The sequence below is a fragment of the Hippopotamus amphibius genome, chromosome 5 (genome assembly GCF_030028045.1).
Source record: "Hippopotamus amphibius kiboko isolate mHipAmp2 chromosome 5, mHipAmp2.hap2, whole genome shotgun sequence".
Classification (NCBI taxonomy): Eukaryota; Metazoa; Chordata; class Mammalia; order Artiodactyla; family Hippopotamidae; genus Hippopotamus; species Hippopotamus amphibius.
This window is the reverse complement of record NC_080190.1, coordinates 21,469,960-21,591,734: the sequence shown is the minus strand read 5'-3', so window position 1 is coordinate 21,591,734 and position 121,775 is coordinate 21,469,960. Positions and strand designations below refer to the sequence as shown.

The 121,775-nt window shown below is 44.2% G+C and overlaps 1 protein-coding gene and 1 pseudogene across 4 annotated transcripts; one reads left to right on the top strand and one right to left on the bottom strand.

Annotated features, from left to right (window-relative positions):
- The first annotated feature begins 51,545 nt into the window (after positions 1-51,545).
- LOC130854110 (60S ribosomal protein L26-like) lies at positions 51,546-52,014 on the top strand (annotated as a pseudogene).
- A 15,847-nt stretch (positions 52,015-67,861) lies between these two features.
- Positions 67,862-121,343, bottom strand: XPNPEP1 (X-prolyl aminopeptidase 1). Of its 4 annotated transcripts, XM_057735083.1 has the most exons (22): positions 121,211-121,343; positions 113,216-113,304; positions 109,642-109,766; positions 95,590-95,653; positions 94,275-94,379; positions 90,978-91,070; positions 90,588-90,731; positions 88,782-88,877; positions 86,585-86,666; positions 84,841-85,051; positions 82,888-82,977; positions 82,214-82,264; positions 80,951-81,009; positions 80,740-80,817; positions 78,783-78,854; positions 76,976-77,036; positions 75,414-75,483; positions 74,387-74,560; positions 73,080-73,156; positions 71,790-71,888; positions 71,009-71,052; positions 67,862-68,460 (listed from the first exon to the last, which is right to left on the bottom strand). In XM_057735083.1, exons 1-22 carry the CDS (start codon positions 121,240-121,242, stop codon positions 68,220-68,222), a joined length of 2,157 nt encoding a protein of 718 aa, XP_057591066.1. In that variant the 5' UTR covers positions 121,243-121,343; the 3' UTR covers positions 67,862-68,219. The 4 variants fall into 4 exon arrangements, with proteins under 4 accessions (XP_057591066.1, XP_057591062.1, XP_057591064.1 ...); XM_057735079.1 differs by lacking the exon at positions 71,009-71,052 and having other exon boundaries at positions 67,862-68,431; XM_057735081.1 differs by lacking the exons at positions 71,009-71,052; positions 121,211-121,343 and adding an exon at positions 119,580-119,707 and having other exon boundaries at positions 67,862-68,431.
- Positions 121,344-121,775: the final 432 nt, after the last annotated feature.

The window sequence follows — 121,775 nt, the reverse complement described above, 5'->3', positions numbered from 1 at the left end:
TATGGAAAACAGGACGGAGTTTCTTTAAAAAAACTAAAAATAGAACTACCATATGATCTAACAATCCCACTCCTGAGCATATATCCAGAAAAGATGAAAACTCTTATTCAAAAAGATATATGCACCCCAGTGTTCATAACAGCACTGTTTACAATAGCCAAGATGTGGAAATAGCCCAAAGTGCCCATCAACAGACAATTAGTTTAAAGAGATGTGGGGACTTCCATGGTGGCGCAGTGGTTAAGAATCCTCCTGCCAATGCGGGGGACATGGTTCGAGCCCGTGTCCAGGAAGATGCCACATGCCATGGAGCAACTAAGCCCATGCACCACACTACTGAGCCCACATGCCACAACTACTGAAGCCCACACACCTAGAGACCATGCTTTGCAAGAAGAGAAGCCACCGCAATGAAGAGTAGCCCCCATTCGCCACAACTAAAGAAAAGCCCACACACAGCCATGAAGACAGAACACAGCCAAAATAATACATAGCTAGATGATAGATAGATAAATGCAAGTTTCAAAAGAATACAATATGATATTTTGTAAATTTTTAAAACAGCCAAAAAAAAAATACTGTAGTTTTTTGTTAGGGATCCATACCTATGCAGTAAAAATATAAAGAGTAAAGACAGGAACGATGAACAAGGTCAGTAACCTCCCTGAGAAGGGGCGGGGGAGGAGGGAAGATTTGAACAGGGAGAAGCATGAAACGTTTGTGGGCAAATCACTATGATAATATAATTCATCATGTTAGCCTTTATACCTTTTTGTATATCCAATCTTTTATGCACTTTTTTAAGAATTTAATCAAAAAGTAAGAGTAAGATTTACTCATCCATCCATCCACACGTTCATTCATTCCGTATGTATTTATGAGCATCTACTTTGTGCCAGGCACCCCTCTAGAACCAAAGAGGAAAATGAGAAAAGTAAAAAGGATAGTCACTGACCTCAAAGGTCTCATCAGGATAAAGAGACACACAGAGGAACTTAGACAACAGTGTAAGCATTTCACAGTGAAGGAGTCTGTGTTGAAATGGAAGATGCAGTTTGGGGCAAAAGTACACACTGAACCTGCCTTCCAGGCATGTGGCTAAAGATGAGGATGATCATGGCAGGAAAACATACCCAGCTCTACGGTCACAGGACACAAAGCTTACATTGGATTCCTGGCTCTTCTTCCAAGGATGCAGTGCTACCCATCATCCTGGCAAGTGCTCCCACTCAGGCTTGGGCTGTTTCAGACACTTTTTACAATGGCTGAAATTCTGCACAGAGGGTGATTTCATGCTGTGTTGTGCTTCTTTTTCAATATAAGTGTCACGGTTCTTCATGTAGAGGTGTAACAATGACACAGGTACATTCATCAGTCATTGTAATGCCTTGTGTTTGAAGAGCACTTTGAGGCTATTTTTCCCCAAGAGTACTTTATATCAGAACCTATTGGTTCAGACTACAGCGCTCTTTTGTTCCCTCCATCACAGAAGAACCAAGGAATGCATTGTAGGAGGGCTCAGCTGTCCTTGTTACAACCATTGGTGGGGGACTGGGTGGGGGATGTTACCGGTCATTACATGATACCAGAAACTGAGCAAGGAGGATGGGGCAGTGTCCTATCACATCCAAGGGAAAAAAAATAATAACTTGCAATTTTTTTTATGACCTGTGTGATGCTGTTGACATAATACCAGGAAACTAAATAAGGAATGATATATATACATATTATTTGAGTCATAATTCCAAAGATGTCCATTATCATTAAATGACATGCAGAAAGCCCAGAGGTAGTTTATGGTGGAAAAAATATTACTCTCTCATTAAATACCTATTAGACATCTGGAACAAAAAAATGGTGGCTAAACATTACTAATATTTTCAACATCTGTGATTCAAATGCTTTGAAAATAGGCACATGTGTGTTAATTTATACTTTATAGCTTTACAGCGCGTTGCAGGAGGATTAACTCTGAGTCTCAAATTGTGCAGATGAGGACACAGAAACCCAGATAGGTTAAACAGCAATAACTAACGGTTTATGAAAGAGCTGGATTAAGAAGCTGGCTTCCCTTTTTCCCCCAGCACAGAGCTTCCAGTCTCCCATCAGTGTACATGACAGCGCTAAATCATTGACAGTAACTCACAGAGCCAGTGGCTCTCACTTAAACTTTTGTTTGAGTTTGAAGTTTAGGAATGATTCTGAAATAAGTTGGCCTTTCATTCCTGGGCAGCCAGGGGCCATAAAACATGAGGATTGGTGTTTTCCCTTCTGAGTAGGATGAGAGGTGGGGAGTAGCTGCCTGCTGTATGCAGGATTCATTAGCTGTGAGTGACCCTCGTTTAGAGATACTTTATAAAGATGATATCTATCCTCTGTCAAGGGTGGTGTCTGTGCTGCAAAGAAATCAAAGCGGTGAGTGCAAGAAACAAAATGTGTATCAAGCACAGAATAAAAAAGCCAGGGCTCAAGAATAAGGATACAGATGCAGAGAATGAACTGGCAGACACAGGGTTGGGAGGGCGGGGGGTGAAGAGGAAGCTGGGACTAAGTGAGAGAGTAGCATAGACATATATATACTACCAACTGTAAAATAGATAGCTAGTGGGAAGTTGCTGTATAACAAAGGGAGATCAACTCGATGATGGGTGTTGCCTTAAAGGGCCAGGACAGGGAGAGTGGGAGGGAGTCGCGGGAGGGAGTTGCGGGAGGGAGGGGATATGGGGATATATGTATAAATACAGCTGATTCACTTTGGTGTACCTCAAAAGCTGGTACAAGAGCGTAGAACAATTATTTTCCAATAAAGAGCTTGAGAAAAAAAAAAAAAAAAAACAGCCAGGGCTTTAACTTCCCATGAAATATAAGGTAGAATGAATCACTGGAGTGCAGCTTGGGTTGGTTTGTTCATTTGTTTGTTTTTAAACTATAGTGGGAAAGCAAATCTCCGATCTTTCCTGGGCCTGGACGATGTGTCTGTAGGTAGTCTTTGGTGTCACCACAAAAGCACTGGCATCCCCTCACATTGGAAGTGCGTCTTTCATTCATCCTTCCATTGTTTCTTTAGGCCTGAGCACAGGTGCTGATGTCTGAATTGCTCTTGAGTATAAAACTCTGGAGCCCAAGAGACCCCCATGCATTCAAAGAAATGCCTGCCACCTGCGTCTCTAACCTGAGGGCCCTTGGGGGGTCCAGCTTTGTCCCAGTCAGGGATAAGGGGTCACCTAGATGCCCCTGACTCCCTCGTTCTCCCCAGCAAGCAGTAATCATAGGGCTGGTTCAGCAGCCTCTCAAGATGGCTCTGGATTTAGCTCGAGTGCTCCCTATTGACCGAGCAGTACTTATTTTCCCAATGCACTGATCTCCAGACTTCAGATTCTCCTGTTTGCATCACTAAGATCTGCCTGTGTTTGTCTTGGTTCTCTGGACCCCATCACCTTGCTATCTGCTGTTTACAGCCTCTGGGAATTGGATGAAATGTGATGTTGATCTTGAACTTAGTATTTTTACCAGGGTTAGCCCCACCATAAGCTATACATCTTTCAGAGAACTAGCTGTAGGGTCAAACCCTGCCCTGATCTGACACACCATCAGCTGCACCAGCAGGGCCTCTGAACTGGTACCCATAGGGCCACATGCTGTAAAGAACCAAACAGGTCAATGTGGAAGTGACCCCTGGTCACATAGAACATAAAGCCATCAGTACAGGAAGGCAGCCAAGATGTAACAGAGGCAGGCGCCGATCCCCTGTGACTTTTGCTCCTTTTGTCCCTCATTAGCTGGATGGCCATAGGACAGTTACTTAAATTCTTTCATCATTTTGTAAAATGGGAGTAACAATGCCAACCCCATTCAGTGGTGATTACACCTAATGCATTTCTTGCTGGGGGGTGGGGGTGGGGGTGGCTGATACATAATGAGCTTTTAGTAAATGGTGGCTCTTGTTAGTATCCTGATGGATGGAACATGTGGAAGTGCCTGGAATATAGTCGTTGACGAACAGGTATTTGTAGGATTTTGGTTATTTCAAGGCCTTTTTAAAAAATCTCCTTACAGAGGTATGGAAAAGCAGGTGCCTATCAATCCTTTCACTGACTCCTACCTTTACTCTCTCTTTTCTTTGCTTTCCTGTACCATGTAATTATCCCTGTGGTTTTCTAGAGCCCCAGAAAACACAGCATCATGTCAGCAGTGATGCTTAGGCATTTGTGTGGCACTAAACAGTGTTTACATCCTCATCTCCTGCATCCTTACAACAGCCAGGTGGGGCATTTGAACAGGCATCCCTTTTCATTCAATAAAGTCATCAAAGAGCATCTAACCAGTTAAGTGTCAGAGAAGAGACCAGAGCCCAAATTTTATGATTTCTGACCGCAAGCTAAGGTTCCATATTACAGGCTGTCGATTATAGGTTGCAAATCTCCCCAAAACCTGAATCCAAGAATTAAAAGTAACTATGTCATCTGTAACCCCTTTCATCTGTCCTAAGTCTGTATTGAACAAAGCCATTCTGCAGGGTATCAGACATAAACTATTAGTGTACTCAACCCTAATGTATAGGGGATGGGGTGACCCTAAAGCACCTCTGTGTCCATAAGGTGCCTGTGGTCTCTTTGGAGGGACAGAGTAACTGTGATGATGACAGCAGCATGAGGCCACATACAATTCTGTAGCCGCTGCATTAAGGAGCATTAGATAAGAGTTGTTCTAGAACCTAATCTACGTAGGTTAGGTGCGTGATTTTGTATAATTCATTTGTATTCCTTGAGTAGCAGGTTACTCATAAAAGGTTTTTTGGTTATTCCTCTCCTAGAAAAGACCTAGAAACAAGAAAAGCAAAAGGAACACTTGGGCAAACAAAGATGAATAGGACTGCCTCTGAAGATCTGCCCTAGGTTGGGAGAAAAAAATCTCATTCTCTCTCTCTCTCTCTCTCACACACACACACGCAAGCACACACCCCAAGAGTATTAGCATGATAGAACTAGAAGCAAAAAGAAAAAGGTATTATATTATTTTTAAACCTGTCTAGGCCTGGGAGGCATCACTTTACCTCTGATTACAACATCCCAGGAGCTGCCATTGGGTTTGTCAAAGTGCCTTAGTTTCCTGATGAACATCTGTATGTCTGTGACATATGTAGATCAGAAAGAAAGAAACCTCTGGGGGAATATAGTTAAGACATTGCAGGATGGTGACCCATTAAGAAAGCCAACTCACATTAAAGGGAATGAAATTTGGGAAGAATTGTTGAAGTCATCTATGTCATTAGATTCCTTCACAAAAGATGTCACTGTGCACAGAAAAGAGATGTTTGTAGCACAGGAGCTCCTGGAAAGTGGAAAGTTCTAAATATACTCACAGTTGTTGCCCCTCAGGGTTTGGGTTTTGTTCCAGAGCCAGTTTCAGAGTCATTTCATTTGAAAGATTTTACCCCATCTGATATGCATTGAGGCTCCGTCAGGTAGAATCCATTGAGGGAAATTGCTTCCTGCAGTGATATATGATTCATTCATTCACATCTCTGAGCTATTTAGAGGAAATTATCCATGGATTGTATCATTAGTTTAAAAGCCACTGCGATTGTTTTTCTGTCAGTATAATTTTAAGCCATGTAAGATCATTAGTTAGGAAAACATATTTGAAAAGAGTATGTAACTAGTTCTCTCCCTAGAACAGTATGATTTATGTCAGAGAAACCTAGCATTTGGAAATTAAACTTTTAAGCATGTCATCCTTGGGAATTTCATCTGATCCCCTCTTCTCCCTTGATACACCCCACTGCAAAGGTGTCCAAAAAGTACAAGAATATTTCTAGGGGTACAGAAAACTACTGTGAAGATATCCACATTACAGCTGCAAAATTATTGTGATGACAAAATACGCCTCTATTGGCTCACTCAGCAAAAAGCCAAGAAGATTATTTGTCATTATTCTATTGGACCATTCATCAGCTTTAGCCTTCTTTCTCATTTGGTGGCCTCCTTGAGGTTTATCAGTGTCTGGCTGCTGACAGCTTCCTTGGCCATGAATTAGGACGCAGAAGTGCCAATTACCTCTCTGCCCAAATTGCTGACACTGCCATCTTATTTAGAGTCCTGTTCTTGGCTTTTAGATCACCTCTTTCTCACTCCTCTATATGAGAGTAAAATTCAGTGTGAGATGAAATTCAATATGAGATTCATAAATATCATGTTGTGGTTTCACCATCTGGAAACATCGGAACAGAAATGTGCTCAGAATCTTACCTCTTGTTCTTACTGTACTTCTTACTATCTATCACCAGTGAAGTCATTCAGATCTTTCTTAGGAAGGAAATGAAGTCTGAAATATTTCCGTGAACTACATAAGCAGAGAGACAATGGAAAAGGCAAGGGTGAGTGCAGCCAAACAAGTTTAATAGAAGGAAAAAATGATGGTTTGCTTGGCCATCCTTTGGGCTACCATCAGAACTTGGATTTTTATGGCATGTGCTAATATCAATATATTAGGAGCTACAGAGGAACACTCAGTGATGTTGATTCTCAGGAAACAGAGCATGAGTCAGTTCCATGGCCTTCCCCTGATTCATCTGTAATAAAAGGGCTGGAGTTCAATCTCAGCTTTGTCACCTTAATAGTTTTGTGATTTTAAGAATCATTCAACCACTCTGAGTTTATAATCTTCATATGTAAATCTAGGGCCTAATAATTAACAGAATTTTGAAAACTGTATAAGATAATGTATTCAAAGTACTTTGTACAGTGCCTAGTTTATATTAAGCAAGTAAATAGTAGCTATTATCACTTAATAATAACACTACTATTATATTTCTTCCTATGGACTTTAATTATTTTTAAAAATCAGTTTCTGTCCTCAATATACAAATAAAGGGGGAAAAGTACTCCCAAAATCCTAATTCCCATGATTACATTATAATCAAAGCCTTTTAAAACAGCCCACTTTTCCCAAACTACATGTTTATAGGAGGTAAATCAATATAAACCAGCATAACGTTGGTGGAATCAGTAGGATCCCTCTTCTAGGGAAGGGATGAAAAGCAGTGTGGGCATTTGCTGCTGAGAGTTTATTTTCTCTTTACATCAGAAAATAATTATGTGTACCTATTCAAGATTTATAAATAATTATGATAATATCATTCAGAGGCTTGGTGTACAAACTAGGATCATGCACTGCATTTAAATGTCATGTCATATCCTTTGGTCTCTTAGTGTGTAACAGTTCCTCAGTCTTTCCTTGCCTTTCATGGCCTTGCCATTTTTTAAGAGTTGAAGCTACTTACTTTATAGAAGGTCCTTCAGGTTTTTCTACTGTTCCATCATGATTTTTGCATTTTAAGCAGGAATCCCACAGAAATGATGCTGGGCTTGTCTCAGTGCATCATATGAGGAGGTACACATTAGGGGCATCCTATCCATGAGCCCCGTAATAAGAGATGTAAACTTGTATCACTTGGTCTGGTGCTGGCCAGGTTTCTCCATTGTAGAGTTAATTAATAAATATGTTACACTTACTTGAAGCCACATCTCAGAAACCTTTGGTTCTGAAATCATGAAGACTTCCTACTCCAGAGGAAGTGTTCCCTAATTCTCAGGAGATGCTGACTGTCATAATTTTAATCAAAGAGTGAGGATTATTTTAAAAATTTAAATAGATTAATAGAAGAGTTTGACTTGCCTCATTACCATGTCATCAAAATCAACAGATAGATCTTTATCCTCATCTTATTTGACATTTTAGTGGCATTTGACATTTTGACCCTTCCTTATGTGAAACACTCCTCTGTTATGTTTTCTGTGATGACAGTCTCTAATGTTTCTCTTCCTAAGCATCTGGCCAGACTTGCTCCTCTCTCTGACCACTTATATATATTTTTGGTTCTTTATCTATGTGATGATATATAACAATAATAATATTTTAGATAAATATGTTTTTTTAAAAAAGGAGAAGAAGAAGCAATGACATTCCAAACTGGTTATAAAAGCAGGGCTTAATCCTTTCCCAGTTTGGACACAAATCAACCTCGAACAATACACAACATTAAATTGCAAAGCAATCAAGCTGGAAGGCCTAAAAGACCCAAATTTGTTTTATAATGAGAAGTATGAGGTCCCAAATTGTGAAGTGACTTTCCCAGGGTCCCTCTTCAGTCACTGATGAAATTAGAGGGAGAGAAATTTTCCAGTGCCCCAGGCAGCACTATTTCCGGGCACCATCTTGCTTCCCAACCAGACACCTCACAAGAGCCACATTTCTCTTCTGCCAAGAACAGTCATTGGTTGGCCCAGAGTATCCTCGAATGCTTTTTCCAATATCTCTGTTTATTCCAAACTAAACCTTTACTGTGCTTTGCCTTTCACTGTGATGAAAGAAAGAGATAAAGAAACACAGGCTAGGAAAAATGGCCTGGAAAGACAGTTTGTATGTTTAACGACTCTTGTTACATGCTAGCAAGGGAATAGATACTTAGGGCAGAATGTTTAGAAACTACACGGGGACGTGGGAAGCTCTCTGATAAAAATAAAAATGAGCCATAATCCTGCCACAAAAGGATAAGTATATTCTCTTATAAATCTTATTAAATGCATATGTAACAATAGATAATAATAGATAGCATTATTTTTTCTAGCTAGCTAACCAGCTGCTTTTTAACGAAACAAATGGAGTTTATTATAGTTTCATAATTGTGTGTAGGCTTTTTTACTAATTTCTATCTTTGCACGTTTTTCTGTATGTTTAAATATTCACATCAATAATATTAATGATTGTTTAGTGTCCCATAGTAGAAATGCATCATTATTTACTTAAATTTTGGAAACTGTAGAGCATTTGCTTTTAAAAATATACAAACCATACTTCAATACATTTCTTAATAGAATAGTCTTTGAGTATAACCATGATAATCTCCTAGGAGAGAAAATTGGGTCAAATGATATATAAACATTTTTAGGACCATTGAAATATATCAACAAATTGCTTTCTCAAAAGATTCTACAACTTATTGTCCTATCAAAAGTACATTACCAGACTCACAGTGTGTTATCATTAGGGGGAAAAAAGCAACTATGCTAATATAACTGCAAACGTTTTTTAAATTGTGGTAAAATATACATAACATAAAATTTACCATTTCAACGGTTTTTTTTTTTTTGGCCTCGCCACATGGCTTGCAGGATCTTAGTTCCCCAACCAGGGATCAAACTTGGGCACCAACAGTGAAAGCACTGACTCCTAACCACTGGACCCCAGGGAATTCCCCACCATGTCAACTATTTTTCAGTGTGCAGTTCAGAGGTCTTAAGGACATTCACATTGTATTGCAACCATCACCACCATCCATCTCCAGAACTTCTTTCATCTTCCCAACTGAAACTTCATACCTATTAAACACTGACTCCCCATTCCCCTTCCCCGAAGTCCCTGGAAACCACCATTCTATTTTCTTTCTCTATGAATTTGACTACATTAGCTACCTCATACAAATAGAATCAGGCATTATTTGTCTTTTGTGCCTGGCTTATTTCACTTAGCATAACGTCTTCAAGGTTCGTACATGTTATAACATGTCAGAATTTCCTTCCTTTTTTTAAAATGTATTTATTTATTTATTGACTGTGTTGAGTCTTCATTGCAGCATGCAGGCTTTCTCTAGCTGCGGCGAGCGGGGGCTACTCTTTGCTGTGGTGAGCAGGCTTCTCACTGCAGCAGCTTCTCTTGTAGGGGAGCACAGGCTCTAGGCGCGCAGGCTTCAGTAGTTGTGGCACGTGGGCTCAATAGTTGTGGCTCAAGGGCTCTAAAGCGCAGGCTCAGTAGTTGCAGCACACAGGCGTAAGTTGCTCTGCGGCATGTGGGATCTTCCTTGAGCAGGGATCAAACCCATGTCCTGCATTGGCAGGTGGATTCTTAACCACTGGGCCACCAGGGTTAAGATATATAATTTCAATCTGGTTCTTCATATTATTTATTGGAATAGCTAGTAAGTAGTACAGAATTCTGAACCAAAGTATAACTAATAAATTTTTCTAAACCTCTGATTTATATATCTGAAGAAACTGTAAAGGATTTTTCAGGCTTTTTAATTTACATTAAGAAACTTCAGCGTGCATTACTGTGTGTGGTTGTGCATGATGGTGGTAGTTAAGCAAGGTTGGATTGCTAAAGAAGACTTACAGGACCCAAAATGACAGTGCTTACACATCCACAGTTCATCACAGATAATGCACACCCAGTATAGCAAGGGCATTAAATAAGGATGTGCATCACAGCCAAAGACTATCACACAGCAGGGGATCTGGAGCGCCTAGGTGGAAGCTGTCTTTACCCCCCGTTGTAAGGCCCTGGCAGAATATATTTTCTCAAAAAAGATGAGGAACCACTGATATGTGCAGAGAACACCTCAGAACCAGGAGTCCAAAATGCAGTCTCAGCTGAGGATTTTTATATTTTCCTGGTCCGTAGTCATCTTTCTGCTAAGCAACCTACCTCCACAGCAGAGCCTTCAAGGGGTCTCACTGAGACCAGATGCAACTCATCAGTCTCACTATTATAAATAAAGAGTGCTGACACCCAGCCCTGAAACTCTTCAGAGCCAGGATTACAAAGGAAGGCTCTTAATCAGTATGCTTCATGCCTTGATCAGGGGTCAGTGTCATGCAAATCAGCTCAATGCCAGATCTGCTGGAATTAACCCGCCCAGCACAGAGTGCAGCATTTCAGAGGAGGTATGAATTATCTGGTTCTGTTTCCATTTACTATAGAGGTAGCTTCAGGTTTTCACAAACGCTGGTTACTAGTAAAATATGGCTGTGGAATGTTATGAAAGAATCACATTTACTTTTTATCTCGTCCCACCATTCTTTAACCAGAGATGTACATCTTCTCACACCAGGTATTGCTAGGTGGTGTCTATTAAACTGCTTACGTCCCTTTGTCTGCTAACGTTGCTTCTTCTTTTAGAGCAGATGACCCTGCTGTTTACTGAAAATTCTGTTCTGAAATGTCTTTCAAGGTAAGTTGATTGTTTGCCTCTTATCTTTTTCTTTTCCTTTTATTACTGCTATTTTTTTTTTTAGGTTAGCCGTACCTTTGGGCTCCGCTAGATAGAAAACATAACAAACAAGCTGAAAAAGATTTAAATTTTTTCTACATTTAAAAGAAAACAAAAAGTGTGCTTTTTTTAACTTTTCATGATTTAATAGCTGAAGTTGGAGACATTTCTTTTTTTTCCTTCTGTTCTCTTTATTATTTTTTGTGTGTAAAAAGAACATCTAACATGAGACCCATATTCTTAGAAAATTGTTAAGTATACAATACAGCATTGTTACCTGTAGGCTCTAGGCTGTACCATCGCTCTCTAGGACTTATTCATCTTGTACACCTGAAACTTTGTACCCTTTGACTAATACTTCCCCACTTCCCCCTTCCTCCAGCCCCTGGCAACCCACTCTATTCTCTACTATGAGTTTGACTCTACTAGATTCCTCACGGTGGTATCAAGTAGCATTTTTCCTTCGGTGCATGGCTTATTTCACTTAGTACAATGTACTCCTGTCCAGATTCATTCAGTCTCCCAAATGGCAAGATTTCCTTCATTTTTAATGGTTGAAGCACATTCCATTGTACATATATACCATGTTTTCTTTATTCATTCATCCATTCGGCCATTCGTTGATGGACATTTGGGTTGCCTCCATGTCTTGGCTATTCTGAATAATGCGGCAATGAACGTGGAAGTGCAGATATCTCTTCAAGACCCTGATTACAATTCCTTTGGATATATTTTCAGAAGTAGAATTGCTGGATCATATAGTAGTTTTTGTTTTTTACTTTTTGATGTACCACCGTACTGTTTTCCGTACTGGCTGCACCAATTTACATTCCCACCGTCAGTGTGTGTGTTCCTTTTTCTCAACATCCTCACCCACGTTTGTTATCTCTTGTCTTTTTGATGATGACCATTCTGACAGGTGTGAGGCAATATCTCATTGGGTTTTTTTTTTTTAATTAACTAATTTATTTATTTTATTGGCTGTGTTGGGTCTTTTTTGCTGTGCGTGGGCTTTCTTTTAGTTGCAGTGAGTGGGGGCTACTCTTCATTGTGGTGTGTGGGCTCCTCATTGCCGTGGCTTCTCTTGTTGCAGAGCATGGGCTCTAGGCACATAGGCTTCAGTAGTTGCAGCACATGGGCTCAATAGTTGTGGCTCACAGGCTCTAAAGCGCAGGCTCAGTAGTTGTGGCTCACGGGCTTAGTTGCTCCGTGGCATGTGGCATCTTCCTGGAGCAGGGATCAAACCCATGTCCCCTGCATTAGCAGGCAGATTCTTAACCACTGCGCCACCTAGGAAGCCCCTCTCATTGGGTTTTGATTTGAATTTCCCTAATGATTAGTGATGTTAGCACTTTTTCGTAAAACTATTTGTCGTTTGTATGTCTTCTTTGGGAAAGTGTCTATTCAGTTCCTTTGCTCATTTTTGATTGGATTATTTGGTTTTTGGGCTTTTGATTTATATAAGTCCTTTATGTATATATTTAGTATCATTAATATACAAAGAACTACACATGTTTAATGTGTGCAATCCATTGTAAGCATTTACCACATTTTGTTTATCCGTTCTTCCAACAGTGGGCACTTGGTTGCTTTTACATTTTGGCTGTGGTGGATAACGCTGCTATGAACATGAGTATTCATATATCTGTTTAAGTCCCTGCTTTCAATTCTTTTGGGTATAATCCAAGAAGTGGAACTGCTAGATTGTATAGTAATTCTATTTTAATTTTTTGAGAAAATGAATAGATGAACACATTTTAATTTTTTAATTTATATATCTTAAATTATTAGTGAGGAGTGACATTTAGAACAATTTTAGGGGTCTTGGCATTTCTTTACTTGTGACTAGTGAGTACATATTCTTGAACATTTGTAATTTCTATTAATATTAATAATAGTAACTATTTCCTCTTATAGAAGTGGCAAGTATTTTTCCATTTATTATTTACTTTTTACTTCGTTAAAGGTGACATGTCTATTTGTGTGTGTATGTATTTTAGAAGTGTAGTGAGAGGAATTAAACCATTCTTTCCAAAGTAAATATGTGCAGTGAGAAAATTCAAAGTTTGTATGCTGACACGAAGCATAGTCTGACAGAAGTGGTTTCCAGAGAACAGCACATCTGGCATTTGAGTCTTTGCCTTTGCCATGATCCTTGATAAGCAGACACACCTGTTCACAGCCTAAGTTCCCTCTGTCCAGCATTTAAGGAGGAAGATGTTCTTGCAGGAAAAGCAGTAAATCTACAGGAGAGATGCCCATAAAGTCTCATTCAGGATACTTAATGTGAGAGACTTTGGTGGAAAAAGAAAATTCCACTATCTTTTCACTAAGCTGTTTGAGGAATAGGCAGTCAAGTCTTGATTAATGAGCATTTCCTACATCATTTATGCCCAGCCTCTCTGCAGCTTACTTCTGCAAACTCTGATACACAGCCCCAGAGGAAATACCATTTTCTTTGTCTCCTGTGTCCACTACTGCTTTCTAGATCACACAGAAAGCAGTCAAGTTACAAAAAGGGTAAAAGAATTATCAGGCTTAAAAAACAAACAAGACAAATAAAAACCAAACAACTGTTAAATATGAAAGATCTATTTTAAATCTTAGCCCACAGATGTCTTCAAATTTCTTAAGGTTCTTTTTCTTGATCTCTGGACTACCAGTTAACTCTGTTTTTCCTACCCACAACTCAATAGTGGCATCCGTATGAATTAGTCAAACTCAAAGGCAGGTGGGAAATCTCTATCTTTGCTTTAACCTTAAGATCAAACCCATTCCTTTACAACGGTGTTTCTCAAACTGTTTTTCATTATTATCCCTCAAAAGAGCCCTTGTAGACAATTTTTCTTAATCACCCTCCTCCAATAAAATTTTAATATCACAGATATACTATGTATCTGTTTATGTATTGTATGTATATCTATATAGTAAAAGAGTAAGTTTTTTTTCACCATCCCCCTCCAGCCAGAATCAATTTTTTGCCCCCACGAGGGCAATATCACCTTTATTGTGAATGAATGACCTACAGTGTTTTCTCTAAAGAGCTCACACTCACCTTTAGAATCACAAAATCTCAGAAATATAAGGGAACGTATTATTCTGCTAATTGAATTGTCCTTGCCCCTTGATTTGTAGTAGACTCATCTGAGAAGACGCTTTCCTTTAAAATACAAATGCCAGGGCTGGATCTAAGATGTACTCTCTCAGACTGGCTGTAGTTGGGGCCTGGATAATTTTTTTTAGTGCCAAGTGATGTCATTGCACACTCCAAATTTTGAACCACTCATCAAGTCCAATCTTTACTTATTAATAACTTTTAAAACAGCTTACATTTTTTGACTACTAATGATGTACCAGGCCCCCCTTCCTGATTCTCTATCGCAGATTGCTTAAAGTAACCCTATGATTTAGGTATTACTATTGACATTATTTCTTTTTTACAGGGGAAAGTGAGACATAAAGGAATTAAGAAATTCACCCAATGATACACAGTTAGTCCAGGCAATCTAATGCCAGAATCATCACTCTTTTTTTTTTTTTTTTTAAATTTGGCTGCACCAGGTCTTAGTTGAGGCACACAGGATCTTCTTTGTGGCACGTGGACTTCTTAGTTGCTGCATGCAAACTCTTATTAGTTGTGACATGCATGCGGGATCTAGTTCCCCAACCAGGGATTGAACCCCTGGCCCCCTGCAATGGGAGCTTAGGGTCTTACCCTCTGGACCACCAGAGAAGTCCCTCATCATTCTTTATCATTTGTCCACACAGTCACACAACCACCCTCATGCATAAATCATCTATTGAGGCATCAATTTGTTGTAAAAGAGACACACACAAACAATTCACCTTATATTTCTACATAAAAGCATATTTTAAAAGAAAAAGCATGGGATTTAGAGTCAAGTAAATTCTAGTTGGAATTTTAAATCCTCCGTTTTCTTAGAATGTTACTTGGGAATTTCTTAACCTCCTTGAGCCTCAAAATCTTCACTTGTAAATGGGCTTAGTGGCACCTGGTAAATAAGGTTTTGGTGGGAATAAAATGAGATAACATATACAGAAGTCCTAGGCTAGTGAACACAAAGCAGTTAGCCAATAAATATTAGTTCTTCTCCCCCTTCCTTCTTCGTCTGTGCTTAGCATGTCCAGTGAAAATAAGCTTACTGCCTGAATAATGGGGAAACTAGAGCAGAGTAATGTTCCCTAGTGACCAGGGTGCAATCTACCACACTTCCCAGCAAGGGCACTCGGGGATACTGGTGAGCACTGTTCACAGATCCATAACCAAAGTGTAATCAAAGTGTGTAATTTATATTTTGCAACCACTGAGCAGTCCCATTTTTAAGGTAATGAGTAAGAAGGAAGAGGTGAGTTTAACATCAGGTTGAAGAAAAGAACATTGAAAGAACATTATCCTTTGAGAATATAAGAGAATGCTGTGAGGGCAGTAAGCAGGTCTTGTCAAGAAGTAATAGAAGGAGGGCTTCCCTGGTGGCGCAGTGGTTAAGAATCCGCCTGCCAATGCAAGGGACACAGGTTCGAGCCCTGGTCTGGAAAGATCCCACATGCCGCGGAGCAACTAAGCCCATGCGCCACAACTACTGAAGCCCACGCACCTAGAGCCTGTGCTCCACAAGAGAAGCCAGGACAATGAGAAACCCAGGCACCGCAACAAAGAGTAGCTCCCACTTGCCACAACTAGAGAAAGCCTTGCGCAGCAACAAAGACCCAATGCAGCCAAAAATTAAATACATAAATAATAAAATAAATCTTAAAGAAGAAGAAGAAGAAGTAACAGAGGATATAAAAGTGACCAAGCAATGTTGTGAAAACTCTGGGATGCTTTCATAGGTATTGTACTTCATGGGTTAGGTTCCTCAGGTAATAGGCTCTGAGATACAGATTTGCATGTAAGAGATTTACTGGAGGATGTTATCAAGACATCACCTATAGGGAAAAAACAAGTAGAATTATGAAGAAGGAGGGATTGAACCATGACATGGTTACGACAGTGTCCTCAGCTGATTCCCACTGGGAGGGAATGTGAACTTGGGTAAGGCCGCTCGCTTTAGTTAAGGGCAGTTCTCAGAGAGTAAGTCAGCTGAGAGCTGTCAGCTGCCAACAACCTCAGCAACTGGGAGAACTACTCTTTCAGGCCTACATGTGAACGGGGACAGGGCTGGGGTGCACCATAGCACCCGCTACAGTCTAACCCCTTGAGTTAATTGGAGTCACTTGCTTTGGACAATAAATTCTGGGAACATCTCCTTCAAGGTTCTGGTTGATCTCTTTTCCTAGGAGAGAGTCATACTCCTAGAACCCTTGGTAGTGAATTAATTCTTTAACCCTAGGACTATTTCTTTATGAACCTCCTGATTTCATTGAGTGGTATCTTTGTATCTCCTCTGTAGAGAAATCTCATTTACTTATATAAGACTAATAGAGAATAGGTAAGAATGGGAAGAGGTGGGAAAATAGGGTCCACTTTTAAAATTTATGCAGCTGAATAAAGTAAACGAGGTGTAGGTCAGGGATAGAACACAGAGAAGGCCAGCGGTAGAGAAGAGGGAAGGCGGCCTCTGTGGAGGATGAGGGTTGGAGTAGTGAGAGAAGGTGATGCGCTTCAAGGGGTACGACCTGAAGAGCATTAGAGGGAGTGTGCAGCAGTGTGACACCTGGTCATCCATTCATGGGAGATTTTAAATCAAATTATTGGGTATCTGCATATCTTTGGTGTGAAATCTGGACTGGCCCGGGGGAGAGGTTGACTTGATAAGAAAAATGAATGAGGTTGGTCCTAGGGATCTTTGCAGGGAAATAGGCAGATTGCTCTGGTGGATGGGACGGGGACATCCCAGGCCCTTCTCTTCCATGGTCCCTTCTCTGGGTGGGGTGGGGGTGGGGCAGAGGCATTCCTTTCCCTCTGATACCTACTCGCTCTCTTCCTGTTTCAGCCCACAAATAGATACTTTTGCCCCAAAATAATAACAACAATATGCATTTTGATTCCTACCAATCTGTGCCCTGCTGCCAGCCAGGGCTCCTTACTAAGTGAGAACTGAGGGAAGCTGAGGCTGCCCAGACTGAAGTTGCTAAAGTTTCCCTGCTGAGGCTTTAACAAGTGAAAATTTGCTTTTTAAGAAAGTGCCCTGCAAAGGGCAGCCCTGTATTGCTCTGTGACTTGAGCAATGTCATTACTGCCCGGAGAATGGAAGCGGGGGGGTGGGGATTTACTGCTTAAAGGGCTTCTCAATAAGTCACCAGCCTCAGCAGAGATGCATATCCACAATTTATGGAGGAAGTGATCAATCACTAGAAAATACATCCTGCCCATTAAAGTGAGTTGTTGGCCTCCGGACTCCTGTCAGCCTGTCAGGCTGAACTGAAGGGTCTGGGCCAAGGACACCTGGTACTGCCTCTCTCTGCCACTGGCTTTTAGGACACAGACAGAAATTTTTATCATTGTCTCAGAGGCTTTAAGACCTATAAACGAGGCAGGGTTTGGAAAATAGGAGAGGAAGAAGGGTCTACACTTCCATCAGGTCTATCTTAAAGGGAGAAGCTCTCAGCTATTTCTGCCGGTGATGGGGAAGCATGCAGGAATCAATCTATATGTGGCCTGAAATGAGATTTGGAGATGGAAGGCTGGTGGTCAAGGTGAGGATACAGAGACTTACGATGAGCTTGGTGTATCTAATCTGAGCAGGACCCTATGGGGCCTTCCCGGGACAGGCCTCCCCCATATCCCCTGCTTTAGCTCCCCTCTGAAGCACCTAGATAACAGTATTTGATGCACATTTCCTGAGTTGTTTTACAGATATGAAAACCTCCCACCAAATGGAAGATGTTAACCGCTTGATGACGGTGAGCAAATCGCCCCAGGCCTCCTGGGGACTGATAATGTTAACCCCGTGACACTGCCCTGTTTCCTCACCATCAACCAATCAGAGAATTGTGCACAAGCTGATCATATCCCCTGTGACCCGCCTCCCTCACCTGCCTTTTAAAATGCTTTGCCAGAACCCTTCAGGGGGCTCAGGGCTCTTTAGGGCATGAGCCACCCGTCTCCTTGCACGTCCCTGCAATAAACCTTTCTCTGCTGCAAAATCCAATGTTCTGGTGTGTTTGGCCTCACTGTGCGTCTCACCCACGAACATGCGCTAACAAATCCACTTGCAAAATAAGCGGAAAGGGCAAGAGGGAGACTGAAGGGAAAACAAGAGAGCACGTGAAGGAGAGAAGTAACCATGGAAGAAAAATGAAGTAAAGAACCAAAGGAAACAAGAGGAAAATGAAACCTAGAACCATAATATGTCTAGAATTGCTCAGAGGTCTGGCAGACTTGGCCCAAATCTAATGTTATTCTCATTTTCAAATGCTCAGAAGCTCTAAGAGGTGCCTGTTTCCTGTCCCTGTAATTTATGGAAATGAAAAAACCCAGACACCAGGGCATCTCGGCAGACGTTCATGTCCCACTGGCCTGCGCTCCAGCTGGTTCTTCAGACCACCCAGAGTTTTCTGACCCACAGATCCTATCAATGAGCTCCTTGCCCTCTGGAGGAGGAAGGCTTTGGCCAATAGGAGCAGCTGGAAGATATTTTCCTCTCCTGCTCCCATTGAGGCAGTGCTATGAGGACCTCTATGGATTGAAGTGGGAACTATCCCCCCAGTATTCTTTGTTCTTTCGTTCAGGACTCCCACAAGAAAAAACATTCTCTCCTCCCCTAATACAGCCTGCTCACAGTGATATCATTTCCACCAAGATATCAGGGGAATTTCTTCTCCTCTGTGTTTTCACATTTTAACTGAGACCAAGCCCTAAGTCTGGAAGAATGAATGACTAAGAGTGGGATTTTAGTAATAGCCAGCCTCATGAGTAGGGTGGGCCCCAGGCAGATCACTCTTGATGTGGCCTATCAGACACTGAAGGATCCAGCCTCTGCTCAGGTCAACTTATATCCACTTGTGATATTTGTCTCCCTCCTCAAACACACCACCATCTCATCAGCCCCAGGGCCTTTGCACATGCTCTTCTTTCTATCTGGAGCGTCTTTCATAGCTCTTCACATAGTTAATAGTCCAGCTTAGCCTTTATATCCTAGAACAAATGTCACTGCCTCAGGGAAATCCTCCCTGCCTCCCAAGACAAGGTCAGGCCTCAATATTAGAGGCTTCCAGGTACCATGCCCCACCCCTCCATTCCTTCTTTGTCCTGAATGCCTCAGATCACAACAAGCTTAACAGTTTCCAGCTACCTAAAGAAGACCAGTGTGGCTGGGGTATAGTGGGCAGGAGGGCTGAGTAGGTCAGAGAGGCAAATTAGCCAGGCGCATGAAAGCTTAATTCAGGATGTTATTCTAAGGGTAATCAGAAAACACTGAGGGTTTTAGGCAGTGGAGCAGATTTATACTGTAAATGATTACTCCAGCTACTGTGTGGAAATGGATGGAGGTAGGAGGCACCTTTAGAAGCAGGGAGGTTCTTTGGAACACTATTGCACTAGGGACACATAATGAATTGTACCAGAGGTATTTAGTGGAAGTGCAGAGGAGTAAATGGATTCAGCGTATGTTTGGGAAGAAGATACCAATGATGTATTCATATATTGAATGTAGTGTTTGAGGGAAAAGGAGCTAGTTTTTGACTGGAGTAACTAGTAAATGCGGCATTATTTATTGACGTGAGGAAGACTGGTAGGACTAAGGAAGTAAGGGAAATCGATGCTGTTTCGGTGAAGTGAAATTTCAAGTCTTTTAGACATCCAAGTGGAAATGTCAAGAAAGCAGACGAAATTGCTAGGAAAGGTCAGAGCTGGAAAAAGATATCGTGCCATTATTGATCTATAGATTGGTTCACCAGGGCCAAGGTTGCTACTTGAGGACAGACAGGGAAGGGGCTGACATCCGTGTTTGCAAGTGAGTGAGCCTGACTGAGCGAGACCGGGGGGGGGGGGGGGGGAGGAGAAAGGACCCGAGAACAGTGAGAATAGGGGAAACGTTAACAGCGTAAGAGGATTGAAAATAGCAGTGAGGTTATATAATTGGTCACTTGGGAAATCCAGAGTCGGCGCGATGGTTGTCAGAGAGTGGATAGAGGCAGAGACCTTGCACACTCCAGACCCCAGGCCTTTGCTATGCTGGTGGTGTAGCTCTGCTCCAAAATATCTTCCCTCCTTTTTCGGGGCTGGCACACCCATGGCTGTCGTTGCCCACTCTGTAACTTTAAACCCGCTTGATGTGCCTGTAGGCTGCCTACACACTGACCGTTAAGTGGCCACCTAGGCTCCAAAGCCGTTTGTGAACACCTTCCCACATCCCCCCCCTGCTGCTGTGGCTCTGCCTGGCTTCTCACCCTGTGGAACTCTGCTGGGCTCTTATCCTCTTTGCTCTGGTCTAGGTTCTGGGTTCCTTTATCCAGGCAGGATCATGCCTTCTGCTCTGGATCCTCTTGGATGGGAACCGCTGCTCCTGTTAGCTTTTTGGAACTGAACCTCTGGCTGACGTGGCACCCGCTGGCTCTGCCCGGTTCTCCACGAGGGATAGGATTAGAAACCGCCCACACTTTCCTCCACCTTCCCTTCCCCAGAGTCTTCCCTAGCAGATGCCATCGCCACCCCAATGAGCTCCTCCTCTGTTTTCTCTCTGCACCTGAGAGTAGGTTCCCATCAGCTCTGTAAACATATCCCTCTGGCGTGTTTTAACTGTCTGTAGAATCTCATTCTGCCCCTCATTCCCCTTTTTTTTATTTTAACACCTTTATATGAAATTTGATCTCGATCTTTTTGTCATTCATTTTTATGTGTAATTGGTTGTTTTCCTTCCTAACTTCACAGCTCTAGAGCTCCCTCTTCTGCTGTTTTTGTGAAATGTTCACAATATGCTGCCTTCCTGACTGAAAATCCCGCTCTGGTCTCCCCTCCTTTCATCTGGACTGTCTTTCTTCCTTGTCTCGATTAACCCCGTGCTGCTCGCTTTGGATCTTATTCCTGGCAGTTTCAACTCACTGTGGGGGGTCCTCTTAGAAGAAATTTTGCCTGGTTAGCGTGGAGAGTTCAGGGGGCCCTGAGTGCCAGGCCCCTTGGGAGCTCACCACTTGCACACAGGCTGGCAGCGTCTGAAACATTGCTGGTTTCAGCAGCTGTCCTCAGCTTGGCCCTCCAGCTACCAGAGAACACCTGTCTGCTTGTTTGGTAGATTGTGGCATAAGCCAGATGCCCCACTGCTTTCCTTTGCTCTCCCTGGCACACGTGTGGATACAGTTCAGGTCTTGGAGCTGCTGGTGGCCTGGCCCCACCTATTCATACATACTATTCATGAAAATGCTTTGTCAGCTAGCTTCTTTGTAGATGTTGACAATAAACTTGGGGGAGTTGGAGTTTTTCCTACCTGATTGCTCTGTTTAATTTTACAGCTGTACTTGGAGAAATCACAAAATTATGCCACCACAGCCATTTTCCCAGACTTCCTTGGGTTGTCTGTTTAAGCCTTTTAGCAACCCTCTAAGCTACTTACCGTTATTATTCCCAATATATAGATGAGGCAACCAGAGCCTGGAGAGGTTAAGCAGATCTCCCCACTTCAAATATTGTAAGCAGTAGAAATCCGATCGGAATCCAGACATTCTGCCTGTGCAGCACACACTGCTAACCACTCTGCAAGGCTGCATTTAAGTGTCAGTAAGCCATCAGAGGGATGAGTAGAAATTGGACAAATAAGCAATCGGGAGAAACCTATTCTGGGTTGAAAGAATAGAAAAGACCAAGGCCCTGAGGCTTCCCTGCTTCTGAGGAATTAGAAGAAACCTGTGTGGCTACAGACTTGTGAGACATGAGGTGATGCATAAAAAAGAATCAATTAGATTATTCAGGACACTGAAAACCATGGAAGACACTTTGGATTATCCTATGTACAATGTAAAGTCATCAAAAAGGCTGTACACAACATTCCGACAGAGCTTGGAGGAAGGATCACTCTGCTCCACTTGAAGAACTAAGTTAGGTATCTTTGTTGTTTTTTCCTTCCAGTTTTATTGATATATAATTGACATACAGCACTGTATGAGTTTAAAGTGTACAACACAGTGATTTGACCTGCATACAACATGAAAGGATTACTGCAGTAAGTTTAGTCAACATTGGTCATTTCATATAGACACAAAAGAAAAGAAAAAGAAAAAATATTTTTCCCTCGTGATGAGAACTTTAGGACTTATTCTCTTAACTTTCGTATGCAACACAGAGCAGTGTTAATTATATTAATTATGTTGTACATTACATCCCTAGTACTTATTTATCTTATAACTGGCCGCCTTTGTCACCATACAAAGATATAACATAATTACAGAGTATATTCCCCACATTGTACATTTCATCCCCATGACTCATTTATTTTGTAACTGGAAGTTTGTACCTCTTAATTTCCCTCACCTATTCACTCATCCCTTCACACCCACCCCCCCAAATTAGGTATCTTTGGGCCTAAAGAATGATTTAACCAGAGAGAAGATGGATGAATGGCGTGATATATGCATTCACTGCCCATTTAGAAGTGAACCAAGATAGGAGTGAAAGTGGTCCCCAGGGAGGGGCAGCATCGTGAGAAAGGAGACTAGAGAGCTTGGACAGGGGACCAGATTGAGAAGGCCCTGGACAGTCCTTGCTCAGCGGGTTCCTGGGAGCAATGGCTTTTCTCCACATCATGGTTGCTACTACGAGAAGAGCGGTGACAGAGCCGCAGAACCTGTGACGCAGTCACAGCTAGAGAGAACCACTGCTTTACATTGAACAGAGCAACACATTTTTTTCAGGAGGCTGCTTCTCCCTTTACAGTTTTCAAGACTCTGCATCAGAAGGTCAGCCACATTCACCTGTCAAGATATTTTGGGTGGTAATGATTCCCCTCTCTTGCTATTCATATCAGTTGCCTTTTGTTAGTCACCGAGGCTTTGTGAGCTGCCTCTGTGATGTGTTCTGTATAATATGCGGCATTTTCCTATTCTCTTTTAAACTTCAGCTAAAGTATCAGAGAAGATGGGAAAAAGGATGCTGCCTGTGACTCAGGTATTATTTTTATCTACATCACATGGAGAAAACTTGCTTAAATACTGTGGGATTATCATTCTGGGATCTCACATATTAAGTAAATATGTAAAGCAGAGTCCCTGTTCCACACCCTCACTGATGAGCTAGCTTCCAGAGCCGCTCTAGGTTTCCATTTTAAACTCTGCCTTCTTGCTTTAAGTTTGCAGTCATTGGGAATTCTTTGTGAAAAGGCCACTGAATAAGGAGACAAAGGCCATGAGCCAGCGGGAGGCTGGGACAACTCTAGTCAGCTAGGGGTCATCATGTGGAAGAGAGTGTGTGAGCCACTAGCAGCAGCTGGGTGATGAGGGCACCCCCACCTACTGAAGGGAATCTGGGTGGGGCACCAGGAGCATCTGCACCTGGGCTTAGGTGGGACCACATCCCTAATATTTCTAACTTTTGTCTGGATAAAAGGACCTACTCAGTAATATCTTAGTCTTTTCAGAGCATTAACAAAGACTGTGACATTTGTTTGCTCTGAGATTTTGTCTTAGTGGTCATGCTCTGGATTTAGTCTCAGTTCTAAGGCTGTGCTTTAATGGCCACCCCTTGAAATGGTTAGAAGCAGTTTCATTTTCCAACCCTGAAAGTCCCATAATCTCTGGGATCTCCATATCTATCTGAATCTGCAAACTTTCTTTCCTGAGCCCATCCCTTTCTTGTACTACCTTATCAAAAAAAGCTAGTAGCAACCAGCTCACATTTTCAAATTCCACTTTAAAACTGACCAACCCGGAAACTATCCAAATCCGGCGGTGTCTTTACACCCCTACATGTGTTGATGGTTAAAGATTGGCGCCTACGGAATTCTTGAGGACCAGGAGAACCAGCTGAACACCAGCAGATGGCCTCAAACACCGGATGGGACTGCGGGGAGCCCGACATAGCCGGTAGGGAGGCATCTACGAGGGCTCAAAGAGGGTGAAGCGGCGGAGCTGTGGCAGACGGGAGGGAGTGAGAAACATTCAGAGGGTCCGCAGCGCAGCTCAGCGTTCCCGGACCAAGACATCGATCCGCGGCTGAACGGAGGGTCCAGGAGCGGGAGTGTGGGAGCAGGAGAGCTGGTTCAGTGTGGGAAACATTGTTGCCGGACCGAGAGGACAGGAGGGAGGAGGTCCGCGGAGAGGAGTGCCCGTTCCTGAGAGCTGCCCGGCCATGATGGCGGCTGGAGGCTGCAGGCTCACTGGCGGCTGGGAGGAGCCGCGCGCATAGCCTCTCCCTCTCTTTCGGTGCCTCTGCAACAGGCAGTGGAGAGACGCCCTGCGGGCCACCTAAGGCGCTCAGGGATAACAAGTACCCTCAGGCACTCGGGTGGGGCTAGATTAAAACCCCTTGCAACGCCAGCAGCAGGGAGGCTGCCGAGAGAAAAAAAAAAAAAAGAAAAGAAAAGAAAAAAACCCCCGAGAGAGGCCCAACTCTAAGACTTTCTGTTTACGCCTGAGCCACCGGCGCCCTCTGCAACAGGCACCTCCAAGCCTGACTGAGACATCAGTGTGCCACTGCTCACTCCCTCCCAGGAGAAGGAGCCACTGTTGTACCCTCTCCCTCCCCACACACCGACGCTTACAGACAAACAATAAAGGAACCTCTGCTGGTCACAGAATAACGCAAAAAAACCCAAGGACAAGCAACCCCAAAAGTTTGGACAACCATGAGGAAACAAAGAAACACCATGCAGGCAAAGGAGCAAGAAAAAAACCCACAAGACCAAATAAATGAGGAGGAAATAGGAAAAATGCCTGAAAAGGAATTTAGAGTAATGATAGTAAAAATGATACAAAATCTCGATAACAAAATAGAGAAGGTACAAGAAACAGTTCATAAGAACTCAGAAAAACAAACAGCAATGGACAACAAAATAACTGAAATTAAAAATACTCTAGATGCTATAACCAGCAAAATGACTGAGGCAGAAGAACGAATAAGTGAGTTGGAAGATAGAATGGGGGAAATAACTGCCTCAGAGCAGGAAAAAGAAAAAAGAATAAAAAGATTAGAAGACAGTCTCAGAGACCTCACTGATAACATTAAGCGTACCAACATTCGAATTATAGGCATCCCAGAAGAAGAAGAAAACAAGAAAGGGTCTGAGAAAATATTTGAAGAGGTTATAGTGGAAAACTTCCCCAACATGGGAAAGGAAATAATTCACCAAGTCCAAGAAGCACAGAGAGTCCCATACAGAATAAACCCAAGGAGAAATACACCGAGACACATATTAATCAAACTAACGACAACTAAACACAAAGAAAAAATATTAAAAGCAGCAAGAGAAAAGCAACAAACAACATATAAGGGAAAACCCATCAGGATAACAGCTGACCTTTCCACAGAAACTCTGCAGGCCAGAAGGGAATGGCAAGATATCCTGAAAGTCCTGAAAGAGAGAAACCTACAGCCAAGAATACTCTACCCAGCAAGAATCTCATTCAGATTTGAGGGAGAAATCAAAAGCTTTCCAGACAAGCAAAAGTTAAGAGAATTCAGCACCACCAAACCAGCCTTACAACAAGTGCTAAAGGAATTTCTCTAAGTAGGAAACACAAGAAAAGGAAAACACCTACAAATACAAACTCAAAACAATTAAGAAAATGGTAATTGGAACACATATGTCAATAATCACCTTAAATGTAAATGGATTAAATGCTCCAACCAAAAGACACAGACTGGCTGAATGGATACAAAAGCAAGACCCTTCTATATGCTGCCTACAAGAAACCCACTTCAGACCAAGGGATACATATAGACTGAAAGTAAAGGGATGGAAAAAGATATTCCATGCAAATGGAAGTCAAAAGAAAGCTGGAGTAGCAATACTCATATCAGACAAATTAGACTTGAAAGTAAAGACTATTGCAAGAGACAAGGAAGGACACTACATAATGATCAAGGGATCCATCCAAGAAGAACATATCACAATGGTAAATATCTATGCCCCCAATATAGGAGCACCTCAATACATAAGGCAAATGCTAACAGCTATAAAAGGGGACATCGACAGGAACACAATAATAGTGGGAGACTTGAACACCCCACTTACATCAATGGACAGATCATCCAAACAGAAAATAAATAAAGACACACAAGCTTTAAATGACACATTAGACCATCTCGACTTAATTGATATTTATAGGACATTCCATCCAAAAACGACAGAATACACGTTCTTCTCAAGTGCACACGGAACATTTTCCAGGATAGATCACATCTTGGGTCACAAATCAAACCTCAGCAAATTCAAGAAAATTGAAATCATATCAAGCATCTTCTCAGACCACAACGCCATGAGACTAGATATCAATTACAGGAAAAAAACTGCAAAAAAGACAAACACATGGAGGCTAAACAATTCACTCCTAAACAACCAAGGAATCACTAAAGAAATCAAAGAGGAAATCAAAAAATATCTAGAAACAAATGACAACGAAAACACAACAACCCAAAACCTATGGGATGCAGCAAAAGCAGTTCTAAGGGGGAAGTTTATAGCAATACAGTCCTACCTTAAGAAACAAGAAAATGATCGAATAAACAACCTAACCTTACACCTAAAACAACTAGAGAAAGAAGAACAAAGAAACCCTAAAGTGAGCAGAAGAAAAGAAATCATAAAGATCAGAGCAGAAATAAATGAAAAAGAAAGGAAAGAAACCATAAGAAAAATAAATAAAACTAAAAGCTGGTTCTTTGAGAAGATTAACAAAATTGATAAACCATTAGCCAGACTCATCAAGAAAAAAAGGGAGAAGATGCAAATCAACAGAATGAGAAATGAAAAAGGAGAAGTCACAATGGACACCTCAGAAATACAAAACATCATGAGAGACTACTACAAGCAACTATATGCCAATCAATTGGATAACCTGGAAGAAATGGATACATTCTTAGAAAAATACGATCTTCCAAGACTGAACCAGGAAGAAATAGAAACCATGAACAGACCAATCACAAGTACGGAAATTGAGGCAGTGATTAAAAATCTCCCAACACACAAAAGCCCAGGACCAGATGGGTTCACAGGCGAATTCTATCAAACATTTCGAGAAGAGTTAACACCTATCCTTCTCAAACTCTTCCAAAATATTGCAGAAGGCGGAGCACTCCCAAACTCATTCTATGAGGCTACCATCACCCTGATACCAAAACCAGGCAAAGATGTCACAAAAAAAGAAAACTATAGACCAATATCACTGATGAATATAGATGCAAAAATCCTCAACAAAATACTAGCTAACAGACTGCAACAGCGCATTAAAAAAATCATACACCATGATCAAGTGGGGTTTATCCCTGGGATGCAAGGATTCTTCAATATACGCAAATCAATCAATGTGATACATCATATCAACAACTTGAAGGATAAAAACCATATGATCATTTCAATAGATGCAGAAAAAGCTTTTGACAAAGTTCAACATCCATTTATGATAAAAGCTCTCCAGAAAATGGGCATAGAAGGAAATTACCTCAACATAATAAAAGCCATATATGCAAAACCAAAAGCCAACATTGTTCTCAATGGAGAAAAACTGGAAGAATTCCCCCTAAAAACAGGAACAAGACAAGGGTGTCCACTCTCACCACTATTATTCAACATAGTTTTGGAAGTTTTAGCCACAGCAATCAGAGAAGAAAAAGAAATAAAAGGAATCCAAATTGGAAAAGAAGAAGTAAAATTGTCACTCTTTGCAGATGACATGATATTATATATAGAAAACCCTAAAGACTCTACCAGAAAACTGCTAGCACTAATTGATGAGTTTAGTAAAGTAGCAGGATACAAAATTAATGCACAGAAATCTCTTGCATTCCTATACACTAACAACGGAAGAGCAGAAAGAGAAATTAAGGAAACTCTCCCATTCACCATTGCAACCAAAAGAATAAAATACCTAGGAATAAACCTGCCTAAGGAGGCAAAAGATCTGTATGCAGAAAACTTTAAGACATTGATGAAAGAAATCAAAGACGACACAAACAGATGGAGGGACATACCATGTTCCTGGATTGGAAGAATCAACATCGTGAAAATGTCTGTACTACCCAAAGCAATTTACAGATTCAATGCAATCCCGATCAAATTACCAATGGCATTTTTCACAGAACTAGAGCAAGAAATCTTACGATTTGTATGGAAACGCAAAAGACCCCGAATAGCCAAAGCAATCTTGAGAAGGAAAAATGGAGTTGGTGGAATCAGGCTTCCTGACTTCAAACTATACTACAAGGCCATAGTGATCAAGACAGTATGGTACTGGCACAAAAATAGAAAGGAAGATCAATGGAATAGAATAGAGAACTCAGAAGTAAGCCCAAACACATATGGGCACCTTATCTTTGACAAAGGAGGCAAGAATATACAATGGAAAAAAGACAGCCTCTTCCATAAGTGGTGCTGGGAGAACTGGGCAGCAACATGCAAAAGAATGAAATTAGAACACTTCCTAACACCATACACAAAAGTAAACTCCAAATGGATTAAAGACCTGCATGTAAGGCCAGACACTATCAAACTCCTAGAGGAAAACATAGGCAGAACACTATATGACATCCATCAAAGCGCCATCCTTTTTGACCCACCTCCTAGAATCATGGAAATCAAATCAAGAATAAATGAATGGGACCTCATGAAACTTAAAAGCTTTTGCACAGCAAAAGAAACCATAAACAAGACTAAAAGGCAACCCTCAGAGTGGGAAAAAATAATTGCCTATGAAACAACGGACAAAGGATTAACCTCCAAAATATACAAGCAGCTCATGAAGCTTAATACCAAAAAAGCAAATAACCCAATCCACAAATGGGCAGAAGACCTAAATAGACATTTCTCCAAAGAAGACATACAGATGGCCAACAAACACATGAAAAGATGCTCCACATCACTAATCATCAGAGAAATGCAAGTCAAAGCCACAATGAGGTATCACCTCACACCAGTCAGAATGGCCATCATCACAAAGTCTGGAAACAACAAATGTTGGAGAGGGTGTGGAGAAAAAGGAACTCTCCTGCACTGTTGGTGGGACTGTAAATTGGTACAGCCACTATGGAAAACAATTTGGAGGTTCCTTAAAAAACTACAAATAGAACTACCATATGATCCAGTAATCCCACTCCTGGGCATATACCCAAAGAAAACCATAATCCCAAAAGAAACTTGTACCACAATGTTTATTGCAGCACTATTTACAATAGCCAGGACATGGAAGCAACCTAAATGCCCATCAACAAATGAATGGATACAGAAGATGTGGCATATATATACAATGGAATATTACTCAGCTATAAAAAGGGATGAGATGGAGCTATATGTAATGAGGTGGATAGAACTACAGTCTGTCATACAGAGTGAAGTAAGTCAGAAAGAGAAGGACAAATATTGTATGCTAACTCACATATACGGAATCTAAAAATGGTACTGTTGGACTCAGTGATCAGAACAAGGATGCAGATACAGAGAATGGACTGGAGAACTCGAGGTATGGGAGGGGGCGGGGGGTGAAGGGGAAACTGAGACGAAGCGAGAGAGTAACACAGACATATATATACTACCATCTGTAAAATAGTCAGTGGGAAGTTGTTGTATAACAAAGGGAGTCCAACTCGAGGATGGAAGATGCCTTTGAGGACTGGGGCGGGGAGGGTGGGGGGGGCTTGGGGGGGCGTCAAGGAAGGGAGGGAAGATGGGGATATGTGTATAAAAACGGATGATTGAACCTGGTGTACCCCCCCAAAAAATTAATTAATTAATTAATTAATTTTAAAAAAAAAAAAAAAAACTGACTAACCCAATGCTCAAGTCAAGAATACTGTTTTCCAGACTGCCACAGGCAGTAGTTTTACAAAATATTTACCAGTACATAACATTTCCATTCTCCCAGCATCCTGTAATAGTTTTCTCACTGCCATCTGTTCACCAAAAGATCATGCAGTGATGGTAGATATATAATTCTTTGAAGGGGTAGTAAAGAACTGGGACCTACAGTAATTAACACAGCATCTGACACAGGGTGGATTTTCATGTGGATGGAGAATGGAAGTTACACTTGTGGGTTAACCCAGATCCTTTCTGCCATGTGGCTGTCTGCTGACAGCCAGTCTGCAGACATGGACAAATGAAGCAGATGTACAGAATAAAGCAGACAGAGAGAGGCACCCAGGGTTCCCTGGGTTCCTGTCACTTGGCACCTTCCCAGTTGCAGCTCCTGAGGCTTGGCTGTTTTCCTTTGCTTCTGTGAGTCCCCTTTCCCCATCCTTATGATAAATTCCCATTTTCACTTTACACTAGCTTAAGTGGTTTCCTGTTACTTGAAATCAAACAGTCTCAACTAATTCAGAAGAACATGGTGTACCTAAGACCAAAGTCATGCACCAATCCTCATATGGTCCAGCGCCCCAGCCCCAGCAGTCTGATGCTGGACCAGATCTGATGCTGGACCAGATGATCACTTGGGTCTCTTCTGGTTCTGAAGTTCTACATAAGGTGCTTCTGAGTAGACTCCCTGATGTGAAGAACCCATGACTTCCACAAGTATAGCCCATGACAGAGGAGACCACCCTAGAGTGAGCATATAATTCAGTACATAACTCAACACAAAGCCACTCTTTTGCTGCAGAAACACCTCAAGGTGCATAATCTCCCAGCCAAAGATGAGCAATAAGGTAACCATTTGCTAAGTCTTTTTTTCTTCATCAATATCCAGCACTTTGGTTTAGGATTGTTGGCAGGTGCATAAATTGAGTAAAAGAGTAATTTGCTTGATAAATTTAAGTAGGCTTTGCAGGTGGCATCAACTATCTGTAATAGACCCTGAACTAGAACCAGCAGATGGTATCTTTACAGTGTTTGCATACATGAGAAACAAAGCCATCAAGGTTTTCCCTGTGAGCAATGAGAGAGATTCCCCACTTCTAGCAGGTGGGGTAAAATTGCAATTGCCATCAGAAGACTCCATGTCTGACCTGAGCATGATTTTTTTTCCTACTCAGCTACAGCTGCAGATGGAAACAGGTGCCTCCAACTGTCTTACGCAGCCTTACAGGAAACTTCTGCAGATCTTTCTACACCAGGCAGAGAAGGGAATCCTCTACTTAACATACCAGTGGTTCTCAACATCACCTGGGAACGTGTTAGAAATGCAAGGTATGGGCTGTACCCCAGAACTACATGAGAAACGCTGGGAGTGGGGCCGACAATCTGTGTCCTAACAAGTCCTTCAAGGAATTCTGACGCCCCCTGAAGGTTAAGAACCTCTGCATTTTGCTAAACCTAGAAGCTAAGTAGAAAGCATGGGGTGGTCCCCCAAATCTCCTTACTGCTGAGGTTGTGGTGCTTTCCCTGCATCACTCGCACAGACTACATCATGTCCTCTCCAGTCAAGCCCGACCCGGTGGAGGAGTCAGAAGTCAGGGCCATGTGGAGGGCACTTCCTGGAAACAAGCCGGAGACCGGGGATTCTGTGCTTTCCAAACACTTACAGCAGGCAGGCTTTAGACCTTACCTCCTTCCAAACTCTTCCTCCCACAGTCTCTTCATCATTCACTGACAACTCCTTGTCCCAGGCTGAAGGTCAGTTATCTGCATTTGCCTAAGCAGCAAAGGAGGGCAATTTTCACAGCATGGTCATGGGGGTGGGGATGGGGGTACTGGTCTCCTACACTCCATGTCATGTGTGATGATGATGATGATGGTGATGGTGAGATGATGTTGGTGATGATGATGATGATGATGATGATGTTGATGGTGAGATGGTGTTGATGGTGATGATGGTGTTGATGGTGAGATGGTGATGATGATGGTGATGATGGTGATGGTGAGATGATGATGGTGATGATGTTGATGGTGAGATGGTGAGATGGTGATGATGGTGATGGTGATGATGATAGTGATATGGTCCCACTGGACAGATATGTCCTTCAGCAATAATGAGATGGATGTACCATGGAGACTTGCAAAAGGCTTTAAGAGACCATCTCCTCTAAGAATCTTCCCTACTACAAAAAGGAGGAAAGATTTCTCTCCTCTTGCCCATCACTCAAAATCCCTTGTAGAATCACTTGCATAAATGATTGAAATAAATCTAAATTGGAGGGGTGGATTTTGTTCTTGTTGTTCTATAGTATTTTGCTTTGTTTTAAGTAACATTTTGAAGTAGAAACTTTAGAATCAGAAAAATTTAGATTTGAATCTGAGATAACTCACTTATTGTGTATCTTGTAATCTTAAGACAATTAACTTAGCTTTACTTAACTTTTCTAAATCTTAGTTTTCTCATCTGTTTAGTGGAGGTAGTATTGTCTGCCTTACAGAGTTATTGTGAAAATTATAATAAAATAATTTGTGCTTACTATATAAAGTACTCTTTTGTCTCTCCTGATGTTACCTCTTTTACTTGCCTTGTGTAATATCATTGCACACAAGAACCCCGTGGGTGGGAGTCATTTTCATAGGAGAAAATAAAAGGCATCACCTTGTGACTTTCCAGTTTCTAATGATCCTTATACTAGTCATGTTCAAATCCCCCACTGGAATAGAACAGATACATTTGTTAAGCCTTTGAGGTTTGTGTACCATGTCTCTCCAGAATGTTAGAACCAGAAAGGGCCTTAAAATGAAGGCCCTTTGAAATCTCTTTATTTTTTAGATTAAAAAAATAGTGTCCACAAAAATTGAGATGAGTGGTTCAAGGTCATTTGGCTAGGTGGTAGCAAAGTACAGATTAAAGTCTATTCTAGTCCATCTTTTACTAGAATAGACTTTATCCTACCTAACAGCTGGAACTGAAGACACCACAATTTTCTCCTGCTAAATTTTTAGCTAAAAAATAGGAAAAGAATCCGATTTCTCTTCCCATTTCATCTTGGCTCCAGATCATGCACCTGAGTTTTTACATCAGAGGATAATGGAATAGACATGATTATGGATGTATTCAGAGAGCAGCAAGAGCAGGACAACTCCACGGGACTCAAATACCTTTTAAAAATAATAGTCTTTGCAGAATCCAGGAAGGAAACACAAGAGCCCTCCCAGACCACCCGCATGGTCCTACAGCCAGAAACACCCCGAAGGAGGCCAACAACATGACCCAGAAAGGAGGCAAATTAAAGCACACAAAAGGGGATGAAGCTGGGGCACCTGCATCATCCATAACCCGTGTTTGTTTGAACAACTGTAGCACTGAGAGAGGAAAGAGAAAGAAAATTCCACTATTGTCGTTGTTTCAAAGAGAGGCATGCTCTGGTTTCTTTGATGTTCTACCAGAGGGGGTCTGCAGCAAGCAGCTGGGCTTGAAAATACAGAGCTCTTCCGTTGGGAGGTCAGCGTTAAGACCAAACAACATCTGGAAAGAGCAGTAGGATGGAACCAATGACTTCTACACGTGCAACTTGGATGCAGAGCAAGACTGTTTGCAACTGTTAGACGTGTGCAGTATCCATCTCTGTACCATGCCCTGAGGTGGCCCAGACAGTGGCAGGAGGTGGACCACGGTCTCCTCCATCTAACTGGAGAGACGTGGCAGCTCCACACGAATGATACTGACTGCCAGGAACATCAAACCTCAGTGCCAGGTGGGTGAAACAGCAGTGAGAGCAGCAGGAGTCCGGCTGAGCAAAGAGTCCTGGGGGTGGAGGTGAAGGAGAACTTTATTTAGAGGGGAGGTCCTGACTCTCTCCCTTTCCTGACCACCTCCTCTTGGGTCGTAACCTTGATCGTCCTTTTGGGGCCCCTGTAGTATCATCCATTACTGCCCTCCTTGTGTTCCTACTCAGGACTGATGGGAAAGTTCGGAACAGGAGCTCCTGCTTTCTGCCACCTCCTTGAGATCCCAACAGTAGCCAAGACTGTGTGGGAAACTCTCCACCCGCTCAACCTTAACACAATACAGTGATGACGGTATCGTAGTCCCGCTTATACTTTTTTCAATGTCTTCCTCACAGGGCCCTTAGCATTATTCATCCTCATTTCTCCAAACTTTCATCATCCCTTTCCCCAACAACGCCTCTGGAGCAGTCTCCTTTCTCCTGAAATTATTAGCTTATTCACGTGCTTCAGTGACTCCTGCAACCACTGGGGTTTCTAGTGACCAGTTCCCTTTACTCATATCTCTGAATGTCACAGCTTCTGGATAATTGATGATTTGTGTTTATCTATATAACATCAGTGAATCTCTTCACTCTTCTAATACACATTTAACTTGGACTTACATATCCCAGTGAGCTATCCACAATATAGGAAAAATTAAAAGTTCTCTAAAAGCCTCATTTTCCCCCAAGACATACTCTGTGGTTATGATCCTTAAGTATTACTGTAAGTGTTATTTAACAGTGCACTGGCTGCTGTGAAGAAACAAAGCTGTGTTTCAGTGAGTTAATTTAAATCAAAGAAAAAAGAAAAATATATATATAAATGTATTTCTAAGAAGTCAGGAAAAGCACAACAGGAAAGGAAACAAAATACTAGGGAGGCTGTTAATTACTTTGTAAGAATGTTTGAGATGCATGGAGGGGTGTGTGTTTCTGAACATGTGTATAAACTGGGAACCCACCGGAAGGTGCTTGTGAGACCCTTGGAGTGTTGCTTCGATGACCCTGGCAGCAAACTAATTTCCAAATGGAAAAGGCTTCCTTTACTAGGTTTAAACAGAGGGTGTTAATTGTTCAAACTACTTTGAACAACCACCCACAGGTCTCTGGATCCTGGTGGTTAATCTCTGGCCATTTCCAGATGGGCCCGCTTTACTATAAATGAGCTTATCTCTGAGCATGGGCTGAAACTGACTCAGTCATTTTTCCTATGAGGAAGTTTCCAGTAAGGACAAGGCATTAGAAGGTCCACGGGATACAGTGGTGAGCCAAGCAGTCAAGGTATCTGTCCTCACGGAGTTTATAGTCCAGCATAGTAGACACACTGACACGTGTACCTGTGTGATTGTGTGTCTAATTATACCTGCTCTGGAGGCAGAGTCCTGTGAGAATTCAGGTGGGAGACAGAGGTTTCCCTGAAGATGGGGTGATTAAGCAATGGTATGAGAGGTGGGTGGGGATTAATTTGGGGAAGGGGAAGCAGCATCTTGAGGTCCATTAGGACAGAGAGGGTGATGCATTTGCAGAAACTGGATGGTGATCGGTGTGGCTAGAATGAGGACAAGACTGGCCAGACATGGGGCCGGAGAGCCAGAGAAGGACCAGATCAGGCAGGGTCTTGTTTCACACGTGGACAATCCTGAATTTCATTCTGAGAACAATGGCAAGGGGGTGTGTTAAATGGTTGGCTCTGTGGTCCAGTAACTGTGAAAAGTAGAACAAGGCTTGAATGTTTAAAGCATGTTTGCCTCTGACTGATATGAAGTAGTTCCTGAGTATCGCTCAAATTTGTGTATGTCTTTTTACAAGGGAACCTAAAGAATGTCATGGGAGGCCTTTATCCTCTCAACATCCACGTGCAGTCTCTGCTCTTGACTGCCCAGACAAGGTGAATCCAGTTCTGCTTTGGCTCTGGAGACAGCAGAGCCATCTTGTGAGCTGCACGTCTGCCTCCTGTGTTTCCTTCAGAAATCAACTCCTTTGTAAGCCGGAGCTCAACCATGGAGTAACCAGAGAAGTGAACTAGGGAGCAGGGCGTGGGTCAGGTCTGTGGGGAAACTAGCGGCTAAGCGACCACATGGAGGAGAGTAAATGATCTTCTTCACCCTCACTCCCCAGCCCTCCTGGCACTGGTGTTCAAACCTTAGGTTATGCCAGCTCACATGAATAGCTGTGGAGTTTTGGAAATAATTAAATATCAGTTTGTAGTTAGCAACCTAAAAATTGACCAAATCCATAGCGATCACTGAAATCAGCGTCTTCAGACACACCTCAGTTTACAGAGAGCTCAAAATTCAGAAGGAAATTTGCTGCTGCCCCTGAGCCCCTGCTGCCTTTTCCCATCCATCCCGAGGGCCATTTTCCCTCCCCTTCTCCTTTCTTTTGGCGCCTCCAGGCTCAGCCTGCTTCCTCTCCCTCCTCCTACCAGCCAACAACTCCTGCTTGCCTACCCAGTCTATCCCCCAACTACTTTCTTTTCTCTTTTTTAATTCTTATTGATTTCCTTACAGAATGGAATTGAATAAAGGAAAGTGTATGAAGAAACTGTACATAACAATATTATGTCAAGAAGAACTTCCTCAGAGTCAGCTCTGTTACATGGTGGATTGAGTTCCCAAGAAAAATCATGAGGCCAATCACCCGAGTTATTTAAAAACCAGCTGGAAAAAGAAACCAAGGAGGTGCTGGCAGAAAGGCCTGAGTCTCAGCCGTATTGGAATGAAGAAAATGATCGTAATAGGATTTTTCTCTCCTCATCTTACTTTTTCTCTAGGCTGAATCCTTTAACTCATGCTGAAACCAGTTATATCCAAAGACAGGAAGATTCACTGCTTTCCTGTGGCCAAATTCATCAGAAACTAGAACAAAAGCAGGGAAGGGGGATATTAAAGAATCCCTTTTTCAACTATCAAGAAACTCTCTGGTCCCATGGGAGAAAATCAATATAGAGCTCTGATTCTTGGCCTGTTCTTGATTCTGTGATCAAAGGAAAAATTCTCTGGAAACAGGAGGGTAAGTTCTGCTAACATTTCATGGTAAAAAACTACTGTGTTATACATAGCTTCCTGCAGTGTCTGCATGTAATTTTTATCCATCAACAAGTAAAGTTTTATTCCCCAAACAGCACGTGTTTTCCCATTACGTGTTTATGTCAATTTCTCTGAAGTCTATCTTTTTGTACAGCCTTGCAGAGCATTGCAGAAGCCTTTTCAAACTTAAAATATATGAAATATAGGCATTACTATATTGGGGCAGATCAATGTCCTTACCACCTAGCACTCTGGGGTTCAAGCAAAGATGTTATGGTTTTCTATCTTGGCATCATCAGATAAACATATCTCTTTACTTAACCCAAGACAGCAATGAAAAATCTACCATGATTTGATAATCAGATAGTACCTCATACATAGAGCACTTGTACTTTAAAAATTCTTTCAATAGTATCCACTCTTTTGCTCTTCAACATGGGTATTATTAAGTCCAATATACAAATGAAGGATCTGAAGCTCAAAAAGGGGGAAATAAGTTGCTCAATGAACGACACAGAGATAACAAGGGCAGTCTGGAACACAATTCCCGATCTGTCTCCAAAGACCTGAATTCTGCCTATTCTACCACCCTGCCCTTCTCAGGGATTTGGGGCAGCCTCAGCCTAGAAACATGCAAATGATAAGTTTTAGATGCTAAATGCATCCTCTAATATGTCAGACCAAAAAACTACACCCTCAGCTAGACAGGACGTACCAATAAACATGGTGTTTTAATCAGTGACTCAGATGAAAGTAGCTGCTTATCTACTTTCAAGCATTTTTCATTCATGGGGAAACAAGTATGCAAATTAATTTGAACTTTGCGTCTCAGGGTTGAAGGAATTCACCTGATCCCTGAAAATGAGATCAATTCTGCCTGTTCTCTTTGCAGGACCCTCTTTTCCCGGCCTCCTTAAAACCCCAGGGTACCTAGGGGTCTTCCCTTGGGCATTGAGAAAGCAGCGTGCTGGAGTAACAATAACTTACTGCTGATTAGGCTTAATTGGAAGATCAAGCAATGGAAACCCACACAATGCCTTGAGCAGGAACTTTCTGTCTTCTGCAGCTGACTGGTTCTCTGCCATTTCCAAGGACCATCAAAAACTGCAACAACTTGACCTTAAGGATGGCGAAGAGTAGAAGAAGCGGCCTTATGAACATGGAATTAATGCCCTACTGAAGGAAGACCTCAGTAAAGATTTTAACAAGACTCACCACTCCCCCGATCAGGGTAAGCAGGAGCTGACACCTGCTTCTAACGAACAGACTATGGCAAAGGTAGCAGGATGCTGTTCCCATCTGGGTGACTTGGTGAAATAAGCATCCACGTTCACAGAGCTTAAGCTTAAGATGATTGGGGTGGGGCGTTGTTTTTTTTGTTTTCTGTTACTTACGACAGGAATTGTCCTAACTGATATTATACCACTGGCAAACTCAGAAGTCTAGTTTCCCAGGTGTATCTCCACAGCAGCATATATCAATCAGAATTATAGATTTTTTTAGGGCTGAAAAGAACCCATTGAGTTTCTAGTCTAGCACACTTTCCTTATGAGTTAAGGTCTACAGTGTTTTGGATAAGGGCCCACAAGTAGGTGACAAGCTATATAGCAAGATCAAATTTCTTGGCCTGAAGTCAAATGATTTTTTTCAACTACTCCACACTACTTCAATAATACATTAAGAATCTTTTAGACAGTGATTTTTGATAACCAACTATGTGTTCAGCTTTCTGCTCCCCCTTAAAGAAAGACTGCATATCGAGAAATACTACCCTTTAGAAAAACTGAAGAAAAGCATAAGAACTTCTGTGCAACTAACAAAACAACAATAAAAATTCTGTGCCCCTCCAAACACTCTTAAGATGATGTAAGATTTTGTAGGATTTATATTTATCCACATCTAATTTTCTCAGTCTTCAGAATAGCCTATTTTTTTCCAATTTTTTTATTGTGGAGAAATACACATAACATAGTATTCATAATAAAAGTAGTGAGTGGAAATATAGTTGAACTATACTTGTTAAGGACCTTTGTGTCTTTTCGATTACCTCCTTCTGTCCTTTGTGCTATCATTGTCATATATTTGAATTTTATGTATGCTATAAACACACAAAATATTGTTACTCTTTTTGCTTTAAACCAGCAAGTGGGGCTTCCTAGGTGGCGCAGTGGTTGAGAATCCGCCTGCCAATGCAGGGGAGACGGGTTCGATCCCTGCTCCAGGAAGATCCCACATGCCACGGAGCAACTAAGCCCGTGTGCCAAAAAAAAAAAACAAAAAAAAAAAACAACAAACAAACAAACAAACCAGCAAGTGGCATTTAGAGCAATTAAACATAAGTAATTTTTTATTAAAAAAAAGACTGAATAGTTTTTTATCCCCTATATCCTATTTCTCTTCTTCCTTCCTTTTTCTGAGCCACTATTACCACCATATCATTTATTGTAGAATATATTTTACGTAGTCAGTGAATTTGATCACAGGTCAAATTTAACTGACAGGTTCTTAAAATGTATTTTAATAGAGTTATTTTTAATGGGATTCTGGATATAGATGGAGATAAGAAACTCCTTATATCTTGACCATAATTTTCAATTCCTTTATCATATAATGAATGATTTCTGAATTATAGCCATTAATAACATTAAATTCTCTATCTAGAAAATGTAATATTATCTAGAAGTTGTAAACTTATCTTTGGTTTTTTTTTCTTTCTTTTTTTTTTTTTTTTTTTTTGGCTGCATTGGGTCCTTGTTTCTGCTCACGGGCTTTCTCTAGTTGCGGCAAGCAGGGGCTACTGTTCTTTGAGGCATGCAGGCTTCTCATTGCAGTGGCTTCTCTTGTTGTGGAAAGTGAAATTTAAAAAAAAAAAAACCTTTAGTAGCATCAAAAATCATGAAATACTTAGAGATAAATCTATAAAAATATATGCAAGACCTATAGAAAGGAAACCATAAATCATTGCTGAGAGAAAATAAAGGAGCTCTAAATAAGTGAAAGATATACCTATACTAATCTATAGATACAATGTAACCCCAATTAAAACCCAAAGAGATTTGTTAGTATTATTTAAAGCCAGTTCCAAAATTTATATGAAAATGCAAAAGACTGAAATAGCCTAAAGAATTTTGGAAAAGAATAAATACATAAGATCTACACTATTTGATTTCTAATAGTACGTGCTATTGACACAAACACAAACATACAAATTAATGGAACAGAACAGAAAATGCAGAAATAGACCCCTACATTTATGGTCAGTTGATTTTTGGCAATGTACCAGTGTGCTTCAATTGGAGAAATGAAAGCCTTTTCAACATTTCTGCTGGAACAACTAGACATAAATGTATGGGAAATGTACCTTGACTCTACCTCACATCATATGTAAAAAATTAATTTGAAATCGATCATAGACTTCTATGAAAAAGTTAAAACTTAAAACGTCTAGAAAAAAAAATAACAGAAAAGATCTTTGTGGCCCTGAATGGGCAAAGATTTCTCAGTTCGGATCCAAAAATCATGAGCCAAGAAAGAGAGAGAAGGAGGGGAGGGGGAGAAAAGAAGAAAAAGAAGGGGGGGGAGGGGAGAGGGAGGTGGAAGGGAGGAAGGAAGGAAGAAAAAGAAAAATTGAATTTAAGATTTAAGACTTCTGCTTAGTAAAAATAAAAATGCAAGCAACAGACTGGGAGAACACATTTACACTACATACATCTGACAAAATCTAAAATTTTTTTAAAATTACAAAATAACAAGAAAACAAATCATAAAAACTGGCCAAATATTTGAGCAGACATTTCACGAAAGAAGATATGTGAATGGGCAATAAGCACATGAAAAGATGCGCAACATTATTAGTCACCAGGAAAATGCACATAAAACCACAGTGAGATTACCACTTTACATACACTAAAATGACTAAAGTTAAAAGACTGATGAGGCCATGTGTTGGTGGGGATACAGAGCAACTGGAACTCTCATGTGTTGCTAATGGAAATGTAAATTAGTACCATCACTTTAGAGATCATTTGGCAATTTGTCAAAAATTTAAACCTACTGTAACCCTTTGATGGAAGCCAGAAGACTCCACTCGTGTTGAAAACTTCTTTTTCAACATGAAGATTTAATTGGAAGGTGTCATGCTTTTGATGGAACAATATTATTTTACCTAAAAGACCACAGCACAAGGTTATTTCAGTTGTCAGGATGGGGAGAGGGAAATGGGGGTTCCCACCTCAAAGCTAAACTGACACAGTCTAGGGTGGCTGTAGAGGAACCCCAGTGGTCTCCTGTCTGTTAGGACTTGTAATAACCCCCAAGGGTGTATTTGGCATTATTGTACCAGTCTCAGATCCACCTGAGTGACTTAATGATTACAATCAAATAATAATAAGGTACTTAATCATGCTTTTCTCATACCCATTCTGTTACTCTTTTCTCATAGTCATTCTTTTTTTTTTTTTTAATTCCCATCATTAGGGAAGTGGTGGATAGACCTAGAGTCTGTCATACAGAGTGAAGTAAGTCAGAAAGAGAAAGACAAATATTGTATGCTAACTCACATATACGGAATCTAAAAATGGTACTGATGAACTCAGTGACAAGAACAAGGATGCAGATATAGAGAATGGACTGGAGAACTCGAGGTATGGGAGGGGGCGGGGGGTGAAGGGGAAACTGAGAGGAAGCGAGAGAGTAGCACAGACATATATATACTACCAACTGTAAAATAGATAGCCAGTGGGAAGTTGTTGTATGGATGGAAGATGCCTTAGAGGACTGGGGCGGGGAGGGTGGGGGGACTCGAGGTGGGGGGAGTCAAGGAAGGGAGGGAATACAGGGATATGTGTATAAAAACAGATGATTGAACCTGGTGTACCCCCAAAAAAATAAAAAAAATTAAAAAAAAATAAAAAAATAAAAATAAAAAATAAAAATAAAAATTTTCTGTACTTTTCAGTGTTGCCTTGTTCAACAGGCTTATGCGATTGGGCCTATTTTAACAATTAAAAGTTTGGTTTTCCATCAAAAAGAAAAAAATTTTAATCTACATTTACCATATGATCCGGTAGTTCTACTCCTAGATATTCACCTAAGAGAAGAGAAAATGTATGCCTATAAAAAAGACTTTTGTTCATAGAAACTTTATTCATAATAGCCAAAAACTGAAAGCAACCCAAATGTCCATCAACAACTAAATGGGTAAATAAATTGTGGCACATTTATACAATGGAACACTACTCAAAAATGAAAAGATAAGATAACTGAAATGCACAGCAATATGAAAGAACCTCGGAAACCATACACTGAGCAAAAGAAGCCAGAAACAAAGGAGTCCATGCCATATTGTTCCATTCATTTAAAAATTTTGAATAAGTAAACCAATCCATAGTAACAAAAAACAGTGGTTTCCTGGCGCTAGAGGCAAGGGGCATTGAGTGGAAAGGGGCATGAAAGCATTTGAGACGGTGATAAAAATGTTCTATATCTTGATCATGGTGATGGTTACGTGGGCGCATATATTTGCCAAAATGTTAACATATCCTTAAAACGAGTGCACTTGATTGTAGATGAACTAAATCTCAATAAAGTTGGTTTTTAAAAAACACAAAAATGAAGAGTCAGCTTCAGGGGCAACAGTACTCTTTCCCCTTCAGGTTACTCCCCATTTTTCATGTTATCAGTCCTCCCAAAAGACAGAGTGCTGAATGTGCTGATACGCCAGTGTTCCGAGCTGAGAGTGCCCTTTTAGTCACATCCAATTGTCACAAGCAATGCCTGAGAGATGTCCTTGAGCTGGTCCTTTCAGTGGGTCTCATGGCTACGAAGGTTGGAAGGATGGCAGCTCCTGCCTGCCTGTCCCGGGGGATGAACATGGCATTCTGATTTAAGGACGGAGTAATTTCCTTGTCAGCATAACCAGCGTGTTCTCCCGATGGCTGTAATCAAGGGAGACTTGCTCTTTGGCCCCGAGCAGTGAGCAGACCGTCACTGAGTTTGTTAGGACGGAGCCGAGAAAGCTGGCAAATTACGCACAGGGACACCAGAGGCGTTGCATGTTACTGTGGCCACATAATTCTCACACTTGTCAACATCTAGTAATCTCTGTAACTCAGGAATGCTTTCAAATGGCAAGCAGTTGTTTACTGGAGCCAACAGAGGTCTAGCAATTATAAAACTAATTACCAAGATGTCCCCGCAAAAAAACGAAATAGTGAATAAGTATCCTCCCCGCAGTTTTTTCACCAAGTCGTGATCAAGAAGCCAAGAGTGTAGCTGGCATCCATGAAGAGGGTTATGGCTTACTTTTAGAGACGTGACATATCTGGAAAGGACTGTTTCATACATGTTTTCCACTTAAATGTATCAAGGATGTTGAGAAGCGTGATGACCAGGAAGAAAAAAACCAGACAATGAAGGATACTTTACTGAAGTCAAGGATTTACTGAAGAATTCCACAGAAGTTTGCTATACCCTTAACTTTCTGATCAGAGAATGATATTCAGATCAGCATATTGTGGAACAGGGAAAGGAAATGTGGGTTTCTTGGCAGTGGGGGTGGGGGGGGCGGGGCATGGGGTGTGAAAGGAGCCATTTGCTTCAACTTTGTTTAAAACTTATGAAGCTTGGGAGCTAGAAGGGAACGAGAGCATCTAGTTCTGATGTTCCCAACACTCAAGGAATGAGGTGGTAATGCCTGTGGGGACTAGGACTTGGCTCAGTTTCCAAGATAATTCTGTGCACTGAGGTTTTCTGAATACACAGTCTATATTAAAACAAACACAGATATACATTAAGTCAAATGAGAAATTCACCCAGATTTTTTAAAGCAGCATTGTCAAAAACTTTTGTTGATTGCAGTAGCTGCTTTCAGGTATGCTCCAAGCCCGCAGGCCTTCTCTCTCCCCTGCTGCCAGGAGGACTCCAGTGGAAGGTAAGAGGAGCACAGAGTGAATCACCTGCTTGTCAATTCTGTGATGATGAAAAGGGGGACCCAGGAAATGAAAGGGTCTTGTCCAGGCCATACTGTGTCCATGGATAGAACCCCAGCTGGGTTCCCCTTTCTCCTTCTCCAGAACCCCTCCTCTGACCTGCAAGAGAGCTGGAGAGAGGAACCTGCCTGACCCCACTTGTTCCAGCCTGGCCTTTGGGTGAAAACAGATCAACTGGCTGCTTTCTGGGGAGCAATCAGCCCCTGGCTTCATGGTGCTTGATCCTCCTCTAGAAGCCGGGTCTCATCTCTCCCCAACTCTGTCTCCACCTTCTTGCAACACTCTCCCCCCGAAACAGAGCCAGGTACTCTTCTCTCTTCGTGGGTGGTGTTTAAGAGAGCTCATTCATTCATTCCCTCATTCATTGCTTCACTTTTATTCTGTGCATGTTGAATGGAGAACTAAGTAAGCCAGCCATCGCCTCTCCCCTCAGGGAGCTTACACTCTAATCTAGCAGGAAGGTGGCGAGACTTGATGTACATTCACCTGATACACGGCGTACATCCTCCTTCCAGTCCTCACCCCAGCAGGAGTTTCATTGACAAAACAGTCAGTACTGCCTACACCCAGTAGCTGTGTTGCTCTGCCCAGTTTCCCTGGCAAAAGAATATAACCATCCCTTTCTGGTCCTGCCCCAAACTCCCATAAAATATATCCACAACAAACAATGGAACTGAAATTCTAAAAATAAATCATTTGGGTAAATATTCACTTACTGCTGATGAGGCCACTGGCAAACTTCGCAAGAAAAAGTCCTGGTGATAAGAGCAACAGCTTTGTGTGTCCTGAGGACTTTTCCCCCTTGTTTCTGGGTGGTGTATCCTCTCCTCTGCTTCCCATCTATGTCCGTGTGAGGGCAGGATGGAGAGTAAGGGGAGCCAACTGGACCAGCAGTAGCAGAGGGCGGCCTGGGGCCAAGCTTCCTCTCCATGACCAATCCCCTTTCTCTGTTCTTTCTGACACCCCATGTCCCCTCCCTACTAGTGAAAGAGTGAGCACCACGGAGCAACCCAGCTCATCCCCTGGACCTTCTAAGAAGAAGACTCTGGATTTCAGAGGCCAACTGGCCATGTAACGTCTAAGAATGTGGCAGAACCAATGCTGACAAACACAGTTTTTGACAGGTAGGTTCTGCTTCAAAGCATTACTCTCTCTTGCCATTCATAACATCTCTCCAGGCTCTGCTCTTTTTTTAATAGCAACACCTTTCCCTTTCTGACTCAAAAGATGGTATTTTCTTTTTCTGCCAAGCCACTGAGGTAGGAGCCCTGGATTCTCAAAGATGGGGATTGACAGACACCAGCTGGGTTTACGAGCAGCTTCGTGATTTCTCACCCAGATTCTTCTTGTCCAGTTGGGAGATTACAAAAATGTTTGATTTGTGTATAGTTCGTTACCAGGACTTTAATACTTACAAGTTTGCTTGATCCTTCCCACAGTTCTGTGAGAAATTTTATTATACTGACAAAGAAACTTATTCAGCCAATATTTTCTGTGTCCTCAAGTGCTATCACTGTGCAGTAGATATAAAGTAGAACCACACACACCTCTGGTTTTTAAGACACTTTAGAGTCTGGTAGGCTGGCAGCAAGTAGACGAATAATTATAGTTCTGTAATAAGTGAGCACTACTACCACCAGACTATCTTACATGTGTGGTATTAATAAATGTGGGTGGCTGTCCTTAGTCAGCTGCCCCACCCAGAGAGACCAGGGGAAGGTCTAATGAAAGGATGCTCTTTTTGAAGGAAGACAATTCACCAAGTGGACGAACATGTGAGAAAAAGAGAAGAGGGCAACAGGGTATCCAAAGATCTGACAGCGTTATTCTGCAGTATAGAGTGTTCACAGAACTTCATAGCGGGGCAGGGGCTAAGTGACTTGGATCCAAGGTCCTGCATCTGTTCAAGGCCCGTCTTTAAAGACGGTTCTCTTTCCATGGCGTCTTTCTCCCCAGTGGCAAGTGGTCAGGCTCTCCCAAACACACGGAGCGAGCTTCCTGAAATGGAATGCTGCCCGCCCATTTACCCTCCAAATGGGTGCTCACAGCAAATCATCTCTGTTATTCTTGATTTCAAGCTGCCTCCCTTTGGACCAGCCGTCTCTATATACTGGCAAATTGCAATAGTTATGATCATACTAATAACATCACAGGAATAATCAAATGCTATTGAAATAGAATGCACCACTGTAGGCCAGGCTTCAGCTCCTGTAATGTGCATTGAAGTTCATGCGCATTTGTGATTTATGGTAAAGACAGTGCCATTTATGATGCCCTGGAAGCTCTGAGGGACTGCCCTCTGCAACCCGGTTTTGTTTGGCCATGTATCTCCCCTTCCCTCATCCTCAATCTTTATTTATTTTTTTTTAATTTTATTTATTTATTAATTATTTTTTTGGGGGGTACACCAAGTTCAATCATCTGTTTTTATACACATATCCCCATTCATCCTCAATCTTTAAAGGAAGGGAAACCAACCCACCCACTTGCTGCCATCTGAGACTGGGCACACTAAAGCAAAGCTGAAGCCGTGATAAGCTACTAACTGATAGTTCCATTCAGTCCACTTTCCACCAGCAAGACCAGACTGGGTTTGTGTAAATTACCTTCACTCAGTCCCTTCATCACTTCTCTGAGGCTGGGTGGATACTACCTCCCCCTGCCCCATGTCAGGTGGTCTCATTCTGGCTGCTCTGGTAACTTTCAGACTCTTGAAAGCAGACAGCTTCTGCCACTGATCTTCTCTACAGAAAGAAGCGGTCTGGTTGGAATAAGGGCCCGAAGACTTTTTTCTGAAGCTATCATATTTGTATATCAAGAACACTGGGTTTACTTCAATTGTGTATTTACTTGAGATGGTTTAGGGAGAGCTGATGCAAGGTGGGATTAGAACCCTCCCAGCTCAGGCCTCAGTACCACTAGCAGGAGACCCCTCACTGGGCTGGGGGTGGGGGGTTAGGGTGCTGCTTTGCTCTTCTATACCCATTTTAAATTTCATATTCCCCAGGTAGAACTCCTCTCTCCATCTCCACAGCTACCTTGGCACTCTTCACCTATCTGAGCACTTTTTGCAGCCTGCCAGTTACAAGGATTCCTTAGGTTCGTAGATCTTTTCTCAATTCCATGACGAGCTCTGAGAAAAGAGAGAAGGTCACAGTTATCTTTGCCCCTGCCCCCCGCCATGTATGGTAGAGGTTTGATAAAGCCTGGGCAGCTTGTCAAAAGCAAAAACCAGTCAATCATATCTCAATAAAGCTGGCAGGGGGAGGCAAAAAAACAAATGAATAAGAAGATTGATAGTATTCAGGCTATCGCAGTAAAAAAATCCCAAGATCAGAATGTCTCTGTGGGGTGGTTTAGCTTTAACCTCTAATGGGGAAGGGAAGGAGGATAAATAAGTTACAGATGAGGCGATTTACAGTCAGGGTTGTTTTGCAAGCAGGACAAGCCTCAATCAGTTGTCAGACCAGGAAATGTTTTTCTTTGCGGTTAGCTAGTTTCAAGGGGAGAGACGGTTCTAACCTCAGCTGATCAATCATGAGACAAAGAGCAGGAAGTTGGAGGGGCTGTGTCAAGCCTTGTCAGCAAGCTCAGATAAAGGGGGAAAGGTCTGTGCTTGGCCTTGTCACAGGTAAATAAGGGAGCCACCCCCCCGAGTCCTGTGAGAATCGTAAGAAAAAGTGCACTTTAAGCCTCATCTAACTCACATGAGGAAAGAGAGTTCTCTGTGGTAAGCTGTCTATTGGGACACAGAGATCGGGGGAATTTCTTAACTATCACTGTTTTCCGGGAGCACAGGGCTCAGGTAAAGTTCAACAGTGTCAAACAACAAAAGCAAACGTGCAATATAGATAGATGGATGATAGACAGACAGATAGATAGATGATAGATAGATGGATGATAGACTAGTGGTCTCTTCAAAGAAAGATTATTCCTGCTTTCTCCCCCTGCCTCACCTCGCATCTGTGACCTACTAAAATGGAAAACAAGAAAGAGAAGACAGGAACCTCCAAATGGAAGAACTGCCTTTACTAGACTTTAAAACTTGCAGTATAAATTTCACACGGGTAATTTTGCACCAGAATTGAAGATGTGAGAAGCAGTAAGAATAAAGGATGCATCTGCGTGTGTGTTCAGGAGAAGATGGTAGTCAGGGGGACTGTGGTCTGAGGAGCTGTAGTCAGGAAAGTCGTTATGATTTGGTTTGACCCTTGCTTACTCGACAGGGGTCCATGACTCACCATCCCTGCAGTATGAAACTCCGTAACCAAGTTGTTTCTGCAACCACCAACCTATACCTGAGGCTCATCGGGTTAGGGTCCCGGGGAAAGAATGAGGCCAGCTCAGGAATCAAACGTTCCTCTAAAAACTTGGAGCTTTTGCCTATGTTTCTAGCCCAGGCTGGAGAGGAGAGAGTTAGGAGGCTGGAGCCAAAAGGAAAAGAGTTGTAAGCTGAGGAGGTTCTTTGAAAAACAAGCTTTGTTTGAAGTCTGGGCAGAAGTTCTAGTTTCCTCTCCTCTTTTATTTTTAATCACTTTGTTTACCCCTAACAAACAGTACACAAGCAGTGCTGGGAACAATTATTTAACAAGCAAATAAGGTAAGCCTGTGTGTAAAGAAATCCTTAGTTTGTATTGGATAGGGTGTCAGGTATTATTTGATTCTAACACCTTGTTACCCATGTTAGTCTTTGGCATGGAGTACGTGCTCAATAAATGGTTATTAGTTGACTGAGTTGCCTTTTAGCGCTGTTACATTCTCCTCTCACCAGGGGTTATAGCTGTACCTTCCAACGTTTTTGTGTGACTTGTCAAAACGTGGCAAAGTCTGAACCTGCCATCCTGGTTTTTCTGTTTCCAGTATTTTTAAGAAGCCGCCCCTGTCATTAGCGCAGGAGGTGAAAACTTTTCCTGCAGCACAGAGGAAGCAGGCCATATTTGCCAAAAACAGCACAGCTAGAACCCAGACAGTGCTAGTTCTTGGTGAAAATGAAGAAACGTTTTCTAATGCTGCCTGGCAAAGCTTGACATTTCATTCATAGAGAATGAAGCTTTTCACACCACAATTCATTTCGGCGTTGGAAGCCAGGGTCCTCCTCCTCCTGTGTGAGCCCAGCCCTGAGTCACAGTTCACTGGAGCTGAACAAAGCTAAGGCATAAGATTCACTTGGAATTAGGGCATGTGGAGCAAACTTTGGGAATGGACGTAATGTGCTCAGGCTTGCGCCAGGAGCCATGGCGTATGTGAAACTAAACAAAACAGAGTGCCTCCTCTAAGGGCAAGTTTGAAAATGCAAGCTCTGCTGGGGGCAGCACCCTAAGGTGCTTTTCTCCTGTGACAGGGAGTGTGGATTCAAAGGGAAAATCAAAAATGGGATGTAAAGAGAAGCTTAGAGTTAAAGCCTCATTCCACGTGGCCCAGTACTCCTGAGGTGAGAGTTTTGGAAGACGCTAAGACCAGGCGGTACATCTCCACCAAATGGTCACCCTGAGCTGAGTACCATTTGGAAAACTGCAAAATAAACAAAGTGATTAAGAATAAAAGAGGAGAGGCAACTAGAATTCTGACCAGACTTCAAACAAAGCTTGTTTTTCAAAGAAACTCCTCCGCTTGCAGTATCTTGCTTTTCCAGTTGACCTGGTGGCACCACCAGTTTCTAACTTCCCCAGGGTAATTTAGAGAGGTGTTGTTTCTCCCCCCATGCAGTAGGAGCAGTTAACCCACTGGGTACCAGATGTTCTGTTAAGCCCGGTTGTTCTGAGAATCTATTTCCTTGGTGCTAGGCTTTTCCCTTTGGCCATTCCAGGGTATTTCCTGACACCAATTACCAATTCTCTGATTCTCCAGACACCAACTGGGTATTCAGTAATTCAATTCTAATGCTAACTACTCAGAGTTAGCACAGACCCCACAGGTGAAGGGCTCCTCCCAGAAGACGGCCCCCACTTCAGATGCCAGTCACAATCCTGGCCTCCTGGACCTCTGACCAAATGGCTATAAATCAAGGGCTCCCTCAACCCTTTCCTCGGGGTCAATAATTTGCTAGGACAACTGACAGAACTCAGGAAAGCCCTTTCCTTACTATTATCAGTTTACTGAAAAGGAGATAACTGAGGAACAGCCAAGTGGGAGAGGTGCACAGGGAACGGGATTGGCAGGATGGGGTACACAGGTTTTTCCATGCTCTCTTCAGGTGTGCCACCCTCCCAACACCTCAGTGTGTTCACCAACCCAGAAGCTTTCTAAACCCCATCATTAGGGAAGTGGTGGATAGACCTAGAGTCTGTCATACAGAGTGAAGTAAGTCAGAAAGAGAAAGACAAATATTGTATGCTAACTCACATATACGGAATCTAAAAATGGTACTGATGAACTCAGTGACAAGAACAAGGACGCAGATGCAGAGAATGGACTGGAGAACTCGAGGTTTGGGGGGGCGGGGGGTGAAGGGGAAGCTGAGAGGAAGCGAGAGAGTAGCACAGACATATATATACTACCAACTGTAAAATAGATAGCCAGTGGGAAGTTGTTGTATAACAAAGGGAGTTCAGCTCGAGGATGGAAGATGCCTTAGAGGACTGGGTGGGGGGGACTCGAGGCGGGGGGAGTCGAGGGAGGGAGGGAATACGGGGATATGTGTATAAAAACAGATGATTGAACTTGGTGTACCCCCCAAAAAATAATAAATAAATAAAATTTTTTAAAAAATTAAAAAAAATAAAAATAAAATAAAATTTTAAAAAAGATACAAAAATAAATAAATAAATAAACCCCATCATTAGGGAAGTTTTGTGGAGGTTTCATTATGTAGGCATGATTGATTAAATCATTGGCCATTGGTGATTAACTCAATCTCCCTGAAGGTTTAGGGGTGGGGCTGAAAGTCCTAAGCTTCTAATCAAGGGTTGGTCTTTCTGGACCAAGCCCCCATCCTGAAGCTATCTAAGGGTCCACCAAGAGTCACCTTGTTCAAACAAAAGAGGGTCCTATCACCCTTATCAAGGGTTTTAGGAGCTCTGCGCCAGAAAACAGAGACAAAGACCAAGTATCTTCCCATGATATCACGGCTGTGTCTTTGTGAACATTTTTGAGATGTTAATACATCTAGCAATATGCCCCGCCCACTAGTAGGACATAGCTGTTCTCTAAATAAAGTGTTTCCTGCCCCTAGTCCCGATCAGTTGATAAGCTAACCTGTCATGAGATTGTTGAGTGTGTGCAGTGAGAGGAAAACACAGAAGATGGAAAAGATGGTGTCACTTCCATTGGAAAGCCTATGGCAATGTCAATATAATTACTATGTCAATTAAAGAATAATCCAAGACAGTGTCTTATCATGTGCTGAAGTGGGTAATTTTCAGGTCTCTTGCCCAAACCCACTGCCTACCATCCCCATGTCAAAGAAACTAAGGTACCCTTGGTTGGGTCACAGCTGATTGGACCAGGGTGATAGCCAGTGAACACCAAAATGGGCTAATAAGAACTCCAAGGTGAGCTGACCAAGATGGGCTAATTACTGTCCCTCCCATGACACTGGAATTTCTGTGAGTCTCTTTAAAGATTTTTTTTAATGTGGACCATTTTTAAAGTCTTTATTGAATTTGTTACAAGACTGCTTCTATTTTATGTTTTCTTAGTTTTTTGGCCATGAGGCATGTGGGATCTTAACTCCCTGACCAGGAATCGAACCTGCACCCACTCCATTGGAAGGCAAAGTCTTAACCACTGGACTGCCAGGGAAGTCCCCTCTGTGAGTCTCTTTAAACACCTGAGCCAGCCCTTTCGCGGTCATCACTGGAGCGCCAGCGGCCAAAATGAAGTTTAATCCCTTTGTGACTGTTGACCGAAGCAAGAACCGGAAAAGGCATTTCAATGCACCTTCCCACATTCGCAGGAAGATTATGTCTTCCCCTCTTTCTAAAGAGCTGAGACAAGTACAATGTCCGATCCATGCCCATCCAAAAGGATGATGAAGTTCAGGTTGTACGAGGGCACTACAAAGGGCAGCAAATTGGCAAAGTAGTCCAGGTTTACAGGAAGAAATGTGTCATCTACATGGAACGAGCGCAGCGGGAGAAGGCTAATGTCACGACTGTCCATGTGGGCCTTCACCCCAGCAAGATGGTCATCACCAGACTAAAACTGGACAAAGACCGCAAAAAGATCCTCGAACGTAAAGCCAAATCTCGCCAAGTAGGAAAGGAGAAGGGCAAATATAAGGAAGAAACATTTGAGAAGATGCAGGAATAAAGTAATCGTGTATGCAACTTTCATTAAAAACTGTTAAAATGAAAACAAAAAACAAAACAAAAAAAACACCTGAACCAGAAGGACATACCTTCATACCTTTAATCAAGGTGTTCTGCCTGCCTCAAGGCCTCTCCTCTTCTAACCTGGGTAAGTCTTAGCATTTTTCAAGAGCCAGCTGAGAGTAACCTCCTCTGGGACCCCCATCTCGGAGGCACCAGGTCTGCCTCCCAATACTTCCTCGTGTTTGCCTCCATTGGACATTTACACATAATAGCCCCAATCATGCTGTGAGCTTTTCAAGGGCAGGGACAGCCTCTGTATTCATGCATGTCTTGTTTCCAGGGCCTGTCATTTGTCCTGGCTCTTAATGGGGCTTCAATAAGTGTTAATTTAATGAAGTAATCTTTTTAAAAAGATAAGCCAGACTATATCATTCTTTTGCTGAAAATTTTCTAATGGCTTCTTGTTTACTTATAATAAAATCCAGACTTTGCACTGAGGTCTATAAAATCCTAGATGATTTGTCCCCTAAATATTTTTTGTTTCACTATGTGCATAAAACAAGCCTTGAAAGGATCAGCTGATCCACAGGTAAATTAACTGCCTGCCAGAACACAACATAACACTTCTATCCAGGAAGATGGTGAAAGATAGACAATCACACCATGGCATCCAGCATACCATCAAAACTTTCTAGTCATAAGAAAAATCATCAAAATGTGACCCATATCCAAGAGAGAAACCAGTCAATAGAAACAGATACAGAAATGAAAGGGATGCTGGGAGTAGCCGAAAGGGCTTTAAAACAGGCATTACAGGCGATAAAATAACACCCTAAACAATTTTCAGTTAATCTTAAAGAATGCAGGAAAGGAGGTAAAAAGGAACGAAGAATAGATGGCCCAAATAGAAAACAAACAGCAAGATGCTAGACTCAAACCCAGCTGAAAGTAAGTAGACTAAACACTCCCGTTAAAGGGCAGAGGATGTCTGACTGGATAAAAGTAAAACTGAAAATCACCACATGGGTCTTTTTTTGTTATATTCACTAGTTTGTTGTATTTTTTTTAGTAGTTACCAGGTTGGGGGGGGGGGCATCAATACAAGAGTAGCAGATTAAGAGGTACAATCTATTATGTATAAAAGAAGCTACAAGGATATATTGTACAACACAGGAAATATAGCCAGTATTTAATAATAACTATACATGGAGCATAACCTCTAAAAATTATGAATCAGTATATTGTACACCTGTAATTTATATAGTATTGTACATCAACTATCCTTCAAGGAAGGAAGGAAGAGAATACAGGAGGAGAAAAATAAAATCAAAAAATAAAATAAAAATATCTTGTAAAACTAAAAAAGAATCACATGGGAAATGGGAATTGTCCAGTTTAACCAACTCATCAGATTTGGAAAGATAAGTAATGAGAGAGGACTGGGAAGTTTGATGAAGCCAAATTGTGTTGCATCACAGATGTCAAAGTCTATACTTATTACAGGCACTTGTTCCTTCTGTGCCTGTAATAAGTATATTACAATTGTGCAAATAAATAGTCCACCTTGTGAAACAGAATGACATTCTGGGAGAACAGGTATAAAGCTGACTTACTTTCCAGAATATTTTATTTCATAAGAAAAGCAAATATTTCTCCCATCTCCTGTTTTTTTTCTTTCCTAGTGAGGAAACAGGGTGGCCATGGTCATGCATTTCTGCTGCCGGAGGCCCCAGTGCATAAATTGGCCAGGTGCAAAGAAAACAGTAGTCTTTAAGCTACCTGCTATGATCTTGCTTTTAAAAGTGAAAATGTACTTGGAAACTAAAGAAAGAAGTCTAATCTTCCCTTGTCATTAAATCAATAAAGAAATTAAAGACAACATTACTCAAAACTGTAGTTCTTAAAAGACATCACCTTTTTTTATTATTGTCATTATTATTATTGCTGTTTCATTTTTCAGTGGCCACCAAGTATGAAGGTTCCTGGAGTTAAAGGCATAGCAAGATATAGAAAAGATATTGCTTTTGCCTGAGTTTCATGAAGCTGATATCAATCTTTTATTTCATAAACTTCAGGCTGGTTATTGCTTTAAACCCGGGCTTTGGTGCATTAAATGTGACACTGACAGGAATACAAATAAGAGAATTCCCAATGATAGTAAGCAGGGGGCCGGGGAAGGACTGACTTCCCTCCCACGCCTGGAGAATGGAATTCAGGAAAGGTCATAAAGCAGCCAGATTTCAGAGATAAATCTGAGCTGAACTGATTCAATGAATGACTCAGAGGGATAGCTTTTGCTGCTGCTCTTTCCCAGTAAGAGGAGAAAGGACAAAGGATTTGATTGAGCCTCGGAAGGAGGTCTGGCTATGCTGAGGTTGAAAGGGCCCAGACCTCAGGGTCAGAAGGTCTGGAGTTTACCCCTGACTCAGCCCCTAAATAGCCCACCCCTCTGGGCCTCAGATCTGTGAGATGACAGCATTTTGCAGCAGTTAATCTCTAAATGTCCTTTCTGGCTTGAAATTTTAAGGACCTAGTACATACCTACATGGAGCAATTGTTCACATTTGGAAAATACTCTCCAAAACACCAGTTGCCTCGATTCTAATCACAGCCTTGAGAGGAATAAAGGGTAGAGCTGAGCAAACTGAAGTTTAACTAAGCTGAAGGACACACAGTCTAACCAACTGATAGATCTGGTCCTAGGCTGCAGGGCTCCTGGCCTCTAATCCTGTGTCCCTTATCCTATCCCACACTGCCTTTCAACGAAGAGAAGCTAAGACTTATTTAAAGGGAAAGTTCAAGCAAAATGGCGAAGTGCTGCTTTTAAGTTCCTCAGGAAGGACTTGGATCTGGGACGAAGCAGTGAAAATAGAATGGGATTTGTCCATCAGATCAGGATTCAGAAGGGCATGTGCCCACCTCTGGGTATTTGCACAAAAGACTTGAAAATAAGTAGTCAAATCATTCACAAATGCCCTTAGTGTTAGGGGGTCAGAACAAGACATCTGGATAATTTCTTCTTGGATTACAGATTAAAGGGAGAAATCCTTAACTTCCAGGGTCCCCCCTAATCTGGCCCTCCCTTGCTTTCCCAGTCTAATCCTCACTTATCCCCATGATGTAGCAGTCACTCCAGTCAGACAAAGGGATGCGTCTTCCCTGTACCTGCCCACACATCCCTGCTGCCGTGTCCTTGCTCACATTATACCTTTGATTCATAATTGTGTCTTTTTTGTTCATCTAAACCCATCTCCATAGTTCCAAGCATTCTCTGATTCTTCCAGCTGGAAGTGTTCCTCTCTTTCTCCTCTAAACACTTGCTTCTTTCTCCTCTGTAGACTCTACTTCTCTCCTATATTATAATTATTCCCAAACATGCCTTATTTCTCCTCTTAAATGATACATTCCTTTAAGGCTAGAGGACTATGGACTTTCACAGGACATGGATTTAGGGATTCAACTCAATCTTAACTTGATCTCTGAGGTACCAGGAGCTGCTAAGTGTCATCTCAAATTGGATAATAAACAGCTCAATACATAGTACGTGCTCAGTAAGATTTGAATGTTATTTATTTGTGTATTTGCTTGATTTAAAGGCCACTTCAATATTAAAACCCTTTTTCCCATCTTTTTTGGCTAATTTATTTAAAAACTGGCTTTGGGAGTAATATTACCTAATACCAAAACAAATTTGTAAAATAACTGAGGACTTTACGAGCATTTTTAGGGAATTTTCATCTATAAAAAATGGGAACACTAAAGACCAAGACTCGGGGTCTTTCTAGGTGGCAAAGTGGTTCCGAATCCTCCTGCCAGTGCAGGGACCTTGGGTTTGATCCCTCCCCCAGGAGGATACCATGTGCCGCAGAGCTGCTAAGCCTGTGTGCCACAACTATTGAGCTCACGTGCCACAACTGCTGAAGCCTGTGCACCTAGAGCCCATGCATCACAACAAGAGAAACCACCACAATGAGGAGCCCAAGCACTGCAATGAAGAGTAGCCCCCACTCACTGCAGCTAGAGAAAGCCCTCACACAGCATCAAAGACCCAACCCAGCCAATAAATAAATAAAAAGACCAAGACTCGGGATTCTCTTCCCCATCCTCAATTCTGCTATCACCAGGAGAACTTCAGCTTTGAAGACAGAATTTTCTCTGTGGCATGTTTTTCAAGCCCCCAGATGAAAATATGCTGAACTGAAAGGAAATATTTTCATTTCATTGCTTTAAACCCTTATCCACTTAACTACTAAAACACGTACCTAATCATGGCATATATTTAAAGTCATGAAATATTTACAATGCAATGCCTAAGGCAGATGATGTATTGTGTATTCATTCCACAGTTCAGTAGATTCTGGATACGAAGACTCAAACTGATGCTTTCAAATGATCATGTCAGTGCAAATGAACTTCCCTTAAACAACAGTTCTTCATCTCCAGAATTCAATTTCCGTTCTGAAAGATGGTGACGTAAACAAATCTAGGCTCTAGCTGTTTCCTAGTCACCCAAGTATGTTCCACCTTGTGAATGAATCATATTTGAACAGGTGAGACTCTTCCCACTGTTCCTAACATATAAGAGCTACCCCATCAAAGACTCTGCCTAAGTACATATTTGCTGAATGAAATAAAAATTCTCAGTTGAATTTCCCAGAGTTCTGAACAACTCCTCACTACTGTTTTGATGTCTCATGGGAAGTGCGGGCTACATCAGTGAGTTTATAATCCCAGGAAACCACAAGTACCTGGTAGTAGCCGAGTCCAATGTGGCAAGCCAAGATCCTTTCTTTGTAGGAGACTGACAAACACATTTTACTAACTTCTGTATTTTCTTCATTTGCCTCTTTAAATCATGTTGCCTCTGCAACTTTCTTTTCTCTGGTGATTCCTCCACCATTATCTTTTGGGCTTTTTTTCACTTTCTCATTTTGTACAATAATGACTAGAATCACTTTGTGGATACTCAATAAATATCTGTTGAATGAATAGAAAATTACCTGTGAAACTTCGCTACCATGTGTGAGGTATGGTGCTATATGCTAGAGATGAAGTTACGAGAAGAACAAATATGGCCTCTTACACTGCAGAGTTCACATCATGACAAAATAAATGTTGGCTTCCAGACGCGATAAGTGCCAGAAGGAGCAGGCTCTGCAGTGGTGAGAGGGTTTATGGCGGAAGCCCTGAGCTGGTTGGAAGGTCAGGGAGCACTTCCCTGAGATGAAACTTTAGCTGAGATCTGACTCATGAATGGGAGGTGACAGGGGAAGACAGGGAGATGAGTGTTCCAGGATGTGCAAAGGGGTGGGGGAGGAGGAATGTGGACGTTGTCAGGGGCTGAAAGTAGGGTTGTAGGGCTGGAGTGAAGAGAGTTCGGGAGAGGGTGGCGAGGGATAAGTTAGAGAGGAGGATGGCTTCGGGTCATGCAGGCACCTCACTCCACGTTCCAGGGTCTTTATTCTGGAAGCCAGGGAAGTCATTGGAGGAATTTAAGCAAAGTGTTAACATCATTGGATTTGGGTTTCAAAGCCAGTGTAAAAATTATCAATACAAAAGGAGGAACTGCCTGGTGAAAGGAGGGAAATATTAACCAGAAGGTTAATAATAACAATATGCTTTCAGGATTGAGCTTTACTCCTGGTGCTAAATTGACACCTCTGTTCCCAGAGTAGTCAATTTGAAATCATCTCCAAGTAGATCCATGACAACCCAGCCTCCTGTACTGGCCCTTCATCCTTCAGAGACACCAATGAAGATAAAGGGGGCGGGGAGGGGGAGGAAGGCATGACTGTGGCCAGACATATGAAATATGGCGCACCTCCTGGTGGTCATTTATAACTCATTCAGCTTCAGCGGGAGGTGAGCTCAGAGGCCACCAGGTGGGTCGTGTCACTGTGCCTGACCCAGGATGACTTTGGCTGAATGAGGACCTCAGCCACCTGACTCTGCAAGAGCTCCAAGCTGTGACTTATGGTCATAGGTCTATCGCGTTCATTTTGTATACAAATCAGTGGCCGTAGAAAGGTCATCCTGATACTGGGCTTGTTTTTGCTGCAGCTTCCTCCTGTTGGAAAAAAAATAGGTTCCTTTTTGGGAGGAATTTTTGTCTTTGCTTTTTACTGCTTATAACTCCAATGTCTAGAACAGAGCCTGGCACAGAGTAGCACTCAATAAATATCTGTTGAATGAATGAATGAATGAGTCTCCACCCTGAAGAGTCTTCTGAGATGCTGAGCACTCTGAGCTTCCTGCTAAAACTTCTCTAAGACAAGTTTCACAGCTGCTTCACCTTCCTGGTCTGTCTTCTCTGACCAATAAATCAAGGTGCTCGACAGACTGACTCAAGGTGGCTTAATCCCTCTAAGCAGGTTGCAAGCCCGGTGAGTGGGGGTCGTGGTCATAATTATGCCTGTAATGCTCACACATCCTGGCATCTTGCACCACTTAACCTTAGGCCCACCTCACCTTGGGATGTAACTTGTGATTTAATTAAGCGCCGTGTGCCCAGCCCTTACAGAGCTTAGCTTGCGACATTCCCCAGAGAAGGCAAAGAGCTTGAGGCTCTGAAATTGCGTCCTAGGCCGTACCTAGCATTTATGATGACGCAGTTACTTAGGCTCACTATGTCATTCTATTTCCTGCAGTCCTGGCAGGATGAGAAGAGTTTGCCTTGAAAGGGAGGAGAAGAACTTTCTTCTCTAAAGAAATAATAAAATGAAGCTATCTTGAGCAAAGCACTTGCAGGTTGGAAGTAGACAGCTCTTCAGCTGAGGGAATTGAAGAGCCTCGGGGTAAGGACAGGGTATCAGCAACACCCACTCCACGTTTCACCCATCAACTGATCACCTTCCCTGTGGGGAGGCCCCCCCCCCCTCGCAAGGCAGCTGGGACCCTTCCTAGCCAGCTCTGCAGTTACTAAGCAACCAGGAAGCCTGAAGCAGAGAGGGGCCACCGAGCTAAGCCTCAGGCTGGGGAGCCTGTCCCAGTTTGGCCAGCGACCTGCTTTGTCACCCAGAACAGGTGCCTCCCTTCTCAGAGGCTCAGTTTCCTCTTCTAACAAACTTGAGCAGTGGATCCCAAAGGACTAAAGACTCAGGGTAGACAATGATGAAGCGTGTGTTTTTAACACTTTTTAATTCCAGTATAATACATACAGAAACGCGCATGTTTCATAAGTACACAGTTCTCTGGATTTTCACAAACTGGACGTGCTATGAAACCAACCCCCAGATAAAGAAATAGAGCATCACCAGCTGCTCCAAAGCCCCTCATGCTCCCTTCCAGTTACTAACCCCCACCCAGGGTAACCAGATCCTGATCCCGGGCCACATAGATCAGCCTCACCTGTGCCCGTCCTGTCTCTGTTTTGTGCCTGGTTTCTTCCATTCAGCATCATCCATGGTGCCGTGTGTAATGAGGATGTCTGCAACAATACAGTCCCCCAAAATGCAACAAAAGGAAGCGAATGTCGTGGGTTTTATCATGAGTTAAAATGTGTTTCAATTAAATGACTGTCCTTTATTCTGAGATGATATTTGTCTATGTATTTTGTAATTTTTTCCTGGAAGTTTGGTTGGTTTTCATTTTGTTTTATCGTTGGTACATTTGGGTTTGTCCCTGTTTAGCAAATTCAATCTCTAAATTCTATTGGCTTGGACTCAGGTGGCTCAGTGGTTAAGAATCCACCTGCCAATGCAGGGGACACGGGCTCGAGCCCTGCTCTGGGAAGATCCCACATGCCACGGAGCAACTAAGCCCGTGAGCCACAACTACTGAGCCCATGTGCCACAACTATTGAGCCTGTGCTCTAGAGCCCATGAGTCACAACTATTAAGCCCATGTGCCACGACTATTGAAGCCCACGTGCCTAGAGCTCGTGCTCTGCAACAAGAGAAGCCACTACAATGAGGAGTCCGCACACCTCAATGAAGAGTAGCCCCTGCTCACAGCAACTAGAGAAAGCCCGTGTGCAGCAACGAAGACCCAATACAGCCAATAAATAAATAAATTTATAAACATAAATAAATAAATAGATAAATAAATTCTATTGGCTTGAAATTTGACTGGGCCAGGAAATCTCCCATCATGGGCCCTGCTGGTCTGAGCGCCAGGGTTCTGGGCCCTGTGACATACTGGGCAGAGATTCCAGTCTCAGCTTTCTGATTAGAGCCCCCTCTGGTGGCCAAGTGTGAAAGGCGCAAAGTCCACAGACTTGCAGCCGAGCCTGGGAAGCTGCAGAACTAAAACCTTTGACTTTTCTTGAGAGGAGAGAGAAGTGGGGGAGGTTTGTAGCCTCCACGTGCTGCGTCCACACAGTAACAGTAAACAATAGTTTCACCTTCCCTTTAACAAACACTAGATGAGGTTTTTTTTCAGGCAGCAAAGAGGTCTGTAACCCACTTACAGGACAAGACCAGAAAACAAAGCAAGAAAGCTTCAATTCAAGTCTGAGAGTCCTCAGCTCAGGAATTCAGGGAAGAGGAGGATGGGCCGTGGGCTGTGCCCTCAGGCCCTCAGAGCCAAAGCGGGACTTTGAAGAGACTGCAATGCCTTGTGATAGGCACTCAGTTTTAAAAAAGTCATGATGCACTAACTTCTGGGGCAGAAAGTAAAAAGATCGCCTGGGCTGCTGTAAACATACCAGTTGCAGTGGAGTTTCAGTTCATCTGTACCAGCATGCATTCAACGTGCACCCTATGGAGAAACCTCAAAAGAAAAATTATTCAGACTCATCCCCTGCCCTGAAGTAGTGATGGAGGCAAAAGGTTAAACATGAAATAAAGAGAAGGAAGAAAATCCCAGGGCTCCTAGTTCTTAAGAAATAATTGGTGAGATTATGGAGTCTGTGATGGAATTTTCCATCAAGATTGATTCAAGGAGAGGGGCTTCCTAGGTGGCGCAGTGGTTGAGAATCCACCTGCCAATGCCGGGGACACGGGTTCGATCCCTGCCCCAGGAAGATCCCACATGCCGCGGAGCAACTAAGCCCGTGCGCCACAACTATTGAGCCTGCACTTTAGAGCCGGTGAGCCACAACTATTGAGCCTATGTGCTGCAACTACTGAAGCCCACGCGCCTAGAGCCCGTGTTCCGCAACAGGAGAAGCCACGGCAATGAGGAGCCCGCGCATCACAATGAAGAGTAGCCCCCACTCACCACAACTAAAAAGAAAGCCCGCACACAGCAAAAAAGACCCAACACAGCCAATTAAATAAATTAATTAATTTAAAAAAAAAAGATTGATTCAAGGAGAGAGACCATCAAGGGGAAACTCAGATCTCCCTTCCCTAAATTTGTGCAGTTCCATATGCAGCTGAGTCTCCTTTGGAACAATCCTTTACAGCAGTGGTCCCCAACCTTTTTTGGCACCAGGGACCATTTTCATGGAAGACAATTTTTCCAAGGATGGGGGATGGTTTGGGGATGCTTCAAGTGCTTCACATTTATTGTGCATTTTATCTCTATTATTATTACATCAGCTCCACCTCAGATCATCAGGCATTAGATCCGGGGGGCTGGGGACCCCTACTCTATCGGACAATTCCACTTAAAACTAAATCAACTTGAGGCTAGTTGCATCACAACTTTGCAAAAAGATGCACCAAGAGTGCCTTTTAATTGGTGGTATCCTGGTCCATCTGACATAGGATTCCTTATAAACATAATTTTTAAAAAACCTTATATTTTGCATAAAGTGAGATATATACCAGCATCTCCCTGTAACTGCTTGGTTTGCCTGTGGAAACAAGGGGACAGTTTTGTTTTGGGCTGTCCAGCCTTCAACACCACCATTGTTTCTGTTAGCCTCACACACACACACACCACCACCCCCACCCACAAGTGGCTTGTTTGGGAGAACTCCCCACGTGCAAGGTCTTGGCAGAAATTAAGTCCTAGCCCCTGCCATCTCCCACTGCCTCCCCACTAGGACACATCAAGAGGCTACATCGTTTCTTCACTACCCCCTGACCCAGTGACCCAGGCTAGACCAGTCAGATGTCCATGCCTGGGGCCTTGACCCTGGGCCAAGTAACACTAAGTCAGAGGGGATGCTGAAGAGCAGATTCAACAGTGACTGCAGCCTTTTGACACCAACTGTTCCTGATGACCCAGCACCAACGCTTCCAACAACCTTCCCTGAATTCCTCCCCTTTCCACATTTTTTTCCTAAATATGGGCAAGTTTCTCATTCTTGCAAATTAGAATCCAGCTGGTACAGTATCTATCACACATTTAATGTGACCATATGTCCACCTAATAAACTCTAACTCCAGTACATCGTAGGTTTTTTGGTGGTACAGACATGTTCTCCTATCTCTTCCCATTCCACCAATGAAACAGATACCCAGCGGAAGGGCTGGGTGACACTGTCAAAAAAAGACAAACAAAGAGAAAGGGAATAGATGATTTCATAAGTCACAGTATCAAAACTTAGTATGAAGTTCACTGAAAAGAGGCCACATAGAAGAACCTTAAATCTCCTCAAGTGGATTTGGTTTTAAATAATACAATAAGTTAACATATTAAAGTGCAAGAATATAAATAACTCCACTTCATGTCTGCCTCATGAGACATTATGCCTTAGGTATTTAATTTTAAAGTCACACTGAACATTATGTTTTAATTAATGAATCTTGCTTCATGAGGCAATGAGAGCACTTCTGCCAATTAGCATCAGGTCTGTCTCACACATATGTCCTCTAATTCTGCCCTTGCACACCAGGCTAGGGGGGTGGAAAGCAATGACCTCCCCTTCTCTTTATGCAGGTGGATTTGTGCATGCGCTGGTACCTCATGTTTTGTCATCTCCCTGCGAAAGGACAGCTGGAACATTACATCTGTCTGCTGATGCTATTCCACATGGCAAATACAATTTCCTCCATAACAGAATCACCAAGAGTGCTTCCCCAGCTCCCCAAGCCTTCCTATGACATCCAGCTTGTGCAAGGAGTGTGTCCACATCTGCAAACATCAGCTGCCTACACAGAGCAGCATGGGAGTGGGGGTGGGGGTTGGGGTTGCAGCAGACAGCTCGGGGCAGAGGGACGCAATATTGCCTCTCAGATAAGAGCACAAAAGCTGGATTCTAGGCAGGAGAATCATTCAGAAGCTGAGGCCCTATCTTAGAAGTGGACACAAGGGAGAAACAGGACTGGCAGAAAAAGGATTCGGAATCAGCTCAATAATCAGCTTGACAGAGGATGGGTGAGCTGGTCCTGGAGGTGGTGGCTAAAGGGCCTCATTTTTGGATTGTAGGGATGGGGACAGGGGAAGAGAAGCCAGGACACCATGACAGTGGTGACAAGGTTAAAGGTATTGGCTGTGATCATGGAACAAAGGAAATCCACTGGCTCACCTGGGGTCCCAACAAAGGATTTTGATCTTATTGATGCGGAGCTCCAAACCACTGAAATAACCAGACTACCCGAGGCTACAGAGTACAAAGCACAACACGTGGAGAGGGCAGAAAAAGATTCTGGGGTCCAAGTGAACATAAGCCTCTAGTAATCTCACAGCACAAAGCCTTAGTTTAAATAGGAAGCAGCACATAGAAGAGAACCCTTGTTATATATCCTTCCCATTGCAGTTTCATTGCAGAGCGAATGGAGTTTCACGTTCTAACAACTCAGAAATGAGGATGCATCTTACAGTCACAACGTCTCTGTGTGAAAATCTTCTTTGACACCTCTGGAGAGCTCAAGAAAGCACCAGCACCAACATGCCTCCCTTTCAACAGGTGGATTTTATCTCAATAAAACTGCAATTTGTAAAACAAAGTTGGGTTGGAAGACGTGGCTGTACACACTGAGCTAACGTTTGTGGACACGCCCTACAGGAGCTTTCTCATTCAGGCCTCACGACCAAATGACAGGGAGATGCCACCACTAACCTCACTTTACAGAGAGGGAGGTGGGGGCTCAGAGAGGTTGTGCTCTTGCCCAAGGATGCACAGCTAGTACACAGTGCATACAAGTTGGCAGTCATCCCCTCATTCAGCAGTGGTCACCTGGCCTCAAGGCTGCTGGTTGAGGCTACATGCCTGTCCTCAAGGAGCTTACAGTCCAGTAAGACACAACTGCTGTTCAAGAACCAAATTCAGCTCACACGTGTGTTATGCTTGACCCACCGTTTTTGTTCTGTTTTGGTTTGTTTCATGTTACATTGGTCATGAATGTTTAAAAACTGGAATATGTCTCACACACACACACACACACACACACACACGGGTCTCAGCTCCTCTTTAAAATCATGTTTCAACGCTTCTCCTGTGCATCTTCATCACGTGGCCGATCAGCTGTAGACAGTACCTCCTCCCTCCTCACACAGGGCACTTGCTCCCCCCTACCCCACCATCATGATCCAATCCCACCAGCTCTAACCTTGCCCACCTGGCCACTGTTAGTATCTTTTTTAACTTCATTATTGTTAAATCTAACAGATACAAAACACATGAAAGAAATTCGAGGCTTAATGAACTATAACAAACACCTTTGTAACCACAACCCTGTTATTCCATTTCTTCTGCCCTAAAATGTTGCTGTGAAAACTTGATGGCAATCTCATTTTTTTCTCTACTATGTGACTGGATCATCTGCTTGACTACTAAAGGATTTTTTTCTTTAAAGTAGAATAACTTTTTCTGATGGTTATTTTGGGGTTCTTGGGTCCATCAGACTCCTCATTGCTGCCTTCAACAGTTTCCTCCTGCATAGCTGCTGACTATGCACTTGTTACCCTCCACTGGCTCACATTAAGAGTTTGTGGGGGGGACTTCCTAGGTGGCGCGGTGGGTAAGAATCCGCCTGCCAATGCAGGGGACACGGGTTCGATCCCTGCCCCGGGGAAGATCCCGCATGCCGCAGAGCAACTAAGCCCATGTGCCACAACTGTTGAGCCCATGTGCCACAACTATTGAAGCCCACGCACCTAGAGCCCGTGCTCTGCAACTAGAGAGGCCACCGCAATGAGAAGCCCATGCACCACAATGAACAGAAGCCCCCACTCGCCACAACTAGAGAAAGCCCGTGTGCAGCAATGAAGACCCAACACAGCCAATAAAATAAATAAATAAATAAATTTATTAAAGAAAAAAAAAGTTTGTGGGGATACCCATCCCCTATATTTGGTATAAATCTCATCCATGAGCTTTAGTTTACTATCCTGGCTCTTCTGTGTTTTTATGGAGTGATTTGAAGAGACTCACAAACTATGACACAACGGCCACCACCTTGCCAGAATCTGCATTTTTGTTTTCAAATTCTGACCCTATGTATTTCTCACTCTCTGTACTCCACCTGCTTTCAGGAACCAGCAACCACAACATAGGCATTAAAATTCCCCAGCACCCCCTCCTGCCCTCTCCCGGTACCTCCTGGTACCCACTTCTGGATTACGCACTTCCCCTAGGAGCCAACAGTGCCCAAGCTGTCACCTGAAAGGTGTCACTTGAACGGTGTCACAAAGGGCTGCCTGTGAGTCTTCATGACGTTGCTGGTATAAATCCCCAGCTGCTGGGAAACACCAAGGGCAAACCCTCCCTCATGGCCTATAAGTACGACGATGGTTCCTTTTACAACCGCTCCCTCCTATCTGATGAGAGATGATTGTTGCTGCTGCGCAGCTCGATGCCCAGCACTGGCCCTCAGGCTGGACCAGGGCTGAAAGCGAGTATGGTGAGGCAGGCCCCTCTCACAGCACAAGTGACACAGATGGATTTTTAACCAGAGGCTGAATGAGCTTCTGGAAGGCAGAGGCACCACATTCGTGCCATTTTTTTAAATCCATCTTGTACATAAAACTTCAAGAGGGGATTAAAGTAAGCAAGACAAAGACACACAAGCAGCTTCCCTGGAAGTCTTCCACAAATTTAGCATAACACCTGCTTTTGCAACCAAACTTTTTTTTTCATCATGTATTTAAAAGTGAAGAAGAGCGATTATTTTGATCCACATTTGTTGTCTCCCCATCATCCCCCTGAGCTCTCGAACAATACAGTTTTATTTTGGTCCCTGGCCTTTCTGGGGCCACCTCGCCTAGTTTACGGCTCTTGGACTTCATGCCAAGACATGCAGGTCCAGGCAGGAATCTCTGGCACCAGGAACCTTTGCTTCTTGGGCTTGAGCCAATTAAATCAAACTTTGCTCTGAGGCTGCCTTGGGAAGTGACAGGCTTAACAGCCTGGTGAACAAACAGTGGAGTTGCCATCACACTTGAGTTACAGTCTGTTTAAACTCTAAATCAGCTGCAATTCACGGCTCCCATTTTCTGAGAAAGGAGAAGCTTCGGGATGTCACAGAGATGACGGTGTGAGTCCTCAAGGGGAAGGCCTCTGCCTTTTAGAGGGATGATGGACGAGAAACAAGATTAGTAAGTTCTACCGTCTGACGAGAAACGTCTCTTTCAAGTCCAATTTTATGGAACACATTAGAAATATGAGCAAGGGTGAACCAAAGGCATTCAAGAAATTGATCTTTGGTGGATCAAAATACATGTTATTGTGAGGCACTGCTCCTATGTTTTCCTGGCCTTGTTACAAATATAACCTGAGAACTAGCTGCCAATCTTGCTTCCTCCCACGCAGCAAGTTGGAATCAATGATCCTTGAGAGGAAAGAAGGCACGGGGGCCGGTGTAAATGTTTACAAGTCCGTTTTTAGGTACTCTTGTCAATTTAGGCTCACCTATCAGTAAAGTTTTCTTTGCTGCTACCCTGGTTCTGAATGGTAAATACAGATTAGTTCACTTTCTGCTCCCTAGCTAGAGAAAGTAATGAGCACTGGACCTTGCCAACTGGGCTCTGGTGAAAGGCCAAAGTATACTTCTACTTACTCGCCTGTCACAGCCATCCATATCAAAGATGTGGTCTGAGATTTAATGAGACTGGTTTTAAAAAAGAATACAGCCATGCAATAGAACAGTCTACAGTCATTAAAAATAATTGGATCTATATGCACCAATGTGGAAAAGTAACTTGGATGTATTGCCAAGTTAAAAAAGGGAATTGCATGTGTACAGAATGGCCCAGTGTCTGTATATATGACATGTACATGTACATGTGTGCATATTCTTTTATCTGTGCACACTACTCATTCTATATATTACTGAATACTAAATACAAAGAAAGAAATCGGCAAAACTATATAGCAAATAGTAGTTATACCTGTGGGGTATGTCTTCGGTTCCTAAAGAAGCAGGCCCCAAAACAAGGATTTGCATGTAAATGGTTTAATGGGAGACGGCTCCGGGAAAACTGATGGGAGAAAGGGAAAGGAAGACACAGAAGGGAAGGAAGGAAATAAAGGGTGTTATTAAGTTCCCACAGTGGGCAAGGAGGGCTCAATCCTTCTGAGAAACCTCAGGAGACAGTGTGGACCACGCCTCAGACATCCCAGCCAAGGGATGAGGAGTTCATTTTCCCATCCCCAACCACCATGGTCTGAGGCCTCAGAGGCATTAGCTCTGCCGGCCCTTCAGGATACCCCCCGTGTGCAAGTCCAGAGAAAGTCCAAGGACAGGGAGTCACAGGCACCAGCCAAAGACCACTGTCTACAAGTAATGAGACAATGAGACGTCCACGCCGTCCACTGCAGGATGGATCATGGAAGACTGCCACTTTTGACATGATTTTTTTGTTGTTCTTTTGTATATCAATGACATATTTTAAAATCAGGGAAAAAAACTGATAAGAACACTCAACAAAATCTAGGTTTTCCAGAGAAAAGAAAAAGAGACTTGAAATTGTCAGAAAATATGCAGGGAGGCCAGGAAATCTCTCCCTCAAAGGCATCCTTCCACCGAGAAAACGTGCCCTGGACGTGAGCTGGCCCTACACGTGGGGTGGACGGCGTGGGGAGGAGAGAGACGGTGGAGACAAAGCACGTTCTGACATTTTATTCACTGGTCATAAATACAGTCTCGTGCGCATGAAGGGATCATGAACAAGGGACTAGCACCGGGAATGTGACCGTTGCAGAGCACTCACTGCTTCACCATCACTGGCCAGAGGACTCCCTGTGGCTGCCTGGGGCACCCCCGCCCCGATCGAGCATGGAGCTTTGTGGGGATCCTCCTTCTGGGGCAGCAATTTATTCTTGGCTCGTTCTCAACAATTTAAAAAAAATCATAAAAGATCAAGTGTTTGCAAGAAAATATCAAAGAGGATAAGATTTTCAGTTCATCTCAGAGTCTAAAAGTAAAACGGGGAGGTAAGGAAGGAGAGAAAGGGGGGAAGATGTCAGGCGTCTACCAGGCTTCTTCCTTTCTCCAGAGCGTTTTTTTTTTTTTTAAAAAAACGAAAACAAAAAAGCCAGAGAGGTATTAATGCTGTTTGGAGATGGGCTGCGTCTCTCTGAGGAGCCACTCGAGGGCTTCCTGGCGGCCCTGTTTTTGCAGTTCCTTCCCGATCACGTCCCTGCAGGTCAGGTGGTAGTTGTTGAGCCAGTCGCACTGCAAGACGGAAGGAAGACAGACATGGTCTCACCATCACACCGTCACCAAAGGCTGCGCAGCAAGCAGTGAGGGCCCACATGCTGCGACCACAGCATGAGAGTTAAAGGAGCACAAAACCCCTTCTCCCTGCCCATGGACAAGCGACCTCCTTGTGTTCTGCCTCCCTGGAAGTAGATGGGACGAGGCCACGTGGCTGCTGGTGAAAATGCTCCCGGAACTGACTACCGCACGTGGACTGGAGTGACTATGAGGGAACCACGAATGCCCGACGGCAAGCCGTGGCTCTGCGCTTCCCTGAATGCAGAGTAACTTGCAACCAGGTGTTCCCCTCGATGGCATCCCTGGAAGCCATGACAAGAGCGGGGGCAGGGGTCTCAAAGCTCCTGCACCCACCCTTGTTGCCTCAACTGCTGAGAAGACACACCCGAGACTGTCCTATCAACAGGCTGAGTTTCCAGTCCCATACCTACCTACAAAGCTGAATAAACTAGGATCAGCCAAGCCCGTGAGGGTCTTGTGAGTGTGCCGTCCAGACACACCCAACGCCTTGGGTGGTCAAGGACGATGGTGCTGCAGGGTGGAGTTGGGACTAAGCTTGACTTTCAGAGCCTCAACTGAATGGGGCCACCACACCAGGAGATAAAAAAGAGGTAAAAAGTATGGAGTCTGATGGGACTTGGGGCGGGGGGGGAGGGGGGCCGCCACTGAACCTGATGACAAGGGTTGTATGTGGAATGAGGGAGGATGAAGGCTGGAGGGAAGCAAGTTCTACCAAGAGGACCACCACCCACTCTCTCCCCTGGCCATGAAGGGGGCCTGACCACTTCACATCAGACAGATGGAGTGGCGTTGCAATGGCTTTGACCCACCCAGGACTGCGATGCCTGCTGACAGGAGCCGACTAGTTTTTCTGGGAGGTGGGGAAAGGGGCTGGGGTATCAACAACAAGCAAACTGCTGCACGTCGGCAGTGAGGCCAGCAGAGGAGTACGGCAGCCTGCGTCCGCAGCAGCTCAACACTGAAGGAGACAGAAGCAACCCTGGGGCCACAGAGAAACTCCCAAGACCCTTTTGGTTGGGGGAAGTGGGGGCACCATCAGGAGGCCAGGGCAACTTCACAAAGGCCCTGGCGGCCTGCGGCGCCCACATTCATGTCCAACCAAAGTCCTCTGCTGCCACCTGGTGACAAATCAATGGGAATGCAGACCCAGCCCCCAAACTCCCTAAAGTTTCTGCTAAGACTGTTGGGGAGACAGTAAAGGGCAATGACTGGTATTTTAAAAGCCCAATGGGGACTTCGCTGGTGGCGCAGTGGTTAAGAATCTGCCTGCCAATGCAGGGGACATGGGTTCGATCCCTAGTCCGGGATGATCCCACATGTCATGGAGCAACTAAGCCCGTGCCACAACTACTGAGCCCACAAGCCACAACTACTGAGCCCACGAGCCACAACTACTGAAGCCTGCACCTAGAGCCCGTGCTCCACAGCAAGAGAGGCCACCGCACCGAGAAGCCCACGCACCACAACGAAGAGTAGCCTCTGCTCTCTGCAGCTAGAGAAAGCCCACACACAGCAACGAAGACCGAAAGCAGCCAAAAAAATAAAATAAATAAATATTTAAATAAATTAATTTAATTAAATTTAAGCCCAGTAGACTCTTGGGGGTGATTACTACTCCTTAAGACAGAATGAAACCCCCAGATTCACTGAGTGGTATATGGGAAATGAACCCTTTTGCTAAAAGAAATAATAAATATATTCTGCTTGGTATATTAAATAGTGTCCTCTACTTGTAATTTGTGGAAACTTGCTAATGATACCAAAGTAAGAAGATATTATCTGTCCTATAAAAACTAATTGGCTAAAAGAGTAGTTCAGTGGTTGGGGTATGTAAGGTACAGTAATGAACACTGGACCAGACACTGGTCTTTGTCCAATGTCATGGGGGAGTCACAGGTTAACAAAACTCTCTCCCTCAAGGAAAAATGGCCTCGTTTGACCTTCCTCATGCACTATTTCCCTGGATAAAGTAAACAGTCACATAGGAGAAATGTCTCCTCACTAGTACACTTCATGTGGACAGCAAGACCTACGTGACCTTCAATTAGTTGGCAGAAGTCACAGCCTTGGGCTTCCAAGAGTACAAAGTGACTTAGGAGAAAGTCCCTTGCTAAGACCCTGGAAGCGGTGCTCGAGGCCATGAGAAGGGACTGGTTCCTTGGGGCAGAGGGGTTGTAAGCAGGGCGGCTCCCACGCTCACTGCTGTGTTCTCATCCCCTCTTACCTAAGCTGCCCCTGTGGAGACTGGAGAAGACCCCAGGACCACAGGAGAGGCTCTTCCTGCTGAAGACACACACCTGACACTGCTCTGCGGACAGGCTGCTTCCTGTTCTGTATCCTCTACAGACTGAATAAACCAGCATCAGCAGGGCCTGTTTGGGACCTGTGAGCAGGAACGTTTGGCTGAATCAAGGCACTGATGGTCAAGATTAGGTGCCCAAGCACAGAGGCAATCTCAGCAGGATGTGGATGACCTTCCTCTGTCACCCATCTGTGAGCTGGACGAGGTAGAGCAGGGAGATTCTGGCTGGGAGAACCCCATTCCACAGCCCTGCTGTCTTCCTGGCTTGGGCCTGACCACTTCACAGCAGGCAGATGGGGTGGTGTTGTTTTGACCTTTGTCTCTGCTCTGACCTTGATCACCAGCCGGATCCCTCAAGCCTTACTCCAGGTTCCTAGGCCTGCCACTGCACCTGGCCTCATGCACCTGGAGGCCCGTGCTAGGATTTGAAGGGGTTTTAAGACCTGTCACCCTCTGAGCTTGACAGGTGAGCACTACTGTGCTTCTGCTTTGTGAAGGGTTCCAGAGCCCAGAGCGACCACCTCTCTCCTTGACTGTGTGAAAACTAGGCATATGATAATAGATTCTGCTTCTCAGTTCCTTAGTGTTTCACACAACACAAGTACACAATCTGCTACGTGCAATAGCCAACAGGCCACCCCACCCACATGGCTTTTTGTAGGGAAGCACATGGCCCCTGTTTGCTAAACACACCTCAGGGCAGCTATGGCTCCTGCCCTCCTGGAAAGCAAGAGCACACTATTCATTCCCACCTGTGAGACCCTACAGCCCCACAGTTGTGAGGAGAGCAGGGCTATATCTACCTCGAGACCCAACAAATACAGGAAAATCACGTACAGTCCTCTGGAGACCTGGGATTTCCTGACTCAGCTGGCCTAGACTCCAACTTAAAAGTGAGAGTGGAGGGGAGAACGCAGTGTGGCTCTCCACCCCTCCCCCCCACACACAGAGACACTTCTGCCCCACCTCCTCCACCCAAGACTCCCTTGTTACCTCTTTGTCTGTAAGAGAATCCACATCTATCATTTTGGTCTGTATTGGAACCAAAGTTAGAGGTTCAAAGGTCAGGCTTCCCCGGTTATTGAAGTTATACTGTGGGAGAAGGAAGAAAACAGAAGCTTTTACTCCTCTTTACCACAATGACCCACCATAAGGTCACTCCCACCAGACATGACCATCCCTCAGAGCAGGTGTAACTAGGAACTGAGAAGTGGTTAGCTCGCCACCATTTGTAACAGACACGGGAGACACGAGGAACACAGCAGATGCCACTTTCCAAGAGCTGCTCCCCTGTGCAACAGCAGCCTGCGCCTTCCGGAAAGCCAAGGAGGGGCTCCCGGCAGCAGGTGCACAGCCTGCTGACTGCCGTGATAAAGAGGAGGCCCCAGAAGCAGGGCAGCTCTGGCTTTGGTTCTCGAGCCTCTGCTAAGGCATAAGTCCCCCATCAGGTCACGTTTTTTGACATCAACCATGTGGCCTGCCTTGACCCAGCCGGGCCCATCGGGTGACAGGTAGCAGATCTGTCCAGTGCACGTGACATGGAACGGCCGGGGCACACAGAGCATGGCGGGTCTGTGTTCCTGGCACGGCCTGTGGGAGTGAGGGGAGAGGCCACTCTCAAGAACAGTGACGTCAGTGTGCAAGCAGAGAGCAGACCCCTGCAGTCAGCCTCCCTGAAGAGTTAGGAAGCCACTTCCCTCCAGTTGTTCCATTTCCAAAGTCACCCATGGAGGAGGAGCAAACAGGTCTTCAAGGTAAAGCCTAGCACCTAAAGCCTGCGACATCTTGGTGATGTGATGGGGAGAGGGTGACACACCTGCCTTCCAGAGGGCACTACATCTGTGGGGCCTGACCCAGGGGATAACTCAGGCATCTCCATCTTTACCTAATAAAAATCATCTGGGGCATTTGTTGAAAAGAGTTCCTAGGTCTCAGCCCTGGAGGTTCTGCTTCAGTGTCTGGAAGGGGCCTTTAAGCAAGCACCCCCCACAGCAGAAGAAGCTTCACCACTAGAAGCTGCCTCCACTAAACTCAGAGCCCCAAGTAATGTCAAGCAGGGGCCTGCCTGGGACTCCATGAGGTCCAGTTCAGGGTCCCAGTTCAGTAAGGATTTTCCTTCTGGCTTTGCAGAGGAGAATGAATTCCACGAGAGACACCACTACCAGGGGAAAGAGGCTCCATTTTGGCCCGAGAGTGGCACGCTCTTGGTTCCAAGCACAAAAGTCCTCATCTTCCTCCACTAAGGAATAAGGGAATTTTAAAAATAAAAACCTAATTGCTGACCTTGGTCTTCACAGGCACCACCAGGACAACATTCTCAATGCGAATTCCAAAAGCCCCGTCTTCATAATATCCTGGTTCTAAAACAAACCAAACCCCAAAATGAGAAGCAGCCCACAATGAAGATATGCACAGAGAAGCTTGCACTCCGGGGATGAGGAGGAGAAACAGGTGAAGGGCCACTCCATCTGGGTGTAAGAGCCCAGAGACGCCTCCTCCCACGGGGCACTTTTTTTTTTTAAGCTCTTTATTGGAATATAATTGCTTTACACTGTTGTGCCAGTTTTTGCCATACGGCAAAATGAATCAGCTGTATTTATACATGTATCTCCATATCCCCTCCCTCCCACGACTCCTTCCCACTGTCCCTAACCCAGTCCTCTAAGGCATCACCCATCATAAAGTTGATTTCCCTGTGTTATGCAGCAGCTTCCCACTAGCTATCTATTTTACATTTAGTAGTGTGTATATGTCAGTCCTACTCTCTCACTTTGTCCCAGCTTCCCCCCACCCCCCACCTGTCGCATCCTCAAGTCCATTCTCTACATCTGCATCTTTATTCTTGCCCTGTCACTGGGTGCATCTGTACCATTTTTTTAGGTTCCATATACATGAGTTAGCATACGGTATTTGTTTTCCTCTTTCTGGCTTACTTCGCTCTGTATGACAGTCTCTAGGTCCACCCACCTCACTACAAATAACTCAATTTCATTCCTTCTTATGGCTGAGTAATATTCCATAGTATGTATGCCACAGGGCACTTTTAATAGGCACTTGAGGTCCAGAAAGAGAAAGGCTCAGAAGTTCCCAAGAACTGGCTGCAGGGCAGGTAGTACAACAGGGGATCCGCCAAATAAATTACGGGGCATATCCATAAGACCCAAGGGTGCAGGCACTGAAATGCATTCACAAAGACTTGGTAACAATAAGGGAAAAGGCAATATATTATGTAAGAAAGCAGAATACAGACCACATGTCCAGTATAATCTCAATGACTTAAAAAAAAGACATGTACATGTATAAAAGACAAGAAGCTAACATATCAAAATATTATGTCATGTTTCCCCTGGGTGGCTGGATTACAAATGATCATCATTTTCTTCTTTATACTGTTTCATATTCTCACCTTTTCTACAATGAATATTTATCACTTTTGTAATTAAAAAGGTTGTTGTTTGTTGTTTAATTCAAAGTGACAGGAGGCAAAAATTATTTCCAATTTACTTTATAATAATTAAAATATAAGAAACAACAAAGAGCTTTCAAAAAGGCCAGATGATCCATGCACACCCTCTAGGTGAGGGACTTACCATCAGTGACAATCATGCCAGCCTCCAAGGGCTCATCAGAGAATGTTTTATAACTGATGCCACAAGGACCCTCGTGAACATTCAGAAAAGACCCAACACCGTGTCCTGTTCCGTGCAGGTAATCCAGGCCAGAATCCCATAAAGCTGAGCGGGCAAAGGAGTCAAGAAGGTGGCCTGAAAGACACATAAAGAACCACTTGCAAAGCACTTTAGAGATTAGATTTGTTATGTTTGGCTCCAGAAGGTGAAACAGAAACCAGCGGGTAAAAGTTACTGGAGGATTCGGATTTCAGCCCAGCACAAAGAAGAACTTTCTAACAATCAGAGCTCCTGAGGAGGGCAGCTCCCCTGCCAGTCAGAGCTCATTCTGAAGCTGGAGGATGCTGGTGAGGGATGGTCACCTGTAGCAGGTAAGGGCTGCGGTAGATAACATGGACATTCCCTTCCCAGCACTGGGACTCCACAGTTTCAGAATCACAAGATGAGAGTCTAACCGGACTGCAAGCATAAGGAAACTGGTATGCAGGGAGATGAGTGCTGGCCCAATTTAAGCAGATTCAAGGCCCAGATCTTATCAACTCCCCATGCAACGGCCCACCCACCAGTCCTCATGCAAAAAGGTATATATCTCAAGTCAGGTTCCCAATAAAATAAACCCCAACAAGGGTGCCAAAGGAGGCACTGGCCCAGCACTGAAGGGCAGACAAGAGGCTGCACCAACTTCCACTAGGGCCCTGGGGCCTTCATGCCCTGCTGCCCTCTCCTGGGAGCCACCCACATGGGTCACCCAACACCATAAGTGGTCAGGAGGGAGGTAACACAGCTGACTCTGGGCCCAATCCTAAGCCTGGCTCCCTGAACGTCTTCTCAGCTCAGTCTGTGCAGCACCTCCACTTGCCCTGGCTGGGCCTGAATTAGGCTGGGGGCTGGTGTGGCAAGGGAAGGACATGTTCTTCCACCCAAACTTAAGACATGTTTAATGCCTGAACAAGAAAAAGCTTGCCATATGATGGAAGGAACCACCTACCTTTGGTTCCAGTTGGGAAAACAGCTGCACTCACAGCTATGTGGCCCTTGAGGACATATGTGAAGCATTCCTGCCAAAGAAAACCCAGGGGGCATGATCAGGACAGGCTCAGATGCTTTAATCCTATAGTTTTCCAGTAGTTCTGAAAACCTTGCCTCTGAAGGTTTTGTAGCAATACCACAGAGAAAAATGAGAGGAAGAAGGAAAAAATCTAGTGGAAAAAAAGCTTGGCCTTGGGACCACTTTTCCAGAAAATCTTGAAATTCGATTTAGTAAAAAAGCACTGTCCGAGAGATGACCCCACCAGTCTTTCCCTTGTAATGAACATTCTGACGTACTCTCTGCCACCTGAGCCTCAGAAAGACTGGGGGAAAGTAACAAGAAGTACCAGTGACACTAGGTGACACTTACTGAGCTACTCCTCTGTGCCAGGCATGACACTAAGCACTGTACGTTTAACCCCACACTTCATGATGGAGGCACTCTTGCCCTCCTCACTTCACAGAGAGACAAATGCCAGGTCACGCAGTTCATAAGTGGCAGCATCTGGCCTTGGAGCCAGGCAGTCCTGTTTCAACCTCTGTGCACCTGGCCACCATCTATACTCAGGGTTTAGTCCGTACTGCCCAGACAAGAAAAGTGCTGTTTGGAAGGGCAGTGGCTTGCCAGTAAGGTGCAGAGTCAGGACAAAACCCCACGTTGTTCAATCTGGTCTGGATTGAACACAGCACAGGTGTCACACCAAATGTATCTGGAACTGAAGTCAAACTCTTCTAAGGTGCTGGTGCCTACAAATGAACGATACAAGGGACCAACTCTGGGAAATCTGCCCTGCTGCATCCCATAAAGCCCTCTTCCCTGCACAAGCTTTCTGAAGGAACTCCCTGGAAAAACTGATAAATGCAGAGATTCCACCAATATTTGCCAAGCAGTGACTATAATGACCATGATCCCCAGAAGTCTGCCAGGCTCACAGAGCCTTCACAGCCAGCCTTGGAGGTGAGTACTCTTCTCCCCATTTTTATGGATGGTCTAAGTATTGAGTTCAAGGTCATGAAGTCTGTAAACAGCAGAAAAGATTGAAGCCCAGTCTCCAGACTCCTGGTATACATCTCTCTACGTTACAGCTGTCTCCTCTTTTCCATGCCAGACAGACCAGAAACAGCAGTGCATGTCACTTCAGAGGGTTCCTAGAGAGTTGAGCCTATAAATAGGAATGCTGAACTTGAAAAAAGAAGGGGGGTAGCTTTCAGAATCAAATCTAGACACTGTTCATAAAATTGCATATATTTCACTACCCACTCCCTTTCCCAAAGAAATTTCCTGACTCAAGAGAAAGCCAAAGCTATTTAAACTTGAATCTGAGTCACTCCTACCTTAGCAGACAAAATGCTTTTAAAATCTCTCCAATAATTAATTAAATGGATGTCATAAAGTAGATAAGCCTGACTCCACAGTAATGAGCTATTTTATTGTCCCATATATAATTTTTACTTATTTACACAATCCCTTTTCACAAGAGAACCATCAGAGAGCAGAGGGCCTCTCAAGTTTTCTCTTACCTTCTCATAGGCCGTAGGGGTTCCAAAATGCATGGTACGAGTCACATCTGTGGTTCCATCCCTTTCCAAAAGGAAGGACAAATTAGCTTTCACTCAAAATAAGCTTTTGCTCAAACATGAGACAGATGAGGATGTGGAGAAATTAGAACCCTCATGCACTGTTGGCAGACAGGTAAAACAGTACAGCCACTTCAGAAAACCGTTTGCAGATCCTTAAAAGGCTAAACATGGAGTTACCCCATGACCCAGCAATTCCACTCTTAGGTAAACTCCCAAGAGAACTGAAAACATATGTCCACACAAAAGCTTGTAAACGAGTGTTCACTGCAGCATTACTCCTAATACCCAAAACGTAGAAACAGCCTAAACGTCCACCAACTGATTAGTAAACAAAATGTAGTCTGTACATATATACAATGAATATTATTTGGCAATAAAAGGGGAAAGAAATACTGATACACACCATAACCTGGACAGACCTTGAAGACATTATGCTAAGTGACAGAAGTCAGACACTGAGGCCATATAATTCCATTTATATGAAATGTCTAGAACAGGCAAATCCACACAGACAGAAAGTATACCAGTGCTCCCTGGGTAGGGGAAAATGGAATGTGGCTGTTAAACAGGCATGGTGTTTCTTTTTTAGGGTGATGAAAATGTCCTAAAATTGATTGTGGTGATAGCTGTATACCTCTGTGAATAAACTAAAAACCATTCATTGTACACTTTAAATGAGTAAGCTGAATTATATTTCAACAAAATTGTTATAAAAAATAAAATGAGACAAAGTGTGAATGCAAGGCTGGCCCAGTGTAGTGGGAGTGAATGCAGTCAGGCCCTGATACACACACTCTTGGTCTACAATGTGAGGACTTTTTCACGGAAGACACCATCCCTGGGGTTATGAATGGAAGGGAGGTAGACAAAGTAGATAGGAGCCTGTTTCTAGAAAAAGAACGTCAAACTCTAATTCCTCCTATCAGGATGGCAAGCCATTTACTGAACCCTAAAAATACCCAAATGCATCTTTTAGAACAACCTAATCCACCCCTTGACACAGCAAGGATAACTTCTAAAATCCTGCTAAAATTTAGAAGGGAACCAAAGTTACACCATTACCCCAGCAATCCCAATCCCCTCAGCTCTAGGCTGTTATTAACATCAACCCACGCGTCCAAGGCTAGGCTGCGGCTTCCACGGACTTGGCTGAGCTCTTCAATGATAAGATTCTCCACCAGCCAGAGTCCCAGCTGCAGTGGAGAAAGGAGCAGTGACAGGCCTTGCTAGTGCTCTCTTCATGCAGACAACACCTATTCCCACTCCGCCTCGTTGGTTCCACATCAAGACCCAATCAAACCCTGTGTTCTTTGAGAGACTACTCCAGGTGATGACTATGAAAGCAACAAGGCATGAAGAAGGAAATTCAGAAATTCAGGGACAACCCTCGTTTCTCATGTATTCATTCAAAATTAAGCTCTCACTTCACAAGGCCCTGGGGCCGCTGCAAGTCCAGGGAGCTGGCAGACGGTTTATGGGCTTACTTTCAGTTATTTATTTAGTATTTGACAGCTTCCAGCCAAGGACTAAACATTTCTATCAAACAGTCTTTTGTGGGAACAAAATCACAACTGGGCTATCTCTACAAGGGGTGAAAAAAAGGACAAGACATGGGAACAATGGCATCAGTGGCCGGCGCAGAATGAAATGACCAGCTGAGCGCTCTCAGCTGCAGCCTGGCTTGTCCACCTACTCAACTGCCATGACTCAGCAGAATCAAGCTCTACAGCAGCCCTGATTCACTTACTTGTATTGAGCACCGGAGTCAATGAGGTATACCTCATCCAGCGACAAGGTCCTATTCGTCTCGGGGACCGGCCTAAGAAAGTTAATTAAAAATTAATTAGTCCACAGATGTAAATGCTTCCTGAATCTGGGAGGAGGGAATACAAGAGTTCTTTGTACTATTCGAGCAACTTATGTAAGCCTAAAATTATATCAAACTAAAGTTACCCAATAGGTTAATTATTTCAACTAATATTAACCTTTTATTATTCAAAAGGTCCAGGCAACCTATCTCCCCAGCTAAAGAGCTCAGAAGAAGGAAGAATAATGTATTTCTTTATATCTACCTCCATTTGTGACCGGAACAAAACAAGTGTTCATTAGATAATTGTAAAAGCTACAAAAGTAACAGTCAATAGAAGCAACAGGACCAAGCTGGGAAATGGGAAGAGAGCAGCCTGGAGTCACTGTTTTTTTGTTTTTTTTTTTTGAGGTGGGGGGTTGTTCCAGGCCCCTGCCTCAGCCTCCACTTCCCTCCCTTAGTCCTAACCCCACCAGGTGCCTCCCCACTTGCTTTCTAGGCCACCAGACAGGTCAGTGTCTCAATTTGGGAGAAAAACTGCAGGGACTGTTGCTGGGGAGAGGAGTGGATCATGATGCCTTTATTCTAGAGCACTTTTTTCAAATGAACATGAGGCATTTTTTAAAGTGATCTGATTTCTCCATGTCTTTTTCCAGACAATATGCTGCACTGGGAAAAGCTAAAAGGAGCATTCCAAGTCTCCGTCCTGCAGCAGAGGGAGGTTCTCCTTCACTTCCAGGCAGTAAGGGTGCCAGTGGGCACTTGAGCCAAACTGGCAGAAAAGACAACCAGACCTGGGCCCAGTTTCAGCACCCTGCCTCTCAACAGGCTTCAATAGCTACAACGAAGAAACACCAAAGGAGAAGCAAAATTCTCCCCACTTGGTCTCAAATTATTTATTGTGTTAATTATACGCAAAATTCTAGAGTAGTATCCAGCCAGGAAATTCATCTCCTGCATTAAATAAATATAAGATCAAACTGAAGTCCTTTTGATATTTTAATGTTGGGATGGAGGCATTAATGTGACGGAACTGTACAGTCACATCTGTGACTGTCTCCCACACAACAGCTTCAAAATTTGTCTAAAAACTCTAAAAGCGATTAAAAAGGGGTAGGGGGTGTGGAATTTGTGCCCAAGTATAGCACAGTGAGATAGCCGAGTGTTCCTTCACTGTGTACATCACAGGTGGGGAGCAAAGAACTCAAGATGCCCCGCACAAGGCAAGACCAAGTGAGCCAGGGGAAGCTTAAGCTGGAGCCCCACGCAAGCCTAGCTCCACTCCCCACCACCTCTACAGGCAGGTCTCGCAGTCCTAAATTCCGCAGTGCCCTCCCATCTCACAGTGCAGGGATGCTCGGCTCTGTGGGTCCACAGGCTCTTGCAGGTCATGTGGTACAAATCCCCATATGCCGGGGAGGAAAGAGAGGGTACAGATTATCTCTTTAACCGCAACGGGGTGCTCCACAACCTAGTGAGCAGTTTCTTTGGTATGGAGGTGTGGAGCTCACAGGATGTCTGGACTGGTCCATCAAGAAGGCTGCCACTGTCAGAAAAGAAAAACACTAAAAATTCTAACTATTAAGATTCAGGGGTTATGAATACAGATACTGAAGCCTCAGAAGGAAAGAGGGACAACCCGTTTGACTACATCATGGAGAATGTCAACACAGAACACCTGCCTAAGAGTTGGCTCCCAAAAGGCAGAGGCTTGGGGATATACAGCAAATAAGAGAAAATAAGAGCTCAACGGTCTTATTTCCCATGTAAGAACAATATCAACAGACACACGGAGGTGGGCGCGGGGGCCTCTGGTAAAATAATGTCTCTCCCCTGCTCAGGCTCCTGTGCAGAAGCAGCAGCAAAGCCAGGCAGCGTGCTCCTCCGCATGCCTTACGCGTAGTGAATGATGGCGCCATTGGGTCCCGTACTGGAAATTGTTGGGAAGCTCAGGTCCACAAAGTCAGCCTGCTGCCTGGAACAGAAAGACACACAGAGCAGAGTGGCTTAAAGGTTTTACTGTGCTGAGAATCAGGCCCCTCCCAGCTTCATTTGACTTGCCAAGGAAATGAGCACCAGGTTCATGGGGCTCCCAAGTTGATCCTTACCTGCGGAATTCCTCAGCTTTGTCAGCAGCTGAGATCTCCGTCACGCCACCTTTGGGCACCTATAAGGAAGTCGCTTATTAACCACCGGGGTGTGATAAACCCATCCATCTCCTACACATTAATAGGGGGTGCATTAAAAGCTTACTTCTTCCTCAAGTCCCACGTCCCAACTGTCCAATCTATAGGACACAGCTTACGGCTCATCTTTAACAGAGGGAATTTCCAAAGGCTCTTACCAACGCCATCTAAAAGTAGAAGGGTTTCTATCCATTTAATTTTTCACTCAACTATTTTCCTCAGTGTTATATTCTGAAACCTCCCCAAACTTAATATACCTAGATTCAAAAATTCAAAAGCATCCCCACCTAGGATATCATCCTAAGAAAGTGATCCTAAATAAATTAAAAAGATAAATGCAGGGATAGTATTACAAAGTGGCAAGTGCAAAAAAATTAAAAACAATCTAAACATTTGAAAATAGGAGGAATGGGAAAATAAATCTGACTAGCTACTAAATACACTCTCCATTCGGATCATTTTTTTAAGACCTCAAAGCACATGGAAAATGCTCACACTATGATACTAAGCGAATAAAATAAAATACAAAATCGCAGCTGTAGAGCTGTACCACGAGAGAAAGGTAAAAATGATTTACCTTGAAAACACAATGTATGCAGATGAACAATCGCCAGAGGGGAAAAAACTGTTACACTGGTGGAAATCAGGGTGACGTTTTCTTCTTCTAATTTAAGCTACTTTTAAAGAGTTGTTTAGATAATATTTAAAGGGACTATGATATTGTTTAATAAGAGAACAAAGAAATCACTTTCCTGTCAACTACAAGGAGTGAAAGGGCAAGAAACTAATGACCAAGAGTCAATTTAATATAAAAAGGTTTATGGCTTAAATTAGCATTCAAAATATACACAAAGATGTTTTTTCCCTTAATATACTCAGCTTGCCTATAATATCATAAGTCACTTTTCCTTAAAATGAAACTCTACTTAGTTACAAGACAGTTCCTTAATCCAGAAAGGACCCACTCTGTTAAGGAATGTTTTTCTTCATCTTTGTTACTATTTTCTATAATTAAAGAATTTTTAAACACACACACCAAATTTCCACAAAGAACTATTAAAAGAGAGTACTAAAATTAGATCAAGACCTTAGACCTCACGGTCAACCAGAGCCACAGTTAGAATCACATGTAGATAATTTCTGAATCATCTGTATCCATGTGTTAGACAAAGACTAAGAACCAACCTCTTCCTCCAGCCAGTTAAAGAGTTCACAGAGGGCAACGGCATCTTTAATCTGTGCAAATAATAGAGACATTTTTTAAAGTTATTACTGAAAATCAGATGGGCAGATTCAGAACCCAGCCCTAATGTGATACTGAAAGGGCTGCACCTGTAGGGCTACAGACCATCAGCAATCAGGGCTTTACATGCAGGCGTTTCCTGTGAACAAGTGTGCAGCAATCTCCACTATGGGGAAAAGGGCTCCTCTGCCTTTGAGTAGTTCAGGCACAATCAGGAAGGACCCCACCTCAGAGCACACTCGGGCCCCTCAGAGGGGTCACTCCTGTACTACTGGGGCAGGAAAGACAGGCTACTGTCAAAAGCCATCTCTGGGCCCCAAGTCTTTCTAGATCCACTGCTGGCCTTGAGACACAAACCTAGGCCTCTCCAGAGGCTTCACCTTCGTCACATGCATCATCACCATCACCTACACCATCTTCACCAATATCTCTTTTTGTGCTGTACATTATATTTTGTAAAGATCTAGCCCATCCAGTATTTTACTTCACTGTCTCATTAACTCTGGAAGGCTCAGAGAGGTTCCCACCTTGAGCCAGGCTCAAGGCCACACAACAGGTAAGGGAGCTGGGCTTTCTGACCACACATCCCCTCTTCTGCACAGGCAGCTTTACTCACGTGAGCTCGCCTCATGCCTTCTGATTCGGCAGAATTCTTCACAGCTTTGGCGATGCAGATGGGGGTGTAAGGCACACAGCAGCGATGATCCTGGGGCGACAGGCAGCAGTGTGGGAAATGGAGCCTGGCTCCACTCACCCAAGACCAAGGCAATCACCTCTCCATCCAGCACAGCACACTTAAGACAAATCATTGGAAGAGCTTCCACTCAAGACCCACCCAGCTGTCCCCTGGGGCCCGAAGACCTGCCCTTTTTGGTTGGTGACTCTGAGCATGGTGAAAGGTGCTCGAGCTCATCCAAAAAGATAAAGTACATAAGACAAGTTATTTCTCGTCTAACCCCCACCCCCGTAGCTCTTTGAGACTGCTGGCTGCCAGCCATCAGCGAGATACTGCTTTTCAAACCTCCATGGTCATGGTCAGAGTTCACTAACGGATCAAAGCTTGACCGAAATAACCCCTTTCTGGCTGCACAAAGGAGGCTTTTTCCCACTGTCTGGGGACACACGTGACCGATGAGGGGGACGGAGGCTCCTGCTTCTTCCTGCCTCATGCTCAGGGATCAGCTACTATTAACAGTCTGATCTTAAAGGGCTGGGGAAGAGCCTTCCCAACTTGAGAGCAAGTTAGAATCCAGCCTGTGTTACAGGGACGGGGAGGGATTTTGTACCACCTTGCACTTGCACTGGTGCAGAGCTTCTCAAAGGGCTTTCCCTCTCTCCACTCTCCTTGCTCTCTCTCTACTCTCCTTGCTCTCTCTCTCTCTCACGTTCCTACCCCTCATGAAACAAAGGCAGACATGATCCCCGAGGAAGTAAAGCTGTGGGTAACTGTGTTACACAAGGTGACAGTGACAGGGGTGCAATGGCAAGCCAAGTCCAGGGAGCCAGGCCTAGGCTCCTCCCAGGATGGCCCACTGCATACTGGAGGAGAGAGGACACTGCTTGCCAAAGGACACTCGGCATCCGGAGGCCCTGGGCAGGACAGTCAAAGAGGCTACAACTAAGGTGGCTCTGACTCCTGGCCCAGGCCTCAGTTTAAATGAGGGGCAGGGGTTAGCTGCTCAGCACCACCCAGCAGGGGCTCAGTCAAGGGCAAGGCTCTCACTATCATTTGACCTTTGACAAATCCCCAACTCCCAAAGCCTCCCTGGGCCTCAGGTTTCCTTAACTATGAAGTGTGGTGGGAGAGGTGGGTGTAGAGCAGTGTCTCCCCAACTTCAGACACTCTCATACCACCTGCACAGGTCTCACCCTAGCTGCCTACCCCCTGGAGCCTTATTTACTTAAGACTTTTCTTTAGACCAGCTTTGAATCAACGTAATTTACTGAACTCAACTCTCTCTTAAGAAATAATTTTTATAATATATGGTCTAATATGCTAATTATATTTTTTTCAAGCACACACTAAAATGCTTTTTATAATTGAATTATAGCTGATATACAATATATAAATCTCAGATGTACAACATAGTAATTCACAATTTTTAAAGGTTAAACGCCATTTAAAGTTATAAAATGCTGGCTATGTTCCCTGTGCTATCTAATATAGCTTGTAGCTTATTTATTTTATACATAGTAGTTTGGGCCTCTTAATCCCATATCCCTATCTTGCCCCTTCCCTCTCCCCACAGGTAACTACTAGTTCATTCTCTGTATCTGTTAAAACACTTTTAAAATAGATACATTTAAATAAACTACTAAGTATGAATGTATACCACCTAAAATCATCTGTCACGCCATGTTTCGGAAAACACAGAACTCAGTGGGTTCTCAGAGCCTCACACTCCAGCCCAAAGGGCTCATCTGGGGAGACGACACGTCTGATCGGACAGCCAGTTCTGGAAATCTGCCTGGACAACCTTAGCTTCAAAGACAAGCCACACGACACCAGGACTAGGAAGGGTATGGCAGCTGAAGCAGCAGGTTTAGATGGCCCTCTGAGGCTACCAACCTTGGGGATGGCCTCGCTCACAGCATAGCTGGCCTTGTCGCTGACCCAAACCTTCTCCCTCGGGGAGAGGCTGGCGCACAGGGTCTTGAGCTCGCTCAGGATGGACTTGTAGGGAAGCACCTGGATTCTGTACTCGGCTTCCAGGCCCAAGTCAAGAAGCAGGTGCTGCTTCACACTGGGGGCATCTGTGCGGTCACCATCAATGAAGAGCCTGCAGAGGGGCCAGAGGTGAGGTGACAGGAAAGGCATGCACAGGAGTGAGAGGACAAGAACACAGACACACACACAGCGACGGGCTCTAGTTACCGGCATCCAAACCAAGCAATGTCTCTCTCCTCCACGCCTTTCCCAAATCCTGCTCCCCAAATGGCGTTCCCTGCCCTGTGTATGCTGTCACCTTCCACCCTGTCCCCCAAGCCAGGACCTGGGCACTGTCCTCTCTGATGCCCCTCCTTCCCTCCTACATTGAGATCTCTGAACCTATACCCTAAACACCCCTCAAACCTCTGCAACTTTCACTGTAGCCTTGCCCAGTCGCTGCCCAGGTCCAGGCCACTACAGTCTCTCACCTGAATGAGTGCCATGGCCTCCTAACTGGTCTCCCTGCCTCCAGTCTTCCCTACCCACCCTATTTTTCACAGAAATCATAATTCACACTATAAATTCACTCCAATCTTAACACTCTTTATGATTTACAAGCCTGACCACGTGGTTCCCTCTGAAAAACTCATTCAACAGCTCCATAGCATCTTCAGGACAAGAGCCCAAGCTCCTGAACCTGGCTCAAAAGGCCTTCCTTCTGGGGGCCCTGCCCACCTGCCGGCCTCCCACTCCAGGTTCCAACCACACTGGAGCACTCTAGGTCCTCCATGCACACTGTGCTCTCTCCCGCCCAGAGCCTCTGAAAATGCTGCTCCCCCTGCTTAGATCACCATTCCTCTTCCTCCCCACCCCCTACTCACCTAGCTAACTCACATGTACCCTTAATCTCTGCCTCAATATTACCTTCCCCAAGAGCCTCCTCTGGTCAGGTCAGGCCCTTCCAATAACATCTGTACCCACGCCACTGACAAGTCAGTGTCCAGTATGTGTCTGAATCCCCAACTTTAACCCAGGACCCTGTCTGTCTCATTCACCCCAACACCTAACAGAGACTCTAGCACATAACAGGCTCCCAATAAATATGTTGTCTGAATGCAGAAAGCCATGCAAACAAGAAGAGCAATGGCAGGAAGGCCACAAGAAGCAGTTTAAAAGATAAACTGACAATTCAACAAGGCACAACTCAGGGGGGTTTCCTGTGTCTCTTCTGACCTTCCAAATGACTGGGTCTGTTTGCATCGTGGACCCAGGATTGTATAATGGAGCCCATACTCCCCTTTGCATTGGCTGTTAGGAAACCTGAATCAAACACATAGCCTGAACAAGACTTTGCAGCAGGAATTTTGTGAACTAACCTCACGCTCTCCGGTTTTGTTCTGATGCCCTCAACTACTTGTTTTTTTATCTCCTAATACTACAGAGACTTTCGGAGATTTCAAATCATTTCCAGGATTAAAAGAGAGGCAGGATATAAATAAATACGTATTGTTAAGGAAGATGAGAAGGGGAAGGAAGAGGGGCAGGAGAAAAGCAGCGCACAAGCGCACGTCAGGCCGAGACTGGTGTGCCGGGGCCAGAAGGGGGAGACTGGGGATCCACGGGGCTGTGGGGAAGGACTTTCAGGTGTGGGGCCAACACTCACATGATGGTCTCGAGTCCTATGATTGCATAGGAGAAAAATACTGGATTGTGCTCCACATCTGATCCTCGGAGATTGAACAGCCCTGAAAAGAAAAAGTTCCTGTCACCTGCCTGACCAAGAGTTTAAGGGGTGGCTTGTAGGGAGAAGGAAGAGCTTCCACTTGCTAGGAAAGGACTGGGTGGCATCTCTCAGAGAAGCTGGGAGCCTCACTTCCTGGTCCCACCTCTGAGCTGCAGTTGCTTATATCCACCAAATGATGGCACCAGAACTGTTTCTTATGCTGCCACATCGCTGTCCCGAGAAGGGAATGGAAGAGTTATTTGTCAGAAAACCCAAGAAATGCCCTCCAGACAAAGAGTTGAAATGGTCCACCCGGAGGTGACCCGCCAGGCCTGGCCTTGCCACGGAAAAACCTCTGGCGCTCCCAATACAGGGGAGGGAGCCAAGCACTCGTTATTTTGAGGAGACCGACCTAGAGTAGACAAACTGAGATCCACCCACGAGGGAGGCCAGATGAGGCCCTCTGTGTGAGGGTCAAGAGCCCCAGGGAGGCGGGGCTTCCCGGCAGAGGAACAAAAGCAGTGAGTCAGCAGGGCTCCAGCCCATGAATGAAACCCGAGCCTGCGGCCCACCCCGAACCACCACAGGGTGGAGGACCTGCCTCTGGCCAGCGTCAGGGGGTCTGGTGAGGTCACTGCGTGTTGGACAAACTAGAGGGAGGAGCAGAGAGCACAGCTCTCGTCTGAGGGCTTCCAGCTGCCTAATGGTTACTCTCCTGAGGATTGGAGTGCAAAAAAGACCCTGGTGTAAAAAGCACCGCCTATTTTAAAATCATGGCTTCTCAAAGAAAAGCAATGAGGCAACATGTTCTACCTATCAGACCAAACTAGCACTCTTTTTAAATGATAGTACCTGGGGCTGGCAAGGGTGTGGCAAGAGGGGCGTATTCATACACCACTGTGCAACCTTTCTGACAGGTACAAGGCGAAATGGTCAAAAGCCCTACCATGCACACACCCTCTAACCCACAATACCACCTCTAAAGCCAACCAGAAGTTGCAAGAAAATTATCAGAAACTTAAGACACGGATTTTGATGCACCAAGACTATGATGGCAGTACTGTAATAAAATCATGAGGAAACTGGCAATAACTCAAAGGTCATACTTAGGGGAATGATTAAGTAAATTACAATATAAACATATGATGGGATATGTAATATTCACTTAAAATTATGCTTATATATGCTTAGAGTATCCTGATACACTGGGAAAAAAATCAAGCTACAAAATTATATATGCACAGAATATTAACAGTGAGTCTGTGTAAGAAGATTACAGGTGATTTTTTTTCTTTCTACTTCCTCTGTACTTTCCAGGTTTTCCAGAATGGAAATGTGGAGTTTTTTAATAATCAAGGGGAGAAATTAGCTTTATATGTTATTTTCTCTGATGTTGAAGTTATTAAGTTAATTAGGGATATAAATCACTGACACTCGACAAAGTTTGGGGGCTGGGGATTAGAGAGCTAGGACACTATGTAGTAAGCTCTCTTTCTCTAGTGAGAAAATAAAAAGGTAAGGCAGGGCCTGTTCTCAGGTACCCTGGGTCAAATTCAGTCAGAGAATAGCAGAGAGAATAAAAAGATTTCTTCAGGTTCTAGAAGGCACTGAACAATTCCATGAGGATAGTTTAAGTTCCAAAGATTAAAAAAATTGCTATTGTACCAAAAGGCTTGGTGAAGAACTTTCAATTCCTGAGTTTTCTGAAGTAGAAATATTCCTAGGACATCCTCATTGTGAAGAACTTGGGGAAGTACAGGAAAAGTATAAAGAAAAAAATATCTCCTATGATCTCACTTCTATACCCATAGAGACACATGAATGTTGACAGAGTGGAGGAAATGTCCCTCCTCAGAGATGTCACAATCCTGAGTAGACTGGCCAGAAGGGAACATCACCACAGATGTAATATCAGCCCTTGGCTGTAATGCTGCTCGGACCAAGCGACATTCCCCTCCCCAACTCCCTGTAATTCCTTCTCCATTCCACCTGGCATACCATATACCCACTTGGTGGCAGACAGTCTTTTGCTTATTCCCTGGCCACTCAGAAAGCTGAACTGCATGAACCAGAGAGGCCCAGAGAACCAATGGAAAGACTGGGTAACATGCTCCAACAGTGAAACCAGAGCACTCACACGCAATCTCATCCAGGGCAGTGACCACAAACCACACGACGTTCCTCTCGGCCATTTTCAACCGAAGATCTGCAACCTTGTCCTTCCAGGAGATACCTGCAAGAAACAAATGTGCTTGTGCCTCCAGCCCTGGTCTGGTCCCAGGGACCTGCGGGAGCCAAGTGAAAGAACCCATTCCAAACATTCTTAACTAGCACCACATCCCAGGGAACATGTTATCTGAGCAGACAGAGGGCCCAGATTCAAAGAGAAGGCCTGGATTCAAGCCCCACACATGAGAAGTGACTCTAAGCTAGCTGACTGTTGAGAGCCCTGATTGCCTCACAGAAAGATTAATTCATTTGCTCATTCAATAAATGTCTATGAAGCATCTACACTTTCCAGGCATAAATATCTGCCGGTACCATGCTGGTCACTGCAGTTACAGCTCTGAGCTACACGCAGTCCCTGACCTCATGGGGCTTATAATCTAGAGGTGAAGACAGACAATCAAACCAGAAATTAGTTACACTTCTGTAGAAAGACCACTGCAATAGAGGAAGCACAGGGAGCTTTGAGAACACACTACCCAGCAGAGAGAACTCACCGAGTCTTAGAGGTCAGGGGAATATCACCCACCACTTCACATTCCTGGAAATGCGAGACGCCTTTCAGTGCTAAGACCCAGGAATTCTCTACAGTCTGACTCAGTGTGGCTACCACTTCCAAATCACACTTGCGCTGTCAGACACAGCCAGGGCCTCCCTGCTGCTCCTCAGGATGAAACTGTGGTCCTAGAGGAGCTCACCCCATCACCACCACCACCACCACCCTGTATGAAACAGCACACGTAACTCACGGTGCAGCCACCTGTGAACAGCGCAGGCATCTGTCTTATTCGCCCAGCACCTGGCAGTGTCCTGCACACAGTAGGCACTCACGTGTCTGCTGAACAGAAATCTCACCAGCCACAACTGCTCTCCCCCTTCTATAAGCAATAGGTCACAGCCTCTGCTTCAGCTGAACAAAATTCAAAACATGCTGATGGAAAATGTGTAGCTGACCCTGGGCCACTCCCTGGACCCATCCCCCCAGCCCGCAATACCCTCAGGTGAGTGTCACAAGGAAAGCAAGCTGGGGCTGTCCCCACAACTAAGTGCTGCTTGGAAGATCAGCTCAGGAATGCTGTTTAAAACTTGGCTGAGAGTCTGGGCTGTAATGCTTTCTTCCCAGGACCCCTCTGGGCAATGTGCCTACATTCCAGACATCCCCCAGCCACCTCTCCTCTGCCTTTCTACAGCAAGGCTCCCTCCCCTGCAGCCCCACCTCCCAGGCCTTTCCCTCTGCACGCCTCACTCTTCCATAAATCCATACTTTCATCTCCCACAAAATATTCACAGAACTTGCTCCTCACTCACCACTATCACACAAGCCAAAGAAACCCACCCACACCCCAAAGTTACTAAAGCAGAAGACAGACAGAGGGCAGGGAGCCTGGGAAGGTAAACCTACAATGCTGGCAGAAGAAAAGGAAATGGAATCTGGAAACCTCTAGGCTCTGTTTCCAATATCATACACACTGGAGGAGCACTTAGCAACTGAACAGTAAAAAAAAGCCACCTCATCAGCACCCACAGGTTTGCCCAGAAGAGCTTTGCAAGAATAAACTATGCCAAAGCAGCAGCAGTGGAAACAAATCGAACTCCTGCTGCATCAAATGCCCCACATGCCAGGCACGCAAAATCCTCCCATCAGCTCAAGCCCAACCTGGATGCAGGACACTTTCGTTCAGGCGGAGGGGCCAGTGGGCACAGCCATGGTTCTGACCTGTGTAATCCAGGCCCAGGGTGATGAGGGGCTTGCACGGACGCTCAGGACGGTCTGTCCAGATCTTGTCTACAAGGTTCTCCTTGACGGGAATGAGGAGGTGACCAGCACTTCTCAGAACCTTGGCCATCTTCTTCCAGTAATCTGAGGAGAAACACACGTGGTCCAGCTATGAACTGAACACCCTTTACAGGCAGCAGGGCTCTGAGAGCCTGGCACCTTCTGAAAGGCCATCCCATGGCCCTGTGCAAACTCTTCTCCTCACCTTGACCTTTGTTGTGACATCAAATCATGCTGAGCCCCCAGATGTTCCTCAAGCAAACAAGGAGGATGGAGAGGCACCTAGAACCCACTTCCTCACCCAAGCTGAAAGGGCCTACGCTTACTCACCTGTAGGAATGATCAACGGGTCCACACCAACCCTGGATCCTTCAGGAAGTACACTCACCAGCCAGTCTTCTTGAGTCAGTGTGTCCTTCAGACCTACAGAGGGAAGAACTAATGAGAAACAATTCCCAGGGGCCCGAGCTCATTGTCCTATCCAGGAGGCAATTCACCAACATTATGATAGCAGGGTCTTTATTAAGCACCGTCTTCAAAGAGGATTGACAGCACTTGGAAAATCTAAACTTCCCTTAATCCTGGAAGGCTGTGAGAAGTGTAAGACGCTATAAAAGGAAAAGGATACATAAAGTAAGATGGTATACAAGGAAGGGTGAGACAGAAGAGAAAAAGAAGCAGGATTTTCATTAGACTCCTCATAAAAGGTATCCCAGGAATCACTATAACACAGGTATTGATACGTGGTGTCACTGTGAAGGTCGTCTCATCAGCCTGCGGTCACTTTACCACGACTGGTGATGAGAACTTGGGTAGTGACATGGTGAGGGCTGGAGCTGGGAGCCTCCCTTACATCCCACACCAGGTAAGGGGAACACACGCCACAGTGCCCTCCCCTCATCTGGAAGGCCGCATTGCAGAGGGAAGGACCCGCCAGACAACCAGGCCTGACTGGAAGGCTGAGCACAATATCCAAAGATTGTCAGAGGGACACACAGACACCCAACATCGTATCTTTAGCTGGCTCCCTGGGCTTCCCAACTACCAAGAGCAAACAGCCCTTTCCATCTCTAAGAGACTAGTCACAGGACAGAAAACAAGCTTCCAAAGAGAAACTACAGTTATTTTTGATATCCCAGTTTTTCTTTAATCCAACCCAGTATCTTGTACGTTTCAGATGTACACTTTTTTTCATCAGATTTTTGCTAAACAATTAACATTTTGGTAAAATATTAAGAGTGAAATCAGTTCACATATTCTGAAATAGTACTGATTTTCACTATTTTCCCTAGTGAGTTCTGATACCCACATAACCACAGAAGGGAAGTTCAAATGCTTATAAAGACATGAGCTCATGAATCTCAGTTCTAAAAAACTGCCTAGAAGCTGGCACTGAGTTGTTATTTTGCTATTTGATTCTTTCCTATTTTTTTTTTCAAACCCACTAAACAAGCCACTTATTAACGAAGCTTCTTTAATGCCCCTAGTATAACTTTCACAGGATGAAGTCAGGTCATGTCCTAGCAAACAGACGTTTGGCAAAAACCCCAGGGATGGCCACTCCCCAACCACACCCACCAGAACCTGTCTACACAGGAGACAGTGAGGAAGTGGGCTTAGGGCAGAAACTAGAGAGGAAATTGGAAGGGAGAAGGACTCATCCCCCAGGGCAGTTCTAGGGAACAGGCAGACAGTATTTGCTCCTCTGACACTCTGACCCCCAAAGCACTGACTTCTCTAACAGCTAGAGTTTAGGCCCCAAAGAGAGATGCCCACACCCCAGGGGCACACTGAATGATCCACTGGAGTGCAAGCAGAAAGTATCAGGACTTCCATTTGTAATTTTTCTTAAAAAATAAGATATTAATCTTTGCTTGTATATGAAATACAGATGGACACTAGCACATACATATATGCTAAGGGCACATGAACCATCAACACAGGCATGTGGTCAGAAAGTTTAAAGGTCTAGTGGCCTATCCATTTATAACAGCCCCCACAGCCCCAAACGCCTCTGCGTGTGTGCGTGCGCACATGTGTGTGTGAGAGAGAGCGGGAGAACAACTGAGCAACATCAACCTGTAGCTGTGATGTTTCTATACATTTATCTATATTTTTAAAAAGACTTTTGAGAAACAGAAATTTAAAATAAGTCCACTGCCGGGATAAAAACGTTCCTCATTCCTCCCTAAGACAAACAACACGTATGTGTGGACAGTGTGTGAAGCACATGCGCGCGCACACACACACACACACACAAGCTCGCGTGCTACCTCAGCAGGCTAACTGCTTGGATCTTGATGTCAACAGCCCTCTGTTCCCTGAACTGTGGGTCTGGTAACAACCTGATTTGCCCATTATTTCTGACAACAAATAAAAAATATCGGGGACTGACCTCATCTCTTCCTTACTCAGCCCTGGCAGCCCCTTTTCCCTCCTATTGTGCACGTTCAAAACTCAGCAGACAGAGAGCTTTGTGCAACCACTAAAACCATGTTTTGAAAGACGATTTTAATGACAAGGAAAAATACAGCACAAAATTAAATGACAAAACAGAGTACACAACTCGGGGGGGGGGGGAGTCAAGGAAGGGAGGGAATGCGGGGATGTGTGTATAAAAACAGTTGATTGAACTTGGTGTACCCCCCAAAAAAATAAAAAAAAAACAGAGTACACACACACGCAATCATTATCCAACAAACACTGAGCTCTATGCTTGCCATACACTGTTTCTTTAATCCTCACCATTTTATGTGGTACTTACTATTATTATTCCACCTGCCAATGAGGAAACTGAAGCACTGAAGGTGAAGTAAGTTGCCTAGGAAAGTTCCAGACCCACGCTCTTGCCCTGTGGCTGAGCTGCCAGAAGTAGCCAGGATCCTCAGAGGGAGAGCCTTCCAGCCTCGGTTGCCAATGGCCCCTTACCTTGATCTCACTTTGAATCATGAGGCAGCAAAGAGCAGTGGAAAGGCCCCCAGTGCATGAACCAAATGCACAGGGATCTACGTGAGCTGCAGCAAAGCACCTGTCCTCTCTGGCCCTGTTTCTCCTCACTGGAATGAGTATCCTGAACCAGGACCTTCCAAAATTGAATGCATAATAGTATGCATACATCAGCATGTCATTTTCTTGATTTTCCTTGTGCCATGAACTGGACTGTGTCCCCTCAAAATTTCATACATGGAAGCCCTCCCCCAAATGGGACTATATCAGGAAACAGGGGGTTCAGGAGGTAATTAAGATTAAATGACGTCGTAAGGGTAGAATTCTAATCCATTAGGACTGGTGGCCTTCCAAGAAGAGGAACAGGGAGAGAGAGCGATGTAAGGATGTAGTGAGAAGGTGGCTGTCTGCAAGCCAAGAAGAGAGCTCTCACCAGAACCTGACCACACTGGCACTGTGATTTCAGACTTCCAGCCACCAGAAAGGAAAAAATAAATTTCTGTTGTTTAAGCCACCTGGTCCACAGCATTTTGTTTTGGCAGCCTGAGCAGACTGACACCCTGGATTCTAAAATGGGTCCATGGCCCCAAAACAGGGTTAAGATCCAGAAGCCCTGAGGAGCTCCAGGGTCCCGTCCCAGAGCTGGCCAACTGAAGTTGAGACGGCTGTGCCTCTACAAACCCATCTTCATGAGTGTCCAGTTGCTGTCCATCTGCTTGGCAGCCTGGAGAAAGTAGCGCCCGTCAGTCCACATGGCCGCGTGTTCTTCTGTGACAATGGCTGTGCCTGGAGCAGGGGAGCAAAGAAATGAGAAGGGTTTCTGACAACCACCTAGAAGCTGCACAAAACTGCAGCAGGCAAGCGAGCACCGTGGGAGGCACCAGATCCTGCGTGGCCCCACCACCCACCACCACTCCAGTGGGGCAGCTGGGCCTTTAACTCCAAGGAAACCTCCAGGCAAGAGAAGACGATACCACTGAGAATCAGCTGTGGGCCAAGCTCTGAAAGAAACAGTCCTGAGGCAGCCTGGGTACTGGCCCCTGCACAGAAAGGACCCCACTCACATGAGTCAAGGCCAGTAGAACAGAGGTCTGTGGACCTACGGCCACAAGAGCCTCATAATTAACAAGATAGAGGTGGATCTGCTCAGTGATCACAGCCCTCTGCTCCACAGATGCCCCAAAGGAAGTGTTTCACCTTTCCCAAGAGAGAACACCTAGATGCTGTGAGTGTTCATGGTGACACAGCGGCTGGTCACCAGCAGGGAGCTTATGCTTCCCACCTCTACCTGCCCTTGGTTCCCACGGGCCCAGCAGAACTTAGGGCTTTCAGCAGAGATGTCAGCCAAAACCAATCCTAACATGCCAACCAATACACGCACTTACATCAGTGGAAGCCGAGCGCTAACTGTGAGGAGAGGGGCTCCCACCAAGTCTAGCAGCTTAAGGGATGGGAGTCTGAAGGAGAAAACCCACCCTAAAACTCAAGGGCACAGCAGCTTTGGGAAAGTTACAGCAAGGCACCAATGTAGCTCAATATTAATCTTTGTTATTTAAGCAGACAGTGAAAACAGAGAAACCAAAAGGCAAGCGCTTAGACAATTACACACGACCAACCGGCTAAGGAGGAGGTTTGTTTTAAGGATGCTATTAGTGTCCCACTTCTTATTTGGAGTGCTAGTTACACAGGGGTATTCGGGTTAATTGATACACTTTTCTGTATGTATATTATACATACAGAATTAATAAAAAGTTCAAAAATATTTTTTAAATAACATTCTTTAAGACTTGAAAAGCAAAAGCATAGAGAAAAGAGTCACTAAAATGTAAGCTTAGGGGCTGGGGATGCCGGGACCACACCCCCTCTGCAGAGGCTCAATGGGGACGTCTGGTCTGCATTTTCTTTTTGGTTCTATACCACAGGCTGAAACTGGGTCCAGTTATTTTTGAAAGGCGAACACAAGTATCAAAAGAACAAAGAGAATTTAGCAACTCACCTGCAGAGCCATCGAATCCAGAGACGAAGGCCCGCCGACAGTCACAGGGAGCAATGTACTCGCTCTGGAAAACAAAAAGGAGGAGGGATTGGACCTTGATCAGTCACATGCCGACTCCGGCTCAGCCCAGCAGGACTACAAAGGCTGGCAAAAGCTGGGCACCTGCCTTCAAGGAACTGACAGTCTAGCTGAAAAGGCAAGCTAAGTATTTTTTTTTAATTAGTACACACTACAGAAGACCCTAATTAATTAAGGGCTAAAGGGCTGTTCCCTTTACCCTCAATTTTTTTCATCTGGAGAACAAAGCAAGTTAAGAGAAACAGATCAAAACTGTTCTTTCCCCACTGAGATCTTACTCAAAAAAACAAACCAATAGCCTTCTCCCTTCCTTGCCACTGACATTTAGGCATCTGTTATTTTTCTGAAAAGCCCGAATTTCTGTTTTATGTACCAATAATTCTCTAACTTAAAGTCTCTTTAGATATCAGTTTATTTCTGAACTTCCTGTTTGTGTCCCCCATCCAAGGCAGTGTCACCAATCTCTCCCATGCAGACCCTGTTCCTTCCTGTTAGCGACCAAAGGGAAATGCTTCCTCCAACCCAGGAGGCTTCAGCAAAATAAAACATCATGTTCAAACCCAGGTCCTTCCCAGCCGACAATCCCTTGCCTCTGAATGGAATGGGATTAGGGCTAAGAAAGAGGTTCCCATTACTGAGGAGAGGGAACGAGGCCACAGTGTGTAACTAGCCAGGGAGGCACAGCAAGCAAGGAACTTGTCCAAAGTCACACAGCTAAGAAGTAGCAGGGGCAGGATTTGAACTTGGGCAGTCAGCTTCAAAGCCTTGACTCTGAAGCCCTTTGCCACACTGCCCCATAAAACACATCACCTCCCATCCTCAAAGTGACTCTCCAGGATAAGACAAATAGCAAATGAGAAAACTGAGCTTCAAACATAGAATCTTTAAGTAATTACATCGATAGCAGGGTGAAGATCTGATCTGCTTGAGACCAGAGCTGCTGCTCCTTCTCCTTTTAGCAGGTTTTTCCTAAGCTCAAGGACCTGGCAGAGTTAAGAGTGCATAGGATAGAGAAGGGGGCCGCTGGCTAGACCCCAAGGCATTTTGGGGCAGTCAACATATTATAGGGAAAAATGGCTCCCAGGTTCCACTCCTGCCGTATGGGTGGCAGCTGCCCCTTTCACCAAGGCAGCCACAATCGCACCCTCAGACCAGTCACAAGACCATGACCCACGGAGGTGCTGGAAGGGCCAGCAGAGAGAAATCAGGATGGCAGGGTGAAGGAGCTCTGCGAGCTCTGGGCTGCCCCTGCCTCCAGCAGGCCTAGCTGCGTGGTCTGCAACAAGTCTCCTCACCTCTCTCAGCTCAGTTCCTCATTTCTACAACGGGCCGTTTCAGGTTGCCGCATGCAATGGCAGGTGAGTGTCTGATCCCAAAACACACAGGTAAAAAAAAAAAAAAAAAAAAAAACACGGGTATGCTGACCAGACAGCACTAGGGACATAGAAAGAAGTGGCCGCCAGCACCATTTATGAACTGTAGAGCCCTCCTTTGCTTATTAACCCAGTCATTACTGAATGCAAGACTGAAAAAAAAAAGGCCAAAATGGGGGAGTAGGTTCCCACCCTTCTCCTAGTTCTGTTGTGAGGAGCAGTAAGTGAATGTTCAAAACAAATCACCAGAAACCTGAGAGCGCTGTATATACGCAACAAAAGAGATAATATAAATCTCTTCTTCCTGAGTGGTGAAAAAACAGCTAAGAGGCTCAGAAAACTAAGTTAACACTGAAAATCACAGTGCACAACAGGGGAGACACAGAAAGGACACTCTCAACCAACAAGGAGGTCCCCCTGGCTGGGTGCTCTCCCTCCCGACACACAGCGAGGACGTGGGTAAGGGGCTGGCAGAGAAGAACTGCTGCTCTTGGCCTGGCGTGGCTCTGGCAAGCAGGGACCCCGCTCTCGAGGAGTCCCTATCCCTACCTGGGGAAGCCTGGGAGAAGGCACAGGGCCCCCCAGAGGTTTACCCAGAGTTGCCTCTCAGCAAAGGCAGGAAAAGTGTTTCTCCAAAGGGAAGGGGAATTAACAACAGGTGCACGTGTTTGGTTTGGGATCAAGATGAGGGCTGGGGCAAGAATGTCTAGACATGACCTAAGTGGTCAACGTGCCAGAAAGACATCACTGACCAAAGCTGTCACCTCCACACCAACAGGCTAAGCAGAGGCCAGACAAGCACTGGGCCTGGGCCTCCCACTCTTCCCCCAGCCATGAAGCTGGCAAAGCCCGGGAACATTCTCCCTAGAGAATAGCAAAAGGCCTAAAATAAGCCAAAGCCTCAGCATACTAGGAAAAAGGCACAAAGAAACACAGCCATTGGCTTTTTCTCCAAAACTGTCCATTTCTCCTCATCTCTAATATGCCCTGTGCAAGCCTCCCTTGTCTCTACCTGGACCACTGCCCCTACAATCCACTCTTCGCACACATTCAGAGTGAGCTTTTCAAAATGTGTATATATCATGTTAGCATCCTGCTTGAAACCCTCCAATGACTTCCTATCACACTCAGGATAAAATCCAAACCCCAGCTCAATCCCCAAGGCACAGCTTGACCCGGCCCTGCTCTCCTCCCAAAACTCCCCTCCCACAACCCTCCCACTCACAGTGCTCCAGCCACACAGCCTGCTTTCTGCTCCCTGAGCTTCCCAGTGGCATTCCTGCTTCAAGGTCTTTGCCCATGCTCTTCCTTGTGCCTGGAAAAGTCTCCCTCTGATCATGGCATGGCAGGCTCCTTCCCAACAGCATATTTCAGGTCAGATGTCACCTCCGCAGAGAGGCTCGCCTGGACTACCCAGCTACAGTAGTCACTCGACCCGTTTCACCTCTGTGTGGCACATTTTTCTAGACATTTCTCTTCTTAATGACTCTTTTACATTGTTACTGTATTGTCCTGCCCCCCAGAATGTACGTTCCATGAGATCAGGGTGTTTGTGTTTTGTTTCTCACTGTCCCTGTATAGGGCACAGGTGACACACACTAGGCCTGCAACCAAAAATTGCAGAATAAATGAACAAGCAGGAGGAGAGATGAACCTTCTCCGCAGTTAAGACCTTAGCCACCTCTTTGAAGATGGAAAAAGCCAGGAAATGCACGTGGCCTCTAGAAACTGGAAAAGACAAGGAAATGGACTCTTCCCCGTTGCCTCCGGAAGTCACTTAGCCCTGCTGCCCACTGCAGACTCCAGCCCTCCAGAACTGTAAGATAATAAATTTGTGTCGTCATAAGCCACTAAGTTTGTTACAGCAGCAACAAGCAAAAGACCAGAAGGGATTATAACCAAAGTTTCAAATTCAAAAGCCCTAGGGTACAGGCAGGTAAACTAAATGAGTAAAGCAGGACAAGGGGCTGTCTCTTCCAGAGACAGCAGCTCCTCCTCAGCTCTGATTCCTGTCATGCTGGAATGTTGCCAACCTTCGATATTTCCGGAGAAGCTAAATATATGTTTGCTCGTGAAAGATCACCCAATTTTTAAATGTTGGCATCTAATTCAAACAATTTAAATAACACACAGCCAAATAAAGCATATCAGTAAACTACAGAAAAAAAAAGCCTCACCCAGTTCAAACATGCCCTCTTCCACCACAAAGCTTTCTGACACACCCAGCGTTCCGAGATCTCCCACATCGCTGAATTTTACAGAACCATCCACACCGGCATCTATCCATGCCCCCACCTTGGGTGGGTGATAACAACAAGTAATATTGGCTAAGATTTACTTATTGCCAATAACTATCTTCATTTCCCCTAATTCTAACCCCAAGAGCAGCTCTAGAAGGTATCATACTTTCCATTTATGCGGTAAAAAAAAAGGAGAGGGAGAGGGAGGAGGAGGAGGAGGAGGAGAGGGAGAAGAGGGAGAAGATGAACTCAGCACCTCAGAGAAGTAAATTACTTACTTTCCCTCCAAGGCACCACTGCTCTAAGTGGCAGAGCCGAGATCTGATCTCAGGTCTAACTTTCAAAAGCCCATGCCCTTGCCACACTGCCAAGCAACCTCTTTTATTCTGTACAGAGACTGTGCACATCTGGTCTGCACAAGTGGATTATAAACTCTGAGGGAACAAGGAACACAGGTATGCACCCCATTCACCTCTACCTTCATCACCCACCACATAACATGTCTCCTACACCCAGGAATCAAATCTTTGTTCAAGCCTGGCTCCCCCCACTTACTGGCTGGGTAAATCTTGGGCTCAACTTTTTCATGTGTAAAGCAGGGATCATAAAAATGCCCACCTTCGAAGGCTGAAGTGTGACATAAGCAATTAGCACATGCCAAGCTGTTGGTAAACTGTAGCACTTATTACTGTGCACCGGATGATGAGTCAGACTCTGTAGGAAATGCAGGAAAACATCTTCTCAGAGTGGGCAATCCAACAAGCAAAATAAGACTGATAGTGAAACAGCCCTAAGAAACAGCCATATCAACTATGCTGCATATGCAGTATGGTATCTGCTACAGTTTCAAGCTCGGATCTGCTTTGAATCCATCAGGCCAAGCTCAGAGGTGTGACCTGGGCCACCACCGACAAGGGAGGAAAAGCAGGAAGGTAATGCAGGGAGGAGGAAAAGTTCAAGAAGTCCCAGAAGCAAGTGTGGCAGGACAGCATGTGATTAGCCTGACTGCTGGGGCAGAAAGTTCTAGGGATGGCAGCAGAGATTCCTGGAAAGGCAGGCTGAAGACAATGGTCAAGGACCTCAAATACCACACTAAGAGGTTTGAACTTTCTCCTGCAAGTTCTAGGGAGAGAAAAGAAGTTCAACAGGGTGTAGTGACATGACCAGAGCTGGGTTTTAAGAAGAGTGAGCAACATGGCCACATGCAGATGGAACAGGACAAGCAAGGCAGATGGCTGGGTGCCAAGGTAAGCGTGACTAAAGTTATACGGGCCCTTGTGGGGGTGACATCTGTCCCCCTTCCCGATCCTTCACCTCCCTAAGCCATGAGCCTGGTATAGTGCCTCAGACACATGAAGTTCTCAACAAAAATGAAACCAAAAGATTAAATGGCTGTGTATCCACAGGAAGTCCCAGAGGTTAGACTATGAATGAAGATAAGAACAACTAAACCCCAAATACTAAGGTAACTCCCATCCCCTGGCATTTTCCTCTCTCTTAAATGAAACCAAGTCAAGACATGTGGGCAAAACAGATAGCTGTCCAAAGATTCATGCCCGGGGTGGGGGCGGGGGGGGGCAGGGAGATGATGGGAGATGGGGAGTGCTGTATACACACTACTAAGGAAAAAAATATCAAATTGTACACTTTAAATATATGCAGTTTATTGTATGTCAATTATATCTCAATAAAAGTTCTTAAAGAAAAACAAACAACAACAAAGATTCATGCCCTTTCCTTACTGTACAGTCACTGAAGAGTGGTTGGTTTCCCATCTATAACTTCATTTCCCAGGCCCCCTTGCATCTAGGTGGGATCACATGCCTCGTTCTCACTGATGGGAAGTGATGCTGGAGTCAGGGCAGTTAAAGATGGATGTGCCCTCTGCACACTCCTTCCCTTCCGCCAGCTGGAATGGTGGCATCGTAGGATGGAAAGTGCCTGGATCCCTGAATCACTCTTCTTCCTAGTGGAAGAAAGTCACCCACCAACCAGGAACACCCACTCTGGACTGCTACATGAACAAGAATTAAGGCTCTACAATACCGAGTCACTGAAATTTTGAGATGTGTTACCACAGCTAGCGTTACTCTAATTAGTACAGTGGATAAAATCACTCTGGGATAAAAATCACCACCTCCACCCCAGGAGAGAGCCTATTTAAGAAATAAAAACAGGAAGCCAACTCCTGGAGGAATGGGAGTAGAATCCAAAGAGTTTAGGAAAATCTGATTCATGTCTTCCAGAAGGAGGAACCATAAACACAGCCAAAAACTCAAGTTGGCAGAGTCACCCCCACAAAAACGTGATCTTTTGACTAAGCTGAGCCCAAAAGCAGAACGAGGGGCCTTACAGAAGGGGAGGATGAAGAGTTCAAATTTCTCAAAGGTAGTGCCAGTGCAGTTCTGGCCCCAACCAATGATTCTCCTGGTTTGGGGCCAGTAGTACCCACAAATCCCAACATCTGACTTAGAAGGTACATGAAAACACCCAGATTACAAGAGAGAATGGACACTTCCTCACTATAAAAGTCCCCCCGGGGCCCAAACTCATTAAGACCACAACCCCTGTTCTGAATTTAAAAGAAAAAACCCTTAGAGTCACAGAGGACAGAGATGAGCTGACCCCTGGAGTGCCAAGTCCTTGCACAATTATGCATTTGGGGTGCATATTCTCTCTAGCACGCAACAGTGTGTGGGTGAGTATTTGTGTTTTGGAAAGTACACAAAGGAGAGAATTCAAGATTCCTCTTCATTTTTCCAACACCCTCCCTCCCCCACCCGTAGGAGAAATTCCATCAACCCTGAATCTAGCCTGAAAGGAAACGAACAAGAGCCCCAGAGAACAGCAGCCTCTCTATTACTGAGGAGGCTGCTGCGGCAGGTCACACACAAGGCCAACCCTTCCTCCCTGTCCTCACAGTGCTGGCGAGGACGCAGAGTCCCACATAACAGTCATCCCAACTGCGGCCCTCCCCTCCACAGGACCCGAAACAAGGAACGCGGGGCGTCTCATCTCTTTCTGTGGATGGCACCACAAAGCCTCTTGGCTTCCAAACTTCCCAATTCCTGCCTGCAAGGTCCTCGCTCAATCTATCTATTGCTTCTCCTCCAAATCCTTCCCTTCTTCTCTGCTCCTAAGGCCAGCACCCAAGTGCAGGCCCTCTGCACCCTGACTCTGGAATCCTGCAATGGCCTCTGAACAGGCTTCTCAGTTCCCAGTGTCTCCCTTCTCCAGTCCACACTGAACACTGCTCCCACTGATTGATCGTGTCACTCTCTTGTTCAGAGGCCCTCAGTGGGTCCCCACTGTCTAACAAAAACCTACACTCCTGACTCTGGTGGCTCATGAGTGGCCTTGACCAGACCCTATTACTCTTTCTTCTTAACATTATCATTATTCACGTTCTGCTACGTCCATGGATTTGCCCATGGTAGTGTTTATACCTCTCTACCTCCAAGCATCCAAATTCTACCTGGTCACCTTCCAATCTAAATGCATTTCCATCATGAAGCCTTTCTTGACCCTGCCAGCTTAAAATATTCCCTCTCACCTGTAAGTTCCGTCCACACTTTATTTAAATCTGTGCTGACCATTAGAGTAGCCACCAGACATATGAGGCTACCAAGCACTTGAAATGTGGCTAATGTGACTGAGAAACTAAATGTCTAATTTTCTTTCATTTCAATTAATTTAAACATAAATTTTAAAACATGCTCAAGACTCAGTTATCACAAACTTTTTAAGTATGTTTAGAACAACTATGGTATGCAAGTCCACTTTTTTCAACTGTAAATTTTATGAAATCTGAATACAGATGAAATATTTCCAACAAACATTCCACATTCAAGTTGAGATGTTCTGTAATGAAATACATACTGGAAGTGAAGACTTAGTATAAAAAAAGAAATGTAAACTATCTCATTAATGATTTTTTATACTGGCGATGTGATGAAATGATAATATTTTGGACATACTGGGGTAAATAAAATGTATTATTAAAAATAATTTCACTGTTTCTTTTTACTTTTTTTTTCCCATGGCTACTGTGCCTCATATATTTCTACTGGAAGGCGCTGACAGTTCCATCCTATGACATTTACTAGCTGCGTTTTGTGTTAGATTTGTGACTGGGGCTATCTACTCTTTAATCTCTTTAAGGGAATACTTTCCTTCATTCATTTCTACAACAGTAACAATAACAACAAAAATAGCAGCTAATATAATGAGACTTATTAGGTGACAGATGTGCTTTAAGAATTTATATCTATTAACTCATTTAATCCTAACAACAGCCCTAAGAGATAGATATGTCACTATCTCTTTTTTGCAGATGGGGAAACTGAGACCCAGAGAGTTCAGCTGACACTTAGGAATGTGAGGTAACTTACTTGAGGTCAGGCAGCTAGTTAAGTGGCCAGTCTGGCACCTGAACCCAGTTTCTGGAGCCCACAGGCTTACCTATATGCTAACTGCGCGCCGTCTACATTTGTCCCATTATCTAGCCCTGATGTGGTGGTCGGGAAACCCGCACCAAACAAACAGAACACAACTTCTCCCGCCTTGCAAGGCAGATGGTGGCTAAGCTACAGCAACAGAAATGATCATTAAAGATTAACAAAGAAAATGGTGGGGGGAGGGGGCGGGGGGAGGGAGGTGAGGGAGAAGAGGACAGACAGCGAGAGTACAAGAATATAAGTTTGTGAAGCCTAAACAAATAGTGACTTCTGCAATAAAAGTGACAGCTAATATCAAGCAAGCTTAATTTATTAAGGATGTTTTCAGGATGTTATCCCTGGAAAACACATTCTTCCAGGATTAGAGCTTCAACTTCCTCATCTAGGGAGGAGCCACGCAACTCTGATGTTCCAGACCCATCAGCAGGAGACATAACACGGAGGGAAAGCCTGGAGCATCACCTGTGGTTTGGCCAGTGTTGCTACCATTCCCACAGCTGACTAAGAAACTGCTTTGGGTGTATTAGGTCACACTTAATGTCAAAGACATAATTTTTAAAAATTAATCAAGGTACTAGACCAAAAACCAGCTTTACAATACCAAAAAAAGATGGCTAAGGAATAGCACCCAGGACCAACAACAGCAAGATAAACTTGGCTTGGCTACAAGAATGTCCCCTACCAGTAAACATATAGATTTTTTCCTAACTCCAGGCAAAAGAAAACTGAAACTGAAATACCAACGGCTACAAAGCTTCCAACACACCCTGAACTGGAAACCTTCAAAGGTTAATGCAAGTAATACTCACAGGTCAAATCTTTCCATACAATGAGGCCTCACCTGGAGGTGAAGGTTCATAAATAAAGCAGAACTGTTAGGAGTTTGGCTGGGGCTCCATGACAGCTTGTGAGACCCTTTCAAAGCAGAGACCCGACTTCAGACAACAGGGTGCTCATGGTGGGATGGTTAATGTTATGTGTCGACTTGCCTGGGCTAAGGGATTCCCAGATAGCTAGCTGGTAAAACATAATTTCTGGGTGTGGCTGTGAGGGTGTTCCTGGGAAAGATTAACATTTGAATTGGTAGACCCAATGAAGACTGTCCTCACCGATACAGATGGGCCACATCCAATCCACTGAGGGTCTGAATGGAACAAAAAGGTGGAGGAAGGGCAAATTTGGTCTCTCCTGTTTTAGATGAGATATCCATCTTTTCCTGCTCTCGGACTTCAGCATTCCTGGTTCTCAGGCCTTTGATTTAAATAGGGACTTACATCACTGGTGCCCTCTGCAAGCTGAAGAACCAGGAAAGCCAGTGGTGTAATTTCAGTTCAAACCTGAAAGTCTGAGATCAAAAGCCGAAAGCCTCATAATCTCTCTTTCTCTCTCTCTCTCTCTCCATATGTGTATACACACACACACACACACACACACACACACACACACACACACACATCTATATATATCCTGTTGGTTCTGTCTCTCTGGAGAACTTACCGACAGGGACTTACAGGAGACCCCAAACCAACTGCTATATAATGTGCTCCACCATCCTGCCCAATACTGAGATAGGACAGCTACAGTCTAATCAGTCCAGGGCAACTGCCTGATGCTTGAAAGGCAGAGAATGAAAAACATCACTGGTGAATCCAGCAGAGAATCCATGTGACATGAAGCCCAAGTCCCAAAGCTGAAGCCTGGGCCTGACAGGAGGCAGGCAAGAGCCCATAAGAGGTACCCAGGCAGGAGAAGAAAAAAGGAGTTCCTTGAGGACAAGGCCAAGGTATGCCCTTAAATGGTGGGATGCCCAGCTCCTCTGCTACCTACACCTCCTAAGGCCCAAGCTATGTTGGCTACCCTACGTACTCATCCAGCCCTTAGTCAAGGTGAAACTTTGGTTCCTATGAAGTTGGTGAATCTTGTGCATCTAAACAGAGGTGAACAGAAGAATTCCGTTACCAAAGCCCCCCCTAAAGCCCACCAGTCTCTCCTTACCTCCCCTGCCTACTAAATTTAATATTAACACACACGGCCACCTCAGCTTCCTCACATGCCAACAACCCCCTTTCCTGCTTGATCTTCTCCTTCTCCTACATTTATACCTCATTCTCTCACCTCCCCCTTCATCCCTTCAACCACTTTTACTTGCCAAACCCTCATCTTCAGAAGCCTCTCCTCTTTACTTACTACTCTCCCCTTCCTCTCACCTCTTCAAAGAGCAAGTATGAACCCACTGTGGTACAAAAAGTGCTGTTGAAGATCAAGAAACTAAGGAATTCCATGGAACAGTGAGTCCCCTACCCCATTCCTGAGATGACTGTGAAAATTCCACGGACATTTAAATCTGGAAAGTGCTGAATACTTCATCTGTTCCTTAGAATTGCACAGTGCACACTAGTATATTAAAGGCCCTGAGAAATCCTACAGTTAAGAAACTGTTCAAATGGGCAAAGGACCTGAATAGACACTTTTCCAAAGAAGATACACAAATGGCCAACAAGCATATGAAAAGATGCTCAACATCACTAATCATCAGGGAGATACGAGTCAAAACCATGAGATATCACCTCATATCTATTAGGATGCCACCATCAAAAAAAAAAAGAAAGAGGGGCTTCCTAGGTGGCGCAGTGGTTAAGAATCCGCCTGCCAATGCAGGGGATACGGGTTCCATCCCTGCTCCAGGAAGATCCCACATGCCGTGGAGCAAATAAGCCCATGTGCCACAACTATTGAGCCCGCACTTTAGAGCCTGTGAGCCACAACTATTGAGCCCACGTGCCGCAACTACTGAAGCCCACACGCCTAGAGCCTGTACTCCACAACAAGAGAAGCTACAGCAATGCGGAGCCCATGCATCACAATAAAACAGCAGCCCCCGCTCGCCGCAACTAGAGAAAACCCACGTGCAGCAACGAAGACCCAACACGGCCAATAAATAAATTAATTAATTAATTTTAAAAAAAGAGAGAGCGAGAGAAATAACAAGCGTTCGCAAGAATGTAAAGAAATTACAGTTTTTGTGCACTGTTGGTATAAATGTAAATGGTACTGCCACCATGGAAAACAGTATGCAGCCTCCTCAAAAAATTAAAAATAGAATTACTGTATGATCCAGCAATCCTATTTCGCGTATATAACCAAAAGAATTAAACAAGATCCCAGAGATATTTACAGATTCACGTTCAATGCAGCATTATTCACAAGAGTCATGAGATGGAAGCAACCTGAATGTTCATAAACAGCTGAATGGATAAAGAAAATGTAGCACATGCATACAATGGGTTATTATTCAGCCTTAAAAAAGAAGGCAATCCTATCATAAGCTACAACATGGATGAACCTTGAGGACATTACACTAAGTGAAATAAGCCAGTCACATAAAGACAATCCTGCATGACTGCACTTAGACGAGGCACCTAAGGAGGTCAGATTCTTAGGAAGCAGAAGGGCAGCTGGCAGGGACAGGGAGAGGTGTTCAATGGCTGTAGAGTTTCAGTTTTACAAGATGAAAAAGTTCTAGAGATCTGCGGAACAACTATGTGCACGCAGTTAACACTACTGCATTGTATGGTAGTGTGAAAAATAGTGAAATTTTATCTTAAGCTTTTTTACTACAATAAAAAAAAGAAACTGTTCAGCTCATTTCACTATTTTCTTAACCCCTGACTACATTTTTTGCAGAACACCTTACAGCTAGGATAGGGACAGTGGGAGGGAGTCACGGGAGGGAGGGGATATGGGGATATATGTATAAATACAGCTGATTCACTTTGGTGTACCTCAAAAACTGGCACAAGCGTGTAAAGCAATATATTCCAATAAAGAGCTTAAAAAAAAAAAAGAACACCTTACAAAATGCAACAGGAGTGCTATAGAATACGGTTTGGGAAGCTCTGTTCTAAACATCAAAATATCCTGAACTTGATGCTGTTGCCTCAAATCATCCAATGCCTTTGGTTACTCATTTTAGCCCTTCATCTGCTCCTGAGGCCAGGAAATCTCCTGTGTCTCCAGGCAGGGGTCCAATCTTGATGCTGTCCCCAGGTTAACACTGGCCTGATATTGTCATGACCATGTGGTCTGCCACCTTAGGGGAAGGGCCAAAAGGAGGTCAGCTACAGTGGACCTCTTTTGGGAACTGTGCTTCGGCTTACAGTAATACCTTACCTGCCACCCCCTCCATCGTGGCAACTCTCATCAGCCAGTCAACGCCACACATGATCCCACACGTGAGCACACACAAGCGCGTGTACACACACACTTACACACTCACAGTGACCAGGACCAAGGGTAAACACCAAGCTACTATACCAATCAAGTTCTCACCCAAGACTCTGGATTTCAGATTAAGGTTCTAGCTCAATCTGGTATCTTGAAAGTAAGAGACAAAGAGATACACATGCAGAAACTGTGGGGTGGCCATCTATTCGCCATCTACCTTGCTGCCTGAGAAAGAAAGAAACTGATCTGAAGCAAGAGCTGAAACCCCTGCCACCCCAGCCCTCCGAGAGGGCCAGCTGCACCCTGCCCTCAGGTTCCACGGGACATCCTGCCTGAGACACAACTCCAGAGAGTACCACTCACAACCTGGAGGTGTGCCAGTGCAGGGGCCCTGCCCCTAAACCCTTATAAAGCATGTTTATTGCTCAAAGTACTTTAAGGTGGTTTCTATTGCCTGCAACTAAAGAATTCTAAAAGACCAGTATTTCTGACTATTGCTTTTTACTTCCTTAGGCTTTTGCCAGAGGAACTCGCCACACTGTTTCTGAAAAGCACTCTAAGCTTCCCTGCTTCTCTGCCTTTGCTCCTAATAATCCTTCTATCTAGAATCCCTTCCCCTCTTCTCTATTCATGCAACTCTACACATCCTTCAAGTTCCAGTTTGAACACCTCCCCTGCCCATGAAGCCTTCCACCATCCTCCCCTCTCCCCTCAAACATCCACAGCCCGCTGTCCAGATTTTCTTGATGGCACCTCCACATTCACCTTGCAGTACACGTGCATATCTTAATTCCATTACTTAAACTGCTTCTCGAGACCAGCACCATTCTCATCTTTGTGTCATGCACCATACCTAAGGCAGTACACGTGAACAAAGGCTATAAAGAGTACGTGTAGATGACTCTATGGGAGAATAGCACTTTGTATATCATCTCATGTCTCTACTAAACCATAAGCATGGGGAGGGCAGGAATTCAAACTTAAATTTGTCTTTGTGACCCTACAGTACCATGACCATGGTGTAGGCATTCAAACACCTGCTGACTCAATGACCTAAAAAAGTAAATCCTAGAATCTTTTCATCCTCTGCTCTTCAGCCCCATCACACGTAGTCTCCACCTCTCTAAATCCGAATCTCCCATAATTAAATCACTAGTGTTCTCAGGTATAGAGGGCACTTACTGAAATGCTTCCATCAAAGGTGGTGGTTGCGGGGAAGATGGGGGTGCTATACAGAATAACCCCTAAAACCTGCTGGAGTAGAGATGCAAGATGAATTTCTGGCTGCTCTTCTGGCTGTTCCAGTGGGATAGGGCAGTCTGGGTGGGGAGAAGGGAGGCAGGACAGACCATTCTGCTGGGGACAGGGTGTGGTAGTGGAGATGGGGCAAAGTGCATCAGCAACAGAAAGCTCCAGACTTTTACCCCTTCATTCGTCTACTAACTCTTCCACAATTAATTGGAAGCTAGCTATACACATTGGAAATAAAGAAGCCAGGGCCAAACTGACACACATTCAGTGAGCCTCTACTGGACACAGGTCCCTGTGCCTAGCCCTGAAGGACGTGCTTAGATGTGGGTTGACAATTAGAACCCTACAAACACATTGGGGCTGGGGGGGAAGAATGAGAAGAAAGGAGGAGCTGATGAGTTCCATCACCAGCCCATCTCCACTCGGTACCTGGTGGGCGTCTCCCGACGGGATGATGTAGGCCTGGATTGGTTCTGTCACATACTCCAAGGTCCCCATGGCTTGTCTCAGCTGCCGAAGCAGCTCTGAAGTCACCTTTGGAGCCATTCTGCTGTCTGCAACAACAGGAAAGTTTGTTCCAAAACCAGACTGCCCCATGCAACTCAATGACTAGCTGAGTACCAGAGTGGTGCATTTGTTATAAATGATGATCTACATTGACACATCATGATCTGCCAAAGTCCACAGTTTACATTAGGGTTCACTGCTGGCGTTGTATATTCTGTGGGTCTTGTCAAACATATAATGACACGTATCCATCACTATGATTTAACAGTTTAATAGTTTTCATTGCCTTAAAAATCCTCACTGCTCAGTCTATTCCTCCTTCTTTTCCCTCCCCCAATCCCTTGGTATGACTAATCTTTTTACTGTTTCAAATATGACATCTTTCAGGAGCTTCAGAACAAATCTGTGTTTCCAAACCATATTTCTGAGCAATTTAACATTTTTAAAAGTCAAGCAAAAATGTAGACATCCTTTGGAGCAGTATTCCAGCCTTGGCTGCACATGAAAACTACCTGGGGAACTTATATAATTAGCCTGAGCATCTGGAATTTTAAAAAGCAACTATATGATAGAAGCCAGTATATTTTCTTTCAAGATCATTAATTTCCTTATAGAATTTGGCTTCTATTTGTGCACATCCTGACTTATGGATTTTGATGGCACTGACTGGGTGTTTATAGCACTGACTGTAGTGTGGATCAATATTATCAGTTACTGACTTCATCAACAAAGTCAACAGAACCAATGGCAAGCAAAAACTCCTCAATTACAAGCTGAAAACCATCAAAGGCAAAATGGAGCCGGTCAAAGACATCCTCTGCTTCCCGGTCCCCACAACCTGCCTACTCAGCACCACATTCTGACCTTCATCACCATCTCTTGCCTCATCATTACATTCCTCCTCTTGGCTGGCCTCCTCAGAATCACCAGCACCTCAGTTCACTCCACCACAGTGGCATCCCCACACTTCCCTCCACAATGCCACCTGCCCCCCTCACCACTATTAACACCTCCCCGTGCCTTCGTTCCTCATCCTTCAAGCCCTTCATATTTGGTCGGTGTCTACAGTCTGATGCGGCCACTTTGTCACCTATATCAGACCCAACGAAAAGAACTCCCAATACCACAACCAACAGATAGGATGTGGTAAGCGGCAGCGGCTGAGGCAACAAATGGGCTGTGGCAGTGGAGGCAGCTATCAAGGAGGTGGATACACTGGGCAAAGGTGGCTGAGGCAGCAGTGGCCACAAGGACAACAGGCCTTAAAAGTGACTGAATGGGCGAGCAGCTAGAGCTGAGAAGGAGACAAAGCAGGTACAATTGTAAGACCCAGCCACTGAGGCGGCAGCAGTTGAAATGCCAGTCAAGATGGAGGACATGAAAATCATAGCTGGTGATCTTCATAGAGTAATTTTTATGAGGGTTAAATGGGCTACTATATACCAAGCACTTAGAAACAGTGCCTGGCACATGGTAAATGTTGAGTTTGCAATTACTAGAGGTAGATATACAATTAACTAACCATGAAAGCAATGTGATAAATGGTGCATTAAGTGTATATGTTGCTTCTCCTTAAGGCAGGGACCATGTGTCACCTTAATCTCTGAATCCATGTATCTAGCCAAGCACCTAACATATGCATACACTCACTCAAAGATGGCTGAATGAATATCACCACTTTGTGTCTATGATCCTTTCAGACTCAACATAACAGTAATGAATCTTCAGTGAAAGAAAGCTAAGATCCTAGAAGATGCTGTATTATAGCATCTGCTCATTCCACATTCCATTACTTTTCAGAAATGTCAGAAGCAGCCAAGAGCTAATCAGGGTGTGCGGGGAAGTGGGGAGCCAAGAACAACAAACCTAGTCCATGATGTAAAATTAGCCCATACGTTGCCAGGTATTTTTAAATCATGCTTTAAAAAGAATGACTCATTTGAAAGTCTTTTGCATATGTGGGTCTGATTTTAGAACTAAGTTCCTAAACCTTCAGCCTTTATCACAAACAAAAGACATTTCACTGCTTGGAAATACATGAAGAGCACCCTGGGTGGCTAGAAGAATTTAACAAGACAGCATGCGTGAAAGCACCATGGTACACTGTAGAAGCTCAAGAAATATTATTTAAATCTGAATCTGAAGCACCAGCTGGGATTCCTACATGCCTTGTTATAAGAATAGAAGGGACTGGTTTACTCCAATTTCAGCATCTTAACATTTGCACAGATGCTAAGCTGCTCTTCCAGCATCCATAGCTTTAGAGATGGTGGTTTGTTTCTCTGTCCCCCTGCTGAGTGAGGGCCAAGGGCTTTACATACATTAGTTGTTAATCCTCACAATAATCCACCCCTCCCCCCCAGGAGGTTTCACTATTCCCATTTTACAGATAAATAAACAGGAGTTAAATACCTGCCCAAGTCAACTGGGTCATCAGGACCAGGACCCAAGGTCTATCCAAACACCAAGCCCATGCTCTATTAGATCGTATTATCTAGGGAACATAACATAGGCTCTCTTAAAGCATTCTAAGACCAAAGGAATCAAAACAAGTGGGTTCCAGGTTCCAGCTGGGATTTACAACCTCGGATAATTGAAGCTCCCTAAACCTTTATTTCTTCATATGTCATAAAAAGAAAGATAAGTTTTCTTCAAACTCTAAATTCAATTATTCTATCACTTTTCCCTTTCCTACTTCCTCTTTTTCCTATTTCTTCCTGACCTCCCTCCTAATACAGCCCAAAATGTGTTGGGTACATTTACATTTTTAAAGAAAAAGGACCAAAATTACATGTAGTTACAGCATTGATCTTCCAAATAGAGATCAGTTACGGTTCCTAATGTGCTTCATGGGATTGACTTCTTCAGTCGACTAGAAGGAAACACTGTATTTCTCCTGGATAGTCCACAGAAAAGCATCAGTTTACATGGGATAGAAATATAGAAATACACCACTTTTCAGAATTCAGGTTTCTCACAACCCAACAATATAACTAACCAGTCCTGGGAAGTGAATATGGTTCCAGAAATTTTTCCCAAAAAGATTTTTCTGAATGCCCATTCAATTTATAAAGCACAATAACACATTATAAACTTTTCTTATTTCATAGTCTTATGATGAAAACAAAGCTAATCTCTAAGGTTGTCAATAAAGGATTATATTAGAAATTAGAAAAATCAGAATAGGACATTTTCAATATCAACCTATCTCTACCACTACCACTACCATCACCACCACCCCAAAAACAGGAAATGCAAAAATTATAACTCTCTAACCTTCTACCAAAAACAGTCATACACATACACAAAAAAACAATAAACAACCCAGGAAACCAAAAGATAAAATGGTTTTTAATTTCCAGATATACATTCCCTCATCCCCTGTCATAATCAGTTATTAATCCCTTACCTCTCTTCTCTCCCAACTTGGTGTTGGGGTGGGGGACCCTAAAATCCTTTTGAGATGTTCCATCTAAGTGATAGGTAAAATTATTACCTGTTTCTACACCTGAGTCTCCTGAGCGTGTCACCTCGTTAGGTTCAATTATTCTTAGATTTTTCAGCTGAAAATCCTGGTAATTTGCCCTAAGAAAGAGAGAGAACAGGATATTGCAAACTTTGACATTAGTAAACGTGGCAAGGCTTAGTCAGAGTGGAACATCAACTTGACTTAGCAATTTTCCTTCGTGAGTTGGAAAAAACTCTCACCCCAATATCAGTGATGAAATAAGTTTCAGATAAAACCTGCAGATAAAACATCACCATGGCAGGTAAACCTTCTCAGTCCCAGTCTCTAATTCATGAATTCTCTTCAGCTATGTCTAATTTCCTGTTTAACTAGTCTAAAAATATTTTATTTGCAATGACTGTATTTTTCACCTGTACAGTTCTATTTGGTTCTTTTTCAAATTTGCCTGTCCCTTCTTCATGGTGTCCTATTCCTTCACTATGGTTTCTATTCCTTCTTTTACCTTTAATTATTTGGGGCCCTTATTTTAAAATTCATTTCAGACCCTCTATGTGAAGATCTTGGAACAGTAATCCTCAAGTTTGCTCAGTCTGCTGGCTCCCTCTTGGCGGGTCATTCCTATTCTTACAGACTCATAGACTATTTTGTCTGTGAGAATGAGACATATCCTAGATTGTACAAGCACTGCTGTCCCTGTTGTTTGCTTCTGAGATTAATTTTCACTTTAACTTCTTAGCAAGGAGATTTACACACGTGTCCTGTCATATTAGGATAGTCTGATGCCAAGGACCCCAGCTATGAAGGCCTGTAGCAAGCAAGTATAATCCCTCAAGGCTCAGCTTACCAGCTGCCAGGCAGGCTTTAAGTTCCCCTACATTTCTGGCACCTGAGGATTTCTCTTTCCTTCAAGTCTATTCAGTCAACAAATATATATTGAAAATCTCCTATAATCCAGGCCGTATTCTAGACACCACAATGAACAAAAGAGACAACATTTCTAACCTCAAGAGGTTTACATGGTGGGGCAGGGGAAGAGGGGAGGATCTTAAAAGGGGAGGATATAGGAGGAGAAACAACAGACGCAAGAAAACAGTCTATCAGGCAGCAAGCATGTGTTCTATGAAAAAAAAGTAAAGCAGGGCAAGGGGAAGACTGTCAGAGAGGTAAGAGGAAAGATTGTTTTATATGGGGTTGCCAGGCAAGGCCTCTTTACTAACAGATGACATTTTAGCAGAGACATTAAAAAAAAAAAAAAGGGGAGGGATCAAGCCATGAGGATGTCTAGGGGAAGAACACTCCAGAAAAGGGGAACAGCAAGTACAAGGGCCCTAAGGCATGGTATACCTGAAGGAAAGCAAGGAGGCCAGTGTGGTATTGATGTGTGTTTTGGCAGATGGGGAGGAAAATGGTTAGGAGACAAGATCAGGGGCAATAAGGAGCCTATTGTTGGCTATAGAAAGGATTTTAGATTTTATTCAGCTATGAACTTAAAAATAGTTTTGTTATAATTCTACCATATTTGTATGTGCTTAGTCCACCACATAGCCAGAACCAAAAGTCTAGACATTTTCACCGATCACTCCAGGCCTGCTTTTAGATGGTGGCTACTTTAATTTCCATGGACAGAATGAGGTGTCTTTACTGGGGGAATCATATGTTCTTTCATTAAAAAGTAAGATAGCTCAGTATTTCTTATAAATATAAATGCAAATATCCTCAACAAAATACTAGGAAACTGAATCCAGTAAGATATAAAAAGGATCATACACCATCACCAAGTGGAATTTATCCCAGGTATGCAAGATTGGTTCAACATATGAAAATTAATGTAATACAAAATATCAACAGAATAAAGAATAAAAACTACAAAAGCACCTCCATGGACACAGAAAAAGCATTTGACAATATTCAACACCCCTTCATGATAAAAGTACTCAATAAATTAGAAAAGGAGAAATTCCTCAACATGATCAAGAATACTACAAAAGCCATGGCTAACATCATCCTTAATGTCAAAATGCTGAATGCTTTTTTCCTAAGATCAGGATCAAAACAGAGATGTCCGCTCTTGCTACCTCTAGTCAAGATTGTGCTAGAGGTCCTATCCAGGGCAATTAGGCAAGAAATTGAAATAAAAGGCATCCAGATTAGAAAAAAAGTAAAATTATTTCTACTTGCAAATGGCATTATCTTCAATACAGAAAATCCTAAAGAAACCACACAAAAAATTAGAACTAGTAAACAAACTCATCAAGAATGCAGGATACAGGGAATTCCCTGGTGGTCCAGTGGTTAGGACTCCCATGTTTCCACTACAGGGGTCACAGGTTCGATCCCTGTTCAGGGAACTAAGATCCCGCATGTCGTGGCCAAAAAAAGAAGAATGCAAAATACAAAATCAATATACAAAAGTCAATTGTATTTCTATATACTTGCAATGGACAATACAAAAATGAAATTAAGAAAAGTTCATTTATAACAGCATCAAAACAATAAATACCTAGGGATAAATTTAACAAAAGAGGTGAAAACTACAAACCATTTTGAAAGAAATTAAAGACCTAAATAAATGGAAAGACTTTCCATGTTCATGGGTTGGAAGACAATATTGTTAAAATGGCAATACTCCCCCCAAATAATCTACAGATTCAATATGATCCCTATCAAATTCCAGCTAGCTTCCATGTAGAAATTTACAAGCAGATCCTAAATTCATACAGAAATGCAAGGAATCCAGAATAACCAAAACAATCATGAAAAAGAACAAAGTTGAAGGATTCACTCTTCCTGATTTCAAAACTAATAAAACTACAGTAATCAAGACAGTGTGGTACTGGCAAAAGGACAGACTTATAGATCAATGAAATGCAATTCAGAAATAAACCCTCACATTTACTGTCAATTTTTTATAAGGGTACCACTCAGTGGAGAAAAATATAGCCTCTTCAGCAAAGGATGATGGGACACCTGGATACCCACATGTAAAAGAACAAAGTTGAACTTCTACCCTCACATCATATACAAAAGTTAACTCAAAATGGATCACAGACATGCATGTTTTCTTAGAAGAAAGCATAGGCATAAATCTGCCTGACCTTGAATTAGGCAATGATTTCTTAACTATGACAGCAAAAGCAAATGCAACAAAAGAAAAACAGATGGACTGGACTTCACCAAATTAAAGACTTTCATGCTTCAAAGGATACCATAAAAAAAGTGAAAAGACAACCCACAAAATGAGAGGAAATATTTGTAGCTCATATACATGATAAGAGTCTAGTATCCAGGGCTTCCCTGGTGGTACAGTGGTTAGGAATCTGCACGGGTTCAGTCCCTGGGCTGGGAGGATCCCACATGCCATGGAGCAACTAAACCCACGCGCCACAACTACTGAGCCTGTGCTCTAGAGCCCGTGAGCCACAACTACTGGAGCCTGTATGCCTAGAGCCCACGCTCCTCAACAAGAGAAGCCACCATAATGAAGAGTAGCCCACACTCGCCACAACTAGAGAAAGTCCACACGCAGCAATAAAGACCCAGTGCAGCCAAAAATTAAATACATAAATAATAAAATAAATCTTAAAAAAAAAAGATTCTAGTATCCAGAGTATATAAAGAACTATTACAGGGACTTCCCTGGTGGCGCAGTGGTTAAGAATCCACCTGCCAATGCAGGGGACACGGGTTTGAGCCCTGGTCCAGGAAGATGCCACATGCCGCAGAGCAACTAAACCCACGCGCCACAACTACTGAGCCTGTGCTCTACAGCCTGCAAGGCACAACTACTGAGCCCATGCACCACAACTACTGAAGCCTGCGTGCCTAGAGCCCGTGCTCCTCAACGAGAGAAGCCACCGCAATGAGAAACCCACGCACCGCAAGGAATTGTAGCTGCGGCTCGCCACAACTGGAGAAAGCCTGCATGCAGCAACGAAGACCCAATGCAGCCAATCAGCCAATCAATAAATAAATAAATCTTAAAAAAAAACTATTACAGCTCAACAATAAAAAGACAAATATTACAATTTTTAAACGGTCAAAGGTTCTGAATAGACATTTCTCCTAAGAAGATATACAAATGGCCAATAATCACATGAAAGATTTTCAACATCATTATTCATTAGGGAAATGAAAATCAAAACCATGAGATACCACTTCACATCCACTAGGAAGATTCTAATTTAAAAAACAAAAAAACAGGGACTTCCTAGGTGGCGCAGTGGGTAAGAATCCTCCTGCCAATGCAGGGGACACAGGTTCAATCCATGCCCCAGGAAGATAAAACATGCCACAGAGCAACTAAGCCCGTGAGCCACAACTATTGAGCCTGTGCTCTAGAGCCCGTGAGCCACAACTATTGAGCCCATGTGCCACAACTACTGAAGCCCATGCGCCTAGAGCCCGTGCTCTGCAAGAAGAGAGGCCACGGCAACGAGAAGGCCGCACACCACAACGAAGAGTAGCCCCCGCTCGCCACAACCAGAGAAAGTCCGTGTGCAGTGACGAAGACCCAATGCAGCCAATAAAATAAATAAATAAATAAATAAATAAGTAAGTAAGTAAGTAAATAAATTTATATTTTAAAAAGTAAAAAAATAAAAAATAAATAAAAAACAAAAAAACAAGTACAGGCAAGGATGTGGAAAAACTGGAACACCCAGACGTTGCTGGTGGGAACATAAAATGGTATAGCAGCTTTGGGATACAGTCCAGCATTCCTCAAAAGATTAAACACAGAGTTAGCCTATGATCCAGCAATTCCACTCCTAGGTGCATACCAAAGAAAACTGAAAACATAAATCCACATAAAAACTTACACACAAATGTTCATAGCAGCATTATTCACAATGTCCAAAAAGTAGAAACAACCCAAATGTCCATCAATTGATGGATAAATAAAAGTGGTCTAAACATACAATGGAATGTTATTTGGCAATAAAAAAGAATAATTACTGATACATGCTACAAAATATCAATAGTAAACCTGGAAAACATTTTATGCTAAGTGAAAAAAAGCCAGTCAAAGAAGACCATACACTGTATGATTCCATATGCAGTGTCCAGAACACAGGCAAATCCAGAGACAGAAAATAGATTGGTGGTTGCCTAGAGCTGGGGTGGAGTTGGGAAAATGCAGAGTGATTGCAACCCAGGCTTCTTCTGGGTAGGATTAAAATGTTCTAAAAATTGACCATGGTAATGGTTGTACAACTCTGGGAATAGTCTCAAAACCACTGAATTGTCCTTTTTAATAGGTGAATTGTGTGGTACCTGAATTGTATCTCAATAAAGCTGTTATATTTTACAAAGCAAGATCTTGGACAGAAATACAAGGCACATTCTCACCTGATTTCCCTTGACTTCATATGCACATTTACAAGATGGTGAGCGAAGAAAGTCAATTTCTCTATATATTCAAATTTAACTGGTGCCAGTGACTAGTTCACACACAGGATAAAGAGAACTGGAAGGAAGTTATTCAGAAATAGCCCTATCATTCGCTTCACAAGAGATGAAACAGATAACCTGCCACAGGAAAATACACATCAGGAGCTGCAAAGCCAAGACCAGAAATCAGGTCTGACAGGTGATGGTCACAGAGAACTTGAGTTCAAGCTCCCTCTGGCAGCATCACCACCTCCACCTTCCTGTAAGGATCAAAGGAGACACAAAGCAGCTAAACATTAAAACAGTCATGTTCCTGTCAGACCCTGGTCTCTGTAGAGTCCAAGATCCATCCACACTTCACTTACTTGGACAGACATTCTAAGGCTCTCAGTTAAAGCAGGACTATCATTAAATGTCAGAGCTAGACTATACCTCAGGGATGATCCAATTCAGCTCCCCACTCTAGAAAGAAACAGAAAATTTGCTCAAGGCCTCAGAGCTATTTAATGACACAGCTAGTCTAGGACTGCAGCCTAGGCCTCCCAACTTCCAGCTCAGTGCTCGATTCTCCTGCCCAGGACTACTTTGGCCTACACCTTCTCAGTGTCATGATATGCCATGAGATGGGTAAGAGGAAAAGCATGCAGAAAACCTCCCATTCAGTCTTTTTATAAGATGGGTATAGCACATTTTTCTTCTTCTCTCTTCTTAAAAAAATCCCAGTAGTGTTGTTACACTCTCCCTTCCCTTAGTCCATGATGAGAATCATGTAGGTATATCACTCAGGATGGGGCAAAACAAGGACCAAGATGCTCAATTATGTCCTGTAAGGTGAGACAAGGGTAGAATGGAACAAGTTCGAGGGGGAAGAAGTGGGCAATGTTATTTTGCCTACCCAGAATCCAACCCTCTTTCTTTTGATCAGAGCATCTAGGTTTTCCTTCTGAGAATGTCTCCTCTCCATTTTCAGTCCACAGAGTTGGTATGAGTCTCACCCACTCACCCATCAAGTTCTAGGTCCCAGGCCTGCTCAATTCATCCCTCCAAACCACAATGATCAGTTCAGGGATGGACATAAGGATCAAATCAGTCCAGTAAGGATCAAATCTGCAATTTCTGCTCCAACCATTAGGTAAAAGGGCCCAATTCCTGCTGGGGCTGTCAGACTAGAACTGTTGCAACCTGCCAAAGGAGAAAGTCTGCCTGAGAATGAGGCCATCACTGAAGAGATCAGAGCCAAGAGGTGCAAGAGAGAAGCCAAGTCTGATGCCAGTGTGGTCTCCTGGACTCAGCTGCACTAGAAGCCAGCTCAACCCCTTACCTAAGTCAATTTGAGTTAAGTTTCCATCACCAAAACTGAGTCCCGTTTACACTGAATGGCACTTAAATTCTGCCACTAGGGGAGGTGCCTGGGGCAAATGGCCTCCTTTCTCTCAGCCTCTCAGTGGCCTCCTGTGTGAGGTAAGGGGGCTCTCTCAGCTGATGCTGAAAGACCCTTCTACCGCTAAAATGTTGTGATTCTATGACTCCAGCAAAGACCAACTTGGTCCTCAAAGGCTACTTCTCAGCCTAGGGCCCTAACTCATTATCCACTTGCCAGACCCCACTTCCAGCTCTACACAGGCAGCTCCTTCCCCATGCAGGTTGGCCACACCTCAGACACCCTTCCACAGGGCTGGGCAGGCTCCCTAACCCTAACATGCTGTGGCAAGGCCAAATCCGAGTCAGGGTCGGTTTCAGATCTGTCCACTCACAAACACAAGTACAAGCCATGGTCTGTGTTCAGCAAGTGAGCCTGCCAGGCTGCCAAGCCCATTCATTCACGCTTCAACCGGTCAGAGAATGGCTGCCTCTGTAGATTACGGGGGAGTTTAGCTTCTGGCCTTTATGATCTCTCAACTTATCTCTCAGTCTCCCATTTTCTTAGCTGCTCTTATAAGTATACTCTGGTTGTAGGGGAAGAATAGGCTGAAATCTGTTTAGTGTGAGACCAAGGGATTATCCTTCTCACCTCCGTGAATCCTGGGAGAACCCAGGACAAGTTACTGGTGGGATTTTCCTGCAGATTATGCCCAAGTATTCCCTTACACAGCCTCTGAAATCACCTGGGTGGGGAAGGGCCCAAGGTTGCCTATGCTTGTGGCAGTGACAGACCAGTAAAGTGAACTGCAGGTGTCATACCGACAGGGTTATAACTTGAGGATTAGATTCCCAGGTTAAAGGGCGAGGGCAGGGGCTCGCCCGCCTCCCCGAACCCGGGAGGAGCCAGGAGGGGTCAACTTCCTGCCAGACCGGGGCCTTCTGGCCGGGCCGGGGAGGGGGCGGCGAGGGCCAGCGCCTCCTCGGGCCGAGCGCCGCAGCTTCGCACACACACTTGTCGGGGGACGCGGCTCGGGCTGCCCAGGGGTGGCCGCGACCCAGCCGGAAACGAACCGGACCTTGCCCGGCTGCACGGCTCCCTCCCCGTGGCCTCGCTCGGAGGGGCTCCGGCCAGCCCCAGCCGGCGCCTGACTGCGGCGGGCCGCCCGCGGCTCCTCACCCGCTCTTCCCTGCCCTCCGGAGTGCAACACGCGCGCCCGGGCCCCGGGGGCCGCGCGCTGGGGGGACGCCGGCTCCCCGGCTGAGTGCCCTCACCTTACTCGCGGTGCCTTCCTGGAGGCTGCCATTCGGCGGTGACGTGCCCCGGCGCACGTCAGGGGAGCGCAGACCAGCTGATCGCCGGCAGACCCGCGGGAGGGAAAGAGGCTCGCGCGCGCGCGCGCGCCGGGCCGGCCACGCCCCCCTCTGTGGCGTGCGCCCGCGCCGCGGCCCCGCCCACCCTCAGGCCCCGCCCGCCCGCCGGACCGCCCCGCCCCCCGGGACCCTTCTGCGTTTCCATCCCAACCCGCATGGCTTCTTTCCCAGCGGCGCGTGAGAGGATGCAGGCCGGGCCGTGGCGCGTCATTTCTGTTCTCGCCATTCCCCAAAGAGGAAAAAGAAGGGCTTTGTCGGCTGAAGGGGCTGCGGCGCGATGAGCTGACCCTTCAGGGACGTTCTAGCTTTTAGGAGGAGGAGGTGGCCAGTTCTGGAAGTGCCTCAGCACGATCGATCTCACTTCCTGAAGCGTAAGCATATCCTCCCAATCACTCATACAGGCAAAGTCCAGCTGCTCACTCCACTTGGATAGCTAATAGGCACCTCAAACTTACCATGTCCGGAC

Bases quoted from the DNA above. Each gene is read 5' to 3' on its own strand.
- XPNPEP1 (XM_057735083.1), bottom strand. From the start codon at position 121,242: ATGGCAGCCTCCAGGAAGGCACCGCGAGTAAG. The intron at 91,071-94,274 runs GTTTGTAGAGGC...TTCCCTCTGTAG, and splicing joins CTGGACACTCATGAAGATGG to GTCTGAAGGACACACTGACT. The intron at 82,265-82,887 runs GTGAGTAAAGCT...TTATTTGCACAG, and splicing joins AAGGCATGAGGCGAGCTCAC to ATTAAAGATGCCGTTGCCCT.